Below are 131,631 nucleotides of genomic sequence, written 5' to 3'. Positions count from 1 at the left end.
ATTTCCTAACTAATGAGACACTCAAATAATTGAGAGAAACCAATTAATTATTTTTGAAAGAGTTTCTCATTGTAATGACGCACACGATGTGTCGGAAATGGACTTCCGCATCCTCAACGACTTAAGGAGGAACGTGCGCTGCTCTGTGGTGAATACTGGGACATGTAGTTTCAAGGCTTTTGTAAGCTCCACAATATCCTCACCATCTAAAAGAAAATAAAGTGTTAATACAAATATAAAACTGGTCGAAAATACAAAAATCACTGGAATCAATAAAGGTGAATATACGTTGCTCCAAATCACGAGGAATAACCAAGGAAGAAAGTCAAACTGACTACATATCCCAGAATGCTTTGCCAGTGCGAGTTCCTTCTGGTAGCTGTAGTCCACTAACCAGTATCGTTTCCGTGTGTCTACCTTACGTTAGTGTTAGGTGGTGGAATCTGCTCTGTAAAGACAAACACATGTGAAGTTATTACTGCTCAGGTAGGGCGAACATTGTATTATGGCGGCTCCCGCCAACCACACCTTTGAAATCGTCAGTTAACGTCAGTTAACGTCTTTTCTTCAGACGCCCGTTCGCCCGTTAATCTTGAAGCTACAGTCAGGGTACAAACCCGGCGCATACATGGCGATGAAATTCCTTTTGTTCAGCTAGCTAATGTGTAGAAATGCAGGAGAACATATGCCGGAGCTGTTACTCATAAGAAGTGAACCGTCACTGACGTGCTTCGTGACGCTGGCTGTCGGTGTCCGACTTTAGACTCACGGTGTTCTCACATTCTCGACGACATTTATTCAGCTCGTCTCGGTGGAGTTACACATGTCGGTGCCTTTCGCTCGGCCGTAAACAGGTAACCTGTTAGAGCTGCGCGAGGCTCGTTAGCAGTTGTGTTGTTTACATCCGGTTATGCGGCTCTGTTGTCTAATGGTCGTGGTGGAATGAGCTCGGGCAGCAGACCTGCTGATTAACCTTTAAACCGTGTGGCACTATATTAATGAATATATATTAAGGCTAGAGAAGGCGTCAGTTGGTGTGTTCCTGTTGGCTAACTGACTGTGTTGTGTCTCGCAGGGCTGTGTGACTTTATGGAAACATGTCAAAGAAACGAGGCAGGTAAGATCTGAACTCTGACCCAGACGTGTTGTATGAAAGTGTACTTTTCTTTGGACCACGGCAGGACACAGTTTACTGTGGTCTGTGACACCCCTTCAAAAATACTAGCTTTTCAATTGACTTTATTCCAATTCAATTCAGTTTATTTTGTATAGCCCAATATCACAAATTACAAAGTAGCCTCAAGAGGGTTTTACAATCTGTACACATACGACATCCCTGTCCCAGGACCTCACATCGGATCAGGAAGAAAAAAAACTTTCACAGGGAAAAAAGGGAAGAAACCTTGAGGTATCCAGTATTCTCCCTTATATTACAATCACAGCCTAGTGGCTTTAAGCTTAATTAAACATTCTTCTCAAACTGTTTACCATCGTTTATATCATGGGCTTCCTTATTTCAGCACTTAAAGATCAAATCAAATTTAGATTGTGTACAATGAAGAGGTTGTTGGAATACATAATCTATTGTAATGCATCATGTTTGCTGTAATTTGACGGCACCATTGGCTCAGATAAAGCTTCACAATCATTGTTAGCTCCCCTAATTACCCTGGCATGTTCATATGAGTAATGGCATGTGTAGACACACTACGGTAAGGGGGAAGACGACTAAACATGACAGACATTAGTTAAGCTGTAGCATAACATGTGAATATAAAGACATATGACATTTGTGTGCATTTTTATAAAGTCACTGTTTGGGACCCATTTGGCACCCTGGATTTTTCAAAAAGGCCTTTAGGTCTTAAATTATTAGACATAAACTAATATGGACCTCATTCCCTCCGTGTCCATAGGAAGCGTAGCAGTGGAGTACTGGGTGAGAGCTCGGCGCCGACCCTGGGCCCAGACCCGGACAACCTGCTGGGCCGGAGGATTCAGCACAGCTGGAGGGAGAAGGGTAACTTGACCAAGTGGAAAGGCACCGTTCTGGAGCGCCTAACGGTGAACAGCTCTCTCTACATGGTCAAATATGATGGCTTTGACTGCGTGTATGGCATTGAGCTCTTCAAAGACACCCGGGTGTCCAACCTGCTGGTGTTGACAGAGAAAGTCGGTGAGTGTGACATCGTCTGCTTGGATATGCAGATTGTAAAGTGCTGAGAAGTATTTTTTAGCTTGTTGGATTTGGGTAATTACTCTGGTCACACTTGGTGTGTTCCTCTGGGATAACTTTGCCATCAAATAGCACTATTATGGGATGTCTTAAGATTTTCTATGTGGTACATTTCATTGCTAATACTCACTACTGTACTTGTTGTGGTTGACAGTATCATGAAACTCATCACTTATTTGATGCCTTAAGTATGAGTTCAATGTAAAAAGCAAACAAATAATAAAGAAAGTTATGGGTTAACTTTAAAAAATTTCACTTACATTGTGACCACTTTAGCCCAGTTGAATCTGGACTTTTTTTAAAGAGGAATAATTAGTTTTATTGGACATATAAGTCAAACATTCATTCTGGTTAATCTAAAACATTACTCGACTTTAGTGAGCTAATATAAAGCTAACATTAAGCACAACTGATGGAGTTTTTCAGATTCTATCTGTAATATAATATCATTTTAATGTCCTACAATACAGTTTTCCAGTTAACAGGCATTTTAAAGTGTCTTCTTCCCGCAGTGAACAATAAGATCAAGGTGCCTCCCGGCGCGGAGGAGCTGGTGGGCCGGGCTGTGGAGCATCTGTTTGAGAAGGAGGACGGTCAGAAGAACGAGTGGCGAGGCATGGTGCTGTCCCGAGCCCCCGTCATGACCCACTGGTACTACATCACTTACGAGAAGGACCCGGTGCTGTACATGTACCAGCTGTGGGACGACTATAAGGACGGAGATCTACGCGTCCTTCCCGAATCAGGTAAAGTAACAAGAGATTTAGTGTTCGTACGCATAAAACTGTGAATGTTCCATATTTCAGATGGTGGGAGGAAGAGGGCAGGACACATTTACATAGTCAGCATCGTGAAACACTGCAATCTGTATGCTGCCTTCTGCTGCTTTTTTCTGAACATAATTAAGAGAGTTTGTTCTATTATGTAAACTTGAGACGATTCTATGGTCAACGAATTTGATGTAGTGATACCAACAATTTGGGAATTCAATTTGAAGAGTTTGCTAAACACTCACGGTAGGGAAAGAGGCACGTGTCACACACGTCTTATGAATATTTAAGTTCAGTTTCCTGAAAAGTGGACGAGAGGCCTTGTTGGTGTTTGAGAACATTGCATTTCAAACAGGTATAAATCATGAAATGCGTTGAGGTTAATGACGACGATACATTGATACAGCATTGTAAAAAAAACAATGAAACAATAATTTACTGGCCCCTGTTGCATTGTACTTATTTTTGTATCATCTGTCCGTCACCCAGAGAACAAACATCTGCTGCCAGCAGACAGGAAGCCAGGTGAGGAGCCAGAGAGCCTTGTGGGTAAACAGGTGGAGTACGTCACAGATAACGGTCTGAAGAGGACGGGCTTGGTCATCTACCAGGTCCCAGCGAAGCCCACAGTGTACTATATCAAATATGACGATGACGTTCACATCCACGTCTACGACCTGGTGAAGACCACCTAGGACCGACTGGGATCACCTCCGGCCGACGACTCCTCTGACCGGCCAGTCGCTCGTTGCCTGTGAAAGTGTTACACGTTTCGGCATGTGCCGGAGATCTTGTCTTTCATTATTTTTCGGCCTCCGGTGGTTTCTCTCATTCTCACATCACCAGACATTTATTTTGGGGATTCTCCGTGTTGACGGCACAATGAGTACGATGTGTCGGCAGCCAGTTTGTAAACAACCCCCCGGCTCAACGAGGGTTTCGGCGCCGGTTCGTTCTCCTTCTGAAACGTTTTTGTCGGCTCGATATTGCAGGAGCTGTTCAACGCCGTGTCGGACATCTTTGTAGCTTGTAGCTTCCTCTGGGTGCAATCTGATACCTGGTCGCTATGTTTTTTTTCGAGGTTGATGCCCAGAAATCTTCCAAAACACAGCAGAATGAAGAGAAAGAAGAACATTCAGGCAAGGGGAAGCAGCGTGTGTGTGCAGATACAGACGCCGCCACACACTGCTAAGGGGTCATCGGTGACGATTGGGAGGGGTTATTTTTTATTTGAGTCCATACATTATGTTTAAGGATTATCCTACTCATTGTGCCTTTAAGGTAACTTTAATGTATGACTTTTAAGTCCTCTTCAATGTAAATAAAGCAGGTCTGAGACCGGTTGTATCGCCCAGCAGATGAAATGAAGCGAGGCTTTTGTTTCGGTTATTTCAAACTTGTATATTGAAACTTTCAAACTCCCAAATCATACTTTTTGTAAGCTACATATCAAAATCTAAATAATTCTTCATTCTTGCCTTTACTTCTGTTTCACTCATATGTTTCACTTTTATATGTCTGTGCTATTTATTTCTCTTGGAATATCTGGCTGTGTTTCTGGTAACTTCGCCTGCTGTACTTTTATCTGTCTCTGGGTCGGCCTCCGCTTGTTGCATAGAGGTCATATTCATTTGATCCGTGCGCCAATTTTACGGTTTTTAAGTGTTTGATTGATGGGACTTGACCGTCTCACATTTTAGAAATCAAACACAGATTCTTATAAAAATAGTGATTTATCGTATTTCTGTTTCATAATGCAAACTGCAATTTTTTTACATTATGATCATTTAAGGAAAATACCGATGTTGATGTTGAGTTGTTTCAACGGTGTTTGTGCTTCACACTATGTACTTCAAATTGACAATTTTGGAACTAATTCTGTTATGTCAAATGTACTGATGTAATGTGAAATATTCAAAGCCACAGAATATTGTTCTTTGTGACCCATAATAGGTTTTGTTCTGTTCTGTGTATATAACTGGAGACATTTCTATGAACTTGAAACAAAGCTGCTTGAAAATTATTTCCCTCGTGTTATTGGTACATGCTTTATGTGTTCCTCCATGGTGGAAAGTACATACATTAATTCACGCAAATAATAAGCACATTCATGAGATAAGCATATTTTTTACCCTGTGATTGTACCGTCTGAGGAGATTTGATAGTGGTTATTTAATGCTATAATTTATAATCCAAGGCTCTGACCTGCAGTATTGTGTCTAACTACATACATATTGCCGGTATAGTGGCACAATTGATCCAATCATAATGTACTTTTATTTTAATTAAATGTCCTACATGTGTATATTGACCATGTAACTGAGGGGACATTCCCCTCTGTAATTGCTTTATGAGAGCCGTTGCTCCTTGATTTTACTTGACATGGTGACTTAACACACAGGGAATAGTTGCTATAGACATTTTGTCAAAGATAAATCCAGTGCTTTTTCTTTCCCATTAAGCATCTTCATCTTTCAAATGCAGTGCATTTTTTCCTCCAACTCCTCGAAACGCTGTCTCGTGTTACGAGAGCTGCAGACATTGCACTATATATAATATCTTGTATGAGACGGATTTAACATCCTACTTCGCTCTCAGCGAGAAGAAGTTCCCTAACTCGGATCAGCGAACTCCTCCAGGTGTGACTGTCACAACACCTTTGATTGCTTAGGAAGCGTTCAGTCAACCTCCCTGCGTAAATACATGTACAAACTAGAACGGGCACTCGGTAGAGCGCATACCTTCGCGTATCACAAGATTGGGCATTGAATTATGAACATGTTGGCATTATTTGCATGCCAATTGGATTACAATTGACCGTGCTATAGTAAAAAGAAGATGTTGACCTCTGCATGACCTTGACCTTTGACCCGATTGATCCCAAAATCTAATCAAATGGTCCCCGGATAATAACCAATCATCCCACCAAATGTCATGCGATTCAAGAAGATTTTGTCTTTTTCATGACCGTGACCTTTGACCCGATCGATCCCAAAATCTAATCAAATGGTCCCCGGATAATAACCAATCATCCCACCAAATTTCATGCGATTCGGTTCAATACTTTTTGTGTCATGCGAGTAACACGCATACAAATAAATAAATAAATACACGGCGCTCAAAACATAACCTTCCGCATTTTCAATGCGAAGGTAAAGATATCGAGTCACGTTGGATTTGAAAGACATTCCCAGTTCCAGCCTGCAGTGCAGGTTGATGTCTGCATCCGCAAAACAAGAACAAGCCGAGTGAGTTCATTGTTTGAGGTGTTTTTAGCTCTAACCTTTTCATGCTAGTGGCCTGTGTGTCGCGTCAGAAACTAACAGACACACCTCCTGTCTTTTTATCTAGCTCATTAATTAAACGTTTAGATTTTGACATCGACTTCCGCGATTACTCGTGCGTCAAAAGCTATTTTGAGGGGCTTCGACAATAATGGTTAAAAACAGTTGATTACACATAAAATACGTGTAACAAGAAGAAAAAGACATTAGTGTTGTGTGTCATGCTTTAAAAGGTTAAGTAACGAAGGACGTAGTTTCCCTAAATGGCATCGCTCTGGCTCAGCTGCTTCACTTTTTGTGCACCTATTTTAATCAGATTCCTGATTAGCTTCTTTATTTAAAGGCCCAATACAATCAGAGGGACGGGAACTATTAACTTCCACGGTTGATGATTTAGTGTCAGAATCATTTAAACGTCTGTTTATTTATACAGCAGGAGACACAATGTCGAAGCTAAATATTGCCATAACCCTTATTGATTACTTTGTAATTCTCATAAAGTGGGCTATTAAAGATGAAAAGATGACATTGACAAAAGGCCGATATTTTCAAGTGACTATCTCTCCCCTATTTTCTGAAAGCAGCCGTCGTCTGTCCTACCGTGCTGTTCATTTTTTTGATCATCAACAAAAAGATATTAGAGATGACCCTGCTTAGATAGTAGTAATCATTTAATGCCAAGCACAATCTACCATCAGGTGGAGCTTCTGTGTCATCGGAGGGTTGATGAGTGTCTGCTCGTCAGCTGTCAGGCCCTCTGATGACGAGCAGACGCCTGCTCTGCCACACATGGAGCCGACTGCCTCTCCCTCCCCCAGAGTCCCTCCGGGGGGCCGGGGTGCTGGCGCCAGGTGCCAGAACAGACAGCGGGGGGAACAGTTGGCAGAGCGTCACGCCAGGCTTGGTGCCCAGATAGTAATGACAACGAGGACGGGAGCACATGCATCACACCAGCTCTGTGCTCTTGAGAATGTGTGTGTGATGCGTCGTGTCACCTGTTGTGCACTTCCTTTTACACATCCGCTGCTATTTTCTATCGTTTACTTTCTTTGTGAAACCATCAGCCCGGACTCATGATTGCTTTCATTGTGCAGACAGGTATTTCACTGTGAAGCCATCTCTTCTTACAAGGTGTAGGAGCTTTGATTGTTTTTTATCAAGGCAAAACGAGATTAACACATCGCCGTATGAGCCTCGTTATGTCCGAGACGTGTGATTCTGTCCTTTGGGGCCAGACGACTGGACAGCGATGTAACCTGTTCCTTTGATGCCTCTTGATGAACAATGGGTCAGTATGCAGTCAGAGTGAACTACAACATGGTCAGAATCACTCCTGACCATCTCAGTAGTTTGTATATAGCTTCTTTCATACATTGTTATTATGTTCTGTGGTGCTAGTTGTGGTTTAGAGCTGTTTATGATCTCTGTGAGACCGAAAGCACAACGCTATCTATACACTTGTATGAAAAATAAATATGTGAAAGGTTTTAGCACAATATTTGTCTGTGAGTTACGTTATTACAGGACCTTCTGCGGAAACCTTGAAACTTTGTCTGCATTCTCATTGGCCAATAAACAAATGCACTTGACTCTTTTGTGTTGCTTAGCAACGCAAGCCAGTCCCTGGTTTTTATATATGAAAAACCAGCATGCCGCCAATCTGGAGACCTACAGGGTGCAGTGTGAATGAGACCAGCCACAACGCATATTTAATTAAACATAGCAAGCTTTTCTGAGTGAAAAGGGCATTGTCTGTTATTAACGGGGGATAATGACATGATTGATTTCTACATGGAGTGTCAGCGGAGGTAAAGATGCCTTGTTATTCAAATGTATCTTACATGTTGGGTTCACGTCAGCTTTGTATTGTAATGACGATAAATCAAACAATCATTACCTTGCATTCATCAGATAACATTTCCATAAATATAGTGCCTTTATTAAGATTGTGCTCTTTTCCATTAGCGGTGTGCTTGACTTCTCAGCATCGTTTGCCTTTGTAACAGAAATGAGGATCCTGTCAGGTCACTCAGGTATCGGGAGGGAGGGAGAGGCAGATAAAGTACATGGTGTTTCAAACAAATAATGTCTGAAGCCTCAAGTCTTGATTTCCTTTTCATCCAATTTTTTTATATTCCCATTTTCTGAGAAATAATTGTGCTCACCTCCACTGGTTTTTATATCTTGAAGCACAGCTGGAAGAAAATTGCACATACTGCAGATGCATCATGATTTTAAGTCATGTACATCTGAGTCGGTTACTATAGATTTTTCGGTTTGGAATACATTTGCTGATATGTGAATATGGCATCAGAGCATTAGACTTCTTAGTGAGTAGTGACTCTATAGATATCTTTCTATATTTGCTCATGTCTGATATTAATCAAAGCTCATAAAAGACCGAGCTCTGCATCCACACTGTGAGCGGAACAAAAGCGTCTGTGAAGTGTAAGAAAAAGAAGAAAAAAATGACAAAACTGAATGGGTACTGTGTATAAGAGACTCATTCCCTAATTACTTCTGATCCTAATGGGCCCTTAGCACTGCCACTATGTGCAGTCTTTAAAACAAGGTGTTAATCCCCATGCAGGGAGTCAGGTCAGCCTCACAACACTTCTTTAGATCATGAGGATATTTGCCTGCTTCGTTGATTCTGTGATATCTTCAACATTTGGTGGCATTGAACTGAAGTTGCATGCATCCATGTATTCTCAAACCACTCAGAGGACCTCTCCTGCTGGTTGCACTTGGTTCACCTGGTCACTCAAAACTCATATATAGGAAACTACCTCACTATGGGAAGCAAATGCTATCCACTGTCCATTACAGAGACGGGGGCATGCAGCCACTCTGGTCCACAGAGGGGTTTAGACCACTCTTATTGATGGTTGACGTGTATTTCTTCCTTTAAGTGCTCAACGTGTTGGACCCAGTGTGAAGTAAAGCTTTCTGGAGCCAGTCATCTCATCTAACAGGAGTAATACGTTTGAGTGGAGAATGGAGAGTGTTTTTTTCTTCTTCTTTGAGATTTCCCAGCACCTGGTGTGTGATGTAGTGTCCGTGTTCATTTAATGCTGCCACGTTGATGCTGATGTGAGGAAATGCAGAAACGCGGAAAAGTTTTACCTCCAGGTTTTATTTCCCCAATATATGAAGCTCAAAATGCAGATTAATTAATGAACAATTATTATTTAAAACCGATGCAAATATTACAGTTTCTCCCAGAGGTTCTCATTGTTTCATGAGTAGCATTGCTTATATGATCGCAATTTTCCGAGTAAATAAAATGTTGTAAATAAAGGACCAGTCACAGGGGCATGCAGGCAGGGATCAATCAGAACATTTAAAGTCCATTTTAAACGGCAGGTTACATATTGTTGAAACAGGAAACATCAGTTACAATGCCAACATTGAAATGTGAACGCATCCTGAACTGAAGAGCCTTGCAGGTTAAAGCGGACGTGGACTGAAGAGCACTGCTTGTGCTGAGAGGTAGACTGGGACTTGTTGGTCTTTGATCAGCTTCACAACAAAATCACTAGTCTTCCACTCAGCACCTCCATCCCTTTCCCAAAGAATCTTCTCCTCTTGGTTTGAAGCTCCTCATCCACTGCTTCAATCTGTATTAAAAGAAGAAGAACGAGTTGTAACACCACAGAGCACAGATATTCTTATTATCTTCCCTCCCCTGTTAAACATCATATATTGATTTTCCATCGTCACCCAGAGATACAGAGCATTTCAGGATATACATGTGCCACAGGTGTTGCAGAGCACCCAGTGGCTCCTGGTGTGTCGACAGGTGGTGAACCTCAAATGTCGGAGATGGAAACACTACATGCAATTCTCATCTCTGTGTTTTCCTGAACCCATTTCTCTCTGAAGCCTGTTGACATTCCATCTCTCTTTTGTTGTTGTAATGCCAACCTTTCAGCTCCTCTCAAAAGAGGGAGACTGGAGGAGGAGGAGAAGGAGGGGAGGAACAGAGAGGATCACAGCACTTAGAATAAACGTTGTTCACCATATGCAACGAACAGAAACCCCAAGCTGTGCACAATTTGCAATTACACCCCATTTAGAATGAGAAAATGGAAATGAGAACGCAGGCCGTCAACTCAGTGATATGTGCTTTCTTTCCAATAAGTCTCATTTGGACTGGAAGAGAAAAAGGGAGAGAAAAGAGACAGATAGATTGTCCTGCATCTCCAGTATGTTTCTGAGCTGGTAGCTATGCAACAAGACTGGGAGTCAGTGGAAGAGGGGGATGGGAAGATGGGGACAGTTTAGTGAGAGGAAGGAAGCAAGGACGGAGGGAAGGGGGGTCTGTTAGTGTAAACTCGAGAAAAAAGGAGTGCTGGGCAGAGACAGCACTCTATTTAGACCAAGAGGAGACCCACGAGGAGATAATCAATTCCATTTACTGGAGCCATTTTAATAGTGTTGATTTAAAACAATTGACTTATTTAGCTGTTGCTCTTGCAGGCTCACATTGAGGCATCTCCTCTCAAAAACCGTCCATTAGGTTTCCAAGCAGCAGGGACATTTGAATGCTGACCATTAGGTTTTCTTCATATTCACAGGACGTCTCAACATGATATAAAATGTAAGCTATAAAAGCGACACATAAACCTGTTGTTCGGTCCAGAGCGGAGCTCAAGAGAAAGCGGCTCTCATCGTGGGAGCTGTCCAGAGCCTCGGTGCTGAATGACGCCCTACTTCCTCCACGTCCGTCTCCTCGTCAGCATCTCGCCTCGACTTCGGCCCGGGAAAAAAAAAAACTGCCACCTGTTGCTGCACCGAAGTTTTCTCTCAGGAGGTTGGAAAGCCAAAAGACCTCTGATACGTGACACGCTCAATGTGCAGCGACCCTGCTCCTCATCTAAAAGTAAGGTCAGATATCTCCTTTTCTCTCTCAAATCACGGCAACATGACGACATGATAAACATCCCCCCCCCCCACACACACACACACACACACACCACCACCTCCCAGGCAAGGGGATTGTTATTTAATTTCCAGTGTAGACGTCGTCGGGATTTAAACATCTATTCGTGTTTTCCTTTAATGACACAGAGGCTATTATTATTATTTATTTATTTTGTTGCTTCATCATATTAGTTTTTTTTATCGTGAAGTGCAAACGAGAGCACAGGTTGTGGAGCGAGAGGCATTGCACACATATGCACATTTTTACATTGCATATCCTAACATTGCATTCGCTTGACACAAGGAGCAGGACAAAGGCTGCAAGTGGAGGACTTACCCTCGAAGGAAACAACAGGTGATGCAACACGATGCTACGGCGCGTGGGCTGGAGGAGTAGACACGGCCGCGTCTCTCTGACTGTTGGGCTTGCTGTTCAAATCAGCCACGATCTGGGGCTGGTGCGCCCTCCCATCCGAGCTCCACGTACTGGTGATCATGACGTTACTGGGTAGGCTGGAGGAAGATGGATCAGCGTGTTTATATACGTCTGCTGCCCGGAGAAGACAGGGAGGAGGCGGGACGAGTGACGACTGCAAGGGGAGGCCAATTGACGCGTTTTTTTTCTCCCTCTCCTCCAGACCTTGTTAAGGGTGCGGCCCAAACCAGCAGCCAATTTGCCAAATTATATTATATGAAGGTTTTGGATGCATATGAATAAAACATGTGTAGGTTTAGGATGTTTTGTTGATACCTTTTTATTTGGTTAAATCAATGCCGTTTTCTAACTTTATGTCAGCGCGTAAATTGCAATCTAAACGAGGAAATATAACACAGGCACACACACACACACACACACACACACAACAGAGAGAGAGAGAAATACAAATTAAATTGAAATGTGTCCCGAGCGTGGAACATACTGAGCACCATGGGGTGAGGAACTCAGAAGTAATTGAATTAAACCTGAATCGTGCAGATCAAGATTATGCATCCGTTTAATTGGTGAGGGAAGAGTGACGTGCTACATACCTTTAGGGCAGTGGACATTTTAATTGGTCAAATTAATTGCTTTGGAAAAACCGGCTTGGCTGAATACAATTTAATTTATCTTCATGAGCAGATACATTCACACGTTGAGTTAGATTTACCCGAATTGATCTTTTTTAGATTAAATAAATTGTTGACATTTTAACAAATCTGTTTGCTTTGAGCTCACATGAAACACAAACTTCACACACATAACCACTGGGACAAAAGACAAGTGGCAACCACTTAACATCACCGTAGCCAACAATAAAACCTTCATGCGCCACATCCTAATACAAGGTTAACTAGAATGGGCACTCGGTAGAGCGCATACCTTCGCATATCACAAGATTGGGCATTGAATTATGAACATTTTGGCATTAATTGCATGCCAATTGGATAAAAATTGACCGCGCTATGGAAAAAAGAAGATGTTGACCTTTTCATGACCTTGACCTTTGACCCGATCGATCCCAAAATCGAATCAAATGGTCCCCGGATAATAACCAATCATCCCATCAAATTTCATGCGATTCGGTTCAATACGTTTTTAGTTATGCGAGTACCACGCATACAAATAAATAAATAAATACACGGCGATCAAAACATAACCTTCCGCATTTTCAATGCCAAGGTAATCAAGCATTCCCAAGAGTCTCCATCAGCCTCATCATGTACACCATGTTATACATTTCAGTGTCTTGTGGATAATAGAACAACTAATTTGTGTCTAAATATTTGACATTCTGTTTTTTACCTCCTTATTTAGTTTTATGCTTGTATAGGGAGTGATTTAAATGAGTGATTGTTGTACTTTGAAGAGTTTGACTTTAGTATTATTGGTATAATACCATTAGATGTATCTTCAAGTTTAGCAATGAGTATTTTCATAGAGTCCACAGAGGTGATCCATCTGGGCTTCATGACTCTGCTGCTCCTCGCTCATCTGAAAGGAAATGCTGATGAAATGTAAACATTTTTGGTCCATGTAAGGATTGGATAATCTCCTTGTGAATTAGAATTCACAATTATAATAACCACCAACAAGCCAGGGGTTATTAAGAAGCTTTTAGACACTTGGTATCTGCCTTATGATGAGGAACCATTCATGTCAAAATAATGAAATGCTGTCCCCATGCAGCCAATGACTGGAAAACTATTACAAAAGAAACCTGTTCATAATTCCATGTAAGTGTTATGGTTACTTGTTCCCAAGTCTACATTTTAGAGCTCCATAATGTTTACACTTTGACTTGAAAATATAAAAAATATTCTTAAATTCTCTTCACACCTTATCAAAGTCCCCTGGGTGTTGTGTCGTTAGTATTCAGTTCATGGTAAAATGCAGAAACAACGAAGCAACTATTCGTATTTACAAGGATGAACATTTTTATTAGCAAGGACTAAAACTGGAACCCATTTATTTTATGTAAGGAATCTGTTTGTTTGTTTGTCCGTAGCATAAAGTAAGAACCACTCATCTGATCTATGTTATACAACGTGTACGCCAAAGGGAGTGTTTTGTTGAATAAGGTGTCATTTGGACACACTTTCAATCCATGGTTGGTTCAATATTAATACATTTTTAATAAACCAGGGAACATGGGTGGATTCTAGCGACATGCAGACGCTCATTGACTGCAATTCACTTTTTCTGCGGGATAACTTTACGACCAAACTTTTCTTCACTTCCCTGGGGTCCAGGAGCACGAGCAGTAGCCTCCACAGGAACGGCATGCAGCACTCTGCCGATGGAAAAAAAAAAAAAAATTTAGAAGAGTAATAACTTTGCCACCGGCATCTTGAGCGGGGCCCGGCTGTCTCTGCCCCACAGTGACCTCTGCTCTGCACTTTGCTCACAACCACACCACCCTGTACCCCCCCCCCCTTGCTATTACTGTTAGCTCTGTCAGCATATATATATACTCTGATACACTCTAAATGGGTTCATAACTTAGTTAATTATAAAACCAGTGTTTCTGACCACCATTAACTGCGACGTTGGTGTGTTTTGGGGCGGATTTAGTGATTTGACGACTAAACATCAGACTCTATAGTTGTTGTGGGCCCTTTTAATTCTCGGCACCAGGCTGTTGCCTCATCTGTTTCTTTCCCGTGGACCAAAGTGCATTTCACTACTTAATGACTCGAATCCCTCAATCGAATTCATGTACACTGCAATAGTATTAACCAATTAATGATCACAGTCGGGCTTGTCACAGTGTGGCTGTGGAGGAACACCCAATCAAACCCAGTGGATGACAGCAAAGGGGCTGCTGGTGAGTGAGGAGTGTCTATTTGTGAATAACGCTCATGAGTGACCCCCCCCCCCCCCCCCTGTGCTCTAAAAAAATGACAAAAGAAGCCTGGGTGGCTGCAGCCATTAGTTCTCACAAAAGCCTTGTTCCTTTGATACCTCTGTAGGCCGTTTATCAATACAACTCAAGAGTCTGGCTTATGAAGGAACCTGGGGGAAGATCCTGCTCTCTGTGTTGTGAGGCTTTAGTTGTATCACGAACATCACACTCCGTGCCTCTTGATAGAAACATCAGGGGGTTGAATTATGCATATTAGCAATCCCCCTCTGTCCTACTGTCTGCTTTCAGGGCTTAATGTTAACATCTGCCCACCGAGAGCCACAGATGAGCTGGAAGACTGTTGAATGTCTTCCAATCAGGTGATTTATCTGATCACTATAATGGGCTATGCATGTTATTTCGATGACATTATAATGGAGGCTGAAGGGGAGAAAAGCTCAGGCTCTCTGACGTTCAGAGGAGCTGAGTCACAGAGGACTACACCTGATTTTCATCACACTGAAAAAGACTTTACAAAAAAAGACCTTTCATGTGTTCAGTCCACCTTAGCAGTATTAGACATTTTCTGATATCTGTAAATTGTAACCAAACCACAGGAGCGGAAGCATTTAAGATTCATTTTTTGCATGTAGTTAGATCCCTAAGCAGTTATTTACACTGATGAAAATCCATTTTATTTGAAGGGACAATGCATAGAATGAACATAAGCTATCATGTAAATGTGGCGGATTTAGCCATACAGGCTCATTTAAATCTGTAGCCTCTCTGTAAATTGACAGCGTTAAACATACAATACCTCATAAAGGTGCAAGGGGGAGTTTGGTTAGACCACAGGCACAGGCAGAGGTGTTGGGAGGCGGTGGGCATTTATAATTGTTTGTGCTCTGGGTGAAATTAGTGTGGCTAGGACTCGTAATATGATTAGCAGACTTGCAGGCAACAAGGTGAGGCCACAGGATGTTTGGCAGCCATTCAAATCTCAAATGTTTCAAGCGTAACTGAGGATACAATGAAACCAGATACACAAATGTGGGATGTGTTCTGCATAGCTTGTTAAAAAGACAGTCAGGGCCGGATACTCCTTTAGTGAGTGTTACATCTGATTATCACCGTCACGGCCTCATGGTTAAGGCTGGCAGGATGGGTGTGGCAGCAGCAGTCTAGGGTCTGCTCATAGGATGGCGCCCTCTGGGGGTCACTTTGAAACTTTGGAAAAACAGGTCAATTGGGTGGAGAAATATCAAATAAAGACAGATTATTGTGTGTGATTAAAAGATGTGAATTATTCGCTATGGCTTTCACAATCACTAGAACCTATGGCTTTACAGTAGAATGATCCCACTAACAAATAGATATGAAGATATGATCATGTCCCTAAACAGAACACAGGTATGCCATAATTCAGATAAACTTCTTTTGGGATATTCTGACATCACAATTGAATTGTTTCTGTTCAGTCAGAACTAAACATGGAGGAGCAGCGTTCAGTATTTCTGCTCCACATTTCTGGAATAAGGTCCCTGAAAGCTGCAGGTCTGCTGAGACCCTCAGAGACCCTCAGCTCCTTAATCCAGAATGAAGACTTTCGCGGTTGCCTTTAATTGAACAGGATTCTAGCATATCTATCCAGGTGTGTATCCAGCGCAATTCAGGAATTAAACGGCGACTTGAATACACATGTTGTATGTTAGCTCAGCCCATGTTCTGCACAGTTAATTAATAAATGAGATAAACCGAGAACAACAGCTCATTACTTGATAAGTTCCTGTATACTTCATGGTCGAGTGTAGTGAGACTCGACAGTCTTGTCAAGTGATGACTCGTTCGTGGTAGAGTAGTGAGGTAATTATCCACATGAGCTATAGATTTAGGTTTCTTTGTGCGGTGGTGTGTCAAGGTTCATTTCACTTGATGTCTGGTAATCTTAGGCTCTGGCTGGTTAGTGGTCATGTTCATCTCAGCAGTGGTGTAGTGCAGGATGACCTGCATTAATTATTATTACTTATTCTTTAGTGGCCCACCCTCTTCTCAATCTCCATTTACACACATATTTGTTGTTTGAGAGAAGAATTTAGATTATTTTTTACATTCTAAAAATAATGTAAGAAATTACATATTTTTAACAGTTGTAAGGAATATGGATGTTGGTTGTTGTTGGTTTTGTTTAAATATGCAAAGATAACCAATAGCTAGTATGTGCAGTCAGCCTCCTTGAGTTCCTCAGCTCCTTGGTACTGAAGTAAAGCTCCCAACCGTCAAATTCAGCCATTTATGTTTTTCCCCTCAAACTAACTGGCAATTTGATCCCTGACGACACAGATGTCCGTGACACCAACGTCATTATACTATCGGCTCATTAGCCTGGTGGGAGAAACCCAACATCAGGTATCTTCCACAGAGATAAACAAAACATACATTTTCGACCCGTCAATATTTTGTAAATAATGAATTCATAACCATATTTTTTTTCGGAAAAGCTCATTTTAAAAAGTTCTGTGGATGTTTTATTTCATTATTATATGTCCACATAAAAATGTTCAATCAATACGAGCTTTCACCAGTAATGAATAGTGCATTTGTTGAGAGAAATACACATTGGGTTCTCCAGTAAATATTTACAGTAACAAAACACAATTAGGAAAAGCTGCAATGCCCATGTTCATAGTGATGAAGGGACAGCAGTGAACCATTGTGGATTATTGTTATGAAGCTCGGTGGTTTGGCTACGCATCAAATATTTGTTTGCGAGATCTGTTATTGATCGTGCCTGATAGAATGACACGACGATGATATCGGACATTTACTGCACAGCAGGAGGCTGATTTGATGAAACACAATGAAACGGCGACGATATATCAGGTACAAGATATGATCGTTTAATTGTTGATTACCTCTCAGTACAGAAATATTTATTTTTAAACATTCTTTCTGTAATTCAAGTTCGCAGCATCGTCTTGATTTTGAAGTGGCTTTCAAATAGATTTTCTCAGCCTGGCAGTGAAACTGCTCATCAACTTCCCCCAGATATGGTCAACAAACATGCCCTCTGTACAACAGCCTTTCTTCACAACACAAATAAATAGCATTCGTTTTAAACGTGGCACGCTAGTCGACTCAAACATTCAAACGGGGGAAAAAGATAATAAAAAATGCGGGGGGGAAAGTTGCAGATATGAAATCTTTTTTCTCTCAGATACATAACAAACATAAAATAGAATTGCATGACTTCTCAACACAGACGTGGTGTGAAGTAGCAAAAGTGCCTCGAGCTTGAATATCTTCCCAGACACGGCAGAAAGCAGCATTTCCACTCCGATTGAACCCCAAATGTTTTACTGTGTGCTTTAGTTATTGTTACAAATGACACTGCTTAGACAACGTGTATTATTTTACATCCCTGGCTTGTTTTCCACTCAATAAAGTAGGAAAAGATGAGCGACCCCAAAGTCACATTCAAATCTCCTCATTTACGTGTGGATAACTTTTGTAACCAACTGCTCTTATGTACAGTGTTACCAAATATTTATTTTCTTCTAAGATGTGCTATTTGCAATTAAAAGATGTTTCGTGATATTATAAAACAATGAGCCAATACTGCTTAATATTAATAGATTAAAATTAACTTAATAGAATATTTACAAAAGAGATCAGGCCGATTAGTCCGGACCTAGCTAAGCATTTACAGTTCTCAAAACGGCACAGGATTATGTATTTCGTTATCAATCTACATGAAACATTATTGTCTCTTAGTAAAAATGTAAAAAGACAAGCCTGGATTTTTTTTGTTGCAAACACACTCCACAGATCACACCAAAAACTGCAGTTATACACACAAAAGAAAATCTACCAGCCTTCAAAAAAGAAAAGAAAAGCAAAATAAATAAGACAATCAAAAGGACAAACTCGATATTTGGCAGGAAAGCACAAAGTCAGTCTGTAAACAAAACATAATCACGTTGGGAGAGAAACGCCTCCCACATTCTCCTTGTCATCAGAGATCCCTGGTCTGGTGGAGGAGCCAGTGGCTCCATCATGAAGGAGGAAGTGGAACACTGCACAGGCGTATCTCCTCTGCCCTCGACACTCAGGCTGCGCATCACTCCAGCTCCCTCCCACCTCCAGCTACAACTTGGCTCAACAACTAAGAGCGATCGAGGGGAGCCCTCTGCAGACGACTGAGGTGAATACTCAAAAGAAGGGGCCCATTTATAGTTTGATACATGCAAAGTTAAATTCCCTTCCCGACATTGTCCCCTCGTAGTGGACTGGCGCGCCAACTACCGGATCCTGGTGAAGAGGTTCAGCACTGACACGGATTCCTAAAAGAGGAGGACGACAGAAGGAGGTGGTGAGTCAAACCGTACAGACAGAGAACGGTGGAGAACAGAGAAAGAGATCTTCAACGTGAAATGGAGAGGATGAATACCTTAGTGGATCTCATCTTACTGAAGACGTTCCAAAAACGTAGTGTTTCGTCTCCAGCTCCCGTCACAATGGCCTCTCCATCCGGGGACATGGCCTGCAACACACACATTATCACACACTGAATATACAGTATTATAACACCAGAGTAATCAGGGGTATTGTTTGGGGTTCGGTTTCATAATTCTTTTGGACGATGAATCATTTCACTTCATTTCTTTAAGTTGTGATGTGTGTGAGAACTTTCACCAATCGTCTTGACTTTAAATTTACTCTGAGGTATGAATATAATTTAAAGAGTTGTACTAATGGACTTTATATTTCATTACTTTATTCATTCATGTAGTGTTTGAAAACCCAGCATAAATTATCCTTCAAAATTGGGATGACATTATCCTATTTAACTCTGCTATTCAACATTAATGCTAATATAATTTGAAATGTAATCATATAGCCTCACAAAATTTTCCAAAATGTATACTATTATCTGACTGCCTCCCATTGATGGTCGAGTTGTTTAGATATTGAATCATTTCTTCAAATTACATCGAATTAACAGCACAAATTTCCCCCTAATCCTTGGCTTTATCAGGTGCCTTAATTCTGCTGCTAATACTGTTATATATATATATATATCTGATTTTTTTTTTTTAGATTTAGATTAGATTAGATTTTTTTATTTTTTAAATTTAGATTATTATATATGCGTTCCTTTATGTAGCAGGGTTTCATGATAAGACCTATGGGGAAAGACATGTAGCCTTATAGAGTATTTTTGTGTTGTTAATCATGCTTGTAGACTATTCTAACACAGGTGGCATTCATCATGTTATGCTGGTCTAACTCCGATGTGGCACACAGAAAAAGTAAAGTTAAGATCAGAAAACGTAAGTGGCCCATTGTTCTGCAGACAGACGCACAACTACAGAGTATTTACTGACCAGGTAGAGTACTCTGTAGGAATGTCCAGTAAGCTTGGCCACTTGAGTGAGAGAGGGATACTTCCACACCAGGATCTGGTTCTGTGAATAACCATGTGTGCTGACCTGCAGAAAACAATGTTTTTCACATATTTACCAACACATTCAGGAGCCGCCTCAATTTAGTTGAGAGTTGCTGTTGTGCAAAGAGCAGCTTTACGATGGAAATGTAATTTAGATGATGCTGTGCGATCGGAGACTCACCAGTTCATTTGTGTGCTTGGACCAGGCCAGGTTGCAGACCTGAGAGCCGGTGTCGGTGCACTGTAAGGGCTGGCCGGTCAGAGTGTTCCAGAAGCGGATGCAGCGGTCGGCGGTGCCGCCTCCGGAGGCCAGCAGGCCGTGCTGGTGGGGAGACCAGGCGATGGCCTTCACTGCAGCCAGGTGCTCCGTGTACTGCTGCACCGGGAGGACGCTCGAGTGGTTCCACACGAGTAACTACAGGCAGCAGGTTGAGGGGAGAGAAATTCGGTTTTATGCAAAAAGTGTTCCCGATACCGACGTGTAATTCTCCGTCTACATACCTTGTTGTCATTTCCACCCGAGGCTAGCAGCTGGTGGTCTGTGCTCCACTTGAGCCCGCAGACCTCCTGTCTGTGCCCTTGGAGACGGCGCTCTGACTGGAGAGGCGGGGCCTTGATGTCCCGCTGGAGGATCACCCGATCGCGGCTCCCAGACGACAGCTGGTCCGCATTCCACGCCAACGCACCTGGCAGAAAACAATGAAATCGAAGGGGAGATGATTCACCAACCGCGAATGAGAGATGTTGCTAAACAACTGGGAAATGAATAAAGGTTGTAACACCGACTCCAGCGACGGTCTCCGCCTTCATCGCTCCAGCCACTTCACTCACCCACTCTAGCTGTGTGTCCCTCGAGTACGGAGAGCTTTTTCCCTGCTGCTGCATCCCAGATCTGCACATAGCCTTTATGAGTCCCCACCGCCACCAGGTTACCCTAAAAATAGACGGCACACTTTGAATACCAGACTCACCAAAACGAAGGACAGACGTTTTAAACGGAGCCTACAAACTACAATATTATTTGCATCCCTATGGCCGCTCCAGGAGCAGCCCTTTTCCATGAAGCGTCGTGGGCAGGTTAATTAGAGTAACTTTGTTCACAACTCGAGTAGTAAAAATGTGAAAAGTATTTTAGTTTGCAGGTTGTACTCCAAACGTATTGGAGATGGCTATTTTTTTCATACCTTCTGACATAAATGTAAAAAGATGATGCTAGTAGACAGACAAACTCACCCTCTCTGACCAGCCCACTGACGTTACAGAATCTCCTTCCACAGAAAGGTCGCATAGCCGCGTCACCTAAAAGGATGGCGAGGGAAATGAATTACAGATTAACATGACGTCCGAGAGGCAGCTTACCTACATCGTCAGACACTTTTAGTTAATGTGTGATACACAACCAGTAGAACCTGGGACTCAGAGCTCCAGTGTGATTGGAAACATCATTTGAGAGAGAAATGTATCGTCTTAGCTCATTTCCAACCGCAGTCAAGACATCTGCTGGATGCCTCGCTGTCTCAATGCTTTGCTCAATGCACTCTTTGTGTTGACAGGTCACACACACCTGGCTGGTGCACGCACTCCACAGGTAGACACATGTACCCAGTCCAACGCTGAGCACATTCAGAGAGGACCAGTCCACGAGGTTGAGGTAGAAGTCGTCCTGGAGCTCTGGAGCATCCAAGACTTTGAAAGGTATTTTGGATATTTTGCGCGTAGGTTTCCTTGGCGACCGCAGCAGCTTCTGGCTGCAATGCACAACACAAGTACTTGAGGAATACATGCTACCGTATCCAAAACGGCAGAGATGACATGGACACAGTATTACCTGTTGCTACTGACGGGCGACAGAGAATATGGAGAGACTGTGTTTCCATCCTCTTCTGGCAGAGCCCTCTTGGCACTTATAGAATACTACGAAACAAAATCAGATGGTTACTGATTCAGAAAAAAAGTTCCCATGAAACTAGTGCATTAAAAGTTGCAGCCATGTAAAGTATGTTTACACTAAAAAGGCTTCTCTTGGCTGGAGTAGATGGCTGCAGACGGCGGTCTTCTGACTGGGGGTCCTGGACTTTCTCGATGCCCGCTCCTAACAGCTCGTTCTTCAGCAGAGCCGAGTAAGCCAGACCATCCGCTGTCGGCAAAGGAAGAGAGAGAGGGGAAATCAAACCTGGCTGTCCACATGATTAAGTTCAAACACTGTTCCCTCTCCCTCCCATTTTGAAGATCAGAGAGAATGTTTTCACAAAATGTTGTTTCGTTCTTATCTCCAGTTTCCATGAGCCTGTCCATGCTTAGTAAACAAGAAAAAGCAAGATGATGAACTTTGACTGCAGCAGACAGAGGCACATTTAGAATGTAGCTGAAAAAGAGACACGAATCACACCACTGAGTATTTATCTTTTATGGGCAGACAGTCATAGGATAATTCTTTCCTCTAGTAAAAGGTAATTCTGAAACACATAATATTCAGAAAAGGCAGTAATCTTTAGAGCCGATCAACATGATAAATCTTCATACATTTTGATAATAATTTTGACATTTCAGTAGTTTTTCAAGAAAACATTCAAAGTTTGCAAATGTTTGATTTCTTATTCATTTGTGAGAGTAAATTTATAGTATTATTTTGTTAATTTGCTGACATTTTATAGACCAAACAAGAAATGGATAATGAAAATATATGTTAGTTTAAGCACTCGTCATTTTCAATACATCACAGTAGCAAAGAAACTGAAGAGAAAAACATTGTCTCGCGATCTATTATCAAAACTTGTCCCATGCCTAGTTTCTCGATACTTGAAGGTTGATTGATTACCTTTGTTGCTGTCTGTTGTGCCATCTTTGGTTTTTCTGTTTTGATTGTGGGACTTTTCAATTTCCTAGATGAGAAAATTGAATAAAAAGCAATCATTGAAAAGCAATTGTAGAAAAGCACAAGAAGAGGAAAAAGGGGTTGAGTTTTTCCCTTTGTGAGCGAGAATATACACTTTAATCTTGAGAACACTGTTCTTTTGGTAGGAAAGACAGTGAAGTCCTGGCCTGTATTGCGGCAGACTCACATTGATGCGATGAAAGTTAACACTCCAGTTGGCTCCAGCCCGGGAGGGAATAAAGCGATCACCGTGCTTACTCGGGGAAGACAACGGGGAGCTTGTGGGTGTAAGAGCCCTCGCCGCTCCTGCCGCTTTCTATTCAAGTTGGGTGAGAGGAGAAAGCATTTTCTGACTGGAGGCCAAATGCAAACAGGCCTTGGACAGTGATGTGAAAACTTGGTCAAAGCAGGAACATCATTTAGGTGGCAGATGGTGCATTTGTCTGAGGTGTCAACAACAGGAGGCATCATTCACAAAACCTAGTCATTTGGCTGGTGAGGTCTTGTTTTCACTCAACACTTGCGACATTGTCAAAAATAAAAAGAGAAAGGCCTGTTAAAACGTTTGTTCTTCCAACACATGGAGAGTATGTCCTTTGCTAGTTGATAATCCTCTTTGGGATGCGCTATCATTGTGCAATAGTGGAGGAAACACAGCTCCTTTATGTACATGTACTTAATTTGTATTAATGCTCTAATGTGCATCCACTGCTGTGATCCTGAAGTTTCCCCACTGTGGGACTAATAAAGGAATATCTTATCTTATAAGTGTGTGTATAAGTTACTTACGGTCGGGCTCGCGTTCTCATTTTGAATGTTGATCTGCCTGAGCAGCCTGCACTCATAGTCCTGATCCATGATGCCTGAAAACCGGTTAAGACTGATCAACACATTTGTAAAATCATACAACAGACTTTTTAACTCACAAATGACTATTGAGCAAAAGATATGCCACCATGTAAGCTGTTCAATAAATTATAATTTTCAGTCAATCAATTTTGATATACTTCATATTTGTTCAATTAATTGATCAGTCTATAATATTGTATACAACTTGTTTTGAAGCGAGTATGTTCATATTCAGGAATCTTTTTTTGCATTTAGCTTGATAATTACGTACATGTATTAATAATAAACACATATTTCATCCGTAATACTGTATTGTATAAAGACAATAAAACCATGGATGGGTCGTCAATACTTTTGTTATTAGTTTTCTGTAGATCGACTCATTGATTAATACACTCATCGACTGAGAAACACTTCGGTGTAATGAAGCCTAACCTATTACATAATACATATTTTTGGACATGGTCAAATAAACGATCCACTTCACTAAACTGACTACTGGAGGCTAACCTGAGCATCACACTAGGCAGAGGAAGGTGACGCTAAAGAAAGTAACAGTACCTTTAACTGGATGGTAATGAACACTTAAAAAGTGACCTTCAAGGGAGCAATCGTGGATATAATGGCAAACAACTGTTAAACTCATCCAATAATAGTAGTTACAGTAGTTACTCCAGTGGCTACATGGGATCAGCTGCGCGGAGGCTCCGTCCTCTGCTAACAACATTAACGTAAAACTAGTTAACGTGAACTTGTAACAGCAGCTGTAAAGCCATCATGACTGCATGTTTTTACTCGCTGATTCCACGAAACAACAAACTCACGTGTGGTGGTACTTATGGATCTGTAAGCGTGACTCTAAAGTGATTTAAACCCCAAATGATTCAGTCATCCAGCATACAAAGCTACGCTAACGCTAGCTGTCCAGCTAACACATTAGCGACATTGTTTGTTCACTCTCTTTCATTAAGACCCACCGTGCCCGGAGTCAATCTTCGTGTTCCGCACCGTTAAAGAGTTTTTATTTGACGTGTTAATTCCAGTTTAAATGTCTTATTTTATTCGTTCGACTCTTTAAAACAGAGCATGTAAAATACAATTGTTTCCTTTTGCCGATCGTTCAATTTGGGTCCGCTAAGCATCACGGGAAGGATGTGACGTCACCGTTTTTTGAATCACACATTTAGCGTTGCTAAGGAAACGTGTCACTGTCAAGAAGACGGATAGTTATGTCCTCTATTTGTCCAACTGTTTTGACAATTGACAATACTGATAAGTTTATGGCCTGAACATGATACGGAAAAACTAATATTTCGAAACACAAAAGCATTTAACATAGAGCTAAAACTATAGCTTCAGGTTTCACACATCAAGTGATTTTTAGCTACTTGTCAGTTCCCTTATAATGACATATATTTGAAACTTAATTATATATTTTTATTTGCTTGTATTAATTAATGTGTACATAATAGTGTTGTTAAATGCATTGTTTTAATCAAATATGCACATATTGATAACTGCTTTGTCAAACGATCAACTGAACTGGCACAAATGAGTGATGAAACCTATGTTTTTTAATGACAAACTAGACACGGTGGGCATTGTGTGGCTTCTTATGATTAAAGATGACTGTCAAATGGACACACGTTGCAGCACCATTGAACATTATTGTTGTACTGACGATTATACACATTTATAAAATAATGTTTTACTTTTGACACATTTATTCTAGGTAACAGATGACAAACCACATTGATTTACAGTATGTTTTAAATTGCTTTATTAGTATAAAAGGGATGCAAGGGAAACACAAAATGAAACATGAAGTAAAAACAGACTAAACACATTTCATGTGCAAAAGCTTAAAATTAAAGACACATTCTGTTTGTGGATGGACTCTTGACTACTCGTAAAAAGTGGTTGAGCACAATCAGCTCACCAGCTGCAACGCTCATAGCTGCACAGACAAACAAGTCTGTGAGATACTCAAAAATCTTGTTCAGAGCCCAGTCCATCAGCTTACCTCAAGGAATCTGATTCAAAGTGCCACAGAAAAGATACAGTACTTTCAAGTAAATTATAAAAAAATAAAACCCTCAACACCCAGTAATATGTGCAAAAGTATAGTTTTTAAAACTAAATAGTCTTAATGAGCAAGATTATAATTATATACTGGGATAGCTCAAAATAAAATTCCATCTTATAAACAAAACTGAAGTAAAATGGGTGGCTCAATTCAGCAGATCAAAGGGCCCATGCAGTTAAAAAACTGAATTGAGCAATAAGCGTCAGCTTTTTCAAACAGCATACATTAACTTGATTAATATTATTCATATGTCTTGGTTTGATTCTTGTTAAACCCGGTCGAGCTCATATTGCGAAGCATCCGAAAGGAAGTCACAGCCACAGCTCTACAGCACAGTTACAATCAGATGCTCTCAAATCCCAATTTCACTCTAGAGTATGTCCAAAAGAAGACAGAGTATAAAACATGTTTTATACTGACAAACAAGTAACTAAGAAATGGAAAAAAAATACAGAAAATGGCTTGAAAAATTCCCTCAACCAAAAATAACAGTGTCAATTTCAACAGTCCTGTGTTGCCAGTAATGATTTTGCGTTACCAACCCATTACTTTGCATGGCTGCAGATACTGTGTTATAACATGTGCATAAGAATGTCTCTGTAAGTCTGGAGCCACACTAACTACATTCGGAGCAGTGAAGATCTAAAACAAGGTGTGCTTATGGTAATGCCATGGTTTTTTTCAAAGCATTGAGCATTGTTGGAATGGCAGCAGGGTGAACTAAAATGAAAATGTACATCTGGACACAGGTCGTTGGTCTACAAGGAGGATGTATCCTGAGGCATAAGTTGCAGGCCATTGTTGACCTGGAAGCGAGTTTCATCTGATATACCGTACTGCTCCAAGGGGTCCTGGGGAGAAAGGAGAAGATGAGTACAGACTGTAATAAAACAAATGCTCAGTGTACAGAGCAAACTCCCTGTTATTGACACAGAATTAAACTTTATATGAAATGTTCAGTTTTAATTGTAATATCTTTGAGACTTCTCTCTCTACCACAATACAGTTTAGGAGTGTGGAATTGAATTAGTGGCTCTTAAAAAAAAATCACATTGAATAACCTCAACAGCCAGAATTATTTACTGACTTTGCTATGAACAGTTTTCATTTAGAACCATTCAAAAGTACTTAATGTATGCTTTGAGCAGCACGAATGAAATTCCACACATCTCGATTGTTTTGGGGGTTTAGCATAAGATCATAAAACAGAAGAACCTTGTTAAATAAAATCTAAAATGAATGTTCCTATAATGGCTGATCCATCTGTCATTTGTTGATATTGATGATACTGTGCATTTCAGTAGCATGGCACAAATACACTTTCACAACTCCTTTCTAGTACGACCCCGTTTGATAGAAGCATCATCTGTGTGGCGTTTAGTGCCTCTGCTGTGTCAGACTTTACCTTGCCAGTAAGCCTGTGGATTTCAGTTCGATAGAATATCAGGTTCTTCCTCATGAACTCGTAACTGCAAGATGAGATGACAAATGTTTTTGATATTAGAAGAAGGAAATCATCCCGTTTGGGAGCATTATTACTTTCCCAGTAAACACAAACAAAAGGTCAAGTAGTGATGGATCATTTGAAAAGTGTTCAACTCAAGTCACATTTTTTACAATATGTGTCTGGAAACAGCTACATCTTTCACCCATGTGAGTCTATTACGGCAGGCTAAAACACTTCTAAAAAAGAAGTGTAATCTTTCCAGATTAAACCGAACATACCAGACATATGTATATGATTGTGCTGTATGTTGTTTTAGGATGGAAAGTCAGTCCGACCTGGCCTTGATAATGGAGTCGACCCACTCCCCACACTGCTCTTCTGAGTTACACTCAAATAGATATTTCCTCTCAGCTTCATCCAGAAATACTACAAAGAGAACACATAACATTCACAAACACATTATAAAGATGCACAAACTGGAACTGTAATATAGAGTCATAAGTAATGGATACATGTTCAGAGACATATCAACAATGCATTTTGAATAACATCAGCACAAACGTGAATCCACTCATTAACACTGACTTAAGAGAGATTTGAAATCAGTCAGCAAGTGAGAAAGTGAGGAAGAGTCATGTGACTCACCAATGGAGAAGGCCTGAGTGTCCTCCCTCTCCACCCGACACTGCTCCAGCAGCAAAGCTCCAATTGGCTGACGAATACAAAGTCACTTAATGTTGTTGGATCCACTTTCTCATAAGGAACAGGTAACAATGAAAACAGAAGGCAAATGCCGAGGCGGTAAATGAAAAGGAGTATCAATTCAACTTACCTCCTCCTCATCAGTTCTGAAATAAAAGAGGAAGTTGACCACGAGTTTCACCAGCCTCTTCTTTACAACTGTTTAATAACAAAAAGGAACCGAGATGAGACATCACAGCACAGACTTTACACAGCTGATGAATAACATGAACTTGGCATATCTTGTATGGTTGGTTCGAGCATTAGCGTTCTGCTGTCCGCATTAGCGACGTGAAACGGAAGTGGACGTGATGAGAGCTGCCTCGCAGCAGGAATAAACCGTGTTACCGTCTCCTTTCTTGGGCCCTCGCATCCCCAGCTCGGCTGCCATCTCTGACGGCTGGCGGCTCAGGGACACCATCTCCTTCTCGTTGAAACGCATCACGGTCACTGACGCAGCCAAGCAGGTTAAAGGGGAAACTTCGGCTATAGCCGTCGAGGCTTTCCCACCAACAGCATGATAATAATATTGCAGTGAGATAACAAGCGTATGTAGTGGCAACGCGTCAATTCCGTCGGTTCAACGTCTTTGTCTCGCTGTCTTGTGTTCGCGAAATGCGACGTGGTGTGCTTAGTAATTTATGTATCAAGCGAATACAGTGGAGGCAGACTTCTCCTTCATGTCACACACCGGACACACACACCTTCCCCTACGCTGGTATTGACACTCCTCTGTAATAGTAACTTACGGTGGTCGGTGAGGGTCAAACTAGGCGAACTGTGCGATTACAAACTGTACACGCTTACACGAGGCAGCCTGGTGTAGTGGCAATACAATGTCATGTTTACTGTTATGACAAACATGTAGTTAACAACAGGGAAGAATGGATCGTAAAAATGATAATTAATTATAAAAACAATTATAAAAAATATATGTTAACATAATAATTTGTTTGGATGGATGCATGGATGAATGGATGGGTGGATGCATGTGCAATTAGATTTGGAGTTACTGTAAATTAGTTGTGAATCAGAAATAGCTGAAACACCAAAACTCGAGGTGGAAGAGTAAAGGTCCCGATGCACAATGTTTATAGATGTGGTTAAATACACGTTTCAGGTGAGCTAGCAAGCGGGAATTCAAGAAAGTGTTGAAAGTCAAAGAGGAAGTCTGAAAAGAAAGGAGTGGAGAGCAGGCATTAATCAAGGATAGGCCATATGAGACTAATCCGATCTACTTTCTCTTTGACGTTTTTCAGTTTCCGCTTTAAAAGTTTATTTGAAAGATGATATAATAAAGAGTATTTTGCATAGGTAAAGTAGCCACATATGCAGCAACAGCTAGAGCCCTGATGGGGCTTTATGTATTCATTATTCATTCTATTTATGAACAACTGTTTACGGTGGTTGTCTTATAGATAAATAAAATTTATGAACTCTTGAGAAAATATACGGTCCATGAGTATTTTATCTGGAAAGTCCAGCCAACTCCCGCTCCAGTCCAGGAGGGGGCAGTAATGCGCCTGAAGCGGTTTGCAAACCGCCAAAATGCCGAGAAGAATCTTCTTGGACATGCGCACTACAAACCTACGTTGGCATGAGCGAAACGTTGTAGTGTCGGTGAGTGTTTTGAACAAATTTAACTTTGAAATATCGTTTCATGGGCAGTTACAGTTTTGCCGTGTAACTACCAACTCTATAATCATATATACAACACTGGATGTGTTTATTTTGTCGTTTGACCATTCACATTTCGTATAATCCATCAACTATTAGCTGCTAACACCGCTAGCTTAGCATGAGCCATGTTGTATTGTATTGAGGAGCGAGCGTTACTTTAAAATGCACCAGGGCACATTTGAGTTGTAGCCTGATAACCCGCTGCCCCTTAAGTAGTGTAAGCTAGATATACGTTATTAGAAATTAATTGGCTACAGGTCTGTTCCGTTAACTTCTTGCTTTACTTCCCAGTAGTTAGACCGATCCATTGCGAGGGAAGTTAGCATACATAATCCCAGTCAAAAGGGGTCTAAAGAGTCAATGCATGTAAAAAGCTTGACGATAGACAAATGAAACGTGACCAGTTTCCACCATATTTGAGTTGTATTAGTTTGTATACATGCCTTTTTGAAACTAATGGTGCTCTTACTCTACTTAATGTCCTTTTCAAACGGTGTGCATGTATACAAGACAGGCATTTTCATACAACTGATATGTTGAGCAATTAAGTAAATTATCAATACAGTCATGTCAGCAGTCTTCTTAAGTTTACTTGTAAATGGTGTTGCACCAAAATCCAGCAGAGTATTAATTGAAAATATGTTTCTTTATCTACATGCTTTGTAACAATGAGTGCTTTATTTTCTTCAGGCAATCAAGAAGGATTTACTTGGGTCACCTTTCCAGTGTTGACTGGGGAAAACACGCGTGTGTCTGGGTGATTGACCTCATCACCTTGCAAAGATGGATTTCCAACATCGAGCTGGAGGGAAGACGGGGAGCGGTGGGGTGGCGTCTTCCTCTGAGAGTAACCGCGATAGGCGAGAACGGTTACGTCAGCTGGCCCTGGAGACAATTGACATCAACAAAGACCCCTACTTCATGAAAAATCATTTAGGATCATATGAATGCAAACTTTGCTTGACACTTCATAACAATGAGGTATGGAGGTCAAACACTGTCATTTTCCCAGTTAATGTTATCTAAACTTGTTAATTCCTGTTTTTTTGAGTATCTTATTTGACAAACTTCTTCTCTGAATTACAGGGCAGCTACTTGGCTCACACACAAGGAAAGAAACATCAGACCAACTTGTAAGTGCAATGTCTATATGTTGTCTTTTGTGTGACTAATTCCACTTCACTTTCCCATGACTGACAAACTTATCAAACCACAGGTCCACATTACATACGCTGGACTTGTGGTGGATCATCAGCTATCGTCTGGTTGCTGTGAATTGACAGTGCAACAACCCATTTGGTCCATGGAGTTGATTAACAATTTACAACTATTTTTTTTTTTTTCAGAGCGCGGAGAGCAGCTAAAGAGGCAAAAGAAGCTCCCGCTCAGCCAGCTCCAGCAAAAGTAAAAGTTGAGGTCAAGAAGTTTGTCAAAATTGGCCGACCAGGATACAAAGGTGAGCTGCCGGCCTGGTTATCAATCAGTGCAGTCATTGTTTACTTTATGCTGGCTGATGTTTCATTGCAACTGTATTGCATTTTAACATATGGTCCATGTCTTTCTCTTCTTTATAGTAACCAAACAGAGGGACTCAGAGACTGGGCAGCAGTCCTTACTTTTCCAGGTTAGTGTGTTTGGTGGGAATGCCTTTGCATGTACTTCTAAGAAACTGACCTTTTCTCAGTGAAACAGCTGTCTCATTCAGCCACATGCTGGAGTCAGTACTCACCTTTTTGTATGCTGGTATGTTTTCTTTGGTTTAAAGCAGAGCAGATGTGTTTGCTTTTTATTCTAAATAATTTGTATCAAATCATCCTATTTTTTAAATTGGTCGGCTCATTTTTATCGGCATCTGAAATACACTTTCTCTGTTCATCAGATCGACTACCCAGAGATCGCTGAAGGAATTGGTCCCCGGCATCGTTTCATGTCTGCTTACGAACAGCGTATTGAGCCCCCTGATCGTCGCTGGCAGTACCTGCTTTTGGCAGCTGAACCATATGAGACGATTGCCTTCAAGGTGAGTGGAAGCTGCACTTCTGCTGTGCTCTTATTGTATTGGCATTCTGGCTGTGACAGGACATCTTTGCCTTTTTTAGGTCCCCAGTAGAGAAATTGATAAAGCAGAAAACCGTTTCTGGACCCACTGGAACCGGGAAACTAAACAGGTAGTGATATGTTGAGTAACATTTGTTACCACAAAGCCAATGTGAGGAATGTGGAAACATGGTTTAACTGGTGCTCCATGTTTTTTTTTTTCCCACCAGTTCTTCCTACAGTTTCACTTCAAAATGGAGAAAGCTATTCCCCAGTCCAGTGGACCCCCACCCCCTGTAGGTGTCAAGCGCCCCCCTCCTCTCATGAGTGGACATCGCCAACAAAATGATTCTATGCCCCCTCCCCCGCCAGGAGGAATTCCCCCTCTCCCACCTGGAGCTCCGGGAACCCCCAATATGCCTCCTCAGATGCCCTTGCCTCCCATGCCAATGAGACCCCCTCCTCCTGAGGGCCTTATGTCTAATAATTGATCCCCGACCAGTGAATTATTATTGCTTTTTTTCATGGTGTTTTTAATGATGTTTAAATCTACATTTAGTAGATTTTTATACATGTATTTTCTTTATGTAAATGTGTAGGGCAGCTCAGCTGTACGACCACACTGTTTTGTATGAATGCTTAGTTTCTGGATTTGGAGCTTTGATTGAAAATGGCTAAACTTTAGCATTCTGTTTTTGTAATTAAATTCTGTGGAGAAAAGCATTTGCCTCTTGAAGTGTTTGTTTTGACTAAGATGTCACACAGAAAGCTTAATTGATTGTGGGAATGGGTCGGAGCAGAAGAGAAGAACAACACTGCAGTTCTTAAAATATCTAGATGGAGGTTTCCAATCTGGATAAAAGCTTTACTTTACTGGGGGGTCATAATCCACAACCTCAATCTTTAGTTTGCCACGTTCAATACCTTCTTGCAACGTCATATTGATAAACTGCAGTTCATTAAAGATGTAGATCTTTCAAAAGTAAAAGCAATCAAACAATCACATGGATTTTTAAGATAAAACCGCAAGAAGATTAAATGAAATGCAACTGTTCACAGGTAACTCAGTGTTTCATTACACAGAATCACATATGCTATGCAAGGCAACAACATTTCAAGTCTGGTGGTAATTAAAAGTTTTGACGGAGGCTATCTATTATTGAATTCAACAGTACCACCCTCATAAATACTATCAAATCAATTCTGGTGGAAATGGATAAGAAACAACTTGTGCCATCTGCCACGGTAGAAAGAATCCACTCATCTCTTCTGAGTCTTTTTCTTCTTTTTCTTTCCCTCCAGCTTTTTATTCTTCTCGGGCTGTGCCTCTTCTTCTTCTCCATCCTCATCTGCTGCTCTTTCGAGTTCCTCCTTTTTGTCTTTTTCTTTCTTGTCTCTGATTTCTTCAGCCTTGTCTTTTTTGCCTTTCCTTTCCTTAAATTTCCCCTCTCGTTGTTTCATGAGATTTTTGTCCGGCAGTGGCTTATTTCTGAGACCTCTCGGTGCTCGTGCAGCCGCTCCTCTCTTTGACTCTTCAATTTGGACTTGTTCATCATCTTCATCCTCATCATCATCGCCATCCTCCTCTTCATCATCGAGGTCTGGCAGCCACCAAAACATGACCTCCCAAAGAGTGGTCTCTGGCTGAGGGGGAGAACACATGACGCAGTTGATGCTTTACATCTGTTTATCTTCATGTCGGTGAATAAACCGGTCAAATGGGTGAACGTTATTTGTGGCTGTTGTTACCTCTGGTGGTTGTCTCCTCTGTCGTAATGTGCCTGTCCGTCTCACTGTCAGTTCAACTTCTTCCTCCTCCGCTGCCCCCTGACCACGCAGGGTTTCTGTGTTTTCGAAAGGAGACCACTCAGTCACAGCAGGCGTGTCATTGTGTAACCGGTTCCACTTTTACTTTACTTGCCATGAAGCCTCTGAACGCCTGAGGTGAGCACCAGGATGGTGATGGCCACAAACAGACAGCGGTTGAGGGTGACATTTTCCCACGGCTTTTCAATCTTGGTCACGTTTTGGATGGACGGGGCTTTGCGTAAGGCTGCTGAAGGAAATGAAAGAAAGAAAGACGAGACGTTTTGTAGTAATCCAGTAGAGGAAACAGTGAATGCTAAAAAGGGTTGAGGAGAAAGATGGGAATGATTCACTTGTTCTGGGGAAGCTGGGCTCCCTGGGGAACATCTTGGGTTCTGCTCTCGGTTGCTGTTCCTGTTGGAGAACAACATGTGGCTCAGAATAAAAGACGTGTTAGGGATGTGAAAGGTGGTTCATGTTGGTTGTTTTCCTACTAACCTCTCTGACTTTTCTTGTTGCATACATTTCTGAAACAGACAGATGAAAAGGTACTGAGGGGTAAACAACAACAAACAACCACTTTTTAAAATCTATTCATCCACATTGATTTAATTTATGTTCACCTTTATTGTTAGCTGACTCTAATATACATAAAATACAAGTCTACTATGACAATGTTTTGTAGTACAGACAGCTAGCCGTGCTAGCGACTCCATGAGGCTATGCATTGAGCGACATGCTAACATCCACCATGCTAAGATAATGTTTTACACCTTCAACCTATTGGTGTGTTAGCATGTATAACATTTACAAACACAGTAAAGCGGAGCCCCCTTGGAATTTGTAATACTTTCCCATGTAATTTGTCATAAAAGTATTGGGCAAATTAAATTGTCGCTTGGCAAAAAGTCATCGCCTGTGGATCTTGAAAGACTGTTCAAAATTATTTGAGTCTGGACCAAAACGCTGGCAAATATACAGACCACATGCTCTTTTTTGGCTTTTTAGAGCCATGCCTCACAAGCAGGACTTTATGTTTGTCTGTAGAAAGTGAGTCTTATTACACCCCCCATCCATTTAGCATTATCACTGTGTTACCTTTGACAAGGGGTCATGTTTCAGTGGCTCAGTGCTGCTGTTCCCATGTATTTATAGAGTTGTACAATATATGTGCAAATACTTTTATGTGCAGGCATTACAGAGAGAGAGAGAGAGTGTGTGTGTGTGTGTGTGTGTGTGTGTGTGTGTGTGTGTGTGTGTGAGTTGCCACCTGGTCTGAGGATCTGTCGAACAGGCTTCTGTGGAGGAGGATCTGCTCTTGGTGGCCTTAACTCCTCTTCAGAGGGAAGAAGGTGGATGTGGCTCAAAACTGAGTTGGTTTTTAAAATGAGTCAGCAGATTTAGTGCATCATTTGCAGGTACTATGCATATGAGCCTCGATGTAGTCAGAGGCCAACTCAGCCTATGTTGTTATTTTCTAGAAATGCTTTTTTTAATGCCGCTATTACATCCCAGAAACAAGATGATTCACTGGACCAGAATGTCTATGTATATTCGTCCTTTTGTAAAAGTTATTTCTATTTCTCATCAGCGTTTGGCACATTGGCTTCACAAAATCATAAGAAGTAAAAGGTCAACTTCTGTAGTTTCTGAATACACTTAAAGCAGTTTCTTGACCTTCACATTTACAAATGAAAGCTGTGAGGCCCAGATGTCTGACATGACATTTCTACCCGGACATTGAGCTAATGTCCTAGCAGCCCTATAAATAGATGAAGCAAAGCCACTGGAGAGACAGATGGATACAAACAGAATATATTCGGGCTGATGTTACCATTACACGCCTGGCTAGCCTTCCCCTGTGAGACAGCCTCACCTTTGGCCCTGATTGAAATAAGGACCTACCTGTCTCGACATTTGGGGTCCCCCTGGGCAGCGACTGCAAACCTTTGTCACAGAGCCTGTTGTTCCTCGGCAGAGATGGCGACAGAGTGGAGCTCTGTAGGTCTGACAGCCAAGCACAGGTGCTGGAGAATGAAAAAAGAAAAAAGAATTGACTGTCAGTCAGAGGCGTTGACCGTGGGAGGGTTGACATTAACATGTGCCATACAGCTGTCAACCCCCAAGAGAGGGCTGAGAGCTGCAGAGGAAAGCCACATTGTACACCAAGATTTGGAAAACTCTGAGCGATATGGGAAAGTTTAACATATATATAAGAAAAACAAAATAAAATGGTGCTGTTTTTTGAAAACAGGACAAACAGTTAGAGTTCTGGATGGTTAAGATTTCATTTTGAGAAACTTTCCCCACTTTCTGCCTCCTTTTTAAACATTATCTTTGACTTCCACAAGTCACCGACAGAGGGCGCCAGTGTACTAGTAACACAGGGTGTCCGGCTGCTCTGCTCCACCAATCACAAATAAGTCCGTCGTCTGTCAAACAGACCAGCTGACACTCAACAGAAGGACTGACACACTTTAAATGAGCTGACCATCAGCCGTAGCCTCTACATCAAACACATGTATGACAGTGTTGTCAATCAAATTATAATCTTATGTTTCCATTGGACATTATTGCTGAAGTGCATTACTATTCTCATACTGTGTGTGTGAGAGTGAGAGAGAGAGAGAGAGAGAGAGAGAGGGGGAGAGAGAGAGCAGTGTTAACAGATGTAAAGATGATTGGGTTATATCAGGGTGAGGTGGTTGCAGGCCACCTTCATGTGGGAGGAGAGAGGAAGTGTTGATAAACAGACTTGTGGTGATGTTGATGACTCATACCTTTGCTAGGACTCTGTCCAATTCCAGCTGAATCACACTGTACCCGATCAGTATTCACTCTGAAGTGGACAAACGCTCTGTAACCTTTCGCTGTGGGTAGACTGACCAAGAGAAGGCCGGGTCTCAAATAGTACTCAGAGCTGCATCACACGAGGTTATGCTCCAAAACGGACACAACCAATTTCTGTCTGTTGTTGTGTTTCTTTAAAAAAAAATCTAAATTGGGTGGCTCACTACTTTGGTTCAGAGGGTTGGTTCGCCAACTATCGGTTGAAAATTGGGTTCAGATATCTATGTTCTGAATATGGATTGATTGATTACTGATGATTCTCTTGTTTTGTTATTCATCAGGTCAAGATTTAAATTGATCCAATGCTTTAGTTTATAGTTGGACTACGAGCAAAATCTGTAGACTACTTTGTATTTTGTGCTAATTAGCAATGTTATCTTGCTAGCACAACAAACTAAAATGGCGAACATGGTAAACATCAGTGTATAAGCAATGGCCCTGTGAGCATGTTAGCATGCTAATGTTAGCATTAAGTCAAAGCACTAAGCTAGCGAGGCTGTAGAGTCTTAATCGTGTTACAACATATTTACTGTGAATGGACAAAAGTGTGTATGAATATGTTTTTTCTAACTCGATTATTGTGCAGATAGATAACTGAGAGCTCTGTCCTCAATCGTGCTCTGAATGTAGCACCACTATCTGAACCGCTCATCCTATTCGTCGTTTATATGGTTGTACAAGATAATGTTTCTTGGCAACAAATAGCGTGCTTTGCAACCCTCAGCTACTTTTAAAAATCTATTTATTGTTTGTCTGTTTAAAAAAGTGTGCTTTTATATGCTATATGCTACGCATGTGTATAATAAAAAAAAATATATATATACACTTTTATTAATCCCCAAGGGGAAATTAGTTCTCTGCATTTAACCCATCCTTAGTTATTAAGGAGCAGTGGGCTGCAGTGATGCGACCGGGAAGCAACTGGGGGTTCAGTGCCTTGCTCAAGGACACTTCGACTTGCAGCTAATGGGGAGAGCCGGGATCGAGCCCGCAACCTTGCGGTTGCAGGACGGCCCTCTTACCCCACTGAGCTACAGCCGCCCAAAAATATATGTTGTGCTGTGGGCTCTCATATTACAGTATCCAGAACACACACTGACGATTATCGTGGCATCATGTATTCATTTTGTGTTATTCTTCCCTATAATGAGCTTGCCTGCAGATTGAATTGACTAAGTGCACACTCTCACCCCACTGATTTGTCAGTGCTTACACTGTAGTGCCAGGATACAGCTTCACCACTAGTTAGAGTGCATCATCTGAGGGAACAGTTCTAATTGAAAAGCCCATTTGATTTGGAGGAATTAATTAAGTCCTCCAACATTAAACAAAGCCTCGAGATGTTCTCCTGAATGTCAATAAGTAATCTGAGCTCCTTCTATTTATTATTCTCAGCATGTGTCGAGGTAAAAAAGGGCCAAACTGCCAAGTCTGTGCCAAGGTCCTAAAGATTGTTGCAAGGGCAACATAAGCCCCGTGTGGACGTGTCGTGCCCAATAAAGTGACCAAATGTTGCTCGCGGACATCTAGATTCCAAATGAAGTCAGTGGAGAGATCCCAGCTGGGTCATGCTTTTGGCCCCGTTTTTGTCCTTGTTGAGGACCGAGCTCCAAGGACACACTGACCGTCCAGCCCCCAGTGGGAGCTGCTCTACCCTACGTCTACTGAGGAGTACAGTGGAGCGGGACACACCATTAACTGTGGAGACGGTTTCAAACTCTTCACTGACTTGTGGGGACTTCTATTGGACTTAAATGTTTGGATCTGAGTGTTTCCTGTTTTATTTTGAAGTCCCTGTCTCGTTTCCTCTGTTTCCCTGCTCTTCCTTCCCTGTGCTTGTCTGTTTCTATCCTGATTGTTTCCAGCCACACCCTGATTGTTTCCACCTGTGTCTCGTTCCCCAGTGTATTTAGTCTGTCTTTCTGTTTGTTCGGTTTCGGATCGTTTTTGTTCCTCTGTGGTGTTTGTCTGTGTTCCTGTTCGATATCCTACTGAATAAACCTTGTTTTTTGAGAACTCCTGCTGCGTTTGGGTCCTCCACACCACTCACCATAACATTAAATATACTTTATATATGAGATTGGGAGCATTTTGATTGCCTCTCAACGTCTCTCAACATGGCAGCGGCTCACAGCTAACGTTATCAACAGCACAAACGATGCAAACTATACAGCAAAAGTGATGGCGTAGCTAACAGTGTTTACCTGAGAGGGAACCGGGGGGTGGGAGCTACTATTCTGCAATGACGCCATTCGTCGGGATGGCGTTTACACACACTAACGTGCATTAAACTTGAGGCCTCAATATGATTCAAACGAAATGCTTCCCCCGACGGTGTAAGCGTAAAAAGAAAACCTCACCCTACACCTTTCTATCGTGAGGAGGGCTGCGTTTAAAAATCTTTTTAAAACGTACAATGAGAAAGTCTCTCACATGCTCACTTTTGTTCATTCTGCCACTTTTCATGTGTTCAGAGCTCAACACCATGAAGGAGGTTTGCACCGCTTGAGTCAGAGTTGTACAATTCGTCAAATCTCATTTCTCTCCATGGTAAAAGTATTTTCGTTCTTCCGAGTGTGGCCATTTGCAACAGCTATAAAGCCTTTTGCCTTAAGACATCTTCAGATTACACTTTGTTCAAAATAGGCAATTTGTAGCACACTGAACCCATACTTGAACTTTTCTGAGACTTGACTTGCTTGAGTTTTGACTCACTGTCCTCAAAGACCGGAACTTGAGATTAGAAGATAAACACACGAATGTCTCATTGAATCAGACATGTGGTTGAATCAGGAAACATAGAAAAGTAACACTCAATTAGGCCTTGCATGTCCACGCCGTGCATATTTAACTATTAGGCCTTGAAAGAACTTAACTAAAAAAGTATTAACACATATGCACTTGAGTTCTGTCCTGATTTTGCAAAGTTGGACAAAACAATCACAGCTCAAGGTTTACAAAGCCCTGAGCCGTATCTTAAGGTCTTCATCAACGGATGGAGTTTTTCTTTTTTGACATGAAAGTGACGTTATCATTTTATTCATATTTCTTTCACACTTCTCATTCATGTTGGCACGAGAGCTCATTCTGGACATTGGAAATAGCAGTTCAATAAAACAACTATAAAAGTTCCAGGTTAAAGTATTTGAGATAGTTCTGTAAGATAATTAACAGAGTTTTGACAGAAAACGATCAGCATTTAGATAGATAGATAGATAAATACTTTATTAATCCCCAAGGGGAAATTTGTCGTAGCAGTAGCAGCACCAATAAACTAAACACACGAGAATAAAAAATAAAATATAAAAAACAGGGATGAAAGATATAGATGTATACAAGAAGTATACAAAGTAAGATATAAAATAAAATATATATGTATATATACAACATATATGCATACACAATACAATACTAATGACTAAAATTAAATTAAATATAAAAATATTAAATATTAAATATTAAATATAAGAGACTTGCAAATTGTCTTTCAAGAAAAAAGGCTTAACTTGGACTTGTCTTGAATAATTTGAGTTATCACACTAGTTGTTGACTTGGACTTGGGACTAAAACAACTAAAAAACATTGGAGATGAAGTTAGAGGGAACTAGAATTGGATCGGCATGGAAGATAAATGGACACTCAGAGGGTGAAGATGACATAATTAGAGAGTGTTCAGCTCTTACTGAGAACTGTGCTTCAGTGAATCAACCATCTTCAGAGCAGAAAACGTTTTTAACACCAGATGAAGGATATAGAATACATCTTATTTACAATACAGTGTTTCTGCACAATATGCTCGTAAAGAATGACAGTTTAGCCTAAATTCTGCCTTTGCCTTGTATGTGAGTGTTGTGAGTTCTGTCTACACACATTTTAAGTGCTTTTGTGCTCACTGTGTTGCTGACCTAGCAGCACACTTATCCTTTTTTACTTTATGTTGTGGAGCATAACCCATATATATATATATATATATACAGGACTGTCTCAGAAAATTAGAATATTGTGATAAAGTTCTTTATTTTCTGTAATGCAATTAAAAAAACAAAAATGTCATGCATTTTGGATTCATTACAAATCAACTGAAATATTGCAAGCCTTTTATTCTTTTAATATTGCTGATTATGGCTTACAGCTTAAGAAAACTCTAAAATCCTATCTCATAAAATTTGAATATTTCCTCAGACCAAGTTAAAAAAAAGATTTATAACAGCAAAACAAAATCAAACATTTGAAAATGTGTTTCCAGGTGTTTCGAGTTAATTAGACGATTCAAGTGATTTGTTTAATACCCTACTAGTATACTTTTTCATGATATTCTAATATTTAGAGATAGGATATTTGAGTTTTCTTAAGCTGTAAGCCATAATCAGCAATATTAAAAGAATAAAAGGCTTGCAATATTTCAGTTGATTTGTAATGAATCCAGAATGCATGACATTTTTGTTTTTTTAATTGCATTACAGAAAATAAAGAACTTTATCACAATATTCTAATTTTCTGAGACAGTCCTGTATATATGGGTTATGCTATATATATATACATCTATTTTATTTCTCCCATAAAGCAGACTTTAAACTGCTCATATTATATTTTGTATTTATATGGCAGTAACGTTGTCCCTACATGCTATTTGATATAAATGAAAGGGCCAAAACGAGCAGCTGCCACCATGAGAGTAAGTCAGTGGAACTGAACCATCAACTCTCAGCCACCAGACAGCCTCACAAGTCAACCCGCCTGCCTTTCGGCACAGATATCTCAGACAGTGTAAAATCTGTATTTGAAGAGTAATGACACTGGATCCACAAGGATTCAGTCATATCTCTCAGTGCTGCTCGCCTTTCACTTTGCATTTCAAACCAAAGCCTCCATGCTCTCTTGGAGCCACTGTGGGACGTGTGTGTTTCTCCGTATCTCTTCAGGTAGCTTGCTCAGCCTTTTAATCTTTCGGACACCACAACATGTAACTGACCGGCTCATGAGTGCGAGTCCCGCTGAGTTCACTGGGGGGAGCAGCGCTCTGCACTGCGTCCTCAGGCAGATGAATGTTCAAATGTCCAAACAATGTGATAAACGGTGCCTCATTTCCCCATCATTAGAAGCAGAGGTGTCGCGCCCTGAGAGATACGTCTGAGAGAAAGCAGCAGGAGCGAGATGCTGACCCAGATGAATGCTCTGTGGATTGGATGGTCTGCCGCGGCGGCCATATGCAGGCTATAGATGTCCCTCCATTGGTCTTGAGGCCTTGTTTTATCATTATGGGACGAGCATGCCGGAGACAGAGGGAAGGTGAGAAGCAAAGAAGAGAGAAGAGACATTGGATTTCTTAAAAGGCATGGGAATTAATAGTGTTTCATTGTGAACATTAAGTTTAACTTTGTGATCCCCCTGCTACAGAGCCCTTTATATATTTGAGGTGTTTTGATGTCTTTTGTGTTAGCCGGCCACAAATTATCTTACCTTCCATTTCACCTTTTAAAACTCGCTTTTGTCTATATTTCTCCAGGGAGACATGACTGAGTGTCTCTTTATTAAGAAATGAACCACTTCACTTTCACACCTGAGAGTTGCTTGGCCCTAATATGGAGCCAATAGTTGTATTATTACCCCTCCCTCCTCTACTCTCCATCTCTCATTGTCTCTGTAGACCCTTTTATTGATAGCGTAATTTGCCCTGAGACTGTACTGCGGTCTTGTGTGTGCTCGGTGTATTCATTACCATCTATTCATCTGAGGCTGTTCATCCTTTCAGTATGCTCCAGAGCAGCTTCTGTCACAGCCCTTGCGTGCCAGTGGGAGACGAGTAATGTGCAACCTCATGTGCTGAGGAACAGTGTGATATATTACTGCTGCTCGCCGATGACCATGTGAGTCGGGACAGCTTTGATCAGTTCTGGATTATAACATTTGTCTTCATTGAGGTCTTCAGTCCCACCACTCAATGCATGTTCCTTCATGTTAGTTGTTGGCACACAGGCCTGTATAATCAACAACTCATTCCACAGTGGGAAACTGATTAGGAATTTGTGAAACTGCTAATCCCTTTGAGATAAATCTATCATTTGCACACAGTGAGAGTAAGTAATTGTAGTTTCATCTTGCTGAAACAGTTGCCTCTCATTTGCTCTAATATGATTGCTGTTAGGAGGAATGACTGCTGCATGACACAAGTCCTAAAACATTCTCCGACATCACTTTTCTTCTCCGAAAAATATAAGAGCCTACGTGCTCTTAGTTTGTCTCTGCCCGTCTGCGTGATCAGAAGCAACCTGTGTATTAGGAATATTATTTTCACAGGCTTTATGGGTAATATTGTGGAAGTGGCAGGGGTGAAGGTGTCATAAAATGTCCTACGCAAGTGGCAGTCTTAAGACTAAAGTTGGTGTCACATACTGTAGGTTGTGTAAAATGTTTTTCCTTAAAAACAACATCCTCTGATAAAGATCTTTTAGAGAGACACGTGAATGTGTTTTCGGAGCTAAAAGGCGTTGACGACACGAGTCAGTTCGGTTGTCATTTTGACTCAGATTAGTATTCACATCAGCTGCAGCTTCATCTCAATTATAGCGGGATTTTCACTGCCGTTATCGGCTGATTTTGAAACTAACATCGCTCCCATTTTCTTTTTCTTTTCCAGACGTATTACAGCCTCTGCCCCTTCAATGCCCCTTTCCCTCTGCCGTGTTTGTGTGCTCGCAGCCTGACAACTGATTGTGGATAATTACAGCTATTTGACTGCAGCTTTCACAGCCAGTCCTTTCTCGAGGCACTTAAAGAGGAAGAACATGCCAAGCAGAGGCCCTTAACTGCCTCTGCAGATAACTACAGACACAATGGGAGAGAAGCTGAATCATATACAGTATCTGGCCATGCTGCTGCTATGAGGTATTCCACATAAAGCTGTACGGGAGTCTGTAAAACCTCGATCTCTAAACAGCTGAAATTTGCATTCGCAAAGATACAATATTAATAAACAATTCCCCTTTATTTCATGTTTTCTTTCAAGCTGGTCTTTGAAATGTAACAACACATATCTGCACTCAGAATGAATGTCTAAATGTTACATTGAGGAATAAAGTGACTGGACATGATTTGGTGGCAGTCTCAGTGGAAAGTGAGTTATTTATCTCTGTAATTTTGAAGAAACTGTCTCGTTCTCTCACATATTATAAAACTTATCTGGGTTGGAAAGGAATGTAATTGTTCTGGAGCTGTTGTACATGCCTCTCAGCTCAGCGCTATATCCAGAACAGTAGGACTGAGCCAAACTCTTTATGATGACAGCTCTCCTCTCTTTCTCTATCTTCTTCTCCTTCTCGTCCTGCTTGCCTGACGCAGTTTTCTCTTCCCCTTCTTTCTCTTTTCTCTGCTCATTGTCTTCTGCGTCTCTATCTCCCTCTGCCACCTCCTGCTTACATAAAATGCATTGTGTGCAGTGACAGCGAAGACTTGAGGACCCATCGCAGACATTACTCAGCATCCCCTCTTTCTGTCTGCCTCCTTGTTTCACGGGGAGTCATCATGACAGCTGCACACTTGACCACAGGCAAAAGTGGATAATAGCAAGAGAGATCAAAGCAGAAAAAGATAACACTGATGCTTTTTCTCCCACATACACTCCTTCTTTTTGACTCTCACTTGACATGCATGAGGAACATTACTTTCAAAGTGAGCCCAAAAGTTCAAATCAATAACTTGTTTTTTTATGTTTTATGAGTATATTCCTCATGATGAAAGCAGATGCAGGGTTGACAGAAATTGAAAAAAAACCAGGGATCAGGATGTTGTCTGTTGGTGCTCAAGGATCAACCAACAGGACCCCAACTCCTCTGCAAATGTAACAATCTTTTGTTTCAAGAAAAACTGAATGCTAAATGGATTGTTATAAACCCATCACAATGAAACCACCAGATCTACTAAACGGTTCTTTAAAAAAGAATTGATGTTTGAGACAACTTAAAAAGCTTCAGGAAATAGGACCCTGTATACATTAAAGGTGGATAAAGGTGGTTTGTTCAAACTGTAGGTCTCGTGCTCGTTGGAAAATGAGGATCTGAATGCGATGGATAAGTTTAAGAATCTTTAATGGCAACAAGTTTAACAAACAAATTGAAGCTACGATCGTAGGGCCGGATGGAATATTCCGCCACAGACTAAAATCAAAGTAGCAGATAGGGAGCTGTCTTGTAATCTTCCGAACGTCTAGAGAAAGATACTCACCCTTTACACCCGTATTTATTAGTAACGGAAACCAAACTTCTTAATCTTAAAAGTTTGTTCCATTGGTCAGTGCAGCATGCTTCACTTCAGTTGGCTTACGGCCAGGCAATAAAATAGCCGGGTCAAACATCATGATCCCGCGACCAACATTACTTCCAGTCAGTTGTGTGAAAAAGTCCCCTTTCACAATAAAAGTCCCACATGTTACTCTCCGTATTAAAGCAACATCACGGACTTCAACCGTAACCAGTATTTTTCTCATTACAGTGGACATAAGTTTTACACATATTTACAGCCCAGTATATTTTTTCGAATTTATCGTCATGTTTTTGGTCTCAAGTTACAAAAGGTTGAGAACCCCATCTTCAGGTCATAGCAATTTACAAATAACATAATTGGAACAAGATATAGATATCATCAACGGAAATATAACCATCCCAAATAAACAAAAACTTACTACACATTTGTGCTTCGTAATTTTTTTCTTTTGAAGAAATGCTTTCTGGCTGCTGTGGCCGATCATGAGCAGCGACTGTCCTGACTTCAGGTTAACAGATGAAACCACCTGACCAAGAAGGTCCTCAGAGTGACGGGAGGCCAAAGGTTGCACTGGAGGCTTGTATTGTAGATGTGTATGTAATGTTTTCAAATATATCTTGGTACAACCATCACATCCTCATCTGTACATTGAACAAGCTATTGCTGTAATAATTTCTCCTGTCCATGCTGGCAGTGAAAATATCCCTTCCTAATGCCACTCCACTGTAAAAGATAATACTATCATATTATATGTTATAATCACATGCTTTTTTCTTTTTGACTGACTTTTTTCTCTCTCTTTGGATTAACATTGTACATAAAAGCAATGTAAAAGTTACATCAGACTACCCTGATTGGATGTATTTCGCTTTTCCTCTTGCTGGTTTCAGTTTGTATTTATGGACCGAGTGAAGCAGGAGAGAGAAGAACCACTTTGGGAAAAGATGGCAATAAGTATAGGAATATTGAACTGAACTGTGCGCCGAGTCTTCTTCATGCTTGTATCATCCTGGAAGGTCGAGCACGGATGCCGATGCACGCGCACACGTACACACACACACGCACAAACACACACACACTGACACACACACACACACACACACACACAAACACACACACACACACAGAAAAAAAGGGCAGGCCTTGCTGTTCTGTTTATCTCGCCACTGCAGACACTCTGATTTCCCATGCAGGCTCACATATGTGATTGCTCTGCCCACTGAGTGTCAGCTGGCACCTGACGGTAGATTTCTTATTGCTGTCTGTTGAGCACAATGTGAAAGCCTGTGCTTATTTGTGTGCCGTGATGATTATTCTTTCAAAAAAGATCAGGGGCTAGCAATCATGTTTGAATATTTGGGCGGAAAAGATACTCCAGCCAAATGTCTTTTGGCATGTGTGAATGGTTGCATGGATGAGAAGGAGCTGCCGCTTCCTTTGATTCATCCCCACTGGGCTATTTGCACGATTGGGACCGTGTAGTGTCATTACAGAGCATCTAGAATTGCTGGTGATTATTTATGTTTTTCTTTTGCTTGTTTAGCGCTGTAGACTTGTGCTTTTATGCCCATTTGGCATTTACAGGAGCCAGTTATATACAGCCCTGTTCAACATAGAGCTGCAGCGAAACATACCTATGGGATCTATGCAGGAGAGAGATGTGTGACAGGCTGTATGTATAATGTAAAGTCTGCTTGATTGTGAATGTATGTGTGTGTGTTTCTGTTTGTGTGGTCCTGCAGCTGGTGATAAGAGGGTGATCAATGTATACCTCCTAATAACAGCCTGTGACAGTTTCCATTTCAGCTGCCTGCAGGAGTCCCACGCCAGGTGCCAAATGAAGTAAGATTACCATTTACTTTCTCAGTGCAGTTAGAGTGCAGTGATTGATGTCAACCTGAGCCTCATTTATTAATGTTTTTTCTTCTCTATGCATGAAATGCCATTTCGCTTGTGAATATATCACAAGATTATTGGTATCCAGTGTGAAAGCAAACAGATCTCACACTATAATCAACCCTCTCTGCAGAAGCAATGCATTATAAAACAAACTGTTGTTACTTTGGCAAGGCGTCGACTGGGACAATAATTCACTGTGTATGTGCTCTCTTTAACAATGAGGCCCATATCAGCTGTAGCTTGCTGTGTTGCTATGGCCCTGGTCTCAGCTGTTAGGCGGTCATGAGAGATAGAAAGCCGCCCAGACTGCATCAGAACACATCATCTATCCCCCTCAGACTCCTTCTCCGCTGGGAGATAGAGCTCTCATCACTCAGCGCCCTCCATCGGCCATGTTGATTGGCGTATTATCAGATGTCCTGCACAGGCGGAGAGTGGACCGTGCACCACTGCACACATCAACATCTATGAGCCCCTGTATGAAAACACACAACGACTACACATCAAGGAAGCTAAAAGGATAACACCTTAGTGTGTGTCAGTTGCAATCTACTGATCGTACACCGGCGTTACACACACACTGGAATGTCAATGCAAACTGGCGCACACGCTCGTAGCCATAGCTACAAAGGTAGCTCGGTCACATCTAAAAGAATTAACCCTGAGAAAGTGATGGTGATCATCGGGGTTATCGCTCGGAGAATTCAGATTAATTTCCTGCATTACAATTGACGTGGTAAGGAAAGTGCAACGACAGATGATGTTGAGTTGCATTATGGGAAGGATCCAGCTTTTTGAGAAAAAAAATCAGGATTTTGCCATTTTTCCTATTTTCTTTTATTAATCTTTGTCTCATTTGTCCCTATAGTATGGACATGCAATAACAAATCATCGCCAGTTCATCTTTTAGAGTCCTCTTTATGAACTACACATCTCCAGATACATGTTTTTATGGAGCCATACATACCATCGCTGTATGTCACAAGGCTGCAGCAGGCTATTTATAAGCAACTATAATGCTGCATTACATCACATCAGTGAGTTCATAGTGCAGTGTGCCAGCTACAGCCAGTTACTGCCTGGTCTCTGTTTATGAAAAGGTTTGCTGGCCATATGCTAACTGGCTCTTCACTTGGCTAAGTGCACCTTCTAGGTTTAGTCTCAACCTTATAATATTTATATATAATCATTATCAAAGGGGAAACAACAGCAATGAGTCAAGTGGTGAGGGCCTGCGCAGTGTACTGTGTTTGGAAAGCTCTTCTCCAGATGCGCCTGCAGCAGAGCGTGGTTTTGATGTAATAAACTGCAGTGTGCTGGAATAATCTCTCCACATTTCAGGCCTGATTTCACATCAGCCATGAAGGGACAGAGAGGGAAAGACAGAGAGACAAAGACAGAGAGAGAAAGTTTGGTGACACAGGCTCAGGAGTCAAGCGTCAAGGCTCAGCATCCTACCTTGTGTGTGTTTAAGTGTGAAAGAAAAAGAGCGAGCACATGCACGTGGGTGTGTTGTTTTGCTTATAGCAGAGGATATATTTTTCAGTCTGAGGTGATTAGAGATAACCATCAAAGGCTTCAATACTCTCTCACTTTCCTTTTCCCGTATCCTTTTTCCACAATCCTCTCTTTTTCTGCCCTCTCCGGCAGCTTGTCTCCAAATGCCCTCTAACTCTGCAGCCAATTTCATACTGTATGTCTATCAAAGCCTCCATTTTCCCTTCACTTCTACCCACTCACTTGTCAATCCTCCTCTTGTTCACGCTTTATATATTCTTATTCAGACCACCTCCTTTCAGGCCGGTTAATCTCTCCCTCTGCTGCTTCAATCCCCTACATTATCCTTCCTCCTTTTCAAGATATTTTCCTCTTTCCAGCTCCTTCTCTCTGTGCCCTTCTCCCTGACCTCCTCTAACTTCGCTCTAAGCCTGGCTTCTTTAAATCCTGTGAGAGGCCGCAAGGACTTAAACAAACGTTTTATGAGGGTTCAAAGAGCTTAAGGATGTGCAAACTTTATCATCTTTCATGTTTGTGTGTGTGTATGTGTGTGTGTGTGTGTGTGTGTGTGTGTGTGTGTGTGTGTGTGTGTGTGTGTGTGCTTCAGATATTGTCAGGGGAGTTGCAAGTAGTACCAGTGGTGATTAATGCAATGTCTTATCTCCCCTCATGCAGATCGGACATCCTAGGAGGGCAAAGGCAGTCCAAAGACAGTAAGTGGAGCAGCAGGAAAGTGGAAGTAATTTTATTAAATAAATAGTTTCCACATATTTCAGTGCAAGTTGTTTTGCATGTGTTTAGTCTGTCAAGTGCAAACTTCATATCCCTTCCCTCCCTAACAAACAGCTGTTGGTTTCCACTCATTTATCAACTGTTTGAAATCAACTGTACGCTTTTGGCAAAACACTTTGGTTGAGGCCAGGGGAAGATTGTGACCATACAACGTACACTATATATATATATATATATATAATAAAAGCTTTTATTGTAGGTCTGTGATTCGGCAAGAACTTCAAATTGTGACATGCAGAATTGTACAATATGAACGCAATTCATAGCCATAGTGGAAACATCTGGTTTTCTAAGATACTTTTTTTTCCTTCTAAGGGACACTTCATCAGAACAGGACAGGAGGAAGGAATCGGCCCACCGGATCTAGAATTGAACCATCAACCATCCATGAGCAGACAACCCACTCTACCACCGAGCCACACCTGACAAATAGTTTACTATTGCATATCCATTTTTGCAAGAAACGACTTACTTGATAATATTCTTGTCTTCTTCTTGTTTCCTTATTTTGAAAAAGAAACCTCACAAAAATGAATTGGATACATAAACAGATTAAATAAAGCAAAGTCAGGGAACATTGTGTCACATGCTTTTGATAATGGACAACAGCGTGAAAGCAGTGTAGCCTGCTATTTAAAACACTTTATTGTTAACGTATCCACATAACACATGTTTGATCTATTTGCGACTACACCATCCATCAGAGCTTAGAGGTAGTAAAAGGAGAATGTTGACACACTGGGTAGCACTTTGACGTGAATATATTTACTTGTGTAAGTTTCAGAGCTTATGGAAAATTGTATCTGTGCTCTGCCCTCAATTTATAAATGAGGGCTTTAAAAAAGAGAACTTGGGTGGCGAAAATGATTATGAGGTGTGATGAGAGCTTTGAAGAATTAATTACAATTCTCATGTCATGGACGCTTGGACTTGACTCCAGGTTACATGTTGCCTGCTAGGATTATAGAGCAGGTGAATGGAGGGAGATATATACATGGAATTTATTTACATCTTCCCTCTTCTCCCCTCCTCTTTTTATATAAACAACCACACACTGCTCGTGACCAGGGTTGAGAGAAAAACTTGGAGGAGGACAGAAAGTGAAATGTTACAGTAGGGAGAGAGTGAGGTACTGAAACAGAGAGACGGAGACAGGGAGCAAAGTGTTGAGGGTGAAAGATTCATAACTGCCTTGTCCTTCGCTAACAGCCTACTAGAGGGAGTTACACCCACAGACATCGGTACGTGTGTGTTGGCATATGTGGAAGTTTTACCAGGCTTTGATGTGACATCTGCGTCATCTTTAAACCTGGAAACAGCCCAAAACATCCACTCAAGTCCTCGAAGCAGCTGTTTTGGGAACATCCACTGCACTTTTTAACAGGGGGGAAATGTGTTTGTACCTTTATTTTAAGCGTAGATAATTACCTAAATAATATTCTATTCAATACATAGCCATCGTTGATGACCAAGTGTCATTCATGAACCAGAGACAGTCCATGCAGTATAAGCTCCTTTAAGACATACATGCCTACATAACCCACACATACACCTTCATCATCAACTCTAAGAAAAAAATATCGCTCTGCAATGGAGAGCCAGCTGAATGCTCAGATCAGCCCTGGCTGAGAGGTGGAGGAGCAGACATTTTGACACCTGCAGTGTAAGTGGACGTGGCGACGGGATCCTCGGCAACACCCATGTGGACAAAATGGTGAAGATGAGTGTGGCGTCATGTGCTCTCCACAACATGTCCATTGGACTAGATGAGGCATGCAGTGTGCATCAACACGGATGTCACAGGCAAGAGGATAACAATCATTTAATGACTAAGGAGGACGATAGCATATAGCTATAGCATGTTAGGAGCTATTAGAATCTCAGCCAGTCTGGGATTCAAACCACAGACACATAATGTGCTGATCAGTGTCACACTGGAAGACTGGTCCTTACTCAGTGCATAACATATCTAGACGTGGTTCCCAGTACATTAAAGACATTATTTTCTCTGAGCAGAACACACTATTGAATACACTGAAATGTAACATAGCCGAGTCTTTTTCTGTGCACCTCCAACGTAATGGGCTTTCATCTAAGTGGGTAAATAAAGCAAAGAGATGGTTCAGAGAGAGATGTTGTTTTCAAAGCATACATGGAAGTGTCTGTTTGTGTGTGTGTGTGTGTGTGTCTGGGTGTGTGTGTGCATGCGTGTGTGTGTAGGTGTGTGTTTGTGTGTGTGTGTGTGTGTGTGTGTGAGAGTGCTTTCATTGGGGTTTTAATCAGGGCGTCATGCTCTCTGTTTCGATTAGGTACAGCAGGCCCTGCTCTTCAGCCGGCTGCTTCTGAACAACAACACCCTGTGAGAAGCAGATAATGCTTCGACATGCAAAGAAAATCAACAGCTCTTCCTCTTCCCCTCTCTCTCTCTCTCTCTCTCTCTCTCTCCCTCCTCCACATCTGGGGTCCAAATCAGATCGATGTTGCGAGAAAAATAAACCCCATGCACATTAACAAGGAAGGTGAGAGCAGCCTCAGGTAGGAGATGTACCTCGTGTCATGTGACAAAAAGAAAACAAGAGAATCGTATATGAGCAGCAGCCATGATGATTGAATGATGTGTCCTCTGGCCTACCACATGTCACAAACCATTTTCAAAGATCCTCCGATGCGAGGCACAAACTCACACACACACACACATACAGTACATTCTGCAGATGCACAGTAATTGATCACAGTAATTGTGTTTTTGTATTTGCGCATCTACGGTGACAATATGTGAGCCTCAGACTTCATTCCACACAACACAAGACTTTCTTCTTGTTGCGTCACATTAATTGACTCATATTTCTTTCATTCCATCTCTATCTAGCGTGTACAAGAATTCATCTCCGCTCTCGTCTACATTATGACGAGCAACAAAAGGAAAGCAATAAAGATGAATATGTGCATAAATGATTGTGATTTATTTTCATCTTTTTCTGAATAGAAAAAAAAAGTATGTATGTTTTTGCAGCATTTTTGCATCCAATAAACTTGGTATGGGATATAATACAATGTTAAGAATATAGCTCTTACAATAAAGGTGGTTCGACAATTGCTGCATTGTCTTCCAAGGATGATATCTGTGAATACAATTCAGCACCAGACACAAGAGATGCACACATTGGCCTCCACACGGTATCACACAGCGCAATCAGACCTATTGTGAAACGAGTAGAAAACACAGTGTGAAATCGATTGTAGACACAGAACTTTAAAATCCACTTTCTTGTTTCAATTTCCCACAACAACAAAAAACAATTACGTATACGTGCGTCTCTGACTGAATTTTGACAGCTCATTACAGGTCTGTCATATCATATCTTAATGATTATTTTTTTGTACAAATAACAGATTTTGTGTACATTTATTGTTAATCTCAATCTGTAAATCAGTTATAAACTCTCCATTTTTAAACTACAAGGATTTTTTGAATGCATAGCAATACTTTGTTTACCTTTTTATTTGATTCTGGTTATTCTTCGAGGGAAGTGAGCCCAGTCTAGAAAGCAGCAAACAAAAAAGCAGACGTTGATCCATGACTGTCCTTTTTCTGTGTTTACAGTACACTTTTGTACGCATTTTTTGGAAGGAAGTAACACCACCTGTCTCACCTTATGCTGGGATAGGCTCCCGCCCCCTGTGACCCTGCACAAAATAAATGGCTGATACGTCTCTGAATGAATTGCTAACTGTATCGAGTGCTGTGGCTCGTCCTCAGCATCACCACTTCTGTTGCAATCACATGAAGAAAGACAACACACTGCAACAAAAGGCTTCGTTAAGTTTCCAGAATTTGTCTTTCCCGGATTTGGTCCGAAGTGACTATGTGACAGAATATTGGATGAGCTACTGTGACAGATGCCCTAGTTATGGCTCTGACTGGAAACTGTGGTTTCACAGGGAGAAATTCCTTCTTCCTTCTGTTTATTCGCGCCATATTTTTGATGATATTAAATCAGCAGGTGATGTTAAGCAATCAGCCACAACCCCACGATCGACCCACTGGCTCCATGCACACTAATGTTTTTGGAATCAATATACCTCAAGCTGGACAATTGAGAAGTGAAAGCTGAGACAGACAATATATTCTCCACATGTGTCCTACTGATGAAATCTAAACACACACTAGACTCTGCTGCTCTCTTTCCCCGCAGTGGACTCGACTGATTTTCAGACTTGATAGTTGCGTTTTAATTATCGCATTAAAAGGCCTCACTAGGTCTTCTGGCTGACTCCTTTTATAAGTATGCTCTTTCCTTATTTTCAATAAGACAGCCCACGGGTCCCTGTGGGACGCCTGACCATTAGAGTCGATATGAAAATCAAGAGTCAGCCAAGCCTTTCTTTTTTACTCTCTAAATCAAACAGACTTGGACAGAAATCTCACACAGTATTCATGTGGCTCTCCAATTGCTGTTGTTATGATAACGTGGGGTGCAATTAAATAGTTCAATGTTTTTAATGACATAGCTCTATATTGTTACAGAGAAAGCATAGGCTACCATAGTCCTGCACACACTGGAGGGGCCACAGTGAATCACTCTCCATAGCATCCTTGTTATTTTAGTCTGCTAGCAAACAGCAGAAAAATGCCTGCAAGCTGCTGTGTGGTGGGATGCACTGGCTACAGGGTAAAGAACCCAGAACTAAGCTTTTTAAAGCTGCCCGACAAAAGCTGAGACCTTAAGAAGACAAAAGTGGGGCATCAGCAGCAAGAATGGAAAAACTGTGGATCCGGACACTTAATGTCCCAAACGTTACGTGTGCAGCAAGCAATTTGTCCAAAGGTCAGTTTTAGGTTGTATCTGTAAATTAAGCTGAATTAATTTGACATTTTGCAACTTGTGTTTGTCATCCTCACTCACAGTATGATGTGTTGCACTCTATCTCTTTATAATCTGACAACATGTTGTGGTCCACTGTTGTAAGTAGTTGCATGACTCAACTAGGATGACCAGATTTGAGTTTGTGAAAAAGAGGACACTTCGTCTTACAGCAACGTTACAGCCTCACATGGCTGTATAGTCTTGTTTAAATTTAACATAAAGTGATCTATGCTCATCTCCTTTGGTGATTGCAAACACAAGGATTACTGATTAAACTGCGAATTAAAATATGCATCAACACCAAGTGGCATTATAACATAAATAGAGACACCCAACCATGGACTGAACTTGCAGCAAAAGGAAAACAACACCTCTAATCACACATATATATGAACATTTAGTGTGCATTCATAGACATTTGTAGAATCACAGTTTTACCAAGTAGCTCCATCACCAGCTTTAGACACAGTGCATGATGGGACGCCGTCTCAGCAGACTCAGGCCAAACAATCAGTTTGGTGGAATGTTTGGTTGATTCTGATGTTCTGTGGGTCGAAGAGTAAAGACAGGTGGGGTAACTGGTATTTAGGCCACCCGAGGCCCAGTTTAGCCCTCTGTGAGGGTGAAGCAGATGTAAAAGAGCTTTTAAGCTGTAGCTAGTGAAGCAGCATTCTCTGGAGCTACCTCATTTATCCCCCTCATCCTTTCCTAAGCTGGGGATCCAGACAGGCGTTGGAGGCTCGTTGTGCGTGAGTTTTTGGAAGCGAGAGAGTCATTTGGACAGTGACCCCGATGACGTGATCTATAGCCTCTGTTTCAGGCCTGATATACACTCATCTCCCAGAAGCTATGCCCGTCACTGTCTGGGAATTGTCAGGAATGTTCTGAGTCAGAAGAGCCTTGTGGTCTGCAGCGGCACCAGAACAAAAACATCTCTTCCCTGTTAGGCTCTGAGCTCTTTTCTCTTCTGGATTATTAAACAAAGATAGATTTGTGTTGATACCTGAAGAGTAATTTAGCATCTGTAATTGCTCGGTCACACCTATTACTGTATGTTCCCTCTATGCTAGTGGCTGTTGGATTACAGTTGCCATGGTTTCCTCTGTTTTGATCATTCTTATATAATGTTGGTGGCTGGTTGCTGTGAAAAATGAACACACGCACACGCTCACAGTTTGTGTCAGTAAATGTTGCTAACCACCCCCACATCCTTGTCCTTCCTCCGAGAGAGCAGCCTGAGGACAGACAACAGCTCCTCTCACATCATCTTGCGCTCTCTTATATTCCTCACACCCTCTTTTTCTACTTGTAACCCTCTCATCTCCTCTCTCGCCCTTTCCGTCTGCCTTCCTTACTCTTCTTTGAGCGTTATTGTCACCGTTCTCCTTCCTCCCATTACCCTAATTACCACACTCACTCCATCGCTCACTACCTTGCAGGGTTGTTTCCATTTTCACACACAAACAAAATCACAAAGTCACGCCCTCCCTCTTTATCACTCTTCTATCTCCAGCTATCTCTGCCAGACATACACTATATCTGCCTTTCCCCTGTAGATATAATATTTTTCGGGAATCTCTTTTTCTACTTTTCTATATCCTCTAATATTTCAACCCGACTTAGCTGTGTCCCACTCGGTTTTTTAAAATGTTTTTGACGCTACTTCATCTCCCCTCTTTTTATGTTGTGTTTTTGTTCTAACTTTCTGTTGCACTTCACACACACACTGGCTCTGCCTGCTGTGGCTTCTGAGTAAGGCAATGTGTGTGTGTACTGCCTTCAGGGTGCTGCATTGCCGCAGAGCGTTTGTCGGGCAAAACGCTCACAATGCCCCTTTTCTCTCTGATGGTATCACCGGGAAAAAAAACATTTGGCATCTGTGTCATGCTGAAGAATTACATCCAGTTCAGAGAGTTTTTACTGCTTGTTGCTGCACAGCGGTTCTGTGGAGGTAAAGGAGAAAACATTGTACAGCTGTGAATTCGCGATTGTGCCTGTACTGAAGGTCTGTGTAAAGCCCACGTGTGAAACAGGCTGAACAATCCTTGGAGAAGCAAAGTTGACTGGAGCCACAGGGAAGAATCAATGAGGACGACCTGCAACAAGCTGGAATCAAACCAGATCACATGGTCTTAGACCACGAGCAACAGAGAAACCTCATGATAATAATACACTTTATTTCTACATCACTTTCTACAGCACGACAGCGCTTTTCATATATGCAATACAGAAGGTTTCTTCCCTTTGTTTTCCCTGTGCATGGGTTTTTTCTATTTCTTGGGAGTTTTTCCTGATCCGATGTGAGGTCCTGGAACAGGAATGTCGTATGTGTGCAGATTGTAAAGCCCTTTGAGGCAAATTTGTAATTTGGGATATTGGGAGACACAAAATAAACTGAATTGAATAGATCTTTGTGTTTTTAAATGGAACAAATATATGAAAGGCAAGAAGTCCTATAAAAGTGGTCAGAATTATAGAACATCATGAAATCAAAGGGAGCAAACCACTTCATCTGATATTAAAAGACTGTATGATACCATGAAGAGCATGAGACATGATAGTTTCACATGCCAGTACGTGTACATACATGTGTGCAGTAATGTGTGATGTGTATGTGTAGTTCTTAGTATCAGGCCTGGATGTGTTGGCTGTTACAACACTTGGTGAGACTTTATATTTCTTGGACACACCTGAACCTGTTTGACGAGGCGCCAACTTGTTGTCAAAACATGATACTGTTCTTAATGTAAGAGAGAATACATTTCACTGGGAGCAGATGATGTTGTGAGTAGAAGGAGATATGAATCACAATGTTTTGGACCCCGCATCTGGACCTGATGTGCATGTGTTTTCACACTGATTGTTTAGAGCAAAACACACACACACACACACACACACACACAACAAACGGCACTTAGTGCTCACAAATGTTTACTGACAAAAACACGTTTCAGGAGGTTGAATTGTGAACCTGTTTAGTCAGTTTGTTCAGTAGCATTTCCAATGTTTACAATATGGGAAATAATTTAATGATGTCACTTGTGTTGAATTATCCGTGCTACATGTTGTTTTTGCCCTTTTGAAAGCAATGAAGGCAATTTGTACAAATGTTTTACTTAAAAATAGGAGAGATTCCAGCCGCCATTTTGTAAACCAAGGTTCAGAATACTTCAGACATGGTGTATATTAGAGCCTTCAGGCTAGACTAAACCAGCACTCTGAGCCATAAGCCAGAGATTAGCTGCCCACCCCGAGGCACTCGCATGGAAGATCAGTCCATCAGAAACCTCATTCCTCCTGTCTCCTCTTGCCTAGTCTTCCTTATCACCTCTTTGGCATCTTCTCCCTCGACCAACTTTGCCATCCTCCTAATCCGTCCCTCCCTCTGCTCTCACTTTCCACCCGGCTCACGTCCCATTTTATCCCCACTTCCCCTCCTACAAACCTCCTTTTTTCTTTATTTATCTCGCATTCTTCTTGTTCACAAAGCATTAGACCTTTTTGATATCCCCCATGTGTCTATCGTCCTTCTCCACTTCTCCTCCAGTCTCCTATTTCTTTTCTTTTCCTTAAATTTCATTGTTGCTTTTCTCCCCCCCTCCTCCCCCTAAACATCCGCCTCCTGCTCGCCACCCAGCTCACGTCCAGGTCTGTTTCCACTGATAAGACTGTCAGCAACACGCAGCGGAAGAGATAACGAGGTTGCATTGCCAACATAGTTAGCATCAGTTAACTGCTATTCCTCTACCCTAATAACGTCGCCAATGAATGTGTCAACAGTGATCTTTCTCTCTGTGGTGAGTAGATGAGAAAAAAAGAATGGAGAGAGGGAGAAGATGAACACAGCGGGACAACAAGTTATGTTATTTTTTTGTAAATCCATTTTGTTTCCCTGACATGTCATGTTTGGCTCAGTTAGAGAGAGTTGATACTATGCTGCTCTATCTGAGACCACAGGCTGAGCTACAGGTCAGACAGTTTATTGTTGTCACTATCTGTCCAAGACTTTTGGCCTTTTCCAAAGAAAACATATTGACTGGTGACAGAAGAAAAACACAGACTTAAATAATTAAAGGATTGATGCTTTGATTTCAGGGCCCTGGTTTCATGCATGCGTGTTCCCTGTGCCTGGAACACTTGACTGGAGCTGTCATTAGTGTGATTAGTAACACCTGTTTGTAAGTCAAAATGTCTGCTGTGAGAGAGGCCTTTGAAACAGCACTAAACACGAGGCTCAATTAACACGACATTTATCAGACCTCGATGCAGTCATTCCTGAGGAGAATGACGAAAACATGTTAGATACAAGTATCATTTTTTAATGTGATAATATTTTTTTTTTTAAGTGTCACATATATTTCAGAAGTACTACTTACTGTGAATAGTTATAGCACAATAAAGCATTGGGTGAACTCAATTAAATTGTGGGCAGGTTTTTCATCCAATAATTATATGCAGCTCCAACTCAAATTTAGCACATCAGTGCAATAAAATGTTATTAAGTTAGTCCAACTAATTTTTAGCAAATAACAATATTCATTAAATAAAATGTATTTGCGTTTGTCAAACACAAAATATAAATTGGATATTAATATCTAATTAATTAATATATAAATGTAAACCCCCATTAGGATACATGAGACAAAACACAGTCAGGCCAGTCAGACCATGTGTCCCTACTCCTAATCCCATCCTACACCTCCATCAGAAAAAGGGTTCCCACCACATCAAAGACAATTAAAACCTGGCCTGAAGGTGCCACTCCACAGTTGCAAGACTGCTTTGAGTCCACCGACTGGGGGGTCTTCGAGCACGAGGACCTGGAACAGTACACTTCAGCGGTCCTGGGTTACATCAAGCACTGCATAGACTCCGTCACCGTGGACAAGCGTATCCGGGTACATCCCAACACGAAGCCGTGGATGACGGGAGAGGTGCAGCGTCTGCTCCGAGAGAGGAACACCGCCTTCAGCTCCGCAGATGGGGAGCTATACAGCACGGCCAGAGCCGACCTGAAGCGGGGGATCAGAAGGGCCAAGGCGGACTACAAGGCGAAGATTGAGGACTGCTTCCAGAGTAACGACTCCAGGCAGGTGTGGCAGGGGGTCCAACACATGACAAACTACAGACCCAGCCACCCCTCGGCCGACGGGGGCGACCCTCAGTTGGTGGAAGAGCTGAACTCCTTCTACGCCCGCTACGAGGTGGGACCAACGGAAGCAGCCACACCACATCCACCAGCCCACAGCAGCCTCATCCTCACGGAACACGAAGTGAGACGCACGCTGAAGGCCGTGAACCCGAGGAAAGCAGCAGGGCGGACGGCGTCTCGGGACGGGTGTTGAGAGACTGCGCCGACCAGCTGGCGGGGTCTTCACCAAGATCTTCAACCAGTCCCTGTCCCAGGCCACCGTCCCATCCTGCCTGAAAACCTCCACAATCATCCCGGTGCCAAAAAAGAAAACCATCAGCTGCTTAAACGACTACCGTCCAGTGGCACTCACCCCCATCCCCATGAAGTGCTATGAGAAGCTGGTTCGTTCCCACATCATCTCATCCCTTCCGCCCGGCCTGGACCGTCACCAGTTTGCATACAGAGCAAACAGGTCCACGGATGACGCCATCGCCACAGCTCTCCACTCTGCCCTGTCTCACCTGGAGGGGAGCTACGCACGGCTGCTCTTCATGGACTTCTGCTCGGCATTTAACACCATCCTTCCTGACAGACTGGTGACAAAACTGTCAGACCTGGGATTATCACACTCTACCTGCCGTTGGATTAAGGACTTCCTGTCTGACCGCCCCCAGAGGGTGAGGATAGGTCCCCACACCTCCACGGCCCTCAGCCTCAGCACCGGGTCCCCCCAGGGCTGCGTGCTGAGCCCCTACTACTCCCTCTACACTAATGACTTCACGCCGCCCACCCCAGCAACTCCGTCATAAAGTTTGCTGACGACACCACTGTGGTGGGCTGCATCTCGGTGAGACCCGGCGTACCGCGACGAGGTGGAGCAGCTGTCTGTGTTGTGCAAAGCGAACAACCTGCAGCTGAACAAGCTCAAAACCCAGGAGATGATCATCGATTACAGAAGGAAGAAAACTGTCATCCAGCCCTGTACATTGACGGGGATTGTGTGGAGAGTCTCGGTCTTCAGATTCCTGGGCGTTCACCTGGCTGAGGACCTGTCCTGGAGAACCAACACCACGGCGATCGTCAAGAAGGCACAGCAGAGACTCTACTTCCTGAGAATACTCAGGAATTACCACCTCAGACAGGATCTGCTTGTGTCCTTCTACCGCTGCTCCGTGGAGAGCGTCCTCACCTATTGCATCTGCGTGTGGTTCCTCAGCTGCACAGCCGCAGAGAGGAACGCTCAGAGGGTCGTCAACTCGGCCCAGAAGATCATCGGTGCCCCTCCCTCCCTGCAAGAACTGTACAGCTCTCGCTGCCTTAAGAAGGCAGTCAAGATCCGGATCCATCTCACCCGGCAACGAACACTTTGTACGGCTGCGCTCAGGCAGGCGCTTCAAGACTATGTATACCCGGACCAACAGACTTAAGTTCAGCTTCTTTCCGAGGGCCATAAGCGCACTAAACGCTGCTAAGTTTTTAGAGAGTCAAATGTCGCATCCCCGTTCAATATGAGGAATCGTGCAATAAAAACTTAGGTTTACACTAAGAAATATGCCTAGTTTACATACGTAGTTTATTATACTTATTTTTATATTTATATTTACATCCATAGATCTCATTTATACTTATGTATAGTTCCCCTATGTCTATTTATGATTCATTCTGGTTTTTATATTGTCTTGTTTATATTGTCTTGTTGTTTTTATATTGTCTATTGTCCTATTAGCACCTTGGGATTGCATCTAAATTTCGTTGTTCCTTTGCACAATGACAAATAAAGATCATTCATTCATTCATTCATTAAGGTTTTTATTGCAAATACCCAAATAAGTTTAACATGTTCAAAACTGACGACCGAAATCACTTGTACGACTGCATTTAAAATATATATGTAAGAATTAGAAAATAATAAACGGACTGATCAGGAATACATCTCAATTGAACTTCAATACAGAGTTGCAGGATATAAATATAAAAAATATTCTTACAGCACTCATGTGTACAATAAAAGAGTTATTAGTCACTTTAATTATTAATCCTATTGGCTGCGATAGAGATGTTGAACACAATCCAGTTAGTAGTGTCACCCTGGAGGGTGTCACCAGCTGTAACTTGATGCTGCTGTTGTAAGACTTGCTGCATCCGGCGTGACACAAATGCAGCTGATTTGTCAAGTTATTTTAACTTCAGCTAAATTGTGGATTTTGCTCCATCCCTGTAGTCGCGTTAGAAAGCAATCTCTTCACGGCCAGTATAAACAGGTATACAAGTATAATTGCAGAAACCAATAACTCTTTAAATACACACTATTAAGATACACTTAGAACAATGTCAACCTATTCTATATGGCTTTTTATAACCAAATAAGTTAAATATATTACATGTATAATAGTAGCTTTATGTTTTGGAGCTGTTTCCAGAGCACCACATGCTCAGTATCAAGTTACTTGATGATAAATAGTTCAGGTCATATGAGAAGTGTGTGGTATTTTTGTGAGTGTGACCACAGTCAGAGATGTAATTCCACTTGGCTCTGGACTGTCGGCCTTTTGAACGGGCTGAGAAGTTGCCAAACGCAACATCAATGAACAAGGCTGTGACTAGTATCAGGGCACAGCTGCTGATAGGGAGCATGTAACATAGAACAAGACATCCATAATGTACGCATGTTAAATCAAATGTATTGTTTCATTGTTGAATAAGTTCCTCTTATTATGGGATTTATTTGCACATCTAGAGGTACGTAAGGACACGAGCATGAATCATAACCCCAACTGAAATTAAAACGTCCCCTTGATGATGATGAAAAGCAGACTCAGAAGCTCCATCTATTCGCTAGACTTTCCTCCCATCCCGCTCCCCTGAAGCGGTATGATTTATACCAGTTAGTTTCCTGCAATATTCCATCCCAGCCATCTGATACATTTATGTCCGACCCACGTCCCTCATACTCTCACATCTCAAATGTCATCCCATTCAGTCCTAAATGTCAGTGCAAATGAAAGTCCTCCCAAAAGAGGGGCTTTGAGAAAGGAGGCTGTCACTTGGCGGCCGTGTAAAACCCACGCTGCAGTATCAAAGTCTTACTTACATTTGCAGCCACAATCTTCGAGCTCTACACCCACTGGGTAGTCGTCTTGGGTATGCAGTCACCCTGCACCCACCTTGAGCCTTTGCATCGTTCAAGGTGGAGCCACAAAGCAAATACCAGAATTGTCAGTGCAACTGGATTTCATGAGCTTGAATTAGAGGGAAAGGTTATGGAAAGATTGGATTTGTCTGTTTAACTAATTATGGGTCATAACACACACTTCAACACTAATATTGTTCATAAAAATATCTGGTTAAAGTATTGTTTAATCCTGAGACACAAGTACTTTTTTTCATTTCATACATGTAGTTTACCGGAGCTCGTTAATTTATTAATTTGTTGTCTGGCACATTTAATTACTTAAAACACCACCTGCTCCTCTGGTGTTTGCGTCAGATGGCGTACCATCAATACTGTCTCAATACATCTGAAGCATAAACAAAAGGGCCCGACTAACAAGTGTTGCAGCAGATTATATGTTGCTTATAAATCAGTGTAAAGCAACTGAACACAACTGACACAAATAAAAATAAACAGTTATCAACAATTTAACTATTGACCTAAGTTTTAATTGAATGCTTTTATTTCTCATATTAGACTGTATCGATGTGATATCTTTCACTCATTACTGTCGCATCCTGAAAGTTACAGTTACAAAAGGAAGTGCAAACACAAATGAAATGCCCAGTGTCCACACTCACAGACTCTCACAGACGTCTAGAGCCCTTTATGAACCTTTTCCATAAATCAGCATTAGATGCAGACTTTGCCCAAAATGAATTATTACAGTATTTTGAGAAAAAAAAACAAGTAAATAGTATAAGATGAGTACAATTGTATATCATATTTCTTTACGTTGTCACGGTGATGTGATATGTTGCAGCAAACTGCGGTCAAGCCCTCAGTCTCTCACACTCAACCACTTAACAGGTGACGTCAGTCCTTGAGGGTTCAGGGCTTAAGGCCCTGGGGGGACATGGGGCTTGGGCCTAAGTCCTGTCTCAATGTAGGTAGAATACTTCTGAGTCGCCAAGTGAAGTTGGAAGCAGAGGCCTCTTGTACCAAGATGAGAAATATAGGAACTATAGGTCTAAACAGCCATTGGAGTTGTTTTCAATATTTTAAGTATTTGCCTTCAGTCAGCGCTTTTCTGTCATGTTTTATGATCTCGTATGTTGTTCAACATCAGAAAATCATTTATGAAATATGAAGGAAAGCAAAACAGAGACCATCAGCCTGTTAGTCAATGCAGGTCATCGCTTTCACTAAGAGAGGAGATGCAGCGACTCCAGTCGACAAACCTCCTAGCTTGACTTCCTGGAAACTACATTAACTCTGAAACTGCCCTCAGTGGAAATGAGTGCAAGCCACATGGATTCATATCAGCCCGTAAATACAATATCGTAGAGGGTGTACTCTGACTCATCGGCCGCAGACAGATTAGACCTCCATCTGATCGGAAGTTTGATGACCATCAGATATTTACTTGGAAGTTACTTGAAATTGTGGAGAAACCCCACATGAGGAAACATTCCCGAGGGACTTAAGGTGATCATCCTAAATCAAGGACAATTTTCTTTGGTTTAATGTAAATGTTGGCTTTGTTTCATTATTCATTACTATTCATAGGAAAACTAAAGTAACAGTTAACTGAATTGGCTCATAGGTTGGACTGGGAGGTGTTTGCTGGACTTGGCCTCCAGCAGGCGCCTCCACCAGGCATCATGACGAGCATGACACCTGACCTCAGGGTCGCAGGCCAGACTTCTTCTTTCCTGTGATGATCTGTTAACTGAACTCGAAGGCAGTCAGGCTAGAATAGTGTGTGTGTGTGTGTGTGTTTGTTTGTTTGTTTGAACCTCAGTTATTGTGATCTGATTCACCCTGACAAGGCCACAGGACCGTGTATATTCTCTCTCTCTCTCTCTCTCTCTCTCTCTCGTTTGCTCCTTCTCTCTGCATGCTTTAGACTCAATGCGGTAGATGTTTATACAGAACAAACCCACTTGAATGACACTCCTAGAGAACAATTATATACCTCTTGTGTATGTCATATTCATAATACTATATCAGGACCAATGTGGAGCTGTTTGATCCAGAATGATGCAGCCGAGTCATTTAAGAGACCCAGTAGAACAAATATTCTAAATTAAAATATATATTTGAATATAATAATATATATTATTGGAAAACAATGTAGCGAAGAGTAAATCCTCAAATGTATCAGGAATATATTTAGTATCTAATCGATTCACACCTCTGATGACCGCTTTTGGGATTGGCTCCCAGTTATTGACACGCTAACCAAACATGATCCTGAGGAGACCGGGCCCTTGGAGTCACGATGCCTCAACTCAGGAGGAACCTGCTGGAGTAGATAAGGCAAGCTATTTCTTTATCTATGTTTGAATGTCTCTTAAAAACTTTTTGTTGTTTTTATAATTTTTTTAGTAGCCTACCAATGTCTTGTGTGTAATTCATTATCTTCAAGTCACTGAGCGAAGCTTCTGTTTTTCTGAAAGCTAAATCCCTCTCGATCTTTGTAAAACCGAGAAGATTTAAAGGTTAACAACACTTACTGGTGTTTTAAAGATCGCGTAACGGACTGCCGACAAACCCTAGAACAGGACATTATTGACGATACAGTACTGCCTCGAGTACCTTATTACTTTATAATATGGTTGCCTGCAACATTATAAATAGTGAGTTAACAGGAAGCTGCCTATTAACAAGTTGTGTGTCGCATTTCAGTAGCCGAGAGAAAATAGTCCCAGTATGTGTACCTGTTGCTATGCAACAGACACATAGCATTGGGAACATCACGTTTGTTAGTCTAGCCATCTCAATCATTCACGTTGCTCATTTAATAAAAGTTGCCATTAAAATTTTAAAAATGACAATGGGGCACTTTCAATGAAATAATATTTAATTTAAACATTCGGCCTACACATTCAAAATCAATCATAAATGCTTCGTAGGCAATGTATACCAACGTTAGGTGTATGAACGTAACCTTTGCCGGTAGCTCGGTGTTGGAAGTGCCTTCTCCAGCAAGGATATTACTCCAACGCTGTCTTTCTTTGAGATATGTAATGCTCAGACACATGTAAACAGGTGTACAGTACATTATGGCTCAATACAGTACCCCGTGATATATTTCATCTTCACGTATTATAATAACTTTTATCTAGATGTACTGAAGATTTTTTTTATGGATTCTAGAGCCAAGCCAGTGGTTCTGCAGTGTGTTGTAATGACATGCATGAAGTACTTAATGCATTTAATTTTTTTTATTTAATTTTCCAAATTGTATTTTCTTAAATCTTTTTTTAACTTTTTTTTTTGGAAATCAACTTTTCACTAGTTTATTATTATTATTATTATTATTATCATTATTGTATTAGTATTTTTCTCAAAATGGAATCATCTCCCTCTCTTCTGAATTTCTTCTTTCAGTCTGTTCGTTTTTCTTCCTGCATGATTAGAGAGACTCCCTAAGGTGTTCGCCCGGCAGCCCACTGAATTGTGAATCCAAACAGCCGGAGCAGCAGCAGATAGACAGAGACTACGAAAAGGGAGGGAGGGGGTGCAGAGAGAGAACTGGGAGAGAGAGAGAGAGAGAAAGGGAGTAAGGGAGAGAAAAAGATGAAAAGCATGCTAAGCGAGAGAGAGGCGCTCACACTGAAGGAGGCAGAGGCAACAGCTACAGCTACACCTACAGCAACAGCGCGGTCCTTCTCCATCCTCCCTCTTATAATCCCACGTCCACACCGGGGGAGATGGAGGGCGCCCTAACCCACTGAGGAGGACAATCTCACATGAGCATCCGCCTCCCGTGAGCGCCCGGACCATATTGTGGGACAATAACCAAGAAGGAGTGAAAGGAGGTGTGTACACATACGAGCCTGCCGGCTGGAGGGAGGATGGGAGGGAGTAGAGCGAAAAGAGGGGGGTGAGAGGCGCCGTTGGTACAGCTGCTGATGCCAGAGTCTGAGAGTGAGACCGAGACGGACTGAGGAGTGGAGGAGCTGGCACGTGTGGCAGTGTTGGCAACTTGTGGGCCGAGAGGAGAGAAAAATAGATTCACAAACACCAACAGCTGGACAGATGAGGAGGCATCAGGGACCACGCTTCAGCCCTGGGTATGTTCACTTTTACTACACACACGCACACAAACAGGTATGTACATCTTCTACTCAACGGTTGCCGTGGTTTCACCGCTGGAGCACAGAAACACTTAAAACGAGCAGTGCATCCTCGCAGAGCTTCTGGGTTGACGACTACCCACCCTGACAAGTCTCCCTACTCGCCTTTAGATACTTGCAGCAAAGGAAGGAAGAACAAGAGGAGAGCTTGTGTGTATGTGTGTGTGTGTGTGTGTGTGTGTGTCTGGTCATGCTTTCTACCATCTACATCCCGTTATAACGTTATTGTGTAGCACGCATTTCGTAATGGTTCTTGTAGGCTGTCAGAGTGATGCATGTAAATAAACCTTCACTCGTGGAACGTTGCCAGTTTCACGTCAGCCGAACAAATTAAACAGTCGCTCTGATTTAACACTTCTTTCCTGTTGGCTGTAACATTTCTAATTACATTAATTTTGTACGCGGATTATTCGCAGTCATAAATTGTGCACTCCAAAACATATCTGAACATGTATAACTTGTGTGGCTGCTGTTCTCTGGTCTGAGACACGTATAGCTCTGCTGGCCACACTGCAGGATGCCATGTGTGGTCATGTGACATGCATGGCCATGCATTGCGTCATGTTGTGGCAGAGGGCAGATGGCTTATGACACCAGGTTTGCATGAGGTGTATCAGCTCTCCCCCACCTTCCTTGCCCCCTCCCCATCTATATATATATCCTTCTTTTTCCACAATCTTCCACCTTTCTCCATTTTCAATTATAGGCTGTCACCTCTCTCCTTTCCCCCTTATCTTCTGTTTCTTTCTTTTTCTAAGCAATTACCTTTACCGGACTCTGCCCCTCTGGACAACATGACTGGCTAGTTTCATGTCGGCCCTTTCCTCCATCAAAGTGAAGGATGGGTGGTGAATTCATGAATATTGCCCCAACTTTATTAAAGAGTGATCTCAGTAGAGCCTGAACATGGCAGCTACTTCATATTATGGCTGCACTCAGATCCAGAAAAGATACGTAAAGAGGAAATAGTTGTGTTTTATTTTAGTGTGCGGAAGAAGTACGCCTCTGATCATGCAATCAGCTCATTATTTCCAGCTCCTCATTAACTTGTTTGGGTCTCTAACTTTACGCGGGCACATCGCTCTCAGCATATGGGAAAACTTGCTGTTGATGTCTGAGAGAGGAAATACTTTCCTTCAATTACAACTTTTCTTCTCCGCTGATTTCTTTCCATCCTTTGTGTATCAAAGTTAAGTTGAAATAAAGTCAAAGGGAAAGAAAGTCCAGACGGTGACTGAAAACTGAGAGAATGTGAAAATGTTCGGCCTTACTGTTGACAGGCGCTGATTGCTGATGTCTTTTCAGATAGTTTTCAGCCCCCACTGGAAAATAAAGACGAAGAAAGAGACAGAGGGAGAGGAGGAGACGATGTTTTGCTTTATTGATTAGAGCATTCAGCTGATTCTTGAAGGAACATTCTAAAGTATTATGTGAATTAAGTTTGGTCATTTTTTGTAGATTTGGACATCACTCCTGTCACTTCTAATGTTGTAGATACGTGGGGGAAGCAACATGAATGTAGAGATGTACCGATTATCAGGGATGAGGTCCAAAACTGTGCTCATGTACTCATACTCGTAAAAACTGCTCCAATCAACCGCACCTGATACCAGTCCTTTGCCCTCTGACGTGTAAATGAGGTGTAATGTAAAAGATGTCATTCACAGTGACATTTTCACTCCTTTCAGTTTAAGGTACATGGAGAAGAGAAAAAAGTCTTCAGAGTCTTGCTCCTGCAAAACTTTCATCACGGTGATTTCTTTAGTTTTACAGTCCGCAACTTCACTGTTTTGGTTCAGTTACGCGGATCATATCAAACTCGTTTTTAGCGGACGAGCTCTAGATTCCTCGACCTGCTGCACCAAACAGCAGAAGAACACAGTCAAAGACTTACTGGAGAACACAGTGGAGTATTTAGCAGGTGGAGACCAATAGAGCGAAGATGATGTCATCAAGCCTGAAACATAACCTCATATGAATGATAATGTTGCTTTATATCTTCTGTTTGCTAACATGCTTGCACAACAGCTTAATATGGGGAAATGTAAATGTTGTGTTTACAATGTGTTGGGCTTGTCCAAGCCAGATTTAACATAGATTAAACATGTAAATGTTTATATAGGATTAAGAAGCAGTGCAGAGCTCTGCATTGTTGTTCTGTTTGTATATAGACGGAGCACCAAATGTTGATATGGACCTCTGACAGTTAAAGCTTGTGGACATTTAAGATTTGACAGTATATGTAACAATGGACTTTAAAAATTGGTCCATTGGGTTAAAATACAACCATAAAGTCCACTTGGATGGGTGTTTCGCACAGATTGGGCATAAATGCTACATTTCGCTGGAGTTTGTTAAATGCTGTTGCGTCAGACTCCCGGGCAGCCCACAGTGTAGTACAATAAATTATTAAAGCTAAATAAAGAAATTATCAGATTAAAAATGAGCAAATAATTAGCAAATAATTTGTTTTTAACCCTTGTGTTGCCTTAGGGTCATTTTGACCCGAATCAATATTACACCCTCCCCCCGCCTTTGGGTCATTTTGACCCGATTCAATGTTTAACCCTCCTGTTACCTTTATATTTACTAACATATTTTACCGTTTGGGTTCAATTTGACGCCAGCAATTAAAACCTCCAGAAAATTATTAGAATTAATATTGTTTTCCAAGTTTAAGTGTGAGGCACTTTATGTTTGTTTGTTGACTACCGAAAGAACACCGACATTAAACATTGAATGGGGTCAAATGAGACCCTCATTAACACTATACACCAGAACATATTCTGTGAATATCTATGGCCATGGTGTATATTTTATTACATTGTTTTATATATATATATTGTATATATATATTGTATGTATATACATATATATATATATATATTGTCTCAAAAAAGTGTATATTTTATTACATTGTTTTATATATATATATTGTCATGATGTATATTCTATTACATTGTTTTATATATATATTGTTAATACTTTCTTCTTTTTTTTGTGTGGATATTGTATAGTTTATTCTCATTCTTATTCTTTTTTTTAGTCTGCTACTGCTGTCGGGTGTTTTGCACATAAGAATTTCACAAACCGATTATACTTGTATAAAAGGGGATGTGACAATAAAAAACTTGAAACTTGAATGAATCCTAAGGCGGGGGGAGGGTGTAATATTGATTCGGGTCAAAATGACCCTAAGGCAACACAAGGGTTAAACATATGTGATAGTAATTAAAAATACAAGTTCCATATTGTTAATTCTAATCAAAACTGTCTTGATCATGTGCGTGATCATGACTCCTTCTCACTTCTTTTTAGCAACAGGTGAGTACTGTTTTATTAAAACCAAAAAGATGGACCGTCAAAGCAATGAATAAAAAGACAAAGGTTGTCTGAAACCAGAATTTCCATTTAAGACATAAACGCCTCAGCAGAGTGGGGAGTTCAGGTGACATGGGAGATTCAGAAACTCAGAAGGTTAAGACTTCAGAGAGCAAAATGTGAGCGCGTGATGGGAGAAGCGACGGAGCTATGATTGGCTGCGTAGTGAGAGGATTTGATTGGGAAGGTGACCGTGGGTATGTGGGCGTGTTGAAGGAGCTTTTGATCTTGGTGTGTGAACAAGTGTGTGTGTGTGTGTGTGTGTGTGTGTGTGAGCATGATGGTTGACCTTGAGGAATGCACTAGCACGGGTCTTAAAAGAGTGGAAGACTGCTGCTCTTAGAATCCTGGATGGTGATTGAGGAGCATGCATGGAGAAGGGTGCAACGTCAACGTATACCTGCACACACACCTCCATGCCAATACAGACACACACACACACACACACACACTCGCAACAACAGCAGTCCTTATTAAGCTGTGGAATTACAGTACAGAGACTTGTGGTTGCATCAGATCACCAAACTGAATTTAATGGTCTTGCTATTCCTGGTATCCACAGAAACTGGCCTGAACAATTAAAAAAGAAATCTAATTGGAATTATTTCTCTCTGATAGTGCAATTGCAATATGAGATCCAATTATATAGGGGGAATCATCCCTTTTGCGTCATTATTTTCATTGAAAAATATATTAAAAATTCATTGGGATTATTGCAGCGATCTGTGCCAAACAGATATTACAACACACATGAGCACAACAATAGTGTATTCAAAATATTATTGTTGGCACACATTTATTAACCTTTAACAAATATTGCTCGTCTTGCGGTAAACTGCTCGAGGCCATATTCAAATTTTGCTAAAATGTCCATTTATTGTGCCGATGCACAGAGGTTATCAGGCTTCTGCCACTGGTGCTGTATGAAATGGACGGTGTGGAGTAAAAGGGATGGTACCGGTCAAGAGTGGAGAAGTGGGCTTTGGTCTCAGGGCAAATAAGCAGCAGGTTGGAACTACGACTTCTCTGCTGTCTCACTGCTCTATAACGACCTCCTGACCTTCTTCACCCTCTTCACCAACTCGTCCTCCGCGAGCAGTTTCTATTTATTTCAGTCCCTGCCTCAAGATGAATTATTCTCTCTCGCACTTTCCCTATTTTTCTCATTCTGCGTATTCCTTTATTCTTACTTTCATTTTCTTTCCCGGCTGTATTTTCTCTTTAGATTCTGGAGTTCATCCTCCAGCTCACAGTTGCTGTCGTCCTGTCAGCCTCCTTAACTTTCCCTCTCCGTCTCTCCCTCTCGTCTGCTTTGGTATGATTTTAAGGTCACGTGGTATCTCTCGCCGAACGCGCATAATACATTTTAATTTAGCTTTGCGTCATTATTTCGTCTGACAACCGTCCCTGGAGTCATTCTCTTTCAAATAAACTCTCATATTGAATTTGGGGATGATTGAATCTTTCATTTCAAATTACTCAAATCTTGGAGAGATACAAAGACTTTCCCGTTTTCCTGTTAAATAATTCAACAACAGTGTGACCAGAGACTCCTCAACTCGGTAAAGATTCATTTAAACTTGGGAGAAGAGAAACATTTCATTGAGTTTCAGTTAACAGTTAATTCAATTCAATTCAATTCAGTTTATTTGTATAGCCCAATTTCACAAATTACAAATTTGTCTCGGAGTGCTTTACAATCTGTACACATAGACATCCCTGCCCCAAAACCTCACATCGGACCAGGAAAAACTCCCAAATAACCCTTCAGGGGGAAAAAAAGGGAAGAAACCTGCAGGAGAGCAACAGAGGAGGATCCCTCTCCAGGATGGACAGGTGCAATAGATGTCATGTGTACAGAAGGACAGATTTAGAGTTAAAATACATTCAATGAATGTGACAGAGTGGATGAATAGTTCATAGTAGGCATATTCCACGATGGAGACCTCCACGATCCATCAGGCAGATGGCGGTGGGGAGGAGCAGTGGGCGGAGTCTCAACAGTGGGCGGAGTCTCAACAGGACAGTGGCGTAGTCAGGAGCAGGAATTCCACGACCCAGACCTCGATGATCCATCAGGCAGATAGGATCTATGCCGTCTCATAGGGTCCGATGACCCCATGAGACGTGAAGTCAAAAGGACTCCGGGGAGAAAGCAGAGTTAGTAACGTGTGATTGAGAGATGAAAATTCATCCTTAAGGAGAGAAAAAAGAGGAGATAGGTACTCAGTGCATCCTAAAACGTCCCCCAGCAGCTATAAGCCTATAGCAGCATATCAAGGGGCTGGACCAGGTGAACCTGATTCAGCCCTAACTATAAGCTCTGTCAAAGAGGAAGGTCTTAAGTCTACTCTTAAACGAGGTGACTGTGTCTGCCTCCCGGACTGAAATTGGAAGCTGGTTCCATAAAAGAGGAGCTTGATAACTAAAGTTACATTCTCATTCAGAGGAAAGCTTCTTACTTCAACGCTTCACTGTGAGCCTTCCTAATGAAGTTTATTGTTCGACCGCAGACAGACAAACAGTCGCAACATCACATAACTACAGTGAATGTTACACTATGCCAACAACCAATATTATTAAACTGCTTCTACAAAGCAGAGTAAAGAAAACATCATGAATTTACACTGGCTTCTTACAATGGAGACAACAGCAGCAACGTATCGACCTTCAAGCTGAGCCCGAGCAGACGCTGCCGTGTCGCTGCGGTTAGTAAGACGATGCTGTCAAGTCAATCGGTAAAAGTACTTTCACTGCTTCTGAAGCAGCAGATGATGGAGAAAAAACAACTAGATCACCACTATTTACAATCTCAACATAAAGACGTGAAGAGCTAGGCATGCGGGTTGAGACCAATCTCACTGGCAGACTTCCGTCCTCTCGTTGGTTAACAGTAAATTAATAACTGAGTGTGTCCACGTCCTTTTCTGACTCACGTCTGAATTCCTCCAGACCTTTAATGATGTGGATCTCCTCTGTCGTGCTGTGCTGCGATCCGCTCTGGTTTTCTATGTCGTTGCTACAAATGAAATGAAATCTCACTTCTGTCTGCAGCGTGTGACCTGAAAATAAAAGCGTATTAAAGTTAAAGAAGGAGCCTTTTCCCTTGTCATAATATCTGATTCTGGGTGTTAGGCTGAATGAAAAATAGCAATAGAAAATGGTGTGTGTGTGTGTGTGTGTGTGTGTGTGTGTGTGTGTGTGTGTGTGTGTGTGTGTGTGTGTGTGTGTGTGTGTGTGTGTGTGTGTGTGTGTGTGTGTGTGTGTGTGTGTGTGTGTGTGTGTGTGTGTGTGTGTGTGTGTGTGTGTGTGTGTGTGGGTGTCTGGGTGTGTGTGCATGCCTTCTGCCCACGTCGGGTCAATCATGATGTCTCACTTGTAGGCTACGCTTCTCTCTTTCTCTCTTTCCGCTGTGATTCTGAGTGGATGAACTCTCTTTTGCTCCGTGAGGACTCTGTTACATTAAAGCTGTATTGCTATTGATTTATCTTCTGATCGTTCGTTCAGGCACTTGAACCGTGTGTTCCTACGATGTGGCAAGGAGGGCTCAGTCGCCGTGATGAAGTGTTGTGACCCGGTCCTGCAAATTGGATTTTAATGAGTCAAGTATCATATCTTGAACAATGCTCTCTGCTACGGGTCAGGGAAGTAATGTGTTGGCACTCGAGCTGAAATTGTATTTTATTTAGCATTAAAGGAACGGTGTGTAGCTTTGAGGGGGATCTATTGGCAGAACTTGGATATCATATTCAAGCAATAAGGTACGAGAGGCAGTACTGTATCGTCAATAATGTCCGCTTCAAGGGTGTTGTTAGGCCGACGTGCAGCTATGCAACAGACAAGCCCCGGGAAGTCCGAATCTGTGAATATCTTTCCAACTTTACCGGACTTTGTGTTGTCGTGACCCTGACGTCTACTGTTTTTTTAAACTGCTGACCCCCTAGTGGTCATAATTTGCATTGCGCACAGTGGCATATAAATCCCACAGTATTTCATTCATAGCGTCTCTGGTTCTGGTCTTCAGGTCTAGTTTCTGGTTTCTCTTCGCACTAGTTGGTAAAGCAGTTCATTGCCCACTTCGTTTGGCTGACAGTGTTTTGTTCATTGCGCAACATTTCATAGGTCTCACTTTCTTTCTTCTCTCTGGTAGCATGACGTCCACCTGAAGTTTCCTCTTCGGCTAACCATTAATCTAAAGTCATTCCCCCCAAATATCAAAGTTCACAGAAACATGTTTGGTAACTGTCAAGCTTCAACTGACAACTAATGGTCACGCAAAATCTACCATTAAGGCTGAATAAAGTACACCTCGTGACTCACTCTCAACCAACCAGAATGCTTGATTTCATCTACCCGTATTATAATCATAGGTGTGTTTTCTACAATAACCTGAAAATAAGAATGTAAGTGTTTTTGTTAACTTCGAGCCATTTATATATTTACATCGGGAGCAGCTCCTCTTCATTTGTTTGTAATCTGCAGCGTCACCGCTAGATGTTGTCAAATCCTTTACGCTGCAGCTTTAAAACTTACATCATGTTCAGATGAGAAGTCATTTTAATCTGTTCTCCAACCAGCTGTGGGAGTAATTTGTTGGGGTGATTGTAGATGGCCCGATTTTCTATAATGTCCTTCAGTGCTGTCCTTTCACACACACACACACCCACACACACACACACACTCACACACACACACACACACACAAGCACACACACATTCACGTTCACAGGCTCACACGCACAGACATGGATTTCGCTTGGAGGGAGCACAGATTCAAACATTATTTCCGCCTCACTGTTACACAAACTGACTTGCAGAAGCCTAGGGACTGTTCACCATGTGTGTGTGTGTATAGGTGTGTGTGTGTGTGTGTGTGTGTGCTACACGGACATACAGTGCCACACACTGCGTCACCCTCGACTGGAGGCCTGTGGAAGTCACTTGAGGAAGCCAGCACATATGTGTCACTGTCTCCTTTCTGTGTGTGACGTGTAACAGAGCTGAGTAACTGTGTTCAGGATCTGTTCAGGGTCTTGTAGAGATAAAGGTTAGTCACCTCTTTAATATGAAATCACTCTTTTGTTGGCTTCTCCTCTCGTTTATACAGCAAAACCCTCCTGAATCATCTGCTCCATTGCAACTCGACCTCACCAGTAAAAGTGGCTCGAGAAGTGTTGCCCTTTAGCAAGGCAGGCGGGGTCCTTTTATAGCATTGAAAATAATTACCAGAGAAGAAAGACTGCTTCACCGGAGAACTTCCTGCTCTAAATGTACAAAACAAAGACTGAGAGGCGTTTCCAGGTGAAAGGAAGAGGAAGTGTGGCTGAACCTGCGTCACTAGACTGTGGAGTCGTGTGGCCTCTTGTTAAAGTGACTGTTGGTTTAGTGAGGAATAACTGTACCGCTCTGTCACGATCACAATACTCTTTTCATTGTTAGCATTTGCTGTTTTGGTTATTTTGAGCTGGACATGTTATGATTTCTCCAGAGATCATTCGGTTTGGCCCGTTTTCGCCGTGAAGACGTTGGAATCTGATCATGACTTGTTTTCACTCGTAAATAATGTATTTTGTTTGTGAGCCGCTATATTAAGGCTCAAAACAACCCATAATGCAACATTCTATGGAGGAGAAAGTGTCACATTCGAAAACAAATATGGGAATATCTAGTCTCAGAACCTAACGTGAAATAGTGTCTCATATCTGAGCCAATACAGTATTTATAATCTTGTAATTCACTCTTCTCCTTTTTGAATTCGCGTGCAGCCTGCTGAGAGTTCCTCTCTCAGCTGATCCCAGATCGATAAGCTGTGTCAGCCTATCTGTACGCTCACTCCTGTTCTATCCTTGTTTTACACTTTCCAGGAACTCTTCACCTGACCGGAGCCTCCCTCCGTCTCCCCCTTCCTTCCCCTCCTCAGTCTTTTCCTCCCTCCTTTTTTAAACATCGAATCATGAATTTATTATGTGAATCAAAATAGAGGAATGACTCTTTGTCCCCATCTCGGCATGTCATTGGTCTAGAAATGAATAATTCAGCCACTCTGGTGGAATTTTGGATCAGGGGGAAAAAATATATAATTATTATAAAGCCGCTCTATTCTGGCTATTTCAGAACGGCGAGCTGTCAGCGGCTTTCCTGTAGCGCTCCCTCTCTTCTCGCTCTCTATTGTTCCTCCCACTAGTTCAATCACGATCACATGACGTCGGAACATATTCTTCTCTGTCCTCGGGAGGGACCGTGTGGATACGATGGGATTGTCAGCTTCATTCGCTGTGTGTTTGTTGCCGACATACATGAATGCCACGGGTGTGTTTACATTTGTTGTGCTCTTTTTTTCTTGGCTGTCTTTACGATGTTTGTTAATTTGTTAGTGGATTTTCAAGTCCTCCTCCCTGAGGTTATTTGTCAGTACTCAGGTGGTGATTTGCAGCTCTGATGGCAAAGCATGCCACAGTTTATTTCACTAGCTTTTCCTCAAAGACGGCCATTGATTTCATCAACGAGAGCTTCCCGTCTCGCTCTCTTTGATGTGGAGTGACACGTATTGAATGCCCCAAAAGGAGTTCCACTCGCTCTCAGTTTGCATTTCATGCGTAGAGGAAACCACAGGAGCGAGGCTGAAGTGCTTATCTCTTCGCATCAGACGGCCTGATTGGGAAACAAAATAGTGCCGCATGGGATCTCAGGACCCTGCGAGGGTGCGACAGAGGCCACTCGCCGGTCAACCGCACGTCCGCACATCGTCTTTACTTGGGCAAAAAGAAAGACACACAATCTCTGCGCACACATAAGGTCAATCACCCGCCTGGATACACACACATGGATGCAGATACACACTTGGATGATTATTCTCGGCCTCCTGGGGCATCATTGAAACTTTTCAGCCGTGACCTCGCTAAGAGGGAGAGAGGGAGCGAGATGAGCATTAGAGGGAGCGAAAATGAAAGAGCTCTTCAATTTTAACCGGATGCTCCCTGGGGAGAACTCCCATCATCTCTGTGTGTCTTCAATGCCCGAGTCCCACAGCCTCCCTTCGGAGCGCGAGGACCCTGACTGCGCTGATATTCTATCGGGGGAAGCTCGTCTGCCTTTCTAGCTTCTTCTTGAGAGAAAAATAATTTGATGAATCAGTGGCAAAGAGTTTCTCTTATGCGGTTTTAGCGCTGAATAATGACATTCCTCCAGCGGTAGCCAAGCAGAGATTTAATGTCACTATCTGTTATCCATGATGTGATCAGGGTTCAACTACATCGTTCCTGTGTGTGTTTCTTGCAACGTGGGTTTGGTGTTTGTAGTTTTAACCACCCTTTCTGTCCAGTATGATAACATTGCACTTAATTGTTGAGAACTGGGAACACAGCAACTATGTTGAAGACATGTTGTAAATAAAGCAACAAATTACCCAAATCAACACCCAGACTTACAAGCTGCTTGCAGTACCTGCTATATGCTTCAACTATGAAGCACCATCATGTGAGCCGTGTCTAAACTCCAGAGAGTTCAACTCATCTCCAGTCGCATCATTTTACTTGAGCCGTGTGTTGGGAGGTCATGGGGGTCCGTGTCGTTTGCACACCGCTTTCCCTTAGCTTCATTTCATTTGGGTTACACCCAGCGAGTCACGGAGACTAAACGTGAAGCTACTTTAGGGAAGGAGGCAAACATGTCCGCAAGATTACAGGACACAAACATTCTTGACCTTGGAAACAGTCGCTGACAAAGCGATCTCCTTAGCGGCTGTTTTGGGTCTTTTGATCAGATCACTTGATCTTCCAGTTTATTCTTGACCTTGGAAAGTTGTTACCCCTTTTCTAGTGTTTCAAGGTCGAGAATGAACTTCAACTCAATGTGTAAATTACTTGTTACCCGGAAGTTGTTCAAAGCCTGTCTGATTGGGGTGCTCTGGTGGTCTATAGAATTTCAATGTCTCCAGTTTGAGTGCCCGGGAACCTCTGTTGCATATTTCCCTCCATCTCTCTGAATCTAAGCTATAATTTAGTGAGAACTAATTTACCGATGGTCATAGTGTCGACCCAAACTATTATCATAGGATTATATAAAAGTAGAATGTTCCTTTGTTGTCAAAGTGTGTGTGCACACGTGTAAGGAGGTGCAGACATGGACTGGCAGGCTGTCACTCTGCTGTCAATAAACAAAATAACCCTGAACTCTCCCTAAACCTGGCAACCTGTTCAAGCTCTACCTCTCTCTCACTCTACTCATTGTCCCTTTAATCTCCAGCTTTTATCTATTAACCTTCTCCCTTATTTGTCCACCCGCTTTTAGGACCTTTCCAGAAAATTCCTCCCCTGTGATCCCACTTCTCCTCCTCCTCACAATAATCGGTTTCTTCTCACCATCTTGCTCTGCAGTGTTTACAAAGCCTTCACGGCCGTATGTGTGTCTGCATACATGTGTATATGGGGGTTTCTATGCCTTCCTCGGGGATCTCTGGTGAGAAAAGGATCTAGGAAATGTGATTACCTAATGTCCTGTGAAGCACCATCTTCTTACACAGAAGGCTGCACACACACACACACACACACACACACTCAGTATCCTCTGTTGGTGTTGTACAACCACAAGCTGAACGGTTGTTTCAGTGCTCAAGGATTGTCACCTTTGTTTCCTCAGTACAAAGGGTTTAGCTCTGTCCCGCTTATTCCGCTTTATTCCGCATCTCCATCCTTGTCACTCCCCATTTCTCTCCTCACGTCATCTATTCCAATTCTTTTCTGCCTTCACCTCTATTTCTCTGTGCTTCACACCCCCACCCCCTCTTTCTGCCCTTTCATCCCCACATCTGAAACAGTATAGCGACCGTTTCTATTGGTTGCGCAGACAGAGTCAGTAAAACAGGCAGCCAATAAGCTTTTGGACTAACAAGGTCACTATTATCCATGAAGTGCTGCAATTATTCTGCCGTCTACATCCCTGCCATGTATGCATATGCAATGTTTTCCCCCGTCCTTGTACCTATACTGCACATTCATACTTTTCATGAAAATCCTTCTCGCTTGTATGGTTTATTTACAGCACCACCTTGACTGAGAGGAAAGGTCATTTTATATGTTGGTGAATCATTTGATGTCAAGTAATTCCATTTTTCACATTTATTTTGTGCATTTTTAGACAAAATGCAATTTTAGAAACGTTTCTGTGCGATTTGGCATACATGTGCATTCAGGTCAAAGCTATGTACATATTCATTGACAATTCTCCCCCATGTGAATCCGGCACCGTGCTGCTCTTCAAAGACTGGGGATGGAAAGCTGTCACACTCCTCCCCTCCCCCTTCTTTCTCCAACTCATTCCCTTTCTTGCTATTTACTTGCCACACCGACAGTTACATATTTGTACCAGTCACTCTGCCAGGCTGCGTTCAGCTTTCCCTTTTTTCCTTCTTCAGACAGATTTTGCCTTTTCACTCATCGAAATTCGACTGACGTCTTGTGTTATAAACAGAGAATATTTAGAATACAAACATTCTCATTATGTGTTATCGAGAAGCATCAGGATTCCCGGGCCTCTCTTCTGGCACATGAGTCTAACCTAATTTGCATCATTGGATTCTCTCAACTGTGGAATAGCTTTGACCTTCCTCCATCATTAGTGACAGAGTGAGACAGACAAGGTGTCCCTCTTACCTCCCACATGTTCACTCTTTCCCTCCTTTTTTATACTCTCGCTTCTTTCCTGTCCTGCATGTGCTTCATCTCCTCCACAGATACCCAAATCTATCAGTCGCTCACATTGCACTTATCTTTTTTTATCTCCTCCCTTCAATTTGTTGTGATCACGCTTCTTCCTGCCGTCGTCGTATTTGCGGCGGTATCTCCAGTCGGCGTCGCCCTTCTTAGTTTAGAATTCCCAGTTTGGCTTTCACATATCTAACGAGCTGGAGATTGAATTTTTTTATTTTACTCTCATCACCAGAGGGACAACACACTGCCACAACTCACACACACTCCCGGACGTGCACACACACACGCTAAGCTGTGCAGGGTGAAAAAGGGGCCGTTGCCTTTTCAGGTGATGTCTCCAAGGAAATGTTGCACAGATTGAACGCAATAGGCGGCCGCTCCATCGGTGCTGAGAAGAAGACGTGATTTCACTTCCCAATGACCAACCCTCAAAATCACCCCACCATTTTGTCATCTGGAAATTCATTAGCCTTTAGAAAGGAAATGACACCAGAAATGAACTCCTTTCAAATTCCATCTAGACAAAGCCCAGTAATCAGAACCGCCTTGACAGCCTCCTGTTTACGTGAAGGAGAGGTTTGTCTTCTCTGACATCAAGAGAAGACCTCACTTATCAGCATGACCCACGCAATACTGCATGAGTACCACTCCTACTGCTGAATATTCTGCAAGTATTTCACAAACGTGAGGAAATAGCTCATGGCGCTGACCAAGCTTTTTGGAAGCACGTCTGAGATAATTAATGAGTCATTTCAATCCAGGCGAGTAATAAGGCCACAGATCCCCGAAGGGCAAGACTAATTCAAGGCTGTTCAGTCACTTGTCAGACTGTGTGTCACTCAAAATGATTGGTGTCTGCATGTGTATTTTATTTCCTCAGACAGGTCAAGTTTGATTAAATAATTTGTCTCTCTGCTATTCTTATCTCTTTCCCTCTAACGTGAACTCCTGCTCATAGTGTCGTAATCTCTGCACTTGTTAGCACCTCAGGATAAACACATGCCACATGAAATGCTTTCCCTGAATAAACCTTCAAAAAGCCATGTAAGCATAGGCTTAGTTGCATGCACAGGCACAAAACCTGTATCTTTAGTTTCGCTTCAGCCTGTGTATCGCCTTAATGACGTGGAGGTTCTCTCTCTGCCCAGCTGGCGGGTGTCCAAACGCCTGGTCTGCATAGCAAGCTCCTCACCTTTCCTGAAAAGACATCAAGAGCATGCGTTGCACTGCAGCACACAGACCGGCACAGATGACATTTCAGCACATCACAGCGACTCTGCTCGGATCGGAATGGAAAAAAGAAAGGTGTATTTTTTTTAATCTTCAGGATGTGGAAATGGGCTCTGTTGTTGCTCCAAGCCGCGCGCTAATGAGGCAAAGTTGCATCCCGGATAACGGGACCGCGCTTGTAGTGACGCTGCCTCACTGGAATTGCTGAATGGAGATGAATGAGGTTGAAATGTGTTGACAAGTAAAATCCCTTGTTCAGGGAAACATTCGTGTACTATACTTGTTAGCTATAGGACTGGCACAAAGACATATGTCCATAATTTAGTGATAATGTGTGGTTGACTTTTGCTAATAGGCTATGTAAACTAATCCATTCCCACTTTAGACCGGGCATCTCACAAATGTCTGCCGACTAAGCCGTAACCCCTGATCATCCAGATCACATGACTTTATCAAAAGGTGGAGGGGGAAAAAGTGACATCACAAGGTAGAAATCAAAACACCGTAGCAGAGACCATATGGTTGCAGGTAAAGTTACCCATCTAATAAGCCAGATTCCTTGGCCGCCCTCTGTTTGTGTACTACACTACGTGTATCTGTGTGTTTTTTCATGTGTCCGCGCACTCAGTATGTGAATCCATGTGCTCCGGTTTGAGCCAGAGAAAGCAGGTCAAAGCGCAGCAGGGTGTGAGAAACATCAAAACAGCTACGCTAATTAAATGTGCCAGTCCACTACAGAAAACAAAAGGATCCATGTTGTGATCCTCTAAATGTGAGAACTGACTGGAATCCTCTTTGTTATGAACGTATTACACGTTCACATCAAACATGTATTAGTCTGTGCCAAAGAAAATGGACTTACTCAAGAATAATGTATCTCAACAACAATCAGAAGGATTTCTGTGGACTTTTATCCAGACATGTACGATGCACTGAGGATGAATCTTTAGGATTTTGGTGACTTTTTATCTCGCGCCACCATTGGGTTCACATTTGTGATTTTGTTGTGTGAAATGAAACACTAGATTTGAATGTTCTTTATTCAGTGCTAATTATCAGAGTTAGCATGTGCAGAGTTGTATTATTAACATAAAGTTGTTAACATCTTAGCATTTAGCCCAAAGCAGTACAGTCCTCTGGTTCCCCCAGAATGAGCTGGAAAATGTTGCGGGTGAGAGGGAAGTCTGGGTCAGCCTGCCGGGTCTGCTGCCCCCGAGACCCGACCCCGGACTAAGCGGAAGAGGATGGATGGATGGAGGACAGTCTCACAGTCAACCATAAAACATGATTCCTATATCATGTTAATGTTTGTGTTATCAAAAGTGGTGAGGTGAAGTAGCTTCTTGTAAATCAAAAACATTCATATGTTTAGCACTTTGATTTTGTGGGATGAGGAGTGAAGTTCTGGGGGGAGTAAAGTTAGACGTCTGAAGCGGTTTCACTTCAGGACAGAATATTTCATTGTTGACACCCGTTGAGTGTATAGGTGTATATACTAGTTGTCTTATCACTGTATTAATGGGAATTATCTCTTCATTACATCTCAATGGGTGTTTGTTCCATAGGGGTCAATAATGCAAGGCTGCCACAGATGTGGCAACAGCAGGCGTTATAGAGACATTCAGAGATGGTTGTCCTACTTTGGAGAACAACAGTGTTTGAAATGATTCATTGGATGCTGCAGTGTCTTGTTTTCTTTTCCCCAAATCCCACCATCCCTCCGTGTATATTCATCACAACTGTCAAACAAAGGACTCTCTTCAGCTGTCAGATTACCCCCAGAAAGAAAAAAGAGATGACAAAGATATGGGGAGAAAGAGAGAGACGGAGAGAGAGTGTTGGATTCCAGTTTAATCTATTTTGGGTGCACAGGGGATTTCACGTAAAGGTTGAAATACCAACGCCGTGAGAGCAGTGGGGACACCGAAAACTATCTGGCAATTAGTTTTGTGATCAGGAATATTTTCTACCCATTTTAATGTTTGACAATTGTCAGTTAATGTAATCTGATTGGCTAGACACATGCAACAGCATAGAGGGGGGGGGGGGGTATGACAGGTGAAGCAAAGTGTTTCACAGACTCTCTTTCTGGTCTCGCTGCCAGTGAGCAATAAAAAAGTAATTACTGCCCAAAAAATAATATAAAGATACTATTACTTCAGAGGATTGAAACACCCCCCTCACCCATCCCCCACCCCACCCTCCTCCACACAGCGCTGTTGCTCATTATGACAGAGAGGAAAATAACAAAGTCAGTATTGAGTGGGAACAAAATCAAGCAGGGAACAAAGTAACAGCAGAGATCAAAGAAGTGAAGGCAGCATATTGTATGTCTCTCTTTCTCAATGTGCATGTTCTCAATGACACACAGGAACCACGAGAACAGCTGCGTCTGGATACCAATCAGGAGCACCAGATACCTCCTGGTTCTATTGGCTGAAGAGAACAAGGGAGTGAAACTGTCAAAAGCCAGAGAGGACGTTAACTCTTTAGAAGTTTGTTCTCTCCAAAATATCTATTATGTTTTTTGTGGATTATATAATGGCGAGTCAGCTAATTAAATTCATTGGACATTTCTTAAGCAGGAAGATATCGTGTTTACATGTACGAAGCAGTCTCACTCAGGAAAGTTTACTTATATGAATGTTCAAATTCAAGTCGTGACCATCATAAACTGAGTTCTCCGAATAGTTTAATGCGGTGAAACTGCATTTCTGTGTATAGTTTTCTAAATGTATAAATGGATATCCCCATTCAGGCCATACGGGCCATATTTGTTATTTTAATAATCAAATGTGTTTTTATTACCTTCTAAATTCATATATAGTGATAGACAATCATGGAATGAGTATTTCCATTCGTCCCGGATTCTGTCTGGAAACCTATTTTAAAAGCATTTAAATTACTTCCTTTTAGATATTCGCCCTCACCTCCCATGTGATGAAGGTGCTGGAGAGGCTGGTCTTGGCCCACCTACGGCCGCAGGTGAAATCATCGTTGGACCCTCTGCAATTTGCTTACCAGCCTCATGTGGGAGTGGACGACGCCATCATCTACCTGCTGCAACGAGCTCAGTCGCACCTGGATGGAACCGATGTCTCTGTGAGAGTCACTTTCTTTGACTTCTCCAGTGCATTTAACACCATCCAGCCACTGCTGCTGAGTGAGAAGCTGCGGTGGCGTGTGGACGCGTCCACCATCTCCTGGATCACTGACTACCTCACAGGCAGACCACAGTTTGTCAGAATGGGCCGTGTGCTGTCTGGAACGGTGGTCAGTGATGTTGAGCCCACAGGAACTGTTCTGTCTCCTTCCTCTTCACCCTGTACACCAGTGACTTCCAGTACAACACGGAGTCATGCCATCTGCAGAAGTACTCTGATGATTCTGCAGTGGTCGGGTGTATTAGGGATGGACGGGAGGAGGAGTACAGGGCAGTGGTGAGTGACTTTGTAAAGTGGGCCGATGAGAACCACCTGCGGCTGAACGTGGCCAAGACCAGAGAGATGGTGGTGGACTTCAGGAGGAAGAGCTCCTCCCCCTCTGAGTGTCCTGGGAGTGGACGTGGACATGGTGGAGGAGTACAAGTACCTGGGCGTCTCCATCGACAGCCGACTGAACTGGAAGGCCAACATCAACGCTGTGTACAAGAAGGGATGAGTCGCTCTTTTTCCTGAGAAAGCTTGATCCTTCAACGTGTGCAGCAAGATGTTGGAGTTATTCTACCAGTCGGTTGTCGCCAGTGTGCTGCACTTTGCCATTGTCTGCTGGGGAGCAGCATCGAGCCGTGACACCAGCCGCCTTAACAAACTGGTTAGGAAGGCTGGCTCCATCATCGGCTGCCAGCTGGAGCACCTGGAACAGGTGGTGGAGAGGAGGACGTTGAAGAAACTGGTGTCCATATTGGACAACCCGGACCACCCTCTCCACCACCTCCTACAGGGACAGAGGAGTACTTTCTCCAGACGTCTCCTCACGCTCCGCTGCCACAAGGAGAGATACAGGAGAACATTCCTGCCGACGGCTATGAGGCTCTACAACAGTTCACCTCTTGCCAGATCACCCTAACCCTTCTTATATTTTGTGTGTTTTTTTTTTTTTTTTCTTGTGTGTTGCTGCTACTGACTCGACAAATTTCCCCTTGGGGATTAATAAAGTATATATCTATCTATCTATCTATCTATCAAAAAGTACAAACTTGTCAAGTTTGCACCTCGGTTGGTTGGCATAAAATGTAAACGCTCTCTATAATAACCTGCTGACTGCTCGACTGTCTCTACATCACTGGTTCTATTTTTAGAGGTTTTTATTTTGTGCGTGCGTGTGTGTGTGTATTTATGGCGGGGTCAGAATAAGTGTGTGTGTATGTGTTTGTGTATGTACATGTGTGTATGTGTGTGTGGTGATGGCGCCGTCAGAATATGTCTGTGTGTGTGTGTGTGTGTGTGTGTGTATGTGTGTGCGTGTAGGGGTGTTTGTGTGTGTGTGGTAAGGTCAGAATATGTGTGTATGTGTATGTGTTTGTGTGTGTGTGTGTGTGTGTGTGTGTGCAATAGCAAAAGCAAAAGAGCTAGACAAAGCTTAGGAAGGAGGGATATGACGGTTGATGAGATCCACGCTCTGCTGGCCAAATATAAAGGCGTATAGAGAGAACGTGGATGACCTATTTACGGTCAGACACACAAACACACACCAGACAACGAGCACAACCTCAACGGTCTTTCATGGCAACATGCTGTTTTTAATCAGGCTACCCTGTCGATGTAAATCAGGTGAAACAACCGGTGTTTGAAGCATCTGGCCGTGGTCAGAGCGAGCTGATGCATGTGTGATTGGACAAGAATGTTGTTCCCCAACATCTGTTCATCAGGTCAGCTTTCTGAAAGTTAATTATTTCTAGCTCTCTTTGCCTGGACAGCTGGCCTGCTGCAGAATCTGTCCGGATAGTGGTCGAATTAGCCACTGCCACTAACGTAACATCTGGCAAATATGAATTTATAGTTGGTGGTGTGTGTGTTTGTTTGAATGATTTCTACCTCACCTTGAGTCCAGCAGTGAGGACCATGTCTGCCTCCACGGTGTCAGCTCACTGATTCATGCCACTGATCGGTAGGATGACTCTCATGGGGGAGGGGGGGCAGGCTGCATCCATCACATGTCCCAAGAGCTGGGCAGATGTTCACAGACACTACATTCAGAATATAAAACACACGCATACTATTAAATGACATAAAGTATTGTATGAGGTGAAGTTTTAAAAAAAGAACTCGCAGCCAACATTTTTTAGCAGATAAAGTTCACGTTTGGTTTGGTGGTGATTTTACCAACGCCATCACTCACTGTTGAGCCCCAGAATATCCTATTTATTATAAAGAGTCACATTTTATCAAATGGAAAAATACACCTTTTATAGATAGATAGATAGATAGATAGATGTCTACTTTATTGATCCCGCAAGCGGGAAATTACAGGCAGATCCAGGAAGATTACAGCATAACACGAGGGAAGAGAGGAGAAAATAAAAAAACAACCCCCAGAATATGCCCCTAGAGGGGTACAGTGTGGGAGCAGAAAAAAACACCTCAGCACAAAAGCACATACATCTAAACAAGACGTGCAACGTGGAGGAAGGGGGGAGGGGAGGTAAACCAAAGACTGGGTGGTAAAGCTCAGCCGTCGGGGGGCGGAAGGTAACCAGCGTAGACAGGCAGCCAGCCATCTGGCAGCCCGTTAGAGCGCCAGTAGACCACACTGGGGGCAGGCGGGCGAGGGATGGGGATGAGGGTAGTGAATGCACATCAGTGTGTGTGTAGAGTTCGTGTGTGAGTGGCAAGTCGTCCTCCCCAGGCCACAACAGACAGAGTTCTCAGTCCGCAAGCTTATACATACAGATGTTACCTGCTAACCAAATATGTTTGTCAAATCAGGTGTTTCCACATTTTGAAATCAATGTCCATTAACCCTCCTGTTTCCTGAGGTCAATTTGACCCCATTCAATGTTTAACCCTCCTGTTACCTTTATATTTACTGACATATTTTACCCTCGGGGTCAATTTGACCCCAGCAATTAAAACCTCCAGAAAATTATTAGAATTAATATTGTTTTCTACAAGAGACCATTTCTTTAACTGAATGCAATATAACACAAGTATAAAGTTAACCTTGCGTGGCTCTAATCAGATGAAGGTCAAACGAGGCAGTATGTCAGTCTCAATCACTTCTCACTCGCTGCCTCGTGACTCAGAGGTTCTGGAGGAAGAGGATGCAGCGACAGGAGCAGAGCCCCGTCATGGCCGACCTCTCTGTGCAAACTCAAAACACATGCGTCTCTTTTACTTTCACACTGAACTGATCGCAGCTTTGAAAATGTTCAGTTTTCTTAAACATTGGGAGCTGCGGTTTAAGGTTGATGGGTCTCACTGTGATGAAGTGCTTAGACAAGCGATGAAGAGTTAGCTCATTTTGACTGGATGTGTATATTCAGTTGATTCTTTCTGTGTTCTTTCTTTCTTTCTTTCAGTTTTTTATTTTAGATTTTTCTTTTTATTATGGTCCAGGCTTTGGACCACAGGGCTTATTAAGCCCTTAGTCAGGGCTTATTCTATTTCTTATTCTATTTCTTACCGCCTGATTAAGTTGTGATGACTGTTTTCCTTTGTTATCATCGAGGGTCTACGTTTGGGCATTGCTGTTTTAGTTTTCTCTGGTTGCAGTGTGAGCCTTGTAACACCTTTTTGTGACTCAAACTTTGATTAGAGGAGAGACAGATAAACTTAAAATGACTTTTCAGACTCATAAAAGAATCTTTCATTTTGACTTGATGTTGACGAGATGACATGACACAACTGAGAATGTCCAGGCTGTAATACATTTATTTTTCCCACAGTTCCCTCCCATTGGCGTCCCCTTCAGTGCATCGGTATTAGAGAGCTGCTCAGCTACTCCACACTTGACTTGGGCTTAAAATGGAGTGACTAAGTACAGATTTAATATTGGATTTATAGCTACTTAGCAATGAAAAGCACAAACTGTCAGCTTTCCTCTGAAAAAGTACAAACTTGTCAAGTTTGCACCTCGGTTGGTTGGCATAAAATGTAAACGCTCTCTATAATAACCTGCTGACTGCTCGACTGTCTCTACATCACTGGTTCTATTTTTAGAGGTTTTTATTTTGTGCGTGCGTGTGTGTGTGTATTTATGGCGGGGTCAGAATAAGTGTGTGTGTATGTGTTTGTGTATGTACATGTGTGTATGTGTGTGTGGTGATGGCGCCGTCAGAATATGTCTGTGTGTGTGTGTGTGTGTGTGTGTGTGTGTATGTGTGTGCGTGTAGGGGTGTTTGTGTGTGTGTGGTAAGGTCAGAATATGTGTGTATGTGTATGTGTTTGTGTGTGTGTGTGTGTGTGTGTGTGTGTGTGTGTGTGTGCAATAGCAAAAGCAAAAGAGCTAGACAAAGCTTAGGAAGGAGGGATATGACGGTTGATGAGATCCACGCTCTGCTGGCCAAATATAAAGGCGTATAGAGAGAACGTGGATGACCTATTTACGGTCAGACACACAAACACACACCAGACAACGAGCACAACCTCAACGGTCTTTCATGGCAACATGCTGTTTTTAATCAGGCTACCCTGTCGATGTAAATCAGGTGAAACAACCGGTGTTTGAAGCATCTGGCCGTGGTCAGAGCGAGCTGATGCATGTGTGATTGGACAAGAATGTTGTTCCCCAACATCTGTTCATCAGGTCAGCTTTCTGAAAGTTAATTATTTCTAGCTCTCTTTGCCTGGACAGCTGGCCTGCTGCAGAATCTGTCCGGATAGTGGTCGAATTAGCCACTGCCACTAACGTAACATCTGGCAAATATGAATTTATAGTTGGTGGTGTGTGTGTTTGTTTGAATGATTTCTACCTCACCTTGAGTCCAGCAGTGAGGACCATGTCTGCCTCCACGGTGTCAGCTCACTGATTCATGCCACTGATCGGTAGGATGACTCTCATGGGGGGGGGGGCAGGCTGCATCCATCACATGTCCCAAGAGCTGGGCAGATGTTCACAGACACTACATTCAGAATATAAAACACACGCATACTATTAAATGACATAAAGTATTGTATGAGGTGAAGTTTTAAAAAAAGAACTCGCAGCCAACATTTTTTAGCAGATAAAGTTCACGTTTGGTTTGGTGGTGATTTTACCAACGCCATCACTCACTGTTGAGCCCCAGAATATCCTATTTATTATAAAGAGTCACATTTTATCAAATGGAAAAATACACCTTTTATAGATAGATAGATAGATAGATGTCTACTTTATTGATCCATAGCGGAAATTACAGGCAGATCCAGGAAGATTACAGCATAACACGAGGGAAGAGAGGAGAAAATAAAAAAACAACCCCCAGAATATGCCCCTAGAGGGGTACAGTGTGGGAGCAGAAAAAAACACCTCAGCACAAAAGCACATACATCTAAACAAGACGTGCAACGTGGAGGAAGGGGGGAGGGGAGGTAAACCAAAGACTGGGTGGTAAAGCTCAGCCGTCGGGGGGCGGAAGGTAACCAGCGTAGACAGGCAGCCAGCCATCTGGCAGCCCGTTAGAGCGCCAGTAGACCACACTGGGGGCATAAAGCAGGCGAAGGCGTGGGATGGGGATGAGGGTAGTGAATGCACATCAGTGTGTGTGTAGAGTTCGTGTGTGAGTGGCCCGGTAAGTCGTCCTCCCCCAGGCCACAACAGACAGAGTTCTCAGTCCGCAAGCTTATACATACAGATGTTACCTGCTAACCAAATATGTTTGTCAAATCAGGTGTTTCCACATTTTGGGAAATCAATGCTCCATTAACCCTCCTGTTTCCTGAGGGTCAATTTGACCCCATTCAATGTTTAACCCTCCTGTTACCTTTATATTTACTGACATATTTTACCCTCGGGGTCAATTTGACCCCAGCAATTAAAACCTCCAGAAAATTATTAGAATTAATATTGTTTTCCAAGTTTAAGTGTGAGGTACTTTATGTTTGTTTGTTGACTACCTAAATAGCCCTTTAAATTAGTGCTGTGAAAAATAACGCGTTAACTCAGTTAATCCAATTACAGGTTTAACTAGTTTTTTTTTTTAACGCATGCGCAGAATGAGCTTCCAATCCGTCTGTTGTTGGTCGTTGGGACGAAAAAAAAGTCACTTGCAAAATGAGCTTCCAATACACCACTTCAATCTGAACTCTGTCCGCTCTCATGCAGACGGTCTGTTCATCGGTAATGATCCTTCCGCAGGTTCACCTCCGGAAACCTTGTTACGACTTTTACTTCCTGTAGATCAGGGTCTCAACACGTCGATCGCGACCTGCCAGTCGATCGCGGCGTAGTGTCGGTAGATCGCATGACATTAAAAAGATTGGCCCGCCCCCTGACATGTTCTCTAGAGCACGTCTTTGTTCTTTTATTAAACTAAACGTCTGTTGTTGATCGTATCTCCACAGCAGCATGTCATCTCTGTCTCTACGCGTTGCGTTAACACTTATCGATCTCCGTCTGGCGCGCCACAGAGCTCCGTGCGCGCGCATCGGGACCGAGCAAAAAAAAAGTCACTTGTCAATCTGTCCACCTTTAGATTGTATCATGGTGGAGTTAATGGTTGACAAACAAGAGAAAATGCTCTGTTTAACCCTCCTGTTACCTTTACATTTACTAACATATTTAACCCTCGGGGTCAATTTGACCCCAGCAATTAAAACCTGCAGAAAATTATTAGAATTAATATTGTTTCCCAAGTTTAAGTGTGAGGTACTTTATGTTTGTTTGTTGACTACCTAAATAGCCCTTTAAATAAATAAAAAAGTTGATATTTCTGATATGTTTGACACAGTGAAAAACAGCCTGGGGTCAAATTGACCCCAAAGAACACCGACATTAAACATTGAATGGGGTCAAATTGACCCGAAAGGTAACAGGAGGGTTAAACATTCTGTTTAGGATGAAGATGTATTAATGTTCCATATGGAAGAAAACTGCTAAATAACTGCTGAGTTGCAGCACCATTGTATAGAAGAATGTATAAATGTATATATCCGTCTTTTGTCATAAATCTCTATGTTCTCACAAAATATACCGAGAATATCGGTAATATGTGATTAATCAGGATTAATCCACAAAAACCTGTGATTAACCCGATTAAAAATGTTAATCGTTTCACAGCCCTACTTTAAATATATAAAAAAGTTGATATTTCTTATCTGTTTGACACAGTGAAAAACAGCCTGGGGTCAAATTGACCCGAAAGAACACCGACATTAAACATTGAATGGGGTCAAATTGACCCTAAAGGTAACAGGAGGGTTAAAAAGCTTTTAAAACTATGCCCTGTCATGTAGCTGAACTCCACCTCCCACCAGACAAACTCAGCAACAGAAGAGGCTGGTAAACATTGCAATGGGGAAGCAGCAGGAAGTACCGGTGAAAGTGCCAGTAAACAGCATGGACTCTGCTCAGCACTTCCACACTCTTTTTTTAGCTGTGCAGACTTTCTCAACTTAATCTGGATATGCCAAAAATACATAACTAAGCTGATAGTCGAAACAAGGCCTTCCAGATTAGCAAACGCTTCCGAGAATGAGACCAGACCAGACATACTCAAGCACCCAGAATGGATTGCATGTATTCAGTCTGCATCGTGGTGGACTTTTAGCCAGACCCGTAAAATAATAAACCGTTTGGAATATGAAATAGAGGAAAAGCTCACCTATAATGCCTTAAATTATTCTGGAAAATACTAAATTGAGTGGAGAAGGTCATTTACTATGGTAGCTCATGGCGGTAACGGTGTGATCAATACAGTCATCTGATGCAGAGAAGACATATTGCTTGAGCTAACTTTAGTCTCATCAGTATTCTGGTAATGGCAGGCTCAATCAATAATTTTTTGGAAATACAGATTGAGTATGCCATTTTTAACACAACCTCTGTGTCAGCATATTAGCATGAACATTAGCAATACACACCTGAAAGTGAAGTTCAGGGTATGAAGGATTTTACAAAACATGTTCAGGGGACCAAATGTCTGTGCCGTATTTATTTTTGAATACTTTTATTTTGGTATTTTTTCAGTTTGACAAGAAATAAATCCTTTCAAACTCAGGAAGGATAAAATAAATTAACCATTTATCTGGCAAAGTCTGGCCACAAGGAACAATTTTATATAAAATGTTTAAGCAAGTAAATAAGTATAGAATAAGGAGGAAAAAGACAACAATCAAAACAACCAGGCAGTCTGAGCCATATTTCATAGCAATCCATCTGATAGTTGCTGAGATATTTCCCTCTGTTCATCTCAATAAGAAACTACAATTCCAACCTCTTTCTGGCACTAGAGGAAAGGTCACGTTAACACCGAAGTCCCTTTGGGGAACACTAGGAGGGAAGTCAGAGGCTAGGAAATATCATTACGTAATTTAGTTGGTGCTGGGATGCGAAGCTGCTTTTGTTTGATTTGGTCTGTTTGTTATTTGGGAACACCTGTATGCTCGTGTTTGTTTTTCAGATCTCAGTTCCTCTCCTGGGCTTGACTCCATGGAGGCGCTGAGGTCTGCTGCTCGGTTGTTGTGGTCATGGGGAGATGTTGCTGGTTAGTGCGAGGCTGAGATGCTGCTGAGAACTGGGTCAGCCTCCCTCTGTCTGGGGTTTGTCTCCGCAAATGGGAAATTGTGCCAGATTTCAACCATTACTTGAAAAATAGGATCTGCAAATAACAAGATATGTCAAACAATTGTGCAACTATCCACCCAGGGGCTTATTAGATGAGACGCACACTCTCTGGGGTTTTACTGTGAGTTTGTATGTCTGTGATCACGTGTAAAAATACGAGTTTTCTGCATCCAGTTGGATCCAATTGATGCCAACACATTGAAACAGTGTGATATGATGAGGGCGTTTAAGAGGCAGTTTTTTCAATATCCAACTTATTACAGAAAAGACTTGAGGCAAAGCTCAGCAAGGAGAGACTGACAACTCACTGACTGGCCCATTAGGCATAAACCAAACCATATATTATGAATCTGTTTGACTCTTCCTCCTCTAGCTCCAGCATAAGAGTGCATTTTAAAATGATTACTCCCTTGTGGTGTTGATATACTTCATCAGTAAAATAAACAACCAAATAGTCAATATTTTATCATCTGGGGTTTCTGGTGAGGATTTTAAACATGAGAGCAAGAAATATGTCTCTTTCCACACACGCTTTTTAGAAGTATCTCCACTTACTGCTAACTGCTTAAATGTGTTTAAGCAATTGAGAAAAACTGTAAGAAAACTGAGTTTCAGATCTAATGCCAGGTGCTCTTTGACTGTCTCTGAGTTGGAAACGGTGAGTGGGAGAGATGACAGGTTGCCTGGAGGAATGTTGAAGCACGAGTGATTCATCTCGTCACCGCGCAAGAAGAACAAAAAACATTATTTTAATTCATACCCAGCAAAATGCCACGTCCTACGCATACCTGCATCGGTACATAACTGATCAAACACATTATGGGACTGGAGTACACAATGACTCAAACACTTATTTCTCTCTACATTTCGTAGCGTGCACGCCTTACAGGCATAATGTGAATGATGAGGAGCTCGGTCTGTGTCTATATGCGTGATGATAAATGAATTGTGTTTGTCAAAATGGAGCAGACGGTCTCAGTGCTGCAAGGAGGAGCTGCAACGTGCATGAATTCAGCTGAAGCAGGAAACTCCCTCACCTCAGATAAATTAGTCAAAAGACAAATTATCTTAAATATCTTACATTTTTGCCTTTGTTATTTGTATTTCTTTCTTTTTATTCTTTACAATTGTAATCTGATTGAAACACACACACAAAAATGAAAATACTTGTTATTTGATCACTGTATACCATATTGTACATTATCAATAAAGTATATTTTAAAATTAAATAAATAAAAAATATCTGACATGGAGCCCTCTTCCTGTAATTTGGCCTCATCATTTGTATTTAATGCTGCTTCGTGATATGTCTCAAATCTCCACAGCTTTCAGTGAAATATTACTTAAACTAAACATATATATAGTTCACAGCCATGTTAGTGCAATGTTTATGAGCCTCGGAGAAGATCATTTTCACATCCTCTCTCTCGTATCATTCGTTATTCTCATGCTTCTATGTGTCCTCTCTCTGTGCTTCTCTCCTGTTCATTCTGCCTCTCTCTCTTCCTGCAGGTGTATGGTGCGCTGACCCTGCCTTCAACAGGGAAGGAGTTGCAGGACCAGGTCCATGACTGGCTCTCCTGGCCCTGGTGGGCGGGCCTTGGTGCCATGGCCAAGGGTGTGGCGGTGGGTCCTGGCTGCTTCTTTGGTTGCCATAGTAACCCTGACGCTGCCAGGAAAGAGCCAGGCCTGTCCACCACGGTGTGACTGCTCCGCTCAGCTGAGGTCGGTGTCGTGCCAGCGGCGGCGGCTGACCAATATCCCAGAGGGCATCCCCACGGAGACAAAACTTCTGGACCTCAGCAAGAACCGACTGCGCTGGGTGCAAGTCGGTGACCTGGCACCATACCCGCGGCTGGAGGAAGTAGACCTCAGCGAGAACCTCATTGCCACATTGGAGCCCAACGCCTTCGCCAGCCTCCAGAGTCTTAAAGTGCTAAATTTGAGAGGAAACCAGCTGAAGTTAGTGTCCATGGGTGCTTTCGCCAAACTGGGCAATCTGACCAGCTTAGACCTGAGCGAGAACAAGATGGTGATTTTATTGGACTACACCTTTCAGGATCTGAGGGGTCTGAAACATTTGGAGGTGGGAGACAACGACCTGGTTTATATCTCACACAAGGTAGGCTCTCATTTTGTCTGTGTCATCGCAAGGAAGTGGATGAAGGAGCATTTCGTTTATTTAAAGAAATACTAGGACATTGGGTCCAGACAATCGCTCGTTCCTATTGAAAGGAGTGGAATATTTTAAATAAACAGTAATGTGTTGTTCAGCATTTTGAGAAATGGGCATGTCAGGTTTCTTGAAGAGTTAGATGAGGATTGAATCAATTCTTGTATCACATTAAAATGTTGAACTATAGCAAAGGAAAAGAGGAATACAAAACTACAACTTTTGTGTAAAAATATATCTTTTTTTATTATATAAGTTTATGGGCAGTTTTTTTGCTTTACTCACGGCCCCACAAACTCGTTAAGATGTCTTAATAGAAACAAAATATACATCCAAAACATTATTTTACTTCTTATTTATTTGACTTTTCCGTTGTTTTCACCAATTAGGTGAAAACATACTGTCTTTACACATTTTGTTTAACATATTCTGCTGGCCATTATGCATACATTTCAAAAAGGTAAATATATTTTCCTATGTTTTTTAAACCCCTTTATCTTCCTGACTCATAGGCATTCTCGGGGCTGCTGGGGCTGGAAGATCTCACAATAGAGCGCTGTAATCTGACATCCATCTCGGGACAGACCCTATCATACCTGCGCAGCCTGGTCACCCTTCGCCTGCGTCACCTCAGCATCATCGCCCTGGAGGACCAGAACTTCCAAAAGCTCTCTAACCTTCGGGCTCTTGACATCGATCACTGGCCGTACCTGGAGTACATCTCCCCTCTTAGTTTCCAGGGCCTGGATCTCCACTGGCTCTCCATCACCAACACCAACATCACCTCTGTCCCCTCCGCTTCCTTCAAAAACATGGTGCACCTCACCCACCTCAACTTGTCCTACAATCCCATCGCCACACTAGAGCCTTGGGCCTTCAAGGACCTGCTGAGGCTGAAGGACCTCATCATGGTAAGCACAGGGTTGATGACAGTGGAGCTCCATGCCTTTGGGGGCCTTCGACAGATCCGGGTCCTCAACTTCTCCTCCAACGACCTGCAAACTCTTGAAGAGGGCTCCTTCCACTCTGTCAACAGTCTGGAGACCCTCAGAGTGGACGGGAACCCCCTGATGTGTGACTGCCGTCTGTTGTGGATCCTGCAAAGACGCAAGACCCTCAACTTTGACGGCAGAGTGCCGGTGTGTGCGGGGCCGGTGGAGGTGCAAGGGGTCAGCCTCAGTACCTTCACCGATTCTGCACTCTTCGATCACTTTACATGCCAGAAACCTAAGATACGCAACCGTAAGCTGCAGCAGGTAATGAAGACGACGGCATTCAGCTTTAATATTTAGCACAACTTTGATAAATGATTCTTGTTTTATCATTCTCTACTTACGTCTGCAAGCACAACACATTTGTTCTGTGATTTTGTAGCGCACATATTTTCCAGCATTTATTATTCCATGCACTCCTTTTCGACACCTTTCACAGGTGACCGCTCGTGAGGGCCAGCCGGTGAGTTTCCTGTGTCGGGCTGAAGGAGACCCTCCACCTGCTATTGTCTGGATTTCCCCACAGCGCAGAAGGATCACAGCTAAAAGTTCAGGGCGCATTGTTATCCTCCCTAGTGGCACCCTGGAGATCCGCTACGCCCAGCTTACTGACAGCGGAACGTACATCTGCATCGCCAGTAACGCCGGAGGCAATGACACCTACTTTGCGACACTCACAGTGCGCGGCCAGCCGCTCGACGCCGCCTCCGCCTTCTTTCTCAACCGCTCGCTGTACAGCGGCGAGTTCTTCAACGACACAAATCTAAACAGTACGCGCGTTTTCCTCAAGTTCACCTTGGACCTGACCACCATCTTGGTTTCCACGGCAATGGGCTGCATCACCTTTCTGGGGGTGGTCCTCTTCTGTTTCCTGCTGTTGTTCGTGTGGAGCCGGGGACGCGGCCAACGCAAGAACAACTTCACAGTGGAGTACTCCTTCCGGAAATCTGAACCCGTCACCGACAGCTCCTCGGGAGGGACCAGGAAGTTCAACATGAAGATGATATGAAACAACGCAGCCAGGGGTCCTTCGGGGGAGGCATGAGCACGTCCCAAAAACGTGTTTGACACACGCAAACACACACAGCCACTGACTCGCAAAGAAGTATTAAAGCACAATTTAAGTCCCCGTCTATTGGCTCTTTTCAAAATTGAGCGCCCACATCAAAAACCAGAGCCAGAGTTTGATTTGTAAATGAAACTAAATGACCCTGATCTCACTGCCTTCAGTCGTTTTATTCAGCTTGTGGTGAAAAAGATGTTTAATTGATACTGTTAAGAACTACAGTGTTGATATATTTGAAGGAGTTGCTTGCCATCTGTTCTTGATAAGAACAATAGAGTTAAGAATTACAGGATATCCGTTTTGTAAATTGGCATGATGACTGAGCTGTGGGATGCTGGTAGCCCTGTTTCTCTGTTACATTAATGAGATAAAAAAATAGAGTTCCTCTTTCATTTAAATTTCCCTTTACCGTATTCTGTACAGTCAGGGATTTTTAAAGAAATGTGTTGCAGGGAGACCTGGCTAGCATCCATTGATATAATGTGTAGCTCTGCTCTCAAAAGTCTGTCTTGTTAAGATTAATGCATGAAGAAATGCAGTTAAGAGTTGAGTGCATGCCACCATTTAAGAGCTTCCTTCATTCCTATTGACCACGGCTGAACAGCGAGGAGGGTTTTTCACTCGCATTATGTTACGTCAAGCTTAAAGGCTGTAAAATACCATGTCTGATAATAAACTCTGATAAGAAGTTCTGGATTTGGAGCATTCCCATGAATGACAAATAGACACAAGATTTGGCCTTTTCTTCTTTGTGAGATGTTGCAACATCAGCTGTGTGAGATTGGGTCGAGCGCACTGGTCGAGAACTGCCGTGGCTGCCCGCGCCCAGAGGGTTTGGTTAGGAAGTCAAGGCCACCGGACACGGGCAGCCACTGTAATTATATAGCAACCAACCCAGGAGAGAGCAATGGGGACCTGGCTGGTGGCCGCAGGAGGGTCGCTGGGTAGAAGGGAGCATCGATGCTCTTTCATCAACAAATACTCAACCTGCCGGCCTCCGCCCTTCTTCCCCGCCCTCTGCTGTGTTGGTGGACGTCTGACCTTCCCAGCGCTGCCAGGGGGGAGCAGCCCGGGGGGTCGGGTCACACTCAGAGGCAGACAGGGGACACACAGTACCGCTGTCGGGGTCAAATAAACGCACATTCTCATTCTAGTAGTGGAAAAACACACATAGCAACATATGTATAGCACCTTTCCTCAGGAAAAGTGAAATAGCCTACAGAGAGAGTGTAACCACACATACATGCTCTGTTAAAATATTACATTCCAGCAATACTGTACGTAGAGCCATGAAGCCAAAATCCGTTGTCTGAGAGAGAACTGTAAATGTTTGAGTGAAGAAACAAAGCCATAGTATGTGTAGGATGTTTTTTATAGAGAGTCGTGTGCATGATTCAGTTATGTGATAATAAGTATTGCTACTGCCATCTTACAAGCTGGTGGGATGATCACGAGACCATCTGCTGTTGCTGGGCTTGCATAAAGTTGCACCCCATAACACACACACACACACACACACAAAGAAGTGGTAAAACATTGTCAGGGTTCCTTAGATTTATAGAAAGGACAATCACAGTTACACGTCGATGAACATACGAAATGATGAAGCGCCACAGCGAAGTACGACCCTGCTCTCTCTCTGCCTCTGAGACGGTCAGTGTGCGAATGTCTCTGCCCCCCTAGCCCAGTGCATCCCCCCTCCTCACCCCCCACCCCCCCCCCCACCCCACCCCACCCCCACTGGGTCCTCCTTTGGGAGGGGTCCCTGGCTGGAGAAAGAGGATTTCAAATGTAAATGAAGTCGTGTTAACCCTACCCACACCATGTGCATCGTATAGTAGAGAGTAGTTTGAAAAAAAGAAGAAAAAAGTAAACCTTTCTTTGGGGTGTTCTGTTGCTTTTTCTTTGTTCTCTATTTTAATTTCCTCAGTTGTTGTTCTCCGTAACCTTTTAACAGTTTACCCTTTTTAAAGTTCACCGTCCTCCGTGTGGGACTGTTCTGTTCTCAACACATGAAATCGTTTCTCGGTGTGCATATCAACAGGAACCAGGACCTAAGAAACAAGACGTCATCTGAAGCAGCGGTGGCTAACGAAGTGTCACAAATTAAAATACGAGGTCTCACCAGATGGTTGACAGAAAAATAATGATGAAACATAAGTTTACTCCACAAAGTTATTATACCTCTAATATGTGTATCAAAATCTATATGCTGGATAGTTATACCTCCTGTAATCCATGCACTAGCTTCTCACAAGTTAAAACATAACGTTAGCCGATAGTTATAAGTATTAATTAACGAGAAGTCTACGCATCGTTGTATTTAAACTGGTTGCACCACACTAACTGCCTCTTACATTGAGGTGATACCGGGTGCTGTTGCGTCGCTAACAGCAAATGGTGATATCTATATATATACCACTTTCCCGCTTTGTGTATAACACTTAGGTTTTTTTCTGTTTGGTTTGCAGGAATGGAGTTGCATGGTGACATAGCAATTGTCTGCTTTGCTAATGTCTGGAGTGGGTGTGTGTGACAAGATTGTGCAAGATTTTCGCAGATTTCTAACAAATTCACACCATATGCAGAGCACCGACAGTTCAGTTTAATCTATATTGCTGTTTTTAAACCAGCTAGTCGTTCAGAGGAATTTATGAAGGATACACACACTTAGTGGAGCCTTGAACTCATTGCTGTGAGCAATATGTCATGAGGAGCATTGCTTCATTTTTAAGGGTTGCACTGTAAAAGGAGGGTAAAGCTATGTAAAGCATACCTACAACACCGTATTACACCAAGCTTACGGTTCGGAAATAATTAGCCCGGGTAAAATAAAACTGTAAACTCTCAAAACTTTTGCTAAATTTATCCTGCAAACTTTATTTTGGTACCTTGTGAGGGATGATGAAACCACAACTTCTGTGTCGGGATTAATAACTCAACAGCCGTTAAAGATTCATGAGGCCGAATGAGACTATGATTAAAGTGTCCTGGTTCTTTTAACACCGCCGTTAACAGTTCAGCGGACATCTCTGTGTTGAGAACAGGACGTCGCCTTCATGGCCGTCCCCAACCCCTTTGTGTTTCCAGTCCCTGGTACTTCTCTGTGGACACTAGGTTTAGAAGACAGTGAGAATGTCTTGTGATTGTCGATGGTGTTATTGTGCAAACAGTCACACATGTAGGCGTAGACGAGGGTGCGTTTTGTTCTATCATCATCTTCTCCTTCTCCTTCTCCCCCTCTCTAACTTCCTCCTCCCCTCTTCCTTTTCCCTGTCTCCTTGACATGTCCATCCCTCGTTGTCCCCGTTCACAGTGTTAGGCTGGATTATGGTTGTGTGCTAGTAGACGCGTGTTCTGTGTGTGCGGTGAGTCTGTGTTGTTGTGTTAAGATGTGTTGCTCCGTGTGATGCCATCGAACACGGAGCGTTGATTGGATCAGTGGAGACAAAAGATGAAAGGGGTGACCCATGTTCCCTAAAAAAAAATTTAAAAACAGACATTGGTTCCCATTCCCCACCCCACTCATTCCTGAAAATGCACATCTGGAACGTTCCCGCTCTGCACAGTGACGCTGTGGGATCTTCTTCTGGACATGAAAACCCACAGACTGTACTGTGTGTGTTTTCTCTGATGATATCTTGTCACACTTTAACTTACAAATGTAGAATATGTGGTTGGATTGTTTAAATATGTGACGATGAGCCTCCACTCACGTTCTGCCTGCTGTGGTTCACAAAGACAAGGAAGCCGTCTTCATGGTGGTCAGGGTTAAAATAAATAAGCATTAGGATCTATCCAAGACACACAAGCCCTTGAAAGCTAGCCGAGGCTTTTAAACAAAATATTTCCTGTCCCCCAAATCTATATTCTGCCAGAGATCCATTATCAAAGACTTGTGAAATCCATTTGAATTGTAGAGACTTTGCCAAACAGAGATTCCATTCGGCCGCTTTGCAGGCAGCCATTGCCGGAGTCTGCCTGACATATTCTCTGTGTTTTGGATACCAGCGGAGCTGGAGCTTGATTCAATCCTCCACTGTAACACTTGAAGAAGTAGGCTGAGCATCCCCCTCCTCCTTTCTCCGGTTCGCCCTTGCCTCATGTTGATGTGCTGTAGTCTAGACTCCCCATTTACAGCTGCAGCAACAGCAGCAGCGACCTCACTATTAGGATACTTCCACTGGGTAACTCTTCAAAGAGCCTGCCCATATATAGACGAACCCTTAGGCACCAATAACCACGGCTTGAATATGAGCTGAGACTGAATTATTTGTTTTTCTAAACATTATTTCTCAATAAGGGGGCCAGTCGTAGCTGTTCTCTCAATATTTGACGATCACGACTGCATTGCTTCATGCGTTTCCTCGGTTTCCTCTCGTTTACGACACCATGCTCACGCATCCATCTCCTGCTCCAGATCCTACAGCTGCTGTTTCGATTGGATTAGATTTGAGTTGAATTATCAGAGTTGAGAGGAGCAGTAATGGGATGTCGGAGGAGTGAGCTCGACTGATTGGGTGATTACTGGGCTTATTCATCTCATTTCCATAACAGACCTCTCATGACAGTGTGTCATGCAAATACTGGAGGCTGACTTCACGGTGTTATTTCAGCTTGTGTACATACCTGTTAGATAGAAATATTACATGTGGTAGTTTCCTCTAATTGGACCAAGAGATGGTAATACGAAGCAGTCATTGTTATCTCAGGGTTAATCGTGCATTTGGCAGAGCATTGCTTCAGGATTGTTTAAAGCACCTTGAGCAGACGACTGCTTCATCTTAACCTTGACCAGACAAGCGCAACTGATTCACTTTCTATGTGGCAATACTGACCCCAAGTGGTCAACGTGTGTACCCGCAACATCATGGGACCATGACGCTGAGGTACCAGTATTATTGTGTGTGGGGGGGCAAATAAATTAAGCTCTTGGGTCTCATACAGTGAAACAATAAGGAGAACAAATGAACTCTTCATTGATTCATTCATATGTCAGTGCTTCTCTGATATTTATTCTAGCCATATATCGCCTCTCCCATGTAGGTGTCCAGGGAAAGGATTTGCTCTCAGCTATATCTGTGAGGGAGTGATGGGGAGAGGCCTCCATCTGGTCAGAACAGATCCGACCTGGTTTTCCGAGACTCAGTCTGTAGATTAGAGAGAAATGTTCTGACGCCCCCATAAGTCTCCCCACCTTCACAACAAACAATAACAAAACATGATGAGATATCACAGCATCCTTCTGCATATAGAGATGAACAGCAGTCTGACTCACTTCTAATCACTTTCTTTCTTTCGGTTTTAGCAGGTTTAATCTATGCATGCCTTTTGTATAAAGTGATTGGTTTTGCCAAACTCTCCGCTACACCTGTACGGAGAGCTATGGGTGCCATTGTTGCCGGCCATGGGACTGGTTGAAACAGACTTGCTGCAGGAGCAGGTGGGACCATTAAAGTGTTTTGAATCTGGTAATCACCTGCATGTGCATTCACGTATATTTAAAGAAGTGTGCATCTTGCAAAAGAAACATTTGTTTACTTGGGATGATTGTACTTTTACACATATCTATTCACACACAGAGGATGTGTTTAGCTGTAGATAAAACAATTGATATTCCAAGCAGGATGGTGGGACTGATCAATGCTGTTTGGGGATTGGATAATTAATGGCATACTTTCATTGATCTGTCTTGAACCTTACCACTCTCCCAGAATCCCTCTGAGGTATGAGGAGGCGTGCAAAGCTCTTACAGACCTGGTTGGCACTCATTCCTAGGTTTCCACATTAACTTTTAAGAAGATTTTCTCTTTTAAGAACGAGATGGTGCCAGATTTTGACTTTCTTTCCCCAGGTCTGAGCTCATGTAACGCTCCCACTCTTCAGAGGAAGCTGTCACTTTGGTCTAGCTCTGTATTCATTGGAGCCCTCTTATGGAAAATATAGTTAGTTATTAGTACAATTCTCAAATTGGCTTATTTTCTCCTCTCTTCTTCTCTTCCTCTCTTTTCTCACTTTTCTCTCAGTCTTTTCTCTCTGTCTCTTTCAAATTGGCACTGACCTCGTTAAAGCTTTCTAAAAAATGTTCATCAATCACTCTCCGTTTTTGTGCTCATGCATATTTGTATAGCCTGTTGACCCGGTCATTACTGACCCCTGAAACCTAGGAATGGGTGCTGAGCGCTCCAATGAAATGCAGAGCTAACATTAAGACAGGTTGTCCAGCGTGTCAGATTTAGTGGACTGGTCAAACATTAAAGCATTTGACGGCTCATAATCGAGGCTGTTATACCAAATTCCTCTCTGGTCGCAAGATCATCCGACTGCACCAGAATTATAACACTTACATTTTGCTGTGTGGATCCTTGGGTGTAAAGAACAGAAACTGTACATATTAGATTTATTAGCCATATCATGTCATCCGATCTGTAGACCCACTTGCCATGTCTGACAGAGGAAAATGACTGTTGAACTGTAAATAGTGTAGCTATAGTAATATAGGATTTAACTGCTGCTTCTTTTCTCCAGGGATCACCCGTGTTTTGCTCAGTCCCGTGGCTGCTTGGTCTCAAGGGGAAAGACGAGACGATAATGTACTTGTATATAAAACACACATTACTTCTTTTTTTATTTCAAGATATGTTTTATATACCGTCTGTCTTGTAAATGAACTCCTTTCATCATAAAAGCATGATGTGACTCTGTCAAAGGTGTCATGTGTCTTATCTCGTTGCCTGCTGCTAACTTTCACAAAGTTACACCACATGTTCAATATGATTGTTTATCATTCAAAAATCACGGGCACTGAACTATAACTGATCTATAAGTGATCTATAACTGATCCATAGCTATAACAGCCTCCACACTTCAGGAGATATATTCAAATATGAAATTAAATATAAAATACATTATGATATTTGTATATATATTTATATATATATATACATATATCATAATGTATTTTATATATATATATACATATATATAATTGTATGAATATATACACATAATAGTTAAAAAGTTGCTATAATCAATTTAGAGTTGGTAAAATACAAACACAAAGGCAGTTTATTATAGACCTTGCTTAGACCATAGAAAAAAAAGATTTTAATTAAAAGTGTAGTTCCCAAGACCGATTTATTCCGTGATGCTATTTCCTCAGAGACCTTATGAAGACACACAGAACTGAGACGAGTTGTGAGTTGTCTGTTGCTTCAGAGTGAATGAATGAACAGACAATCAAAGAACTGACTCCTGTTGGTCTTGATTGACTCAGACTGATGATATGATATGATATTCATGTCCCAATTCTGGACTACATATTGGTTCTGAGCCGGTTTTGAGTACGTCGTTCATTAGCTTCACATTAAGTTTATTTTTGAGTGTGTTGTTTGGTGTGTTCTCCCTCAATGTAAAGCACAAAGGAAATTGAGTACAATCTCAAAGCTGGAAAACATTCACATAAACTGGTGGTGGTGGTGGTGAAACAGCTCCAAAATTACTTGGAAGACAAACAAGTAATTATTAAATCATTAAAACATCTTAATGTCACTCTGTGATGTCTCTTTTTTAAAGTAGCAGTTTGATTAACATCCAGTGTCTCATGTGAATTGTATAATTTCTTATTCTTCTTAAAGTACGCTGATATCTTTGTCTACTAACTGACAAAATGACAATTAGTATACACTACCTATTACAGTACAGTAGCCTTATGAAGTGATTGTTATATTAAACTTAAATGTCAGCTGACTACACTTTTGCAAAATTCTGAAAATAATATGTCCATATTTTAATTCACTGACAGGTGAGGTGCATCAGTGTTTCTAAAGTCCAAGCTATGGTCCTGATGACGTTTCCCCGACTGGATTGTGCATTTATTGTACCCCACCAGATGGCAACAGAGCTCCACGGTCAGAAACCACCACACAGAAATGACCGAAGTCAGCCAATCGCTTGTTTCTTTATTTGTTTGAGTTAAAACACACAATTTAACCATACTGGTTTTCACTTGGTGTATGATTTGTCCCAGTTATTACTTGAGTGGCGCTCCACAGACTGAAGGCAGAACAACGTGACTGTGTTGCTGGGAGGAGGATCAGAAGAAAGGCTCTCTGGGTAACATATGTGTGTGTGTGCAGGCATTTGATCAAAATCTTCGATTAGATGTTCACTTAACAAGTCAGATCCCCACCACCACCCACACCTGCACCTCTATCATGGCCAGGGGAGGGTCCCGGGTGCCTCAGCCCCCACTGTAAAGGTCACTCTGCAGAGGTTAAAGGTGACCACACACACACATACACCATACGCCATCCTTCCTCCTCTCCTCCCATTTCTCTTGTCCAGTCATTTTCTCTGCCCTCTTCCATCACTCTCTTTCTCTCTCTCCTTCTTTCTTTTTGTTGTCTCTGCTCTATTTGAAATTGATTGTCTTCTACCATCACAAAGACACTTGGTTCTGATTGATTTGTAAGGGAAGAGGGGGAGAACGTCGACACTGGGTCTTCCAGAGCTCTGAGGTCTGTCAGAAGGAAAAAGGAAACAACGCCATTTTGTTGCACTGGAGGAAACCCGCATTTCAGCTGCCTGGCTGTGTGTTTGTTTGTGTTTCTACTGAAGCAGACAAACACACCGGCTTATCAAATTTAGATTAAGTAGGGATGAGCTGAAATACCGGAATAAAACGGAGAAACTCACTTACACCTGTGTGACGAAACAAAGGGCAGATACAGACATGGAGGTGTGGAGACTATTCCCACACAAAGGGAAGGGTTGCAGCAGGAAGGACAGACGCACAGATGAAGCTGATACATGTACAAATACACACTTCTTTTTTAACAAATACACAAATAGTTCATAAAAGACACAGACCTAAAAAGAATGTACCTGGAAACTAAACTCAGTTGTTTTTTCCCTGTTTCTCCCCCTCTTCACCTGTAGAGGTACAATTCATCCTGCGGTTTATATACACATATATAGTAGCCATGCATAAAAGAATCGCTGATCCCAACCATAATGACAGAGGTGCTTTGGTTGGTTCTTTTTAAAAAATATGGAAATCACTTTAACACAATTTGGAAACAATCATTAAACACAAAATAAGTCAATAAGTGATGCAAAACAGAAATTAGTGCATCTTTTATATGTCATGTCCACCTTGATCTTGAACAATTTTCTCCATTTGTATGCGTTAACATATACTCGTAATCATATGTCACTGATGTCTTTGTCCTCTACTGCTACATCGTCATATATCATGTCCTTTCTTACCTGATCAATTATTCTTAAACATCCTTTGAGTGTTTCTTTTAACTCCAAAAAGGACAACGTGCAAACCTACAAACAATAAATTAACCAACTCAAAAAGATGTCGAACTATTAGACGGCTTTACCGCACACATTCCTTTAAATAAATCTTTTAAAAACAAACAATCATTTTCGCTGTGACTTTATCGTCACTCCCATAGCTAAACATTGTCATTATTGTTTCACTACATTAACCTTTACAATAAAGATTTGAGGTATATCAAGATGAATTGTCTACACATGCCTGCCTCGTTGTGATGCTACCCTGGACGGAGGGACCAGCACAGGGTTTGGATGGGTGGGGGTCACGGGGGGCTTCATGTGTCTGTTGGAGGTCAAAGGTCTCATCATTTCTGTACTGATTGATCATCAGTCGGTTGATACAAAGGTGAAAGTTTGAGATGCGAGCCAATGAGAGAGCGGAGTTAGAGGGCTTTGTAACCAATCAGAGCCACACACACACATACACTCGAGTTACAAATTACACAAAAATATCTCTGGTGGGAGTGTGTGTGCATGTGTGTATCGTGGAAGGACTCTGTGAGATGACATCGTCTCACCAGCATGTACAAACTTAAACGGTGGTGGTGAATAATATATTTTCCTTCCTTGTGTGAAAAATTAAAACAAAAAGTGTGTTTTTATGACACAAGGACCCGCTCCCCCTTCACCCAGTGTGTGCCCCCGTCACCCTAAACACTGTGTGTGTGTTTATGTGTGTCGATGTGTGCAGAGCAGTCCAACCGCTAGTTGAAGGAAAAAGGCACTCAACTCTTCCCACTTAACAAACACCTCTGTGTATTTGCCATGCGGCACGACTGCTCTGTGGAAGTGTGTACGTGCACCAAGAAGCACATTTGCATGTGTGTAGTGTTTGCATGTGTGTAGTGTTTGCATGTGTGTAGTGTTTGCATGTGTGCTCACGTCCCAGGTCCAGTGTGAACACGGCAGGCTTGAAGTATCTTTGGTATTGATGGCTGTGTCACAGTCCACTCTATTCTGTGAGGTAGCCACACACACATACAACTGTTTCCATCACGAACTCTTTGGGTCTGAGCTTCAAATATCTGCACTGAAACGCTACAGTTTCCCCCCTCTGGACTCGATGAGGCGTCTTTAGTGAGGCCTCCTCCAACAGGGGATCTGTTTTAGTGCACGACCAGAACCCAACAGAACTTAAATGTTTCTGATGATGGGCCTTTTGATGCTCTTGCTGCACCCTTCTTCCTCCTGTCTGCTTCTTCTCTCTAATATGATTATCTCCCGCGAGAAGATGTTACACAACAAGTGGCGTTGCCCACCAAATAAATTAAAACAATTAAAAAAAGACAGAGAAATGAGGCGGTTCTCTTGGTCACCAAAAAACAGCATTACCAGAGGAATGCGGTGACAGTCCGATACAAAGAGCTCATAGTTCAGAGATCAAGGATCAGGGGCCTTCCATCACACAGGTATTCACAAATATGCACAGTTCATCATCTGTGGTATTCCTTCCTCGTCTGTGCATAAGATCAGTCTATGTTGATTCTTCTTTTTTTCCGTCTTTAAGTTTTTACATTTTGTCAACAAGGTGCTTTTTTACATAAAGTTTTAGCACGTCATAGCACAATAGTCCCAAAAGAGAAACCATGTGTCTATGGTACTATTATTACCCGCATTAGTTCAGGAGGGAGGAATGAAAGAGACAACAGGGGGAGTAGCAAGAGAGTATAGATAAATAGAGAATAGATAAGACAGAGAGAGAGAAAGAGAGATGAAATTAATCACTATTTACAGTCATTGTGTTTCTTGTCGATCACATCAATGTGTTTCTGAGGTATGGAATAGGCGACGTGCCCGTGTAGTGCTCGCAGCTCGGCGGTTGTAATGACTCGACAGGAGCGGGCTGCACCTGTTCTCTGATTATCATAAAGAGGCAAACATCATTGGCACTCAGGATCCTATATTGTGACATTTGACCTCTGCGTTTGGCCACTAGAACAGAGCAGAGCCCATCCCCCCCCCCCTCCCCCGTCCCTCACCCCCTACACTCGGGCACAACACTTTTTTTAAACACGGGGAGCGTCACCCCTGTTTGATTGTTCTCCTTTTGTAACCTGAAAATAACCGCTCAAGTGGCTGCGCGGTGTAAGACCGTGGAGCCGTACAACAAGACGGTTTTTAAGAGACAAACATTCAAATGTGTATCAAAGTGTTTTGGAGTTATCGTATATTGTCAGTTTGTTTGGTGTTTGCAGGGCTACACGTCTGCTTAGATAGAGTTTGGGTATCTTTAGCCCAATAGAAATCTGCACTGCAGGTTACATACAGTGCGTTGCTGCAGGCCTGTTAACATGGGCCTTAACACATGCTCAGAACATGTCTAGATGTGGATTAAATGGACAGCAGGTGGCACTGTTATCCTGACATGGAGTAGGCCGAATCACTGCAGGAGACTTTGCACCCCAGGAGCAACACGCAGCCTGCAGTGATGCAGCGCGCGAGGTGGTGTGTGGCTCACGGGTCAAAGGACCTGTCGGGAGCGTTTCACAGACACTTGACACACAAACGCACCTCTCAATCAGCCTCGGTGTCTGTTACTGAAATGAGGTGTCCTGCCTCACAGCTATCTGCTCCCTGTCAGTGCATCTTTGGTGTGTTTACATCCTGACAACCAGCAGAGGTTCTCAATGCCTCCCTTGTCAAGGCTTCACGTGTGTTGGTATCTTTATCCTAATAGAAATCTGCACTGCAGGTTACAGTGTGGAACATAAAGTTTAGTATAGATGGATTTTCTTTGGTTTTCAGGTGGGTGCACTATAAGAGCCACGTGTGGTTGTTTGAGGGCAACTTGTTCAGAGCTGCTGGATCTTTGGTTTGAAAAAAAGTCACGATTTGAAAACGCATGTTAACCCCTCAGAGTAACATTCAGATCAAAAGAAATCACATGGGACATTGAGAAGATCTGATTCCTCTGCTCAAGTCATCAGCACTGTGAGCAGAAGAATCAGATGGTTGCGCTGCAGCTACACACCCTGTAGCTCTGCGTCCTCCATGTGTCTGTTCAACCCTCCGTCCTGCCACCGTCAGGCCGTGGAGAACGTGGCGGCAGAGGAGGTACCGGGTTGGATCGTTGAGTTGTTGTTGTTGTTGTTGTTGTTGCTGTTGCTGTTTCCGTGAGGAGTGTGCATGTGGCCGTGGCCGTGGCCGTGCACCCCATGACTGTGCTCCTCCGTGTCCCAGCGGTCCGTGCAGCGGCGGCGTGCGTTCATGAAGAAGTTGGAGACGGTGGAGAGCTCCAGGCCCAGCTGCTGGGAGATGGTGATCTGCATCTCCTTGGAGGGACGGCGGTTCTCTCTGAAGATGGCTACCAGGGTGCGACGCTGCAGGTCGGTGAAGACCAGTCGCTGCTTCTTTGGCAACTGGTTGCGCTCTCGTCCTCGGTCCTCCTCCTTACGTTTACATGCTGAAGAGGGGGAGGAAAGGGGCCGAGGAAAAGAGGGCAAGGACAGAAGAAAAGGAAGGAGTTCATTGCCAATCGAAATAGTCAAACTATTCCTTTACATTTACTGAAAACAAAACACAGAACTGGGTGGAAAATAACAAATAATGCAATATATGGCTGAAAGACATCGGCCTATTCGGTCAGATATGGCTTAAAAACCCTAATTATGACATAGAGGGAAATGCTGAAGAATGTTAGACTTAAAATGACTCAAGAAAAAATCTGACCGTGAAACCAAAATGGTTAAAAATATGCAGGTGTTCGTGTTTAATTTTTTAACTGCAAAAACTGCAGATATACATAATGACTATATGATACAGGGAGAAAGAAACACATTTTGAGTTTAAATTAACACATTACAAAATAACATGTTCATGTAACTATGAGGGTAACATGAGGTATAGGCAGGCTACAAAAGAGAGAATGGAAAAGTGGAAATGCAGAAAGGAAAGTCATGAGTCAGTGAGTCGCCACGGATTGAAAAAGACCAATTAAAAAATATGTTCATATTCTGTATACAGGCCTATGAAATCTTTCCATGCGGAATACCGGACCACCCTTGGGATCTTTTAATGGCCATTACTGAGGCTTTTGCAAGTTTCAGCCTTTAAAATGTTGTATATCTTATATTATTGCTATTTGCTAAAGTACACTAAGAGTTTTTAGATTGATTTATTTCCTTCCAAGGAGTTTTTCCTTTCCACTTATTTCATTGTGGAATGACAATCAACTTGAGGATATCTGAATAATGCTTGAAAGCTAAGTTGTCTTAATGTTCCTGACAAAGTCAATCAGTCTATTCAAACATGTAGTTTGGAAAACTCTTCCTGTGGTGTGTTCAAGAAGACTCGGAGATTTGAGACTCAATTGTTAAAGTTTTCTTTGCACAGAGGAAACAACAAACATGCTTTAATAATACTTTCCAGCAGCCAAGTATTAACTTCCAGATGTCCAACTATCCTTAATTAAGATACAAAGGGCAGTGCATTTAATTTCCCCTGCTGTTAAACGGACATTGAACTATATGAAGTAAATAATAATAAAACAAACGAACATTACTGAGGCTAATTGTTCATAGGGATGGATTCCCTTTGTCACGCAAGTTTTAAATCTCTACAAGTTGATTTTTTAAAAGTGCAGTGAAATGAGCTGAAAGCAACGGCCGCCTGGAGGATAGGAAATCAATCTAAAAACTATAGAAGGCTTCGAAAGGGTCATCATCAGTAATTTAAAGTGGGTTATAAAGGGTGTATGGGCTACGACATTTAAAGTTGAGGTTACAATGTTTAAATGTGGGACGAGTTTGATTGTTGTGTGAGGCTCTATATGTATAATTGTATTATTTTTGTCTAATGATACAGATCTCTAATAAATTAAATAAAGATGATGGTGGGGAAAAGCCTGCAGGTTTACATGGTGGGTCTGTGTGTGTTGGTGAAACTGGAGGAGCGTGATGTGAAATGCTGACATTCAAAGCGGAGTGCCGTGCCTGGATGCACCGTCAGTAGACCGACTGTGCTGTGGAGACTGAAGGGAGTCTGTTCTGTTCTGCTGCCCTAAAAAGCTGCAATGATCGATTTTCCGCGGTTTTCTCCTGAACACGTGGTCCAGTAATCAGGGCTCCCTTCCCCACCCGATCGATCCTCATCGATCCGCGAGACCGAGGTGTGTGTGTGTGTGCGAGTGTGTGAGTGTGTGTGGGCGCGCGCACGCTTGTGCATGTGTGTGCGTGTATATATATATGTGTGTGTGTGTGTGTGTGTGTGTGTGTGTGCCTCGCATTGGGGAGTATAGCTCGGGAGCGCGCAGTGTGACAGACAGATGGAGAAGAATTTGTTTATCTGTGGAAGAACAAAGGAGATGTGGCGGAAAAGAGGCAGTCATCCAGCCTCAGAGAGGACAAAGGAATGTCTTTCATAATAGTCTATATCACTGATTTTTTTTAATTTTTTAAGTGTGCTCGCGTGCACGAGTCTGAGCTCTCGCATGAAAGAAAGGCACAAAGTGAGGAATTATAGTCATCCCAGACATGGGGGGGGGGGGGGGTGTGCACATGTGTGGTAGAGGAAGGAAGAAACATAGGAGCGGGTGAGGGAATACAAGCTGGGAGTGAGGGGGAGAAAGGCTAGCTGCAGTGTGGAGGTGATGTATGCAAATGATTGATGACTTTATAGCAGGTTTAGACAACAGCAGTAAACAGATTTGACTGGAGGTGGGTGGGTAGTGGGGGTGGGGAGGGGGATCAATAAGAATGTGCACATGTGCATGCCCGCATGTGTGAGCGTGCATGTTTGAATTACCATTGTCCATGCGCTTTGCAAGCAAAGCATAATTAAGATGCTTTCCAGAGTGTATATGTGTGTCCCAGCCTCCACAGATACCTCCTGGACTTCTTCAACTGTTTCCCTCTTGTTGTTTTTCTCAATTGTTTTAATTTGCCCTCAGATTGATAGCCCCCATATTGATTGATCCTCACTTCAGAACCATTCCATGGAACGTTTATTCAATTGGTTCAGGCCCAGCCATGCCAGAATCTGCTCGCGGCTCTCTAAGTGCTGTCTCAAACCAAACTCAATACTCCCTAATGTAATGACTGAATGCTAGTGCTAATATAGTGATAATTTAATATGTAATGCCTGTTTTCGAACAACTTGTGCTACCGGCCATTTTACAATGCCAACACCACTCTGGTTCTCCTCCATCAGCTGAAATGGAACTGTGCAGCTCTGAGGCTGGCAGAGCGACACATCCCGACACGCTAAGCCAAGGAGCTATAACACAAAGCCTGCTCAAAACATATTTCAGATAATCAATAGATCCATTTAAAATGAAACCCCTAAACATCCTCTTCCATAGCAATGATAGGACCACAGGGAAGGGGAAGGAAGGGGCTCATTAAAACCACCTCTATTGAGACAACAACATTGTGGCTATCTTTAGTTGCCTCATTACCAAATGGGCTTTTCTGAAGAGACAAGTGGTGATGCTCACCAGTCTCAAGTGGCACTTGCTTGTGTCGTCTCTTTATGTCCTGCTCGGTGTCAATGATGCTAAAAGTACTTTAGTTAATCTTAACCTCTTGCTGATTTAAAGATTAAATCAGCGGGTCCTTTAAGATCCGCTCCGCTCAATCATCATACTGTTTCTACCTTACCTTCCGTTGTATGAAACGGTGCACTTGTGAAAATGGGGAAGAGCAGTGCAATGGTTGACCTTCATGTCTACGAGCCTATATGTGAACTGGTGAAAGCTATGGTGCTATCTCACAAATAAAACTGGATTGGACAACAAATTCTGTCCATTTCTTTAAGAATCCCCTTGTGTTTTAGGATGTATAAAATACAGATATGTCAGATATGTGCATTCCACAAGGAAAGTATACACAATTATCCATTTATAAACTCCTAAAATTGCACCCCTTTGCAGCAAAATCCAGAATCTATATGCATATTTGTCAACGGTTTAATACCAGACATAAGTTATCTTCACTGAAAAGTCCATTCTAACTTTAGGCGGACTGGAGGCTTTAAGTGCATCACAATCGTATAAATTGCATATTGACGGACGATTGGCTCAGGTGAACACAGACAAACGTTCCCCCTTCAGCAGATGAAACGTGTCGAACTCTGTGCATCATTCTGCATGGTGAAGCTCAAACATCCAAAGGACATTTTTGAGTGGAGGGGGGGCTCTATGTCCTCCTTAAGTCATTATGAAACACATGTGATGATACTTGTTACAGGCTGAATGACAATGCCTTCAGACCGGCATTCTCTGCCTGCTGTGCTTTTAAATGTTAAATGTGGAGGACAGTTTATGCATCACAGTGCAAATATAAAGAGATGGAAACTAATACGTGTGAATCACATTTAAAAGGCCATCTTATACATCGTGGGGTGTTCTGAAATAACAAAGCAGCTTTGATATCAGGGCAATCCTCAAAAACAGAGAACCACAAATATCAATTTTAAAAAATAGATAGCTGGAGGAGTGCATTGTGGTTATATGCGTTTATTTACTTAGAATACTGCGTGTGTGTGTGTGTGTGTGTGTGTGTGTGTGTGTGTGTGTGTGTGTGTGTGTGTGTGTGTGTGTGGGGGGGTATGGAGGTGTGTGCGTGTGTGTTTGTGTGTGTAGGTGGGGGAGGGGGGCAGATGGGGCATGGGGGGGTGGGGGGGGGGGGCAGACGGTGAACTAACCGCACCGTGCTGCTGCTAGTCGACGCCTGGACGGACGGATGGGATCGGGCTTTGTGTCCGCTGAGACGGGCCCTCTCGCGCCCTGGACGGACTACTGCAGGCGAGAAACAGTTTGGCGTCAATCACTCTCTGTCACACCTCTCAGATGTACGGTTATTGATTGTATTGATCATATTATAGGCCTATTCATTGCTGGGAAAGGAAAACGCCTTCATCCCCACCGGCATTAACACACAGCAGCGGGGAAACCAAACCAACCCGTCCTCAAAAAAAAATACACTCAATTGATTCGGATTGGTTTATTTGAAAGCTTTCGTTTATTTGTCAATGTAAAGCTTGTGTTGTCCTGTTGAGACGAGAGATCGGCCGCTTTACAACCTATCACATATTGGCTTGTAGTCTATAAAGGGTGTTTATTGCCTCTCGCTGTTCCCCTAACCAAACGGTTTACTCTATTTAGCGACTCCGAAACAACTCACAATAAACTGTTGCACCACTTCTCAAACATTTGCTGCTGGAGAGAATAAAACGAGATTGCGATGCAAACGAGAAAAAACGAGCCATCAGGGAAAAGTTCAGAGAAATGTCTCCGGTGTTGAGAATAAGAAACCTTTATGAGACAGATGTTACATTTTCTATTCGCAATTATTAACGTTCTGCTTTTAGTAAAGCCACAAAAATGGTCTATTTAACTGTGTTAGTCGTCCGGAAGTGTTTTATATGTATGTTGTTATCAGCATGTGTTTGATCGTTTCCGCTTCTTCTTTTTGATCAAGAACCGGAGCCTAACATATAGGCCTACCAGATGTGCGACCTGCTACCGGCATATGGTTTGAAGAACTATTAATAGTGTGGGAAGTTGTGAACTAACAAAACCTTCTTTTTTTGAATACAGTAAATCTTTTTTTAAACGGGTATCATCGTACTGAAGTGTAACTGATAATTACATACTGGCTAAATGGGGAAATATGTAACTGTATATGGTCTCGCTAAAACGATTCACTGATCAGAATTACGTCCTTTATACACACACACACAGAGAGACGCACACACGCACACACACGCGCGCGCACACACTGCAGAGAGTATAATGTTGAAACACGTTTCTGTGTGATTAATTTACTTAAGTTAATAAAGTTGATGTTGAAAAGTTAAAGACTAATTTACCTGACTACTCAGATTAATCAGCACCTTTAACACCAATCGGTGTGAGAGCAGGAGGCCTTTTCCAAACTGGCACGAGGTAATTAATGAAGGTTTACCAAGACGGGGCTCTAATCTACTAAATTAAAAAAACAAAATAAGAGCTTGGATATGGAGAAGCATCAAATGAACAACCTTATGGCATGCCTGCTTATATTATTATATATACTGTATATATATATATATGTATATATTATATATATAATTATTACTTATTGATATCATGAGACCTTTTTACTCAATAGCAGGCGAAGTGCATGGGGGGATGTGAGGGATCAGATGAGTTTACATACAACATAAAAAATGTATGTCTCCCATTTTTTATTTTTTATGCATGTTGCAGCCCTGCAGCCCATGCACAGCATTTAGTTTGGTGACATTAGAATAATGAGACATGTTTGGGCATAACTGTCACTAATATCCATTGTTATCAGTTGTCATGAATCACATTTATAATATTCGGTGTGCCGTGTTCTGGCAGTTTGCATGCTGTGCTATATTTTAATATTTTCCGAGGGCCAGACACATTCATTCTCATTTACACTGAGTGTCAAAATATTTGACTCCGGTGTGCCAAAGTGAGTTCTGTCTGTTACACAGAGAGAAGACCGGAGAGCAGAAATGAAATAAGGGTGGAAGGCAACTGATCTGCTTTGCTGATGCTGGAACAGAGCCAGACGAGAAGGGGGAGGAAGGAGGAAGGCAGCGAGGGAGGGAGAGAGAGAGAGAGAATGAGAGAGCCGAAGAGCAGAGGAGAGGAAATCAATACCGATTCAGAGTGAGTCAGATAAGCCTGAACAATGTATAGTGCAGACACACTCTATAAACCAGTCACACACACACACACACAAACAAACACACACATGTGCGTGTGGAAGCACTCACACAGACACACACGCACTGGGTGAAATGTGCATGCCTCCATAAAGGTGCATTACAAACCCCATAAAGCATTGCAACCTTTAAAATCAAATGACATCACAACCTTGTATTGCTTTGAAGATTCGCTGACATGAGCAGAAAGCACTCATTACTACGACTCAATAGGCAACTGGACGCTCTGGTGCTCTTTGTCTACTGTAAGATGCTCTTAAGCTCTGTTTCGAATACCAGCCTCCCTGATTTCACAACAAATATTGCAGTTCTTTTGTTTAAAATGGTCAGACAGGCAGATTTTTCCAGCCTCATACATGTGTTTTCTTTTTCTTTTTCAGCACTGCATGTCTACAGCTTGTTGGTGTCACATCAGCACTGTTGGTATTTCACAGGATGTTTTGGGGTGTAAACATAATTCTTCAAAACCACTTACATGCTCTGTAGCGTGGTGTTTAGGTGTGTGGTCGTCAGCTGTAACCACAGATTTGACTTTGCTTACCCGATGCTGTTACGCTGGAACACCACCGCTCTCTGCTGCTCTCTTTCTTCCCCTCTCCCCTCCGTCTCCCTTATACTTATCAATTATTAAGGTTGGTATTGATCCTTTCCCTATCCTGCCTCTATCTGGCGGTTCACACAAAGACCAAACCAGCCTGCCCTCACTCAATCAATGGCATCTGCCCACTGTGTTTTCACATGGCAGTTTGGCTTTTCTCGCTTTTGCTCTTACGTCGGGCTGATTGAAGTTTTGTACTTCCAATTTAGTCCATTTGGATTCTTCAGAAATATGAGAAACAACAGACCGATATTAATCTTTCATGCCACAAGCAAGTTTGAAGGGCATTAAAAGATGGGTCTGGTGAGAGAGCAGAGACAGTGGAAAAGGGCTGTGTTCATTGTTTGACTTCATGAAACAGCTCTTGTTCATCCTCGTCCTGCAGGCAATTCTTTTGTTTTGTTTCGTTCTGCGGCGCCGATCTCCTGAAGCCGAACAACCTGCCTGTTGCCACGTTAACCAGTGAAAGATTAGTGATATTATTGCCATATGCTGCAGAGAGAAAGAGAGAGAGAGAGAGAGAAAGAGAGAGAGAGAGCACCAGGGAGTGAGAGGAGGGGGTTGGAAAGGGGAAACGGCCTTATTGATCTCCTATGTGCAAAGCCAGGCAAACACGGAGAGGACAGAGCTACACTATTAATGACACTCACAGCCTCAGCTACTAATCCTCATCTATCTATCTATCTATCTATCTATTTATATCTAAACCCCTCTGATTCAACGTTTCAAAACATAAGAACCAGGCGAAGCAGAGTGATACTCTTTTTTAGGACCCCTATGTATCACGAATGTAAATACACTGTATTCTGCTAAATATAATGTTGTTGTCATTTAACTGGTGGATTACAATCTGGAAAAGAAGGATATCGATGTGATTCCCTTTACTGTGATAAGGATACTGAACAGATAGCTTCTGAGTTATGAAAACCAACAGTGGCAGAATCACGTGGTGCTGTTCGTCAAAACAGGGCAGCACTCTCAATTCTCATTATTCTCATTTTCAAGATTTAAAAAATCAGTGATTATCTGGTCCCCTTAGCACTCCCCATCCCAGTCCATATTTCATCAGAACTGTTTAAGCTTATGGTTTCTTGAAATAGATTTGGGGGTATCGGTTTACAGTATAGCCTATAAGCCATGTTTTTAACGTCTTCATTTAAATTTGTTACATCTGTTATTATAGGAATTGTGTCCTATCAGTTTATTACAGATTGTTTAATCAAATTAAATGATGATGACAGCGCTATAAGAAGCATCTATTCTGCATCACACCAGCGATTTATGTTCTAAGTTTAGAGCTGTTATGGCGCAGAGACCTCGCGGTTATTGCGTCTTTCAGCTCCGATATTGATCTGTGTGCCACATTTTAAAAGGAGTGGGAACTGGCGTATTGATCAGGCAACCTGGGGTCACCCCGCTTCTCCCGCGCAACTAGTTGGCCCATGTAACCCCACCACCGTGTGTTTATAGTCGGACAGAGAGAGGGAGAAAAAAAGGCATCGTGAGAGGGCAACCATCTCGAGGTTTATTGTGAATCAATTGCAATTTGCTTTGAGCCGATCAAAAATATAGACCTGCAAATGCAAGTGGTGACGCCCAAAACAACCATGAAATTATTTGTTTTATATTGTTATAAATGCACTACGATTCTACTTTATTGTTTTTTTTGAACAATCTATATTTTTTTCAGGTTTTTGGAAATAAAGATATCATTTTCGTGGTGAAGCTGCTGCTCTGTATTTCTCAACCAATAACTTAAACCTTATTTAAAACCCATTTTTAGTTAATTTTGCACTTTTTTTTTCTGTTCAAAAGATCTCTTTCAGATTCACAATTCAAAATAGGGCCTCTGAATATGAATATACCTCTTAGATTTTGGACCGATAGCTCAGGCAAAAAAAAACAAACAGGTCAAACAAGTCATTGAGGGTTAATCTTGACTTTCTAGCTTTTCTTTTCCAGGTAGTAGCCACGATGACTGGGGGAACACAATTGATGTGTTCATATAGTACAAACATTGTTTTTGAGTTGAATATAGGAAAAGGATTTTTTTTGTTTTTTAGCCCTTCCCAAACAGGGATGCTAAGTGCTATATGTGGCTAATACATGGTTGGGACCCATTTGGGGGGGGGGCTTGGAGGGCAAAAAAGCTAAAAAGAAAGCAATTGAGAAAAAAAAAATAAGCTAAAAATTATAAAAACTCACAACAGGGTCTCAGGGTAAACCACACACCCCTCTTCAAGTCCTGGATTTCAGACAGCCAATTAACTCTTGTGGATTAACTCTTAAATTTCACCCCGTCACAAAGCCCTATCCACCTGTCCTGGATTCTGTGTCTCATTTTCAGGACTAATACTAAGGAGATAGAGATATATTTGCACTTGTCAAAAATTAAAAATATGCAAATTGAAGCAAAGGGCTGTAAACCTGACCAATTTGACAAGGGGCCCTTAGCTTTGGGCCCTCGGTCCAAAACTATCGGTCCAATATCATCTCATTGCTATCATATTCTTCTTTGAAGAAAAGAAATATAAGTTTGCCTTGTTTGAAAATTAACTAACCAAAATAAAAAGATGATCGTTAAGGTAACAAGGATACTTTATGAGCAATTTTCTACGACTTTCTTTTTGGAGTTTCTTGGAGGATTCCCCAAAGTCTTATATTTTAGTAAATGCCCATAATATATATATAAAATATACAGTGAATCTGGAGAGACAATTGGGAGGTCATGGGAGTTCTGCAGAGAAGTGCGAGTAGTGTGTGTGTGTTGTGTGTGTTGTGTGTGGTGGTGTGTGTGTGTTGTGTGTGTGTATGTGTCTTGTCTGTGTGTGTGTGTCTGTGTGTGCGTGTGTGTGTGTGCGTGTGTGTGTGTCTGTGGTGTGTGTGTGTGTGTTGTGTGTATGTGTGTATGTGTGTGTGTGTGGTGTGTGTGTTGTGTCTGTGTGTGCGTGTGTTGTGTGTGTGTGTGTGGTGTGTGTGTGTGTGTGTGTGAGTGTGTGTGTGTGTGTGTGTTGTGTGTGTGTGTGTGTGTGTGTGTGTGTGTGTGTTGTGTGTGGTGTGTGTGTGTGTTGTGTGTGTGTGTGTGTGTGTGTGTGTGTGTGTGTGTGTGTGTGTGTGTGTGTGTGTGTGTGTGTGTTGCATGCATATCCATGGTTTATATTTTTTTATCCACAATTTTACCTCCCTTTTGACAATTTTTATGTTTTTTTTTGAATAAATACTCTATTTTCCAGATACCTGCTCTTTTGTTTGATGAAAGTGATGGTTTTTTTTATTTTTTTTTGTTTGTTTATTTATTTTTATGTATTTATTATATATATTTTTGTTTATTGTTATTGACGTATTTACTTCGTTTTAACAGACAAATCGGACTAACATTTGAAAGCTTTTTTTAAAAAAATGCTTTTTTTATTTTTTTTGGGTGAAAAAGCAGAACTTTGGTTAAGATGCGAACTTTAAGTTATATTTATAACAAGTTTCTTAGTTTATGACCGTATGTGACTAAGTCTAAGGGTGAGGTGGTGGTAGTGTGGTGATGTTTGTTTTAAAGTTTTAATTAAAAAAAGAAAATAAAAAAGTAACCAGCAGTAAAATCTTCATTCACTTTGATCCAAACAACGCTTATGCTGGCCAGAATACGCAGATGAGAATCAATATAACACATAATAATAAATAAGAAAGAGAACGCTTTTTACAATTCATAACAACAACACAAAAAGAGAGAATAGAAAGATACGATGGAAGGAGATATTGTTATTATAATACGTCAAATACAAACCAAATCTGGAAGGAGAGAAATACAAGTCAGTAATTTGGAAGGAGAGAAATACGTGTTTCAGTCAAAAAACGTAACAAATTATTAGGTTTTAGTCTGAACGTAATTTTTGTGATACAGGGTTGGTATTTCTCGGGTGAACTGTCCGTGGTGCTGAATCTTTCCGGCCTGCGCAAGTTCAATGGGCCTGATAACAGCCTGCTTTGGGCAACAAAAACGATGGAAGGTGGTCCACCTGATACTCTCAGATGGATCAGCTTTATTGTGAAATAACAAGTAAACTAATAAAGGGACAGTAACCCATCTTACCGGCCAGCCGGAGAGCAGACATGCGTTGAAACTCAGGCTCCTGCAGCCACTTCCACATCCTCCTGAAGGTCTCCCGGCCTGACTTGAGCTTACTCCAGGGTTTAGGGTTCCGTAGCAGGTCTGACAGGGTTCCCTGCGACCGACTCAAGATCCTCTGGGCGAATATGGCCTGAGGGATGGAGTACCGCTTTAACTCGGCCGTTATCCGCTGTGCCACCTCCTTTGTGTTGATTTCTTCCCCCTGCATGCCTGATTCTGCCTGCCCGGCTCCGTGACCGTGACTCTCTCGGTCCCCCAGCATCACCGCGCCGTTCGCCTGTGAGTGGAGGTGACTGTGTGGGTGGTGGTGCATGCTGTTGAGGTTGGAGATCATACCGTGGCCGTGGCCCCCTAAACTCCTAGCTAGGTGCTCTTGGTCACTTCGGGACAGCATGGAGGCGTGGGACTCAAACCCTGACACCGGAGAGAGCATCTTGCCGTCGGTGGAGAGGTGTGCGCTCGGACCGTAGGCTGACAGCGGCTGCTGGGAGTTGTGCAAAGAACCCAGCCCGCTTGACAGCGGGGAGAGCGAGCTGTGACCCATACCGGACACGGACATCTCTTTGGGGTAGTGACTGTACAGATTGCCCATGGAGGCGAGCCCCCGGTGGTCGTCCCGCATCAGCGTGAAGCTGCCGCTGACGTTCCCGGCGGAGAGTCGTTGATGGGCGGCAGCATGATGGTGGGAGTGCGGGTGGTGAAACTTATCCGAGACGGTGGATATTGGAGGTAGATGCTGCAGAGGGGTCAGAGTGGTGTACGTGTTGCTTAGGCTCATCCCGGTCTCGCACATGCTGATGGACGGGTGCAGGTGTCCAGACAGCGCAGACGGATCTGTCCGGTAGTCCCCGCCGGAGCCCTCCAGGAGTGAAGCCATGCCGGAGACCATGGCTGACCGCGAGCCGGGAGTATGCGAAACCATATTCCGGGGAGCGGAGCCGAGGGACTGCGACGGCCGTGCGTGCGGAGAGCCCATGAGGTCTCCCATCTGGGAGTGCAAGGAGACGCTGTGAAGGTTCTCCATGGTGAGCTCCATGGCTGGAAGGATGTGTGTTCCCCTCTCCCACCCTCCCCACCCTCTCCCCCTGTCTCTGCCTCTCGCTCTGGTCAATCACGCGCAGAGACGCGCTCCCTAGCCCTCCTGGAGAGATACAATTGCCAAACCTTTTGAATGCCAATCCATTGATCAAAGCTCTCCGATCAATTCGGTGTGGTGCCGATAAGTTCTGATGTTCCGAGGAAAGTACAGAGCCGAGCGTCTCCGCGGCGCCGCAGCGCTTTATGCATGCATGTGGTCGGGAGCTCTCCAGGGCTGTATCTCATCTCTGGTCCAACAGCGCTTCCACTAAGAGCAGGCTGAGCCGCGTGTCAGAGAGATGGGAGCGCGCATATGTATTTAAAATGTGGGGCGGGTACGAGCGCAGTTCTTTTGAAAAGTCTTCCTCACTGGGATATTTAAAAAATGCCTGGTGAAATCTCAACGGATAACTCAAAGTTATAAACTAACATATAAATGTCTTTTATTTTTGTTGTTGTAGTTGTAAATATTTCAAATAGCATTTGATGTGTGTGTATGGGCATGCGCGCGCATGAAGCCCGCGTGTACCTGTACACACATTACATTCAGACAGGTGATGGTCGGATGTGAATATGTGTAAAATACAGTCAGTTTCCGGATACAGGAGTTCCTTACAGATAAACTTTGTTTTCCCACGGACTGTATGGTTTTGCATGTATGCGCTCAGTGATAAACCTGATCGAAGTATTGATTGACAGAGATTAATGACGTGGCGCAGGCCGATAGGGGGGGTGGGGAGGGGGTTACGGAGGTCACAAAGTGAGTTAGGATCCCAACGCTGCAGACCAATGCCAACAGCACACTGGTTCTGGTGTGTGCGAAGTTCAGCGAGGTTAGAGATGAAGTTCAGTGTGTGATTGTATCTGCTTCGAAACATTGTTTCCCAAAAGAGTTTTGCGTAAACTATGTTTCATGACACACGCACACACTCATAGCCAAAGGAAAAGTAGACTTCAGCCTTACAGAGCGAGAGAGTTTCAATACATATAATTTACAACATTGCTAAAACCAATAACCTTTAAATAAATAAATATATTATTCTTGACTTGTAATAATAAATAAATTGTTTGCTTCACCAAGAATATAATGTAATATATAAATGTAAAGAACGTTTGACCAATGTCATTTATGGATACAATAATAACATAATTAATAATAGTGTTATTATTATAATAAATAATAATAATAGTTTAATTCTAAATAATAACAACAGTTTAATTCTAAACAATAATAATATTAATAGAAGCCTATATTTATTGCATTGCATTAGTTTGTATTTATTTTTCAGACAGTTAGAGCTTGTTGATCAGTGTTCTCAAAGCTCTCAGCTCGGCGAGCAGATCATGCCCCGCGTGTTTGATGCATGGTGGGTCCATCCGCTTCAACCACGGCTTTATCTGACTGTGTGTGTGTGTGTGTGTGTGTGTGTGTGTGTGTGTGTGTGTGTGTGTGTCTTTGAGTGTGTGTCTAATTGTGTTATGACAATTTGTTGTGTAAAATAGTCTCTCTTTCTTTTTTAAATATTCTAGAATTGTGTTGAATAGTTCTCAGTGATTTAGTTTGCTGCACATAGCAAATTAAGTAAGGACATCGAAAAGAAAGATATTGTGTATGTATTATTTAGTGTGTTCATTAAGCATTAACAGAAAAGAATATTCATAAAAAGAAAGACAGCCTGCCTTTAACTCAACCGTGACATTGGATCAGCCAAATAGCCTCCTAAATTAAGCTAAAAGAGCTTTTTAGAAAAGGATGTTTTTGTCAATACTTTGAATTAATTGAAACAAGGCAAATAAATAATAGTCCTCGCCATTAGATGTTTAACTACATTCTCAAAAAGGCACCACAATATTGTTTCGTTCTATTTTAACACATGAAATAAACCTAAATATAATTTTCAATATGCGTCTTCTTATTTTTTTACAATTAAAGAACTGAAACGAGAAGAAACACCACACTCTCTCTCTCTCTCACACACACACACACACACACACACACACACACACACACACACACACACACACACACACACACACACGTCCGCACACACTGTGAGTAAATGTAATTTTGGTATACGCCATAAAATCGGAGCTGAATCTTATTAATTGCGCTTGTTCTGCTTTTTTGCCATATTTTAATCACAAGTTCATGAGGTGACTTCTTCTTCTTCATTTTTAAACCAAGCATAACCTGTAAATTAAGCAGTATTTCCATTCTAACTGCTGGTCCTGTATATCACAAAGCTCCCGGTTAGGCTGTTTCCCCTAAAGTTCAGAAATAGATCGCCGCGTTCGATATATTGATCATCGATCACTTCAATCTATAGCTCGGCGTTGTTTTCTAAACACACATAGGCATGTGTGTGAGATCGTGTCAGTGTTTAGGCGTTGACCTGGACCACATGAATGGCTGGCACCAGATATATGTTGAATAGAAAAATAAACGTCAGCTGGGTAGTGTTTTTGAGCAAAAGGCCATTAAAACGTTCCTCCTCCTCCTTTAATACGGGGAGTACTCCGCGTGCAGCAGGGCCTGCACGCAGCTTCTTTCTCTGACGTGGTTCACAGGCAAGAAGATTATGATTATAATGAAAACAAAACATTCTTCTCTTCATTTAATAAACAAATAGTTGTATTCGTCGTCTGTCCTATTTGTTGCAGTAACACATGTATAATTGAGTCCTTTTGGTTTTCTATTGGGCTAAAAACATTTATCTGCACTTCAAGGCTTATATTATCGGGTTGGCTCGCGACGATAATACGCGCGTGTGTGTGTGTGTGTGTGTGTGTGTGTGTGTGTGTGTGTGTGTGTGTGTGTGTGTGTGTGTGTGAATGTGAAACGCAAATCGCATTTGATATGAGGTCAGATTCGAGTGTTACATAAAGTAATAAAACAGAGCATCTGTAGTTTATTTTTTTTACCTATATTTAAATTAAATATCGGCAGAATGACGGGTATGTTGTGTGCGTCTTAATTCTCTTAACCTTTCAATGTTTGCATTTATTCAGTATTTTCCGCAATTCATAGTCACCCTGTCAGCAAAATTCACCACATATTCGTCTTGGAGAGAGACTGGTGAGTTGTGGCTAAATATAATGATCAACATCTGACAAGCTCAGAGCAAGTATGTCATTAGAGGAAACTTCAGCTTATTTATGCAGATAGCTGAAAACAAGTCCATCTGCGTTGCTGTCTGCTGAACTGAACACATTGTATTGGATGCATGTTTTACAAAAAGAATACCAAAGTGGATTAAGATGACTACACAAAGCTTAAAGGGTGCATGTGGAACGTGGAACGTAGAACGTCGAACGTAAAGTAGAACGCATTGGAACGTTGTTGAGAAAGATCATGTTTAAATTGAAATATTAACACATTACAAGAGACATTGAACTTCTTCTGCAGACTCAAGCTTTCCACATCGTTGTTCAAAACTATACATTTATAAATAATATATTCATGAGCAAAACATTGATTTACTTTTTTTACTTTCCCCACAGTCTGGCCTTTTTTTTGTATAGAGCTGCATGCACATCTTCTGAGGCAAAAATCTGAGGGATGTCGGTCACGTTTATTTGTGTTATTTATTTCTTCAAAACATCCCAAATATTTCACTGTATATATGTGGGAAATAATATAAGGGTTTAACAACATTAAAGGGAATTTCATCTTTTTGAATGTTCAATGAGTCAATACAGCATGGTTTGAGTATTTTACTGCATGCCTCAAGAACATCATTTAAAAAAGCTATTAAATATCCAGTGTTTTGTGAAACCTGACATTCAAGATATTACAGATTTATAAGCAACTGAGTGCCATTGTGGGTATTTTGTCCACCGTGCATCTGTATTTAGAGAAAATCCAGCATTGTATTAAGTGAGAACTTTGAAAACACATCTGTTATCAACCTTTTCAATATTAAAGAATACAAGTCACCCTTGTTATAATCTAATAAATCTGACCAAGAAGGAAATTAAACAGTATTATAAAAAATATAAAACACACTTTCTTACATCTCAAGAGCATCTGGGATTCTGAAATTTTGAAAATGCTGCTAAAACATAAATGAAAGTAAAGATTGTTAGATGTGTCACTTTCCTGCTGGCGTATTGTAAGTCAGGAAGATAACAAGTAAAAGATCATGTGTCATCATTTATTTCTGCAGGTCATTTTTTTCGTTGTCATCTTTTTCTACATTTCACTGCATACATAGAGACGGTGACATTTTCATTAATCATATCTCTTTATCAACTGAAAATGCACAGTGGTACAACTTCTCTAGCATCCACATCCTCAGACTCCGGTTGCTAAGTAACAGAAGGAGAGATGTATTGAGACAGAATGGTCAATCAATTCTTCTGCCAGCTGTGTGTGTGTGTGTCTGTGTGTGTGCATGTGTGTGCGTGCGTTTGTGTGTGTGTGTGCGTATGTTTGTGTGTGTGTGTGCACGAGCCTGGTGTTTGTCTATTGCACTGCTAAATTGTTTTTGCAGCTCACGCCTGTAAGTAAGAATATATGCGAGTGTTCGAATCATCCCTTTTTCTTCAGCAATTAAATATTGGAAAGTAGATTACAATATCAATGGATCAGATCACAAATTATAGGATAGTTTTCCATACTTGTCATTTTAACCACTTAATATCGAGAGCAACATCATCTTAAACCATTTTAAATCCAAAGGGCAAAGGTCACCTGCTTCTCCTCCAGGGATTATCTGCTTTATAGCACATCACTCCAGAGTTTGAGGCATTTATAAGGGAAAGTCTTATCTTCGGCATACAGAGCCAAAGTAACAGATTATTAGTCAGCTGCACCACTGGAAGACATTCCCCAAAAGGGATGCATTGGACATCATTCGCTTCCCCCGGATCGAAAACGGCTAAAAAAACACAACCAAATACAAACAATCCTGACCTCTAGTTTGAGTTGGTTGCTCTTGTTTAGACTCTTTGTAAAAAACATATGGTTGAACTCGTACATTGGAAACATTTTAAAATCTGTTTTGGATTATGAATTCAACAGATGAAAGAGTGTTTTGTGTGTGTATGTGTGTGTGTCACGTTTTTTCTCCCCCGTATCAGGCTTATCATGAGACGCATTTGTGATCTTTGGTACACAAATGAAATAAAATGAGTCATAGTGAGCGGGGTTTATGGTTGGGAAGGTCACAGTTGATTGTGATGTGGAAACGGCAAACAAGACGAATAACTCTATGAAAAAACCCACCTCACTGAGCTTAGCTTCTCTAATTTCTCCATGAAAACCCGGAGGTTTCTCTCCCCGGGCTTCAGTGTTTACAAACCGAGCTTCCAATGCTTTAAAGATTGATACACAAAAACTGAAGTAAATGCTAAGCTTCACTTTAAACCACCTTCTTCATGTTTGTTTCCTTCAGGTCTGTTACAGCAGGAGCCAGAGAAATATGCCAGTTTCATACACTCCATCGATTTTGCCCTCGAACAAAGACAGACAGAGAGAGATGGAGGCAGGGAGTGGAGGAGAGGAGGAGAGAAATGAGAGATGGATGAAGAGCACTTGCCAGGGCAAATTCTCTTGTTTTATCTAGCGCACGGCCACATAGATTATGTTTTCCCGATTATTGGGAAAGGAAGGGCATTTAATATTGGGAGAATTTAAACGTTCTAAATGCTCATGAAGCAGGCTTCGAGCTCCAAATGCGGGGGAAAATGGTGTTTACTCTGCAGATGAGTTTGACAAAGAGCAACAGAGCGAGGGATGGAAACCGAGAGCAACAGGGAAGAAGAAGAGGAGAGAGAGAGGAAGCGAGAGAGTTGGGCTGGTGTTAAGGTGATTAGTCTGGTGGGTTGGCGATAGAGAGAGTTGATCAATAACCTATCGATCTCCCATTGCGAGTGTCAGGGGGGTAGTGGGAAAGAGAAGGAGGGTGAGAGGGTGAGAGAAAGGATAGGGAGGGAGTCGGTCCTGACTTGACTTTTAAAAATCCTTTACTCTGCAGATGACAAATAACCCATTAGATTGCAGGAGAGCTGGGCAATCTGGAAATCCTTCCTGCTGCACACACACACACACACACACACACACACACACACACATGCTGGTAAATGTTTTCAGAATATTTTTCACACTTTCAAATTAGCATGCTACAGACGATTTGTTGATATGGCCGCATGCAAAAGAAAAATCATTTCTGTAAGTAGTGTGGAGGAACTATTGAGCTCAATGCAGTGAAGTTACTTAGCAGACCATTACTTCAAAGAATTCCTCTAGGCAGAAACATTCAGTGAAGCAAGTCTCACTCGATACTCACCCTGAAGCCTTTGTAAATGCTCTGCAATAAGTCTATTAGAAACGGGTGACACATTTAATGCAAACAAAAGCAGAAAAGAAACAAAGCCACCAAACTGTACTTTCTTGCTTTGCTGATTTCGGGCTTCAGAAAGACAAATGTGTTGCATCCAAAAACGTGTTCGGGAATATTTTCTGTTCAGAGAGTTAAATAGAGAGAAGATACAAGATACTGTACAAATAATGAGATGATGACAAACATGGCTGTTAACCAGCCAGTCCCTCAGGCCTCTGAGCAGCCGAGCTCAGCGGATATTGGAGTTTGAAAAATGAAAACTGAGAGATAATTCCTTTTTTTTTGTAAACACAACAAGCTAATGAAATCAGTGGACACAGAAAGATGACACTGTGTGTGTGTGTGTGTGTGTGTGTGTGTGTGTGTGTGTGTGTATTTCTGTGCAGGTGTCATTGTGTGTGTCACCAGTAAAGAGGTCATGATGTTACATGGTTTGTCGTTCCCTGGTGTAATCTGGACCATGCAGGCCGGGGTCAGAGTTAAGGGGGGAGAGGTGAAAGCTCACTTTTGGTCCAAGGAAATACCACAGAGCCCAAAGGGCGGATAATAGAGAAGAGCGAGGTTATTGAACAAGCCATCATTATTATTGTCAGTATACCGGAAGTCTTTCAGCAGGTCGGGTTAAAGCACCCAACGAGGAGTCGGGTATCAGTGCAGGTATGTGACATAAACACATGTCTGTTTTCTTCTCGTGAATCAACGCTGTGCTCCACTTTCTATTTGCTGAGGCTTTGGAGGTTTGCTGGTGGAGAATGATGGATGCTCCTGGGCTCTCAAACAACCATTATCATTACCGATCCGGCTGATTTGGAAAGATGGAGAGGCTTTTGATATTTGAGGGAAGCCATGTATAAGAATGGTTAATGGACAAAACACAGCCTCTTGGTCCGGTCGACTCTTTCTCACCACGCTCGACTCTCCCATTAGTCAACCAGCTTCCATTTCCTAATTTTCCTCTTTTTTCTCCTCCTCTGCCTGGCTCTCTCCTTCTTATGTCCTTGTCTCCTGTGTGCCACTACTCCCCCTCCATGCCTCCTTCTACCTGCTCAGAGAGCCCCTCCCCCACCATGCAGTCTTTCAAATTAATGTAGAGATATTGACAAGTGATAGGCCTGGGAGGCGTGGACCATCAGGGGGGAGAGGAGAAGAAAGAGAGCTGGGATGTGGCCATGCCAAAGGGATGGAGGGGTTGCCCTATCATCCACCCTACAGCAGCAGCTATAGCTTTCTCCGGTTGCTAAACACACGCTAGCTTCACAACGTTGTGGACAGAAGTTCTTCATTGGTTTATTTAATTTCTCCCTGATTCAGAAAGCATTGAAGATGGAAACAAGAAGAAGAGGCAAACGTTTTACAAAAAAATTACCAGGCACATAAATATCCCCACCCTCCACACTTCTCTTCCTCCTATGTAAACGGGACACGCTGCTGCTAACAATGTGCAAAGGGCCAGTTTGTCAATATGCCAATTACATAGATGAGGGTATAGAAAGGGCAAATGATAGCCAATCATTGAAGTGCTTCTACTGTCCTCGAGCGAGAGCTGACCCCCTGACCCCGTTTGATGACCCTCAGGCCAAAGGTCTCCTCTCCAGGGGTCAGAGGGCACGGCCATGTGCTGGCCAGAAAGAGAGGCGTTGCTATGGTAACAGCTCTGGCAGAAGAATGGCGAGGTGTGGCAATCAGGAGGAGAGGGGGCAGTTTGGGTGGACCGCAGTGGTGGGGTGTTGCTCGACTTGTTTACGCTGCATTCGGTGGCCGCGGGGGAAGATGTTTCCAGGTGTGGTTGTCAGCTTCAGTAACCATCCCAATATGATCTCATGTAAACTGCAAGGCTTCTAACAAATGCAAATAAACTCGGTACATTTATCAAAAATGATTCACTAACTTGATTACTTATTTGATGCCATGCAGCATTTTAAAAAGTTAAGGAAACTAGAGCTCAAGATGCTGAACTCTAACGTTAAACTGCAAAGTTTGATTTCATTCTGAACAGGATCAAAAGTCTTGTAATGGTGCATTGTTTCATCTGTTTTGTAAATAAAACATTTTTTATTTAGTGGTGGAATGTAACTCTTATTCTGCACTACTTGTGCTTTTCTTGAATACTCCCATTTTATACTACTTTACACTTTTACTTCACTACATTTCAAAAGGAAATGTTGTATACTATACTATATTAATCTCACATAGCCGTCAACATATACTGTTGATTGCGAAAAGGTTGCCATTCTCCTCTTTCACTACACCCTCTTCCCCAAAATTAAGTAGGTTATGCCTCATTATATCTTAGCAGGGAGCGGCTGGGCAATGATATTGTTATATTTGGTGTGCTCATGGCTATGTGATGAGTGCCTCTAGATAGATTGGGACGTCAGCAGTAATTTAGAAATCTTGTCCATTATTCTGTGTGAGTTTGTGTGTTTGCTCTGTTTACCTCACCTGAAATTGACGTGGGCAGGTGTTAGGTTCCAATTTATTTGGTGGCCTTTTTCTTCAGTTAAACTCTGTGTTAATTAAATAAACACATTTTATTTTGGTCCTTTCTTTCAATAAACTTTTTGTTAAAAAAAGACACTTTTTTTGCACTACTTCTGTTCATCGACCTGGTTCTTCTACATCCCTTTTTCAAAGTGACCCAGTGCCAAACCACTGTATGCCCTTTTATATTGGATGGTGGTAATACATAATGATACAACACTTATTCCACCACCGCTTTTTTCACAACCTTGAAATTTAAAGCACTTTAGCTGACCTCATTTCTGGGAAAACAAATATCTGTGTAGAAGCACGACTTTTACTAACAACACTTCTCTATTTCATGCGTTGTTACACCATCTTGTGGTTGTTGTAGATGTGGGGTTCTTCATGGCTTTTTGGTGTACTCTTGTTGCTACTGGTATAATTAAAACACTAATTACACTAAAAAGGACCTTATGGAAATTCTAAGAATGTTATCATTATTCCGATTTTTTGGGGGGTCTTTGGGCGCATATTTGGGGTTCTTGCCATACTCCAAAACTCATCAAATGGTGCACGCTTGTCATGCTTGCTGAAAATAGACATTCGTTACTGTTTTAATTATATCAGAAAATATTATTCATTTAGATTTAGTTTATGTCTGCTGAAAAATGTATTTGAGAATAACAGATAATTCCAAATCATGTTCCAACTTTTTGTTTTTGATCACTAAATAAAATCAAGGGGGGAAAATGAAATTACCCCTTGATTAAACCAAAACTAAAATAAACTGTGGCTTCTTCAAAGCAACTTGGTCTCAATCGGAGCTAGAGGCATCATATAGCACCGTCAAAGTGAAAAGCACTTTTTGAGATGAGTGTATTATTTAAACAAACTGCCTTCCACTTTTATTCTGTCTTGATTTTGTATTTCTGCAGGATGTCCACCGCCGTGGTCTTCTACGGCCTCTCTCTCAATACTATACCTGAATGGAGATGTCTACCTCAACTGGTGTGGTGTATGGGGACACGTGTGCGCTGGTTCACCGTGTGTCACGACCTACAAGCCTCTTCTCCTCTCTGACATTCTGTGGCATCATGCTTCTCATTATCAAGATGGTGCCTGGAGGTCTGTACACTCAATGCAATATTGACGGCATCTGGAATTGCCTTTTCCACTGCATAGCACCATCATTTGTCCCTATGTTATTTACATAGGTCAGTAATTTTGGGAAATTTCTGTTGTTGCTGTTCTTGTTGTTGTACACTGCACAACAAGAACAGCAACAACAGAAAGATATACAGTCAGGACCATAAGTATTTGGACTGTGACACAATGTTTCTTATGTTCCTCGTTATATAACTTTACACAGATGTGAAATGACGCAGTCAATATGTGGTTGAATGAGACTTTGAGCTTTAATTCAATAACAAAACTATTTCAGGAATTGCAACCCTTTTTACACAACCCCCCACGTTTTCAGATGCTCAAAAGTAATTGGACAATTGTCTTACAAATGGTGTGATGGCCAGGTGTGCCCTGTTCCCTTGTTATTTAATGACAAATTAAACAGATTAAAAGGTCTGGAGATGATTACAAATTTTGAATTTGCATTTGGTAGCTGGTCTAGGGAACTCTGAGCATGAGGAC

General features: G+C 42.2%; 7 protein-coding genes and 1 long non-coding RNA gene across 10 annotated transcripts; 4 read left to right on the top strand and 4 right to left on the bottom strand.

Moving 5' to 3' along the window:
• Positions 1 to 401: 401 nt before the first annotated feature.
• Positions 402 to 5,029, top strand: LOC130198574 (spindlin-W-like). Of its 2 annotated transcripts, none has more exons than XM_056421781.1 (5): positions 402 to 486; positions 1,076 to 1,117; positions 1,917 to 2,176; positions 2,749 to 2,982; positions 3,496 to 5,029. In XM_056421781.1, exons 2-5 carry the CDS (start codon positions 1,098 to 1,100, stop codon positions 3,699 to 3,701), a joined length of 720 nt encoding a protein of 239 aa, XP_056277756.1. In that variant the 5' UTR covers positions 402 to 486; positions 1,076 to 1,097; the 3' UTR covers positions 3,702 to 5,029. The 2 variants fall into 2 exon arrangements, with proteins under 2 accessions (XP_056277756.1, XP_056277757.1); XM_056421782.1 differs by lacking the exon at positions 402 to 486 and adding an exon at positions 521 to 854.
• A 12,386-nt stretch (positions 5,030 to 17,415) lies between these two features.
• On the bottom strand, positions 17,416 to 24,833 carry fzr1a (fizzy/cell division cycle 20 related 1a). The gene is made up of 14 exons (XM_056420728.1): positions 24,687 to 24,833; positions 23,650 to 23,723; positions 23,048 to 23,176; positions 22,804 to 22,867; positions 21,992 to 22,122; positions 21,814 to 21,899; positions 21,550 to 21,733; positions 21,219 to 21,284; positions 20,817 to 20,919; positions 20,487 to 20,671; positions 20,167 to 20,400; positions 19,924 to 20,028; positions 18,987 to 19,079; positions 17,416 to 18,879 (listed from the first exon to the last, which is right to left on the bottom strand). The coding sequence occupies exons 2-14, from the start codon at positions 23,716 to 23,718 to the stop codon at positions 18,838 to 18,840; spliced, it is 1,491 nt and encodes a 496-aa protein (XP_056276703.1). The 5' UTR covers positions 23,719 to 23,723; positions 24,687 to 24,833; the 3' UTR covers positions 17,416 to 18,837.
• Positions 24,834 to 25,472: 639 nt separating this feature from the next.
• Positions 25,473 to 28,686, bottom strand: plekhj1 (pleckstrin homology domain containing, family J member 1). The gene is made up of 6 exons (XM_056421094.1): positions 28,332 to 28,686; positions 28,075 to 28,142; positions 27,888 to 27,954; positions 27,578 to 27,668; positions 27,201 to 27,264; positions 25,473 to 26,646 (listed from the first exon to the last, which is right to left on the bottom strand). The coding sequence occupies exons 1-6, from the start codon at positions 28,423 to 28,425 to the stop codon at positions 26,554 to 26,556; spliced, it is 477 nt and encodes a 158-aa protein (XP_056277069.1). The 5' UTR covers positions 28,426 to 28,686; the 3' UTR covers positions 25,473 to 26,553.
• An 830-nt stretch (positions 28,687 to 29,516) lies between these two features.
• On the top strand, positions 29,517 to 32,423 carry sf3a2 (splicing factor 3a, subunit 2). The gene is made up of 8 exons (XM_056421801.1): positions 29,517 to 29,603; positions 30,354 to 30,644; positions 30,750 to 30,796; positions 31,010 to 31,119; positions 31,238 to 31,287; positions 31,543 to 31,683; positions 31,763 to 31,831; positions 31,931 to 32,423. The coding sequence occupies exons 2-8, from the start codon at positions 30,447 to 30,449 to the stop codon at positions 32,189 to 32,191; spliced, it is 876 nt and encodes a 291-aa protein (XP_056277776.1). The 5' UTR covers positions 29,517 to 29,603; positions 30,354 to 30,446; the 3' UTR covers positions 32,192 to 32,423.
• A 93-nt stretch (positions 32,424 to 32,516) lies between these two features.
• Positions 32,517 to 34,841, bottom strand: LOC130198583 (junctional sarcoplasmic reticulum protein 1). The gene is made up of 6 exons (XM_056421803.1): positions 34,777 to 34,841; positions 34,005 to 34,033; positions 33,860 to 33,920; positions 33,622 to 33,756; positions 33,450 to 33,544; positions 32,517 to 33,344 (listed from the first exon to the last, which is right to left on the bottom strand). Exons 2-6 carry the CDS (start codon positions 34,029 to 34,031, stop codon positions 32,961 to 32,963), a joined length of 702 nt encoding a protein of 233 aa, XP_056277778.1. The 5' UTR covers positions 34,032 to 34,033; positions 34,777 to 34,841; the 3' UTR covers positions 32,517 to 32,960.
• A 31,079-nt stretch (positions 34,842 to 65,920) lies between these two features.
• Positions 65,921 to 97,047, top strand: LOC130198605 (leucine-rich repeat and immunoglobulin-like domain-containing nogo receptor-interacting protein 3). Its single transcript, XM_056421830.1, has 4 exons — positions 65,921 to 66,038; positions 93,635 to 94,244; positions 94,808 to 95,551; positions 95,727 to 97,047. Exons 2-4 carry the CDS (start codon positions 93,690 to 93,692, stop codon positions 96,294 to 96,296), a joined length of 1,869 nt encoding a protein of 622 aa, XP_056277805.1. The 5' UTR covers positions 65,921 to 66,038; positions 93,635 to 93,689; the 3' UTR covers positions 96,297 to 97,047.
• Positions 97,048 to 98,164: 1,117 nt separating this feature from the next.
• On the top strand, positions 98,165 to 103,062 carry LOC130198060 (uncharacterized). The gene is made up of 2 exons (XR_008832557.1): positions 98,165 to 101,796; positions 102,882 to 103,062. It is a non-coding gene; the product is annotated as an uncharacterized LOC130198060 (long non-coding RNA).
• A 4,634-nt stretch (positions 103,063 to 107,696) lies between these two features.
• onecut3b (one cut homeobox 3b) lies at positions 107,697 to 121,136 on the bottom strand. Of its 2 annotated transcripts, XM_056421074.1 has the most exons (3): positions 120,062 to 121,136; positions 113,343 to 113,436; positions 109,017 to 109,104 (listed from the first exon to the last, which is right to left on the bottom strand). In XM_056421074.1, the coding sequence occupies exons 1-3, from the start codon at positions 121,134 to 121,136 to the stop codon at positions 109,098 to 109,100; spliced, it is 1,176 nt and encodes a 391-aa protein (XP_056277049.1). In that variant the 3' UTR covers positions 109,017 to 109,097. The 2 variants fall into 2 exon arrangements, with proteins under 2 accessions (XP_056277048.1, XP_056277049.1); XM_056421073.1 differs by lacking the exon at positions 113,343 to 113,436 and having other exon boundaries at positions 107,697 to 109,104.
• Positions 121,137 to 131,631: the final 10,495 nt, after the last annotated feature.

Source organism: Pseudoliparis swirei, chromosome 8 (assembly GCF_029220125.1).
Source record: "Pseudoliparis swirei isolate HS2019 ecotype Mariana Trench chromosome 8, NWPU_hadal_v1, whole genome shotgun sequence".
Taxonomy (NCBI): Eukaryota; Metazoa; Chordata; class Actinopteri; order Perciformes; family Liparidae; genus Pseudoliparis; species Pseudoliparis swirei.
This window is presented reverse-complemented; position numbering and strand designations above follow the sequence as displayed.

Excerpts from the sequence above, each read along its gene's own strand:
- LOC130198574 (XM_056421781.1), top strand. The coding sequence starts at position 1,098 with ATGTCAAAGAAACGAGGCAG. Across the intron at positions 1,118-1,916 it reads ATGTCAAAGAAACGAGGCAG|GAAGCGTAGCAGTGGAGTAC; the intron begins GTAAGATCTGAA and ends CCGTGTCCATAG. Across the intron at positions 2,177-2,748 it reads GGTGTTGACAGAGAAAGTCG|TGAACAATAAGATCAAGGTG; the intron begins GTGAGTGTGACA and ends TTCTTCCCGCAG.
- fzr1a (XM_056420728.1), bottom strand. The coding sequence starts at position 23,718 with ATGGATCAGGACTATGAGTGCAGGCTGCTCAGGCAGATCAACATTCAA. Across the intron at positions 21,285-21,549 it reads GGAGTGCGTGCACCAGCCAG|GTGACGCGGCTATGCGACCT; the intron begins GTGTGTGTGACC and ends CCATCCTTTTAG. Across the intron at positions 20,029-20,166 it reads CCAAGCACACAAATGAACTG|GTCAGCACACATGGTTATTC; the intron begins GTGAGTCTCCGA and ends TGTTTTCTGCAG.
- plekhj1 (XM_056421094.1), bottom strand. The coding sequence starts at position 28,425 with ATGCGTTTCAACGAGAAGGAGATGGTGTCCCTGAGCCGCCAGCCGTCA. Across the intron at positions 28,143-28,331 it reads AGGGCCCAAGAAAGGAGACG|TTGTAAAGAAGAGGCTGGTG; the intron begins GTAACACGGTTT and ends GTTATTAAACAG. Across the intron at positions 26,647-27,200 it reads TCCACAGGCTTACTGGCAAG|GACCCCTTGGAGCAGTACGG; the intron begins GTAAAGTCTGAC and ends CTTTCTCCCCAG.
- sf3a2 (XM_056421801.1), top strand. The coding sequence starts at position 30,447 with ATGGATTTCCAACATCGAGCTGGAGGGAAGACGGGGAGCGGTGGGGTG. Across the intron at positions 31,684-31,762 it reads ATGAGACGATTGCCTTCAAG|GTCCCCAGTAGAGAAATTGA; the intron begins GTGAGTGGAAGC and ends TGCCTTTTTTAG. Across the intron at positions 31,832-31,930 it reads GGAACCGGGAAACTAAACAG|TTCTTCCTACAGTTTCACTT; the intron begins GTAGTGATATGT and ends TTTTCCCACCAG.
- LOC130198583 (XM_056421803.1), bottom strand. The coding sequence starts at position 34,031 with ATGTATGCAACAAGAAAAGTCAGAGAG. Across the intron at positions 33,921-34,004 it reads CAACAAGAAAAGTCAGAGAG|GAACAGCAACCGAGAGCAGA; the intron begins GTTAGTAGGAAA and ends GTTCTCCAACAG. Across the intron at positions 33,757-33,859 it reads GCCCAGCTTCCCCAGAACAA|CAGCCTTACGCAAAGCCCCG; the intron begins GTGAATCATTCC and ends CATTTCCTTCAG.
- LOC130198605 (XM_056421830.1), top strand. The coding sequence starts at position 93,690 with ATGACTGGCTCTCCTGGCCCTGGTGGGCGGGCCTTGGTGCCATGGCCA. Across the intron at positions 94,245-94,807 it reads TGGTTTATATCTCACACAAG|GCATTCTCGGGGCTGCTGGG; the intron begins GTAGGCTCTCAT and ends CCTGACTCATAG. Across the intron at positions 95,552-95,726 it reads GCAACCGTAAGCTGCAGCAG|GTGACCGCTCGTGAGGGCCA; the intron begins GTAATGAAGACG and ends CACCTTTCACAG.
- onecut3b (XM_056421073.1), bottom strand. The coding sequence starts at position 121,136 with ATGGAGCTCACCATGGAGAACCTTCACAGCGTCTCCTTGCACTCCCAG. Across the intron at positions 109,105-120,061 it reads GTCTGCTCTCCGGCTGGCCG|CATGTAAACGTAAGGAGGAG; the intron begins GTAAGATGGGTT and ends CCCCCTCTTCAG.